The sequence below is a fragment of the Medicago sativa genome, chromosome 7, assembly GCF_051527215.1.
Source record: "Medicago sativa cultivar Bolivia chromosome 7, Bolivia_mono, whole genome shotgun sequence".
NCBI lineage: Eukaryota > Viridiplantae > Streptophyta > Magnoliopsida > Fabales > Fabaceae > Medicago > Medicago sativa.
The window spans coordinates 4,611,282-4,755,460 of NC_140755.1; the positions used below are offsets into that span (position 1 = coordinate 4,611,282).

At 34.0% G+C, this 144,179-nt stretch overlaps 9 protein-coding genes, 1 long non-coding RNA gene, 1 other non-coding gene and 1 pseudogene across 14 annotated transcripts in view; 6 read left to right on the plus strand and 6 right to left on the minus strand.

The window, feature by feature from the left end:
• The first annotated feature begins 22,385 nt into the window (after positions 1–22,385).
• On the plus strand, positions 22,386–23,692 carry LOC146903670 (uncharacterized). Its single transcript, XM_085725078.1, has 3 exons — positions 22,386–22,432; positions 22,474–22,555; positions 22,640–23,692. Exons 1-3 carry the CDS (start codon positions 22,386–22,388, stop codon positions 23,690–23,692), a joined length of 1,182 nt encoding a protein of 393 aa, XP_085581204.1.
• Positions 23,693–48,511: 24,819 nt separating this feature from the next.
• LOC146903671 (bidirectional sugar transporter N3-like) lies at positions 48,512–50,295 on the plus strand. Its single transcript, XM_085723381.1, has 5 exons — positions 48,512–48,676; positions 48,952–48,988; positions 49,083–49,293; positions 49,402–49,683; positions 49,796–50,295. Exons 1-5 carry the CDS (start codon positions 48,631–48,633, stop codon positions 50,078–50,080), a joined length of 861 nt encoding a protein of 286 aa, XP_085579507.1. The 5' UTR covers positions 48,512–48,630; the 3' UTR covers positions 50,081–50,295.
• A 6,783-nt stretch (positions 50,296–57,078) lies between these two features.
• Positions 57,079–59,583, minus strand: LOC146903672 (uncharacterized). Its single transcript, XM_085725094.1, has one exon. It carries the CDS (start codon positions 59,581–59,583, stop codon positions 57,079–57,081), a length of 2,505 nt encoding a protein of 834 aa, XP_085581220.1.
• Positions 59,584–60,148: 565 nt separating this feature from the next.
• Positions 60,149–65,032, minus strand: LOC146903673 (uncharacterized). Its single transcript, XM_085725097.1, has 3 exons — positions 63,308–65,032; positions 62,677–63,217; positions 60,149–62,226 (listed from the first exon to the last, which is right to left on the minus strand). The coding sequence occupies exons 1-3, from the start codon at positions 65,030–65,032 to the stop codon at positions 60,149–60,151; spliced, it is 4,344 nt and encodes a 1,447-aa protein (XP_085581223.1).
• Positions 65,033–79,174: 14,142 nt separating this feature from the next.
• Positions 79,175–79,281, plus strand: LOC146903674 (small nucleolar RNA R71). The gene has a single exon (XR_015020762.1). It is a non-coding gene; the product is annotated as a small nucleolar RNA R71 (small nucleolar RNA).
• A 5,461-nt stretch (positions 79,282–84,742) lies between these two features.
• LOC146903675 (bidirectional sugar transporter N3) lies at positions 84,743–90,470 on the plus strand. Its single transcript, XM_085723383.1, has 6 exons — positions 84,743–84,925; positions 85,389–85,425; positions 89,080–89,290; positions 89,406–89,567; positions 89,672–89,791; positions 90,038–90,470. Exons 1-6 carry the CDS (start codon positions 84,880–84,882, stop codon positions 90,266–90,268), a joined length of 807 nt encoding a protein of 268 aa, XP_085579509.1. The 5' UTR covers positions 84,743–84,879; the 3' UTR covers positions 90,269–90,470.
• Positions 85,836–88,807, minus strand: LOC146903676 (uncharacterized). Of its 3 annotated transcripts, XR_015017719.1 has the most exons (5): positions 88,499–88,807; positions 88,346–88,390; positions 86,818–86,919; positions 86,177–86,555; positions 85,836–86,061 (listed from the first exon to the last, which is right to left on the minus strand). XR_015017719.1 is itself a non-coding variant. In XM_085723384.1 (4 exons), the coding sequence occupies exons 1-4, from the start codon at positions 87,616–87,618 to the stop codon at positions 86,042–86,044; spliced, it is 552 nt and encodes a 183-aa protein (XP_085579510.1). In that variant the 5' UTR covers positions 87,619–87,762; the 3' UTR covers positions 85,836–86,041. The 3 variants fall into 3 exon arrangements, 1 of the variants encoding a protein (XP_085579510.1); XR_015017720.1 differs by lacking the exon at positions 86,818–86,919; XM_085723384.1 differs by lacking the exons at positions 88,346–88,390; positions 88,499–88,807 and adding an exon at positions 87,568–87,762.
• Positions 90,471–96,136: 5,666 nt separating the features above from the next.
• LOC146903677 (auxin-responsive protein SAUR36-like) lies at positions 96,137–97,300 on the plus strand. Its single transcript, XM_085725803.1, has one exon. It carries the CDS (start codon positions 96,489–96,491, stop codon positions 96,984–96,986), a length of 498 nt encoding a protein of 165 aa, XP_085581929.1. The 5' UTR covers positions 96,137–96,488; the 3' UTR covers positions 96,987–97,300.
• A 23,739-nt stretch (positions 97,301–121,039) lies between these two features.
• On the minus strand, positions 121,040–124,448 carry LOC146903678 (mitochondrial metalloendopeptidase OMA1-like; annotated as a pseudogene). The gene is made up of 3 exons (XR_015018684.1): positions 123,535–124,448; positions 123,000–123,148; positions 121,040–121,446 (listed from the first exon to the last, which is right to left on the minus strand). The product of XR_015018684.1 is annotated as a mitochondrial metalloendopeptidase OMA1-like (transcript).
• A 2,548-nt stretch (positions 124,449–126,996) lies between these two features.
• LOC146903679 (uncharacterized) lies at positions 126,997–128,770 on the minus strand. Its single transcript, XR_015019001.1, has 4 exons — positions 128,458–128,770; positions 128,119–128,225; positions 127,741–127,857; positions 126,997–127,609 (listed from the first exon to the last, which is right to left on the minus strand). It is a non-coding gene; the product is annotated as an uncharacterized LOC146903679 (long non-coding RNA).
• A 1,036-nt stretch (positions 128,771–129,806) lies between these two features.
• On the minus strand, positions 129,807–130,872 carry LOC146903680 (uncharacterized). Its single transcript, XM_085725804.1, has one exon. The coding sequence runs from the start codon at positions 130,822–130,824 to the stop codon at positions 129,832–129,834; it is 993 nt and encodes a 330-aa protein (XP_085581930.1). The 5' UTR covers positions 130,825–130,872; the 3' UTR covers positions 129,807–129,831.
• Positions 130,873–141,774: 10,902 nt separating this feature from the next.
• The window catches only part of LOC146903681 (pentatricopeptide repeat-containing protein At4g21880, mitochondrial-like), a 4,548-nt gene continuing 2,143 nt past the window's right edge, over positions 141,775–144,179 (plus strand). Inside the window, exons 1-5 of the mRNA XM_085725807.1 lie at positions 141,775–142,456; positions 142,560–142,742; positions 142,885–142,949; positions 143,176–143,283; positions 143,475–143,588. Of these exons, the coding sequence (XP_085581933.1) occupies positions 141,904–142,456; positions 142,560–142,742; positions 142,885–142,949; positions 143,176–143,283; positions 143,475–143,588 (1,023 nt within the window). The 5' untranslated portion in view covers positions 141,775–141,903. The remainder of the gene's footprint in view (positions 142,457–142,559; positions 142,743–142,884; positions 142,950–143,175; positions 143,284–143,474; positions 143,589–144,179) is intronic.

The following is a 144,179-nucleotide window of genomic DNA, read 5'->3' on the forward strand; positions in this document are numbered from 1 at the left end:
ATTCATAACAGTGATAAATTTTCTTATTAATTCTAGCTACTGATTCGTGATAAACCAAATCAAAGAACTAAGAGCTTGCTAACATTACAAAATGAATAAATCGGTTACAAAAAATTGATTTATCCATCAACAAAATAACCAAATCCAGTATATTACAAAATAAAAAAAATAGCAAAGATCTTTACATATAATATTATATTCAAGATTCATCTCCACCTATATGTATATGAATCCAGTTGTCAATACAGATCAAGAAATTAACAAAAAAACAAAAATAGAAATCCAATTGTTGATGAGGACGCGGATGGCGGGGGGAGATTACCGGAACGTCGGATTCGGTTATTGAAACGGTGGATCCGGTGGTGGTTGATGGTGGAGGGACGGTGGTGACAGGGAGAACGGGTGGTACAGAGGACATTGTTGCGATTGTTTGTTGTAAGGGTTTGGAGAGAGAGAGTTTTAGAGAGAGAAAGTAGTTTTGTGATTTTGTGAATTGAGATTGAAGGGGTTTTTGATTTTCAGAGAAGGTGAATTTATTGCTTAATGGTTGTTGATGGTGATGAAGAAATTGAATTATTATTGTTTGTTTTGGGAATGAAGTTGGAAGATGAAGAGGGAAGAAAATGATAATAAGTCCACGATATGTCATGTGTGCTTTTTAAATCCAACCGTTGATCTCCAATCTAACTAACACGGGGAAATGAGATAACAGATTTTGCAAAATACTAATGGAAAGGACTAAAATGGTAGACAGAAGAAGATTTGTGGGACCAAATTGAGACACTTTATAGTTAGTGGACCAAAGTAAAAACCAAAAATAAGTTAATGGATCAAATGATGTATTAATCCTATATTTTAATATGAAAATCTAGATTAGTTTTCTTAAATGATATAAAAAGAAGGACAAATACCTCCCTGGATCTTTTAATTTGACAAAATTTGTGGTTAGTCTTTTAAGTTTTTTAAGTTTTAAATAGGTTTTTTAAGTTATACAACGTTGTCTTTTTCCACTAAAGTTTATCAAACAATGTTTATGTGGCACGTCCAAATCATCAAACTATATTTTTTATTTTAAACTTGTTAAAACAAAAAATAAAAATTATTTTTCTTTTACAAAAAAAAAATTAAAATGTTATTCATCTTCAACAATTTTTTTATTAGCATTTTCAACATATCATAAACTCATACACACATAAATACTTCATCATTATCTCCATATTAAAAATTGGTTAATATATGTTTAACCGTTGTAATATTAGAAAATTACGGTTTACCCCCTCTAAAAAAAATTAGATTCCAACCCTGTAATATGAAAATTCTTTGGTTTTGGACTCTCATGGCATTTGACTGTGCAAAATTGATGGTGTGGCGCGCTGAATCACATTTTTTTTATTACCTCTCACGCTCATTGTATAATTAATTTTGTTTTTCAATTTTTTATTATACCTCGCGAACATGTCATTATTTACTAATAAAAAAATAAATAAAAAATACAACATCGTTCATCATATTCTCCAATCCTCTCTAACACCATCCTTTCTCTAAACGTAAACTGAACAACATCAACTTAAAACAACAACAACAACTTCTTCATTCACTCTTTGTACATTGTCCTCCTCTCTATCTCTATCTCATTATCACTCTAAACAAACATCAACATCAACATAAAAAAACATTAACATCAACTTGAATCTGAACTCATAAAGTCAATTGAAACGCTTTTTTTCCCAAAATTTTCATCTTCCAAAGAATCATATTGAAACCCATCCTCAACTTGTTCCCTTCTCCCTAATCATCTTCCTCTCTAAATAAATTTTCAAAATCCGTTATATTGTTGGTTTGCTTGAATTTATACGAAAGGGAGATGAATGAAAAGGAAGGAAAAAGGTCACATCTGGTTCATAGAGGCATAGAAAAGAGTGGAAAAACATGTGATGATCTGGAGGGATAGAAAAACTATAAAGAAGGTGAAAGATGAAATACTAATGGATCTCTTGAAGTGAGATGTTTACTCTTTCGAAACCCATTTGATTGTTTGAATTGGTTTCATTTGACCATCCTTTATATTTTTTCATGTGTTTTAATTTTTGGAATCTCCTTTTTTTACTCCCTTTACAGTGCTTTAATTTTTGAAATCCATTTGTTGATGAATTTTGGGTATTGGATTTTAAGGTTTGAGTTGTAGATCTTGGGTTTATGCGATTTTAGGGATTTTGGGTTTGGAAGTTATTAAAAAGCAAACCACTTGAAACTTCCCTGTGCCCTAGACTCTTCTTCAGTATTGAACCTCTCTTCCTTACTCTAATCCTCTCTTCATCGTTATCAGTGCCCTATACTCATGCGATCTCAAGGTGTTAATAACTCATCTTTTAGAATTGTAAAAATAATTTAGTGGGGAATATGATTTTGAATTTTGGCAGTATTAATAGCTTAGTGAGTTTGTTTGAAGACTAACCCAATTGTTATATTTGATTTAAATTTTAATATGTTGGATCGAGATTTCTTCTTCTTCATAGTTTAGTTTTTCTAGGTTGAAGGGCAAGAAATTAATGAGTGTGTGGATTGAACATGAATGGTAGTTTTGTAATTTCATTTTTGTTTATTAGCTGTAAGGGAATTTTCGTCCTTCCATTATCATTTTTATGAGTCACCAACAATCTTGCACTGTAATCACTGCCACATCAGCAAAAACGCACCACATTGCTCAAGGATCTATTTAAATGTAATTAGTAGCGATCTCAAGGTGTTAATAACTCATCTTTTAGAATTGTAAAAATAATTTAGTCGGGAATTTGATTTTGAATTTTGGCAGTATTAATAGCTTAGTGAGTTTATTTGAAGAATAACCCAATTGTTATATTTGATTTAATTTTTAATATGTTGAATTGAGATTTCTTCTTCTTCATAGTTTAGTTTTTCTAGGTTGAGGGACAAGAAATTGATGAGTGTGTGGATTGAACATGAATGGTAGTTTTGTAATTTCATTTTTGTTTATTAGATATAAGGGAATTTTCGTCCTTCCATTACCATTTTTATGAGTCACCAACAATCTTGCTCTGTAATCACTGCCACATCAGCAAAAACGCACCACATCAACAAATAAATGAGCTCAAGGATCTATTTAGATGTAATTAGTAATTGTTGGAACAAAATGTTTTTACCATTGCCACCTTAAGTTTTGATGATAACAAAATATTGAAAGTTCAATTGGATATGCTAATATTTGTTTAAGTGTGCATGATCATAAACTTAAATTTATAAGTCTTAAAACAAGGTATTGGTTCTGGAAGAACAATTCAGAGCAAACGAATTTTCAACGAAAGCTTAGTTGCAAGTCAGAGTCTGATGAATTCAGAGTCAAACGACCATCAGAAGCTGACTGTCAGAGTCTGAAGTCACCCAGAGTCTGAAGTTCATCAGAGTCTGAAGTGAAAAACCTGAAGTTAGTTTTATTGGTTATTTGAAGACGCAAGTGAGCAGAAGGAATAAAAGACTGGAGCAACGTCTATTTCAGAGGAATTAGAAGGCATTAGATGCTTATCCACTGAAGGAGGTCAGAGAAAGGTCAATATTACAATTGTACAACCACTACTCCACTATTGACTGCGCATAGTACTGCTACAGTTGTGTCTCTGCTGGTTAATTCTCCATAGAAGGAATGATTTTCAAATTATTCCTTCCTAGGACATTAACTAAATCAAGTAACAGATCATTGGTGATTGATCAAGCTTCTACAACGACTCTTTGATGTGCTGACACCTCTACAACATATCTTTCATACCTCTATATAAAGGAATGAAGACTTGAAATTGTTGTGCATCAAACACTTAGAATTTGTTAACAACTTTCATATCTTAGAAATTCTAGAGTCTTAAGAGTCTGATTTGTTTAGTATTGTGAACACCACTGATTATATATCAAGTGTTCAAACCAAATTTATTTCTGTGAAACTTGTTTGTTTAGAAGTCTCTTACTTTTATGCTTGAGCATATGAAATCTCTTGCTTGTGTGCTTGAGTATTTGAAGTTTTTTTGCTTGTGTGCTTGAGCATTTGTAATCAGATTGGATTATAGTGAAATCTCCTTGAAAGTGCAAGGGGGACTGGACTACTTCCGGATTGTGGAAGAAACCAAGATAATTATTTCGTGTCTTTCTCTTCTCTCTTTCTATCTTTACTTTATCCACTACATTAGACTCTGAAAATTGTTCTAGACTCTAAACTCTATCAGACTCTGGACTTAGTTTAAAAAGAAGAAAAAGCTAACACAATTTAACTTCCCTTCTTGTGTTTTTCTCACATTCAATAATTGTAAGGGAAACTTGAAAGGATTAGTAAATACAGAGATCAAAACTGAAGTTCACCATATTTGCTTAGATGAATTGCATATTTAAGCCTTTTATCCTTAACTATTAATTTTTTATATCTTACAAAAACCTATTCTCACTACTTTATTACTTTGAAGAAAAATTAATAGATAAAGAATTTATGGAAATTATTAAAGACACGTTTTATGGTTAATGTCATTCAAAACTTTATTGTTTTTGGTTTCAAAAAATATATTTTTATTTTAAAATAGTAAACATAATTAAAACACATTATTTCTTGAGTTTTAAGTGCCTTCTTTATACACTTCTCAAAAAAAAAAAAGTACCTACATTATGTTGGAACAAAATGTGCTTAACAATAAACCTTGAGAGTTTTGATGATAACAAGGTATTAAAAATTGTCAATTGGACTAGCTAATATTTGTTCAAGTGTACATGACCATACACAAAAATTTACATCTTAAAAGGGTTCTGAATGAACAAAAGAGAGCTAAGAAATCAACAAAAAGGAAGCTTAAAGCGTCTGAAGAGAAATGCTCCTGAAGTCCAAAAGTGCTCCTGAAGAAAGTGCTCCTGAAGACAAAGCGCTCCTGAAGTGGTGACGTCATCAGAAGCTGAAGTTCATCGGAAGCAAGATTATCAGAAGCAACCTCATCAGAAGCTGGAAATCACCAGAAGCTGAAATTCATCAGATGAAAGAATTAAAGCTTCAAAAGCTATTTAATGGATTCGAAAGCATTGCAGAAAACTTGGAATGTGAAGCAATGGTCATCTTGAAAGGATTTGAAGGCATTGGATGCTTATCTTCAAAAAGCGTTGACAAAGTACAATTGTACGAAGTGTACAACCACTATCTCCACTACTCTGCAGTGTCCTTGCTACAAGACAAGAAAACAGCTCTGGAATACAGCTTTGCCTGCAATGATGTTCCTTCACAATGGGAATGGATTTGAAATTGATCCTTCATAGAACAACAACCATATCTGTAAGTTCAGATTGTAACCTAAGAGGGGGGGTGAATTAGGTTTCTAGGAATATTGGTTAATTTTTCTTAGTTTAGCGTTGTTGAGAATTTTTCCGGTAAATAATGATGAAGGTATATATGCGGAAAAATAAAAGTGTAAGAGAAGAAAAGACACAAGATAATTATAGTGGTTCCCCTCTAAACCTTAGGGGTCAGTCCACTCCCTTCACACCCCGCGAAGGAATTCACTATGTAAAGAATCTTTGTTACAAAGCAACCTTAATCCCAAGGTCCCCTAACAATATTTCTCTACACACCAAGATAGCACCCCACTATCTTTTACAAAGATTTCACCAACAATGGTGAGAAGCTTTTTACAAAGGCAATTGAAGAATAATGAATGTAGGGCTGTTATGCTTTGATCAATATCACATTAACAGTAAGAACTTAGTGCTCAGAAAACTTCTTTATGAATGTTAAAAATGTGGACAAAGTTTTCAAAGCAAGATGGTGAAAGTTTGATAAATCAAGTGATATTGAATATGACAATTGAGATTGAAAGTTGTAGTAATAATGTTAATAATTTCTTTTGATTCTCAATTGAATTTATAGAGGCTAAAAAGATGTTTATGAAGCAATGCTACTTTTCAAAAAAGAAATAGTTGCTGCCAATTTTTGTCAAAAATAGTCGTTGCAATTTTTAGAAAATATCCGTTGAGTATGAATTAAAAAGCTGTTAGTTTCAACGGAAAGAAAAACTCATGAAAAGGTATGATTGCATGGCTTGAAAGCATTGTTACTGATTGCCTCTTAAAACATGTTTAAGATTTAGCCGTTGAAAAAAAATGCTAATGCCATGCACTAACAATTTCTAACAATGAAGGCCAGTAACATGAATTGATAAAAACAATTCATATGGCTATCAAAATAAATATAGCCATGATTAGAGAAAAAAATAAGACGTTGACATTCAATGAATAATTGATCAGAATTGATCTTGTCCAAGAATGAGAAATAAATTTTTAATGACAAAAATATTTATGCAATCCCAAAATCAATTATGCCTTTTCATGCAAAAATATTTTCATTCCAAATCACATTAAAAAAATCATTGTGAGTGTGTGATTTATTTTCAAAAGTTTTTTTTTTAGGCATTGCTTCATATGGGAACTTAGAAAAAATGTTTGTAATTATTTTCTGAGCATACTAAGTTGTTCCATAAGTTAATAATGACAAATCAAAGATAAGGACCATACTTACAAAAAAATGACTATGAAGTCTAAGTCCCATTATCTTCATTCATCAACTTGAGCCTCCATGGATATTTCTTCTTTTTGTGATGTGGTGTTGTTATCATCAAAACCCAGCCAAGTCTAAGAAGGAAATCTTCTTCACAATATCAGGCAAAAGATCATTGGTGATTGATCAAAGCTTCAAATTACTCTTTTTGATGTGCTGGAAATTTCACAACGTCTCTTTCACACCTCTATATAAAGGAGTGAAGACTCAGAGATTGGTAATGCTGAACACAAGACTCATCAATATTTTATAAGTGCCAAAACTCTGCTGAAATTGTTCTGCATTCAAAGTCCACTTAGAATTTCTGTTTTCAAGTTCATATCTTAGAAATTCTAGAGTCTTAAGAGTCTGTATCTGATTTGTATTGTGAGCACCTCTGATTGTATATCAAGTGTTCAACCTCAAATATCTTTCTGTGTAATTTTATTTGATTAGAAGTCTCTTGCAGTTGTGCTTGAGCATTAAAAGTCTCTTGATTGTGTTCAGGAGCATATGAAGTCTCTTGCTTGTGTGCTTGAACAATTTGAAGTCTCTTGCTAAGTTTAGCAGTGAGCAGTTGTAATCAGATATTACATTTTAGTGAACTCTCCTTGGAAGTGCAAGGGGGACTGGACTACTTCCGGTTTGTGGAAGGAACCAATATAATTGCTCTCTGTCTTTCTTCTTCTCCTCTCTCTCTCTCTCTCTCTCTCTCTCTCTCTCTCTCTCTCTCTCTCTCTCTCTCTCTCTCTCTCTCTATTTTTATCCGCTGCATCTTAGTTCTGAATTCCACTTTAGAAGCAGTTCTCACTTTGCTTTTGATCAGTGTTTTCAGCTTAGGAAAAAACGAAGAAAAAGCAAACACAATTCAATCTTCACCCTCATTATACATTATAGAGAGATCAAATCATATTCTATTTGTTTAATGAATAAAATTAAATCATATACTTGAAGTTCACAAACTATTCTATTTCAGTTTTAGCCATGTTGAATTTGTATTGTTTTCAATGTACTTTACCAATTTAAGTGGATAAATATAATCTCTTTTTTTTTTTTGGAAAAAAAGTAAAATAAAATTATTTTTTAACTTAACTATTAAAGTGATTCATATAGGTGCTAGGGTTGGAAAAAAGTGTGATATGTCTCGAATGTTGGCCACGGTGATACCACCAAATTTACGAAATAACGAGACACTATAAATAAAACTATTTGTTGTCTTATTTTATTTCATTTCCATAATCTCAGAGTACAAAATCATAACTTCAAAGTCCATGAAATTAAGAAAAAAAAGTAAGGAAATACAATTATTTGATGCATGAACAATAACCAAATGACAATTACATGAGTACTCTATTATAAAGTGTATTACACAATTCTTTTGCTAGAGAAAGAACTCATGACCTCTGCAAAATTTTAACACAAAAGCCTGTATTAGTATCACACTTAACAATATAACCTATCTCTTGTTGACAATCTTTATCCGTTGTACAAGGACCGGAATCAGGTATATAATAAAAAGCACATATTATTATGACAAGAAATATGGTAAGAAATGAAATGAGAACATGAAGAAACTTCAAAGTTCCAACCATATTTTTCACTATTTGCATCTGAAAAATCGGATATCATTTGTTCTATTTATAGTGTATAAAGTTCGTGCTATTAAGCTATCTTAAAAAGAATTAAATAGTTTAAACATTTATAAAATTTTAAAAAACTCTTTCGAAAATCGTAATATTTGCTAAATGTCTTTTAAGTATATCAATCGGTTGTGTTGTCGCTTACACACCTAAAAAGGAATTCAAATAGAAAAATGATAACAATTACTTAGTTTTTCCTTAAGAAAATATCATTGCTTTTTTAACCTTTCATGATAGTAAAGCGAAAATATGTTATTTGGACCATGGTAAGTTATCTATAAATTAGAATTTATTGTAAGATCAATTTATTTATTTTATTTAATCATTAGATCATAAAGAATGTGAAACATTTGCTAAACATGTGTGTCTGAGTACGAAAATACTATTATACTTCCTCCGTCCCAAATTATAACAAAAAAAAAATTCATTTTCTTTGTCCCAAATTATAAGCAAAAAAACCAACTTTTATAATATGTAATTACTCCCTCCGGTCACTATTATAAGCAAAATTCCACTTTTTAGATACATTGAATAATTAATGTATCTAGCCTTTATCATAGACTAGATACATTAATTATTCAATGTACCTAAAAAGTGAAGTTTTGCTTATAATAGTGACCGGAGGGAGTATGTTGTTTCAAAAAATTATCTTTTCCAAAGAAAAATTAAATGCAAAGTGCATTTAATTTGCTTTCTCTTTCATTTTCTCAATAACCAATAACTAATGAAAATTGATTTTACATCGTTCTATAAAAATTATTTCAAGATAACACAAGAAACTATGTTGCAAACTACTAGTACTATATTTTAGTTTTCTTAATAAGTGTGATCTTTTTTTCTTCTTATAATATGGGACGGAGGATACATGAGATTTCACAATTAAGAGTATTAATTACGAAAGGAATATGCTATGCTAAGCTTTAATTTTTGTGATGTGTCAAATTGAATAATGACTTTTACAAAGTAATAACACGGTGATGTGGTAATAAAGTATTGAGATCAAATTTTATTTTATTTTTTCATGTCACTAAAGTATTTTTTAAAAAATAGTTAAAATGAAAAAAACGTAAATCTTAAAAATCTTTTGTTTAAAAAAAAAATTAAAATGAAGAAAACGTAAATCTTAAAAATCATTTTTTTGAAAATAAATAAATAAATGAGTTTCCACATTACATTTACTTGTAACCTTTCAACACATCATTCAACCTGACACATCAGAAAAAATAAGCTTTAAATTTAGTGTTAAAGAAAATATTTGATAATTTCAAAATATATGAATATCTTGCAATTCGAGAGTAAAACTATGAATAGTTAAAAACTTAGATGAACAAAAGTGCATCTAAACAAAAAAATTAATATAGAAACTTAGTTTATAAGATCGAGAATGTTGCGGCCATTAGAGAATCGACTTATAGAAAGTCATCTTACGTTATTTTTAATATGTTTTTCGATCATTTTATTAGTAATTTGAATCAATAAAGAGTGGGTTGAGGCGGCGCGCCTGACCCAGGCGCGTGGAACAGAGAGTAAACTCTCTGATGACAGTCCATCATAACATATTTTTAGAGTGCTTTTAATTAAATTTTTAGTCTATTTTATTAGTTTAGTGTTTCTTTGGCCTTGTAAAAGAGAAAACAAGTGTGGCAAAAGCAACATGGTGCATAAGGGATAAAGGAGCAAATAATTAAGTGGGCCTTTGACCAAATTATGTTGACTTGAAAAACAATTGTGTTGGAGCATTATAACAGGAAGAAAATTGTTGTTCACACATGTGTTTAAACTGAAATACACCAGTAAAATATCGAAATATTCCTTTGACAGTTAACAACTGCGGAAGTTAACCGGCGACAATTAACTACCACGAAAATTTTGGCAGTTAATTACCGCGGAAACTTCGGCAGTTAACTGCCGCGGAACTTCAAACCTCATTTTTTTTTCAAAGTGAAATTAAATGCAACTTAATTTATTCTCCCTCTCATTTTCTCCATAACAAATAATCAATGAAATTAAATGCAAATTAAGTATAACAAAATCAACTATGATTTTTTGCATATTTGAAATTAATTTGCATTTAATTTCACTTTGACAAAAATGATTTTTTAAGAATATCAAAAAGTTTGTCTTTTTTCTTATAATTTGAGACAATGAAAATGAGTTTTTGTTGCTTATAATTTGAAACGGATGGATTTTATACGTAAATATAATCAAATTGTATATAAATAAAATTATAATATTATTTGTTCAAAAAAAATAAAATTATTATATTAATTAATTTTATTTATTTTTTTGTAGAAAAAGAAATTAAACTTTAATTATCAAACTACTGATCAATCTAATAGAGTCTATATTAAACATCCTATCAATTACTACTTTTTTTGTTTAATTTTTGTGCTTGCATTTGAAAAAAAAATGAGGTTTGAAGTTGTAATATCCCGCCTGTCAACATCGGTATACTACCCGTGATCGTGACAGATGAAATAAATTCATGGAAAAGTAAGTCAATGGAAAATAATTCATGACATGTCAGCTTAATACGGATAAAGTATCAGTGTCCGATTTAACACGCTTGAGGCAAGGGCAATATGGTAATTTCACGTGGAAAGGATATTTATATGATTTTGGACCAAAAATATCTCATTTCTTTCTCTTTCTAAGTTGGGAAAACATTTCTCTTCCTTATCTCTCCTCTTCTCTCACGCACATCTCCTTCCTTCCCCACCAAATCATTCAAATCTTCTTTTCCTCCATGGCAAGTGAAATAAATGGCTCTTTCATGGTCTCTTGTACAAGTAGAAACTTGGTTATGGATTGATTTTCCTTTTCCACCTCTCATGAAGATAATCCCATCTCTTTTCCTCTTCACCAATCTTTCATGAAACTTCACCCTCTCATGGTAAGCTTCCAAACTTGTTCCCTTATGATTATTTAAGCTTAAGGAAGTATGGATTATGTTTGATTTCTTCTATTCCACCTCTTGAAAGAAGTGGTTGAAAATTAGGGTTTTGGTGAAAGAAGCTTTGGAATGGATTAGTGATGAGCTAGCGAAGATCATGATGCCAAGGTTTGTAAGAAAAACATCAAGATAGGGAAGATTTGGGCCAAGGAAGCAAGTGATCTCAAACTAGGGTTTTGTCATGTTGGGACTTGGAGCTTGTTGATGCTTCAAGATTATGATTAGGTGAGTTCCATAGATAGACTTCCCACCCTTTGGGATTATGATTATGCCATGTATGTCTATTATGAATAATATGAAATTCTAGGGTTCAAGTATTAGTCTAGTTGCCCCTTTTTATGCCATGAATGCTATACATGATAATTCTTGCCATATACATGTTTTACAAGTTTTATATGATCAGTTATGTTCCAATATGCTTAGAGACACTTGGTTTGAGGTTTTTGGGTCAAAAATACCAATTTTAAGTGTTCTGGACTGTCCTAACTCACCACGGCGAGCAATTACTCGCCATGGCGAGCTAGAACTGCGAATGGGGGGTTTTGCTCGCCCCCAACTCGCAGCTGCGAGCTGCTGCTCGCCTCCCCAGCAAATATACTCGCCTAGACGAGTAAGACAGGGAGAAATCCCATTGTTTTGCTCGCTTCAGGCAGGCGTGGGGATTCGCGACGCAGTTTTCTCTGTGGTGTCTTTTAACGAATGTAAACCCCTCAAACCAAGGTCCTAAATGATTATCAATGAAAGCATGATTTTTATGATATGAGGCAAGTATTAAGCATGTTAGTAAGGCATGGCATACGAGAGAAATCATGTCATGAAACGGGTAGCAAACTATCCATTAAGCAAGAGGAAGACTAGAGCCTCGACATAGTCGTTGAGAACTAGCAAGTTAGCAAGACTCCTAGAATGCTAAGACGCGAAGTATAAACTCTTCGCATATGTTAAGAGTGTTTAGCAAGCATGATAAGATGTGGTTTGATTAGTTAATCACTCCACCACGATTAAGTATGTACATGAACAAGTATAAGTTTACCGCTAATCGGATCGACTCAAGGGTCCGAGGTAATAAGCAAGTAAGTATGTATATGTTTAACTTATGCACGTCAAGACCATGACTAATAAGTGTAGGTGACATGTCTCTTGATATCCACATCAGGGGGATACAAGGGGTTCTCATTATGAGAACGATTTAAGCCGTAAGGGACTCGCATGTCACTGAGTAACAAGACGTAGGTGCTCGTGTCTCTTGTTATCCACGCCAGGGGGATACGGGAGGTTCTCGACCTAAGGGGAACGGTTTAAGCCGCAAGGGACCCGCACGACACCGAGGGAGTCCGATGTACGTACATCGGTCATGTATGGGATTGTACTCGGGGTTACTCCACCCGGGACTATCCGTAAAATGAACCAAGATAATTGTTTGTTCAACGCTAACTTAATAATGAATGAACTTAGATACGTTTATGTATGATATGATTATGATTACGTTATGTTCATGATTATGCAAGAGTGAATCCATACAAGTTTATGTTTAAGAATGAGAGCATTAGATGCTACATGATAAGTACAAGGCATGGAATAGAACAAGTAAAGAACATGATACCGATGACGATCTTAGGATTCCCCTAATCGTCCGATTTAGAATCGTGCCATGATTATGTTATGTTTAGGCCTTGATACATAGAGTGTATTCTTGGCAATGCGGTGTTAGACTCCCCCTCGACCGCCATGACACGTATAGGAAGTGAAGCCTATAACAAGATAAGATAAAACTATGACGGCTCTAGTATGCACTACCGTCTAAGTATGCAAGTCCGCACACACGTATAATCAATCGTCATGTTGTAATGTAGACACGTGGTGACCGTAGGTTTTCCCTTGAGGTTGCCTATAGCCTAGGATTTAGGGGAACTCACTGAGACATTATGTCTCATCCCAATCCTTATTTGTTTCAGATTATCAGGATGGGTGGCAAGCTAGTAGCAGAATGGATTTTCAGCAAGAGCTCGTTCGTACCCGAAGCGTGAAGAATATGGATCTCAAGGATGTATTTACTTTTGATAAGATAATATGTGATGTATTGTTATTGTACGAACGTGTCTTGTTGTATATAAATTCATTCGAAGTTTTTATGTTGTATATTTTAATGTATCCAATACTAAATTCAACGCGCGTGCTAGACTTTCTAGATACGTCTAGTATGGGTTTTACAGAAGTTCCGCGGCAGTTAATGGCCGAAGTTTCTGCGATAGCTATCTGCCAAAGTTTCGCGGGAGTTAAGTGCTGTAACAGCCCGATTTTTCGCTAGATTTATTTTATTATTTATTTAATTATGTTATGTGTGTTTATGTGTGCTCGTATGTGATTATTTGCCTCTGTGTGTATCCTTGGTTGGGAATTGTAGAATTCGGTGTTGGAGGGTATTTTAGTTATTTTGGACTCAGGGGTATTTTGGTCATTTTGCGAGTAGGGGTAATTTTGTGATCTTGATGAGGATTATTTTTAGTACTTAGTGAGAGTGGTTATTTTACTGAGTTACTAGAGAGAGTGTAGTAATTATTTTATTACCGGTAAGTATTAGTATTACATTTTACCGTTAGGTGAGTCGTAACATTTTGGGTTAGAATAGAAATGGGTTAGGCGCATTAAGGATTGTGAGTTGAGCCCAATTAAGTAAAGCCTGCCTATTTAAACACTAGTGTTAGTAGTGAAATAGGGTTTTACCAACATTTTCACATTTGGGAAGAGATAAAGACAAGAGAAGAGAAAGGGTTTGAAGGAGGAGAGCTAGAGGGAGCTAGAGATCCAAGCCTTGGGAGCTAAAGTGCAGCCTTAGCTTGAGTTTGTGGAGAATTAAGGTAAATGGGTTAGTCTTTGATCATAATCACTTAGTTGTAGCTTCTACCCTAATTTCCTACATGAGTGCTTATTTGAATAATTGATTATTTGTGAAATTAATTGTGAAATTCGTGCTTATGTTGTGATGCAATGTTTGGGTATGTAAATTGAATGCTAATTGAGTTGTTGATGATGAAATTGCAAGCTTAAATCATGTACATATGTATGCTTTGTGTTTTACCCAAAAATTGTTGATATGAGATGTTGTTGTTGATGAATTGTGATGAATTCATGATTAGTTATTGTTGTTGATGTTGTGAGGTGTTGTTATTGATGAATGGAGCCTTGGGTAATCATAATCTTTGAGCTTGTGATGATTTGTGTTGTTATTTTTGAAGTTTTATGAAATGGGTCAAATGGTGAATTTTGTTAGGATAATGTTTTGGGTCAAATTTTATATCAATTTGAGTGTCTTTTTATGTTTGGAAATGTTTAGACAAGCCTTGGGATCAAATTTGGGCATTGGGAAGTCAAAATTGGGGTTTTGGGGTGAAAATAGAGGATTTCCTGAGAGCTTACTATCATAACTCGCCACCGCGCTCGCGAGACGAGTTGGACGCGAGCAAGGAGGGCTCCCTGGAGCTTACTCGCCTCGCGAGTAAAGTTACTCGCAACGGCGAGTTACACAGGGCAGCACCCCCTGTTTCGCGTTCTTGCGTCTTTTTCCCTCGTTTCTGTTTTGATTTAGTTTTTGGTGTAAATATGAAAGTTTTAGATAATCTTGTTATCTTTCCAAAGGCTTTGGTTTGACGTGAAAATGATTTTTGGTTTTTAAGTTATGAGGAAAATACTCTTAGTGAATTTTACGAAACTTCCGCATAACTATTCCTAAGTCGACCCAAACCTTGTGGATTGTTTCCTAACTTCAAACTATTGTTTTATGAGTTCATTTTAAGTGTTTAAATGGTTCCTAAACTGTGATGTAGTGGACCTATCTTGTTTTGATTTGAAAATGGAAAATTCCTTGAAAAGTGAGACGAACTTTGAGTTTTTATGATTTCGTCACATTTGGCCGGTGAAACGCCAAAGTATCCTCTACTGCACTCACATGCGGCCTAAAGGTATACTTAGTTGAGGCATTGAATCTTATTTACTTGTTTTGGTTCAATAATTTCAATTATTTTGAAAACGAGATAAGATAGACGAATTTTGTTGAAAATGGTTCCTTTGGACCAATTACTTTGTAGTTCTTTTGTGAATGACTTTATATGATTAATTGAGGATATATGACTGGTTGTTGAAGATTGAATATGATGTTTATCCTAAATGTTGAATTATTCCACTTTGCTTGGTGTATGAGAAGTATGTGGAATTGTTGTGGGATATTGTGTAGTTGATGATGATTTATGTGATGATGACTCATATGTGAATTGTCATTGTTGAATGTGTGGACGTGTATACTCGATAATGCAATGTTGTTGAGATAGTCAATGTAATTGGAGGTGTACTTCTACATTGTCGTTGTTGTGGTGAAGTTGTGCATTATCGGGTCGTTGTTGTATGTCCATGCATCATAATCATATCAAGTCATATGTGAAATGTAAAAGAGGAGGTGTAATTTTACATAGGCGAATTGTAAGAGAGGAGGTGTTCTCTTACATATGATGTTTTTGTTGCATCACCTTGAGGAGATTTGATGCCACATGCATATACGTGTCGAGTCTAGGCGCACTGCATATTATAATGATGTTGTTGTGGCATGTGAATGATGTGGTTAGTGATGAATGTATTGATAAATGCTAGTTGTGATACTTGAGTTGTTGTATGAATGTAATCATGGGAGTTAATTGTTCATGTAATCTAATTGAGGATTGAATTGAATTAATTATGTTATTTATTGTTTATTGATTATGATTAATGTAATGCTTACCCCCAATGGTTTTTGCCGCCTACCTGTCTGTATGGATGGGTAGACGCTGTGCAGGATTAGTTGCTTGGTGAGTTTGCTTGGTGGATGTTTGGATGGCGGGAGCTTTCTCCGCTGTCAAGTCTTAGAGTCTAGGACAGGCTCTGATTAGGCTAGTGTCTTATGTCTGTTTTCGATTATGGTTTAATGTCCATGTGTTTAGGACTTGGAGGATTTTTACATTGATGTATTTTGGCCTTGACATGTATGTGTGGAGTTTGTGCTTCGTTCCGCTACGACGGTAGAGATATTTTATATATATGCATGTCTGTTTGGATTTTTGTGATAGACGTAACGTCTATTTCTTGAATATTTGTTATATTCGCGTGTTTTATCGTTTTAATAGAAATAGGGCGTTACAAGTGCCGCCGGTTAACTTTCGCGGCAGTTAACTGCCGAAGGGGTATTTCGGTATTTTACTGGTGTGTTTCAGCTTAAACACATATGTGAACAACAATTTTCTAAAAGGAATTAGACAACCAGGATGAATGGGATTCACAATCACGTTTTGGGATCAGGAGTTTTGGAAAAGAAGGAGCACGGGATAAAAAGTAAGCTACAGACTGCTCAACGAGAAGGAGAAAGCAACAACACCTTAGAGATAAGAATTTGATAAGCTATTGCGGTATCGATGAATTTCTCTTTGGTTTTATGTTGTTTATTTTCTTTAATTATGAGTAGCTAATTTTCCATGTGCTGAGACTTATATGAATCTGATGTAATCTTTTAGGAACCCTAATTTGTTGAACTCCTTTGAATATCAATGAAAGTCTAGTTTTTATTCATATCATCTAGTGTTTAGTGCTTTGTATATGTTTATTATTGGCTACTAGCCCTAGCTTGATAAATTTGCAGACTGATCTTAGAACTTGATTGACCACTACCCATGACTTTTAACGATGAACTAAGTGGTATGTTTAACCTAAGTAATTAAGCTAGAGATAGAAAATTATTAGGCTATTATATAGGGATTAACGGACTGTTAAAACCTCCAATATTTCGAATTCACTTAAGAGATTAAGGGGTTGTTACTTGCGGGGAGAATTCTAGGTCAAGATATTGAGTAGAATTATTTTGTTAATCTGTCGTTAAACTAGATATTCATTACTTGAATTAGGAGTTCAAATTACCATAGGAGAACTTCGGAGGATTATAAGGTCTTAATCATACCTCTCTAATTTTCTAAAACCTATCTTTTATTGTTTTCAATCAGTCTATGTTAGAAAAATCAACTCAACTGCCTAGGGCATCATTGAATTTAATACATCCTTTCTGATAAAGAAATTGCTGAGTAGAAGTTAACAACGGTCCTTGTGGATACAAATTTATTTATTACTTCGATAGTTTTGGTTCACTTGCCAAATCTTTATCACTCTCTTTGTTTTGTTTCCGCGTACGAGATGCTTTCCTCCAAACATGGGGCGTGTGCAGCTCCGAGAAAATACAACGTTCTCTTGTATGTTCTCTGTGAGGGTTGGGGAGAAATCCCAACTTTTCAACCAAAATCGAAACTCACCTGAAAACTTGCCTATAAATAGAATAGTTCTCATTCACTAATTCTCATTCAGAAGTTGGAGGTTCAGGAGGAAGGCAAGCTGATACGTGACTAACTAGGACCGTCTTGAAAATCAGTAAAGAACTTGACTCTAACCGCGATTTGCAGGTAGAACGAAAGTTATCAAACAAAGTGTGACCGTAACCACGACCTGCGGGTAGAGCCTACACTAAAAAAGTTCTTGACCAAAGAACAAAGAAAAAGTTCTCACAATATAGAAAACTCAAATTGATTAAACTTCAAATTTTCATTTGAGAAGTACATGACTTTCTTATTTATATCCTAAGCTTGAAATACTAGTAATAAATTTCCACTATCATTCATTTATCAAATACACTGATAAGTGCATAATTATTACCTAAAAAATGGGCATTAACATGATTAAAATTCCGATTAGACTTTATAATGATTTAAAGCACTACTATTAAGCATTTAGAGAGACTAGGAGGATACAAAAGAAAACTAAAATTGCATATTAATATGACGAAAATTGGAATTTAATTGGTTGTTTTATTTTAGCACTAATTAGCCCATTAGAGTTTCTTGCCATGTGAGCTTCGCCATATGACTTCAAGTTGGGCTCATAACATCTTCGTCCAATTGTAAGAAAGTGACCTAATTTGGTGCAGCTTCTAATGCATGTTGAATTACTTTTTCTTTGATCTTCATGATTAAGCCTTGTAAAGCTTGATTCATCCAATTAGTCTTGAACTTATTCATAGGACTTCCTATTCCATTCAAAGGGCCTTGTAAATCAAGTTATATTTTGGGACCAAACGTGGCCTTTTAGAGAATCTTGACTTTTCGTGACCTCTTATTGAAATTTTATTTTAATGTAGGGAAATGTTAACTTGTGCCATGAGGGCACAAGTTAGGAAGCTAAATATAGAATTATTTACTTGGAAATTATGTATTCAACATTACAAAAGTTTAAATAATTATACTTTCAATACATAATTTATTTCTTATTTTATTTTATAGTTTCTTAACTTGTGCCCTTAGGGCACAAGATAACATGACCCTTTAATGTATACACTTCAGGCTAAATTGCATATTTAGTCTCTTAACTTATTTGTCGTTTTTATATTGGACCCATAACTAATTAAATGAAGAAGATGAATAAAGGTAAAAAACTTAGGTGTTGGTGGTACACTATATGATCTAACAGACATGCATAACTAATGGCTGTCATTTCGAGGAAAAAATTAAACGGTTAAAATTAATTAAATTAATGAGGTCTTTGGTGGACCACTTGCAATGTGTATCTACCTTGGAGATTAGGTTAACTATTTTGACGGTGAGGATCTATTTGGTTGACGGAAGATAACTTAAGGAACCAAATGTTGGATCATTAATCCAATGTTGGCCTTATATGTGAATAATTATGTGTTGGGATTTACTTTTCCCACCATATGCCTTTCCTTGCGCGCCCTATTTTTTTTCCCAAAATGCCCCTAGTCCGGATTATATAATTCGAACCCATTCCGGAATATTAAATCCGGATTTATTCGTGTATTTTGGCACTTCATCCACCCTGATGGATGATGATGCCAGTCATGAAAATATTGTTCCGGATTATATAATCCAAAAACTTTAGATAGCTTCCGGATTAAATAATCCGAAACGTGTAAAGCACCCCGTTGAAAGTCAACAAAAGGGGGTGGTGAATGATGGTTCCAGATTATATAATCCGGAATTTGCTAAACATGTCCGGATTGTATAATCCGGACTGCATCAGTACAGAGGCAGAAGCCATCTGTTTTGGCTGAGCCTCTATTTTGACACATTTTGCTTGCTTCCAAACAGACATATCATGCCGATGACATGTTCTAACAGTAAATTGTACTTATAACATTAAAATCATCAACATAACATAATTTTTGAACAACACATTAATCAAATATAATTAAAAATTATCCAATATTACATAACATTAAAAATTATCTAAGTGTTACATAATTCAAAAGCATTCAAAATGTTCAAACATTAACATAAAATACAATACTATCAGCCCCTAATAACTACACCCGTACCACCGCCACCTCTGCCACCACCTCTGGCACCACCTATGCCACCACCCCTGCCACCCTCAATAGCTCCCCAAAGACGTTAAACTTTCCCATCATGCACATCTCTCAACACATCCTCCAAATGCTGCCATTCCTCAGTCCCTTTCGGCACCAGATTGCTGATAAGTGCCAAGAAGTAGTATTTTAAATGTTTATTGACGGCACGTTTGTTACTTGTTTCACATGTTATCTAGGGAAAAGCCGAGAGAAAAGTGAATTTTGACCTATTACGCTTTAGTCATCTTACTTTACCCATTTGTGCTGGAATTGAGTGTCAAGACATCAAGCAAGAACCAAAAACAACAAATTTGAGCAAAGGGCATTTCACCATGGCGAGTTAATGGCGAGCAACTCTAGAGAGCTCCAGGCCACTTCGCCACAGAGTTGGCCATGGCGAACCATCTCGCCATGGAGAAGTAATGGCGAGCTAAAAGTTGAGCAGTTCCAGAAAGTTGGAAAATCAGGACAAGTGCATTTCGCCATGGTGAGCAAAAGTCCCGCCAGGCGAAATAAGGCGGTTTCATCTAATCCTTGTGACGTGGCAGAAACCCACTGGAGAAGAAAGCTCAAGTCGCCAGGCGAGGCAAACTTCGCCAGGCAAAATGTTACTTTTTCACATGTGTATAAAAGCTCATTGCCCTCCTTTTCAGACATTATCTTTTGACATTTTAGAGAGAGAATAGGGCGAAAATATACTGTTTTCATTGGGCAATAGTGGTTGAGTGTGGATTCATCAAGAATCTTGGAGAGATCAAGTTCCTTGCATGGATTCTCAACTTTTCTTCCACTTTTGTAAAGTTCTCATGACAATGATGAACTAAATCTCCTTAGTTGGGATTAGAGGTACTTGATTGAGCTTAGAATATAATCTTTTAATCTTGTAATATATGATTCTAGCAATTTCTATGATATTGAAGTTATTCTTGCAATTCAATTCCTATCTTTGATTTAATTGATATTGAAAAGTACTTTTGAATCTAGGTTTAGAATATTCATCTATCAAAACAACAATTCTAGACATAGGATTGATGTTTTGATAATCACACAAGGTATCAGAACTTAAAACTTTAGGATCGTTGAATAGATTGAAAAATCGTCGATTAAACAATACGATCGACAATTGGATTGTTTACTAGTTTTGGAAATCAACTATTGAACAATACAATTGATTTCTTAGGATTATTTGGACACGAATAATCTTGTTGAGCGATACATGATAATATCGGTAAAACGCTAGAATCCATATATGTGATTATTAGGTTATGTTTGACGCTTAATCAAGGAACTCTAATTCCAACGTTTTTACGCCTTATTACTCTCAACTTTTACTCTTGCACTTAGTTGACATAGTTTAAACAAAAAAACAATCTATCTTTCAAACTTAGAATGATATTTGGTGTTGAACGGTTTGTGAAATCGCACTAGTCCCTGAGGAAACGATTTATAAAATACTTACTTTGTTTGATGCAAAAATACTACATCAAAATGGCGCCGTTGCCGGGGACTGGCGTTTAGATATCATAGATAGGACAACTATTTTATCATTTTAAGAAATTTTGCACATAATTACTTTGTATATATATCATTCATTCATTATCCTTTGTGTTGCTAATCTCGTGGTTAGACTCTTGAAATCTGTTTATGCGAGGTACAGTTCCACCAGAGAAACTAAAATTCGATATTGAGATTGAGAAGACGGCTCGCAAGAACAACAGTTTGAAGAAAAAGAAAGAGCAAGAACTAGCCAAACAAAAGCAACAAGAAGGAACCTCAACTTTCACTCCTTCACTAATAACCATACTCGAAGAAGAAGAAGAAATGGCTGGAAACAATCAAAATGTGGATCGGAACAATCAAAGTGTCATGCCATGTTGGACAAGTCCAAGACGGCTAGCTCATCTTGGAAAGGATAAGGAGAAACAAATAGAGTTGAAGTCCGGAACTATACAGTTGGTTTTAAACCATCCATTTTCCGGGCTAGATCATGAAGATCCTTACCAACATCAGTCGGTGTTTTATGCCCTAGCCAACAGTCTTGGGGCATCCGAAGCTGATGAAGAAGCTGGTTTCATTAGGTTGTTCCAACACTCACTCATCGGCAAATCTCGGGAGTAGTATCTTGATCAACCACCATCAGTCTTGAACGATTGGAATGCATTGGAGAAAGCGTTCCAAGAAAGATTCTTTCCTGATCATAAACACATGGATACTAAAACCACAAATCTTGCACAAAACAAAATCTTGACTCAACAACTCGAAGAAATGAAGAATCAAATGAAAGAGATGCCTAAACTCATCAAAGAACAATTGCAAAAGGAACAAAGGCATCAACAGGTTCATTTTTGTGAGATGTGTTTCGGTGATCATCCAACGGGTTATTGTCCGCCGCAACTTGAAGAAGAAGTCAATTATTTGGGCAATCAACAAAGGTATGGACAATTTCAAGTTCAATATCCGGGCAACTCAAACCAACAACGGTATCCGAACAACAATAACTTTCAAAGAGGAAACAACTTCAAACAACTATGGAGGTCTACTGCCGGACCTTCAAATCAACAGCCATACAACAACAACTTCCAACAATATCCTCCCAACAAGATCGCACACAAAAGCTTGAAGATACTCTCAATTAATTCATGCAACTCACCATGGCCAATCAGCAAAACCACACCGCATCCATCAAAAATCTTGAGACGCAAATGGGACAACAAGCTCAACACTTGAGCCAAATCTCCCAAATATTGGCCAACCAACAAGGAGGGTCCTTCATGGAAAATACACAAAACAATCCCAACAATGGCAAGAATGAACAATGCAAGGCCATATCAACAAGAAGTGGCAAGGTGATTGGGTAAGGGATTGGTGATAACTTGGAGGTGGAGAGGCAAGTTGTTGAGAATGAAGAGGAGGTGGATAGAGAAGAGAGTGAGAAGGAAGAGGTGGATGTGTATAAAGATGATGAAGATGTAAATAATAGGAGTGTAGTCGAAAAAGAACAAAAAAATGAAAAAGAAGAAAAATATCAAAAAGATGAAGTTTTAGTTGAAAAGGATGTAGAGAAGAACACGAAGAAAGAAGTCGGGAAGGATGTGCCGGCTCACAAGCTTCCATATCCTAAAGCTCAATCAAAGAAGGAGTTGGAGAAGCATTTCAAGAGATTCCTTGATATTTTCAAGAAGTTGGAGATCAACATTCCATTTGCCGAAGCTCTTGACCAAATGCCGACTTATGCCAAGTTTATGAAGGAGATCTTGTCCAAGAAGCGTCGATACAATGACGATGAAACAATCCAACTTGACGTAAATTGTAGTGCAATCATCCAAAGGTGGTTACCAAGGAAAGAAAGAGATCCCGGGAGAGTTACCTTACCGGTGGCAATTGGTAACGTCAATGTCAGTAAAGCTTTAATTGATCTAGGTTCAAGCATCAATCTTATACCATATTCGGTTGTCAAGAGGGTTGGTGGCTTAGACCTTAAGTTAACTAAAATGACTTTACAACTAGCCGACAAATTCATAGCCCGACCAATGGGGATAGATGAGGATGTCTTGGTTAAAATGGATAAATTTGTTTTTCCCGTGGACTTCCTGGTAATGGATATTGAAGAAGATGATGACGTGCCTTTAATTCTTGGAAGAACATTCATGTTTTCCGCAAGGATGATGATTGAATGTGATGATGGTTTGATGAAGGTGCATCTTGACAATGAAGAAATCAATTTCAATCTCCAGGATGCAATGAAGCACTCCAAAGACAAAGGAGCTTGTTTTAAGGTGGATGCAATGGATGAAGTTATCATGGATACAAGGAAACAATTGCATAAGCCTACAACTCTTGAAAGAGTGCTCACCGATGCACTTAATGTTCTTAGTGTGGAGGAAGAAAAGGATACTGAAGAATGTTTGAAAGAGCTAGAGACTTTCAAGGAGATTCCTCAAAAGAAAGCAAAGATGGAGGAATTGAAAGACAAAGACAAGATTGAAGAATCAAAGGTTGAAATGAAAGTCTTGCCGTCACATCTTAAATATGTGTTCCTTGAAGAAGACAACACAGAACCAGTGATTATTAGTAGCTCTTTGTCCAACAAGGAAGAAAAAAATTGACCGAAGTGCTCAAAGACAACAAAGAAGCAATAGGATAGAAGTTGTCCGACCTTAAAGGCATAAGCCCCTCATATTGTATGCACAAGATCAATATGGAGGAGAACTTCAAACCGGTGGCTCAACCTCAACACCAGTTAAATCCAACAATGAAAGAAGTAGTCCGCAAAGAAGTGGTTAAGTTGCTTGAGGCCGACATGATCTATCCCATCTCGGATAGTGCTTGGGTAAGCCCGGTACAAGTGGTACCAAAGAAGGGTGGTATGACGGTAGTCAAGAATGAAAAGAATGAGCTCATACATACAAGAACCGTCACCGGGTGGCGGATGTGTATTGACTATCGGAGACTTAACCAAGCCACAAGGAAAGACCATTTTCCATTACCTTTTATGGATCAAATGCTTGAACGATTGTCCTGGAAAACATATTATTATTTCCTTGATGGTTACTCGGGCTACAACCAAATAACAGTCAATCCGGTGGACCATGAAAAGACGGCGTTTACTTGTCCTTTTGGGATTTTTGCATATAGAAGGATGTCGTTCAGTTTATGTAATGCGCCTGCAACATTTCAAAGGTGTATGCAAGCAATATTCTCCAACTTGATTGAGAAGAGTATTGAGGTATTCATGGATGATTTCTCCGTGTTTGGATCATCCTATGATGTGCGCTTGAATAACTTGGACACCATGCTGAAGCGGTGTAAAGAAACCAATCTAGTGCTTAATTGGGAAAAATGCCATTTCATGGTGACCGAAGGTATTGTACTTGGTCACAAGATATCATCAAGAGGCATTGAAGTTGATAAGGCGAAGATTGATGTGATTGGAAACCTCCCACCACCGGTGAATGTCAAAGGTGTCCGTAGCTTTCTTGGCCATGCCGGGTTTTACCGAAGATTCATCAAAGACTTCTCAAAGATAGCGAAGCCATTGAGCAACTTGCTCAATAAAGATAAGCCTTTTGTCTTTGATAATGATTATTTAATTGCATTTGAAACTTTAAAAGATAGGTTGACCTCCGCACCAATAATCACTGCTCCTAATTGGGATTTAAACTTTGAATTAATGTGTGATGCTAGTGATTATGCTGTTGGTGCCGTGTTAGGTCAACGTAAGAACAAAAATTTTCATGCCATACACTATGCAAGTAAAGTTTTGAATGAAGCACAAATTAATTATGCTACTACAAAAAAAGAACTACTTACAATTGTGTATGCATTAGAGAAATTTTGTTCTTACCTTGTAGGTTCCAAAATTGTTGTCTATACTAATCATCCAGCCATCAAGTATCTCCTTACTAAGTCCGATTCAAAACCAAGGCTCATCTGGTGGATGTTGTTATTACAAGAGTTTGACTTAGAGATTAAAGACAAGAAAGGTACAGAGAATCTTGTGGCTGACCACCTATCAAGGTTAATGAACAAAGAAGTGACAAGGAATGAACCGGAAGTTCTTGAATAATTTCCCGATGAAAAGTTGTTTGCAATCAAAGAAAGACCATGGTTTGCCGATATGGCGAACTACAAAGTAAACGAATTCATTCCGGAAGACTATACTTGGCAACAACGCAAGAAGTTCCTCCATGAAGCTAATCATTATGTATGGGACGAGCCATACTTGTTTAAGATTAGAGCTGACAACCTCTTGCGTAGGTGTGTTGACGATGATGGCGCAAAGAAGATATTGTGGCAATGCCACAATTCACCCTATGGAGGTCACTTCAATGGAGAGAGAACGACCACAAAGGTGATTCAATCCAGTTTCTATTGGCCAACACTTTTCAAAGATGCCTATACACATTGCAAGTATTGTGATGAGTGTCAAAGAGCCGGAGGAATGTCAAAGCGGAATGAAATGCCATTACAAAGTATTCTTGAAGTAAAAGTCTTTATTTGTTTGGGTATAGATTTTGTTGGCCCCTTTCCTTCACCATACTCCAATGAATACATCTTGGTAGCTGTTGATTATGTCTCAAAGTGGGTGGAAGTCGTCGCATCGCCTAAAGCCGATAGCAAGATGGTAGTAAAGTTTCTAAAGAAGAATATATTCACCCGATTTGGAACACCAAGAGTTTTGATAAGTGATGGAGGTTCACATTTTTGTAACACACAACTTGCCAAGGCATTAGATCATTATGGTGTGAAATACAAGGTAGCATCACCGTACCATCCACAAATAAATGGCCAAGCCGAGGTATCAAACCGTGAAGTGAAAAGAATCTTAGAGAAAACAGTCTCGGAATCAAGGAAGGATTGGTCAACAAAGCTTGATTAGGCTTTGTGGGCTTATAGGACAGCTTACAAATCTCCTATAGGTCTCACTCCATTTCAAATGGTCTACGGCAAATCATGTCACTTACCGGTGGAGCTGGAACATAAAGCGTTTTGGGAGCTTAAATTCTTGAATTTTGATCAAGAGAAAGCTGGTGAGAAGAGAAAAGTTCAAATGCATCAACTTAAGGAGATGAGAAACCAAGCATATGAATCCTCAAGGTTGTTCAAAGAAAAAGCCAAGAAGTACCATGACAAAAGGATCGTGCAGAGAGACTTTAAGCCCAAACAGATGGTATTGCTATTCAATTCAAGATTGAGACTTTTTTCGGGTAAATTAAAGTCCAAGTGGTCCGGACGCTTCATGGTAAAGGAAGTCAAACCATATGGAGCTGTGGAACTTGAAGATCCAGTTACTAAAGCTAGCTGGACAGTGAATGGGCAGAGACTAAAGCTCTATTTTGGTGGTGAAGTTGACCTGCTCACGTCGACAATTTCACTTAACAATCCATGAACTCAAATGAAAAAGGCGTCGAGCTAACGACGAAAAACTTGCGCTTGTTGGGAGGCACCCCAATTTTGTAAGTACTTTTACTATTTTTATGCATATTAGGCTTAGGAATAAGAAAACATATCAAAAATCCAAAAACAGAAACAACCTGCAAAATTCTGGTCTGAAACTGTCAATTCCGCCAGGCGAACATAACCCCTGCCTGGCGAAAATTACAGGTCATTTGACCTGCGTTGACTACCAATTCCTTCGCCATGGCGAACATAACGCCTGCCTGGCGAAATGCTGCAGAATGGCAGTTACGAATTCCAATGCCACTAACTCACCATAACTCCTCCCAACCACCCATTATCCCTCATTATCTTCAAAATTTCGGTTGTCTCTCTCTCTCTCTCCACTATACACATCATTTCTCTCTTCCAAACCCTAAACTCACAAAGAAACTCTTCACACAAATTCTACTCAAGTAAATTCAAGTCAAGCTTACATTTTTACATCATCTCTGTATTAGATTTACTCAAACATCAGGTTTGTCATCTATTTATTTCATTGCTTATTGTAAATTTCATGTTCTTGACAAAACCCTAGGTTAGTTGACAATAGCAATGTTAATCCCTTCTCCTTGTTGATTTAAATCCCTAAATGACAGAGATGAACAAAAATCAGACTATAATCTGTGTTCTTTCCTTGCTCAAACCACAACTTTTGAATCTCTAACCCAATCTTTTGTAAATTTTCGCATAAAAAGGGTTGTTGTGACAAAACTCTGATTTACTTCATCTCTTGGTCATGATTAGGGTCGAAAATTATTGATATAGGCTAGAACAATCATACATTAGAAAAAAACAAGGAGAACTGTTGATTTCTTGAAGAAAAGGGTTGAATTTCGAATTCTGGGTTCACTCGCCATGGCGAAGTGTTCAATAAAAACCCAGAAACTTGAATGTCACCTAGCCTTGGCGAAGTCAATCCCGCCTGGCGAAATTCACAGGAACCAGAAAAATTAGTTTTTTTATCTACTGTAAATTAATTCCTTTCTAATCCATTTTCCTGTGAATTGTATGGATTTCCTAATTGTGTTTCTTTTCAGGCATGGCACCTAAGAATCAACAAAAGGCATCAACTTCTGCTAGAGGAAAGGGGAAGCAATCTGAAGCTGCACCCGCTCAAAGACCATATGACGAGCACATGTTCTTTAGTGCAGACCATCAGGACAGGTATCAGAAACTATGCAGCCGAAAGATTTGGCATGACAAGCAGTTTCAAATTTCAGCTGAAGGGAAGTACCGAGTACTTGCTGCCATCATTCAAAAGGGAAAATGGGAGAAATTGGTCGCCCCTCACCCTCAAATCAACACAGAGATTGTGCGCGAGTTCTATGCCAAAGCCCACCCTGTAGAAGGAGAGGAATTCAGCTTCAAAACAATGATCAGGGGCAGGGTGATCAACTTTGATCGCCAAGGCATCAATGACTACCTCGGGAAACCATACAAACTCAAAACCCAGATGAGTTGTGTCCCTTTCACCTTCAGCAAAACAAAGGGAACTGGGATCATGAAGCCATTCAAGCAACAATCCTGAAACTGGGAATGGGGTATGATAAGAGTGTGACCGGGCGTGATACCGTCAAGAAATGTAACATGACCCCAATTGCTCAAACCATATGCAAACTGATTTTTTTCAACATCAAACCTAAGAGTCACCTTTCTACCTGTACCATAGATATCCCACCCCTCATTTACTACATCCTCACCGATCAACCAGTTGACATTGCCACGATCATTGCTGAAGAACTCAAGGATATTGCTTTAAGCAACAAGGATAGGGTCCCTCTAGCCTTTCCTGGATTGATTATGGGGTTGATCATTAGCCTCCGCATCAAAATTCCTAACCATGTTCATGAAGAGTTGCAGAACCCGATCACTGATGCGATCATTGCCAGGCACAGTGATAAAGAGAAAAGGGGTAAGAAGGGCACAAAAGCTTCCTCATCACATCAACCTCAAGCTCCAGCAACTGGTGGTGATTTCTCCCACGTGGACCCATACCAGCAATAGTGCTTCACCTACACTTGAGATTACTTGGATGCTAACAAGAGGGATGTATCTTCATTGCACGATTCCTTGTACCGGATGCAGCTACACTCCGGCTAACCGCAAGAAGCAGCCCATCAAGTCTCAACACCGGAAGCTTACATGACTTATTATGCTTGACCTGGGGACATGCCATTTGTTCATGGGGGGGGGGGGGTGTTTCTTCATTTATGTAGGTTGATGAGCAAGTTGATGATGATCAGGGTGGTGCAGACTTACATGATCCGGACGAAGTGGCAAGTGCGAATTCAAGCGAAGGCACTCCGAGTTATGAGGAGCAGGACTGAAGAGAAGTAAAGAAAAGACTTGAAAGCACACCTGAAATGAGTGATATTTAAAGATGCTTTCAGTCAATTCTATATTTCTAGACTTGTCTTTTAATGCTTTACTTTTAATACTCTTTGAACTATTTGCTTCTGCATTGTGTTTAATTTGTTATGTGTGACTTTAGTGTTATGTTTTGAACTATTACTGTGTTCGTATTGTGGGATGTTGTAATGTGACGTGCTTGAGACAATGTGTTTTAAGTACGATATGTTCGTATTGTTTGATAACGTATCGTGTTGTTGAAATTCTGTCAAGTACTTCATTTTGAAATATTTTGTAAATTGTGGAAGTTTGTTTTGGTTTATTACTATTGCTTGTTTGGCATGAAATTGAAAAATGCTCATGCTTCAAATTGCAAAGTGCTTGAAAGATAGCCAAAAAGAGCAAAATCTCAGATGAATGATAATGATAGATAGTTGTCATAAAGCACATAGCAGCACATAGCCAAGGTACAAGTTTCCGGTTTTTTCTATATTTTTACTTGAATGTGAAACGGGTACTTTGCACAAATTTCATTTCATTTAGTTCTCCGCAATAACATGATTATTTGTGAACCACTTAGTTCTAGACAAAAGGTGAGGAAACCTCAAATGTTTGTACTATATGCAAAAGGAGACCGACATTCACTGCTTAACTCAGTTGCTTTATGTTAAATCCAATAATTGTTTTGAATTGTGTGAAAGCATGGAAACGATCATGGCACATTTTTGTTAATGAGTGAAACATACTTGACCACAAATAGCCTACCTTGTGAGAAGAGCGAGTATTTGCTAATCCAGTTGAGCCAAATGAATCGGAGTCCTCAATTATGAACTGTCAATTCATAAGCACAATGCTTGATGAATTTGCCCTTAAGTTTTTTCAAAATCCAGTTCATTCTTGACGCACTTTAGGACTCTGATATGTTTTTAATTGTTCAACCCTAAACTTTCATTGTTTAATTGCCCCTTTTGCCATAGAATAGGGGAACATTCAAATAAAGTATGTTTTTATTCAAGTTAGGGAGAAAAGGTAGATGTAAATCACTTGTCAAGTAGAATGGTGTAATTTTAATTTTGATCAAGACAACATAGTGTTGTAAATACAAAAAGAAAAAGAAAAGAAAACAATGTGTACATGATAAGAAAAAGAAAAAGCGAAAAGGAAAAAGAAAGGAAAATCCAAAAATAGAATAAGTTGTCAAGATCAAGGTGTATCATGTTTAAACACTTAGGGTTTGTTTAGGGGATTCTTGTAAATTTGTCTTTTGAATGTAAATAGAAGGAATGTTCCCATATGCTTGGCCATTTGAATTCAATTGTCCCACAAATGTCCTTTCTTTTGTAGCCAAGCCAAGTTACAACCCGTAAAGACCTTTTGATCCATATTTTTATGCCTTTTGAAATGATAGTTGGATGGACACATAACTTGATTGCCGGATGTGTGTTTATAACCCTCACTCATTTGATTTCAATTGTTCATTTACTTACCAAGAAGTGTGTTAGGTGTGGTTCGGAAATAAGTGTGTTATTGACTTGAACTATGTGACATGTATTTTGTGCTTAGAACTCATTTCACACTTGCAGTGGATTTCCAGATTAGTCGAAAACTTTAGACTTGCCCGCGCATTCATTTTGAATCATTCATCTGCAAAAGTTTTCAAAACTTTTTCGTCCTTGCGTCTTGTCTTAAACTTGTTATGTTTTCAATCTTTTATTTGGGGACAAACAAAGAGTTAAGTTGGGGAGAGTTTGATAAGTTCCAAGAAGTAGTATTTTAAATGTTTATTTACGACACATTTGTTACTTGTTTTACAAGTTATCTAGGGAAAAGCCGAGAGAAAAGTGAATTTTGACCTATTACGCTTTAGTTATCTTACTCTACCCATTTGTGCAGGAATTGAGTGTCAAGACATCAAGCAAGAACCAAAAACAACAAATTTTAGCAAAGGCCATTTCGCCATGGCGAGCCAAATGGCGAGCAACTCCAGAGAGCTCCAGGCCACTTTGCCACAGAGTTGGCCATGGCGAACCATCTCGCCATGGCGAAGTAATGGGGAGCTAAAAGGCGAGCAGTTCCAAAAAGTTGGAAAATCAGGACAAGAGCATTTCGCCATGTCGAGCAAAAGTCCCGCCAGGCGAACTATGGCAGTTTCTTCTGATCCTTGTGACGTGGCAGAAACCCACAGGCAAACTTCGCCAGGCGAAATGTTACTTTTTCACATGTGTATAAAAGCTCATTGCCCTCATTTTCAGACATTATCTTATGACATTTTAGAGAGAGAATATGGCGAAAATATACTGTTTTCATTGAGTGTGGATTCATCAAGATTCTTGGAGAGATCAAGTTCCTTGCATGGATTCTCAACTTTTCTTCCACTTTTGTAAAGTTCTCATGACAATGATGAACTAAATCTCCTTAGTTGGGATTAGAGGTACTTGATTGAGCTTAGAATGTAATCTTTTAATCTTGTAATATATGATTCTAGCAATTTCTATGATATTGAAGTTATTCTTGCAATTCAATTCCTATCTTTGATTTAATTGATATTGAAAAGTACTTTTGAATCTAGGTTTAGAATATTCATCTATCAAAACAACAATTCTAGACATATGATTGATGTTTTGATAATCGCACAAGGTGTCAGAACTTAAAACTTTCGGATCGTTGAATAGATTGAGAAATCGTCGATTAAACAATACGATCGACAATTGGATTGTTTACTAGTTTGGGAAATGAACTATTGAACAATACAATTGATTTCACAGGATTATTTGGACACGAATAATCTTGTTGAGCGATACATGATAATATCGGTAAAACGCTAGAATCCATATATGTGATTATTAGGTTATGTTTGACGATTTATCAAGGAACTCTAATTCCAACGTTTTTACGCCTTATTACTCTCAACTTTTACTCTTGCACTTAGTTCACATAGTTTAAACAAACAAATAATCTATCTTTCAAACTTAGAATGATATTTGGTGTCGAACGGTTTGTGATATCGCACTAGTCCCTGAGGAGACGATTTGTACAATACTTACTTTGTTTGATGCAAAAATACTACATATCCTTCCCAGACATCCTTGCTTCCCATACCTGGGAAGTGATGAAACACCCAAGCCTGCACCAAAGACAACCACATATAAATATACAAACCATATACACTTACATTTTAAAAAATAAAATATAGTTCTTAATTTATACCTGCAACAAACTCAGGTATCCTACCACCTGACTGGTGTTCCAAAGTGCATCATTGTTGAGCTCCTTATACAAGTGAGCTAGTGCCGCAACTCCCCATGAATAACCATCACAAAGATCAAGGTCTCTGAAGTACTTCAGGTAGACAATATCCTCATCCCACTGGCTTTTGTCACCGAAGATCGTGATCCCCGCCAAGTATAGCAAATATTTGCGGACAGCCTGGTCCCGCAACCTCTGCACCTCCTCAGTCACACCATACTCAGACGCCAAATCCTTCCGCTACTTCAAACGCTCCTTGAATATCGTCTCCAAGTAGCTAAATCTACAATGTGCACCTTTGGTCTTGTCGACCTCTTTAAGAGCATCACTCGTACTAGACCCCAAGTACTCCTCCATCCATTCCACCGCCTCGTCCAGTGATATGGACCCGTGGGACAGGAGCATGTCGTCAATGGGGATATGCAGCAAAGAGGCCACATCATCAAGTGTGACTGTCATCTCCCCAAACGGAATGTGGAAGCTGGAAGTCTCCTCGTGCCACCTCTCCACGAATGCACAAATCAGCCCATAGTCAATAATGTTGCAGCTGGTATCCTGGAGCCAACCAAGGCTTGTGGCATGCAATCTGTTCTCCCACCACCGTGCAGCCATGATAGGTCTGGTGTCATCATCATGCATCGCTTCTATCTTCTTTCCGTTGTTGATGCATTTTAATTTTCCACGCCACTGCAAATAATTAAAATTAATAAAGTGAGTTTAAACTCATGGCTTCACAAACATATTTAACAATAAATAAACTAGTCAGATTTAACAGTACATAAACAGGCAGTTTCCGATATAAAGTGAGTTTCAGATATAAATTGAGTTTAACAATACATACCACGCCATCAGCCGCCTTCATGGCCACGTGCACATGGTACCTCCACAGCAGGTCAGTCTAGTGTGGGCCACCAGGATAGTCGTCTAGTGGCTCAGGGTCCACCACCTTTTTCTTTCGCCTTCGCTGTGGCTCGGCATCTTCCATTTCCTCGTCCATACCCTGCAGCTCCTCCTCAAGCTCCTGCTCCTCCAAGGCTACAATTCCACATCAGCCTGCTCCTGCTCCATATATTGTTACTGCTCCTGCTGATGCTCGATATCAGGCTCGACATCAACACGTCTTCCTCTACCAACCCGACGCCTCGGAGGAACACCATCTTCAGCCTCTAGCTGTTGCCTAGGCGCTCTCCTACGGGAAGCATGCCCTGCCTCCCTTACGCGCTGAGTATTAGATGTTGAACCTTCTGTAACATTCAAATTAGGGTAATCAAACATCACAATCAAACAGCACAAAACAGAAGCAAAACAACATTCTGGGTTTGTCCGGATTTCGAAATCCGGAATAGCAACAACCAATTCCGAAAAACAAAATTCGAATTGCATTCGAACAGAATTCCAAAAAAATATCGACCAAATTAACCTTGCATGTGTACAGAAATCGAACTTACCTTCCATGATGTTTGACAAGGGTTGAAATGCGGTGCTTTTGAGCAACAAAACTCCAAATTTGGACAAGATTTGTGGTGTTCGAAATTTGGGATAATGTAGAGAGAGAGAGAATGCTGAAAGTGAAACTGTAAAACTGTAAAAATGGGGGGTGAAGTTCCTTTTATACTTCGCAATTGTCCGGATTATATATTCCGAAGTAAGCATAGATGTTCCGGATTATATAATCCGGAGGGCATGTTGGTAATTTGCATAGGGCGCGCGAGAAGGCCAGAGGGTGGGAAAATTATCGTTTAAGTTAGGCCCAATTAAAGTGATCTAATAAGGTTTAGCTAAAGTGGGCTTATGAGTATCTAATAAGGTGTATGCATTTAATGTGTAGAGACTACACTTATTCAACATCCTATTTTATCTCTATCTCTTTGTTTTCCCAACATGTTTTCTCTTAATTTAAAAGTGTATACACTCTTATATAGTTGGTAGGAACAATGCATAATATTGTTGGGGAGTCCGGGGAGCCCCGGGAGCGGCAATGGGACAAATGTCCAGGACCATAAGAAACTTAAACACCACACTCTTACCCAAAACCTTACGGCAATGAGTTTACGGGTTCCCTCTCTTATATATTCTCCTTTCCTAGTCGATGTGGGACATAATCACTCACACTTGATTACCCAACAATCTCCCCCTCAAGTGTGAATCACCCACATCACTAGCGTGATCCACAGTAGGATCCCGCTCCCGCTCCCCATCGAGCCTAACCACGGCTTTGATACCACTGTTGAGGAGTCCGAGGAGCTCCGGGAGCGGCAATGGATCAAACGTCTAGGACCATAAGAGACTTAAACACCACACTCTTACCCAAAACCTTAAGGGTGCGTTTGATTTGCAATAAAATGGAGTACCGGACAGATCAAGCAAACTTGTTCGGTGTTTGATCTAAAAACTAAGTTTAGAACAGCACAAAAGTAAGCGCGCAGTACTGGACAACTCCTGCAAAACTTGTTACCCACTAAACCGGAGTACAAGTTTTTGTCCGCTGGAAAAGAAAGAAAAAGACAACATAGACCTTATCAATTTAACTCTATTGCCATCGCATAGGGGAATTTACAACCATCCTTTTCTTTAATTGTTTGCTTTGCCAACCATAATATATCTTTTCGATTTTTGGTCTCAGTTTGTCAACGTTTGTTTATTAGATCTCAACAAAAAAATTTGGTTGCACAATACGACATATAAACCCACGTTCAATACAGAAACTAAAATTTTATGTATGCATTTCAATAAATCAAATTTTTTCTTACAAGTTAAATTAAATTATTTTTAATTCATAATATGATAATAGAATTTTAATAAATAACAAAATAATTCAAAAGTTTGAAAATTGTGAAATACTATTTTTGATACTAGTTTCAACGAAATAATACACTATAAAGGATATTATAGTCATTTTGTATATTTTTATCTTGTGTTGTGCATAGGCTTCCAAACAATGTACAGAACAATAAGTTGTGCTGTGACTCACCTACTTGTTCAGTTCAGTTCTGCTTGTCCTGTCCTTTAATGCGAATCAAACGCGCCCTAAGACAATGAGTTTATGGGTTCCCTCTCTTTTATATTCTTTGTTTTCTAGTCGATGTGGGATATAATCACTCAACAAATATATGTAAAATCCGGGACTCAAACCCCAACAACCACTAAAAAAACTTTTTTCTTATTATATAGCTCGAGTTTTGAATTGGAAACCTCACAAATCCATTGTTTTTTTTTTGAAAGAACAAATACATTGTCCTAATGTCAAAAGTAATTTAAGAATAGTATTTATATATAATGCTTGATGCAAGATTCTCCAAGCTTTTCGAACATTTTGGAGACACTTTAAATTAAGGTCGTCCAAAAACACAAGTACCACAACTCGTAACAACAAATTTTATTTTCCGAAGAGTATTTATATATCATTGTTCGATTCAAACAAAAAGTTTATCATGAGTTACTATGATTTATGGTTGAGAGTACTCGTTTGACTGTAAGTGGGAAATTTGATTGGAGTATAATAAAGATGTATGTATGGTTGACGAGACTAGTTTGACTCATCTATGTCCACTGCATATATATTGAAATTGAAAGGCTACGTACGTGTTACTGTTAAACCTTGAAATCACAATATTAAAGTGTTGTTCCTCATTTTTTTAGTACATAGCTAGGTTCCTTTTATATCTTTAACCAAAAGCAGCAAGATTAGTGAACCTAACTGATTTAACTTTTGTGTGTCAAACAGCTGCTGGTCGTACAAAAGTCCTAAGAGAACATCCACTCTCTTTGGATCCTGTTGGATGGTGGAAATTGAACCCCCGCCTTACATTTTAATTTAATTTGGAATAAAATATATACCAACCGTGTATAGTTTCTCACAGAAAATTTGTATAGTTGAGGATATTGTGGAAAATAAAATAGAGATGAAAAATTATTTCCATACTTAGTTCATAATGTGTGTGCAAACTAGAAAGAGGGTTTAAAAAAATGTACAATTTTGCAGTTCTAACAACACCATTAAGAAACAACGCTTAACAAAGAAATGCATTGTTTTTAAAATTGATTTCAGATGAAAGATGTATGAACTCATGATTAAGCACATCCATTCAAGTAAGAATACGCCTATTAATTTAAGAGAAACTCTTGCATGGTCTTACCCTTAACACGTCATCCTTGAGAAATTCATGAAGAGACATCTTTTTAAACAAGACCCACCTCTTTTCTTAATGTTCTAGGACAATAGTGTAACCATGCATTGGAGCCTTTATATAACCCTCTAATTTATTTTAAATCTAGGTGAATTAAACTTTTAAGTTAGGAAATACATGGTAAAAGAGGATGTTAGTTCGGATCACTTTGATGAATAATATGTGTACGTGTACCAGTGCATGAAAATGACTCCAAACACGATGATTGATGTTGTACGTCTTTTTTTTTTTTGTTGACAAAACCGATGCTGTACATCTTGAAAATAGAAGCTCCCGGTCATAATTGTTCGAGTAATGATATTTGTACAACAATTTTTGTATAACTTTTGTACAACTTTCTCTCTCATACTCACATCATCTTCTTATTCTCTTTCTTCCTTTTTCCCTCTCTATTGTTTTTGACCAATGAGAAGAGAGAACCATAAGGTTGTACCCAAAAAGTTGAGTGAGAACTGCGTTACCCTCTCTTGTTTAGGGGGTAATTACCCTCTCATGATATCAACCAATCAAAATGTAATATGCATAGACAACATTAAATGTCAAATAAATGAATCAATTTTTTCTAAAAATAAAAAAGTTAATCTTAATCATAAGGTAAAGAGGAAAAACCCTAATGAGTGCGATGAGCTCGTTTGTTTTCTCTGCACAGAGTAACCAAACCCTTCCAGCCACCGAAAAGCCACCTGATCCCCACCAACAACCGCCCCCAAAGATTTCTTTCCGTGATAAACTGCTTGGACCTTCACAAGAAACCCTAATTCGCGAAAAAGAAGACATGATTGAGAAAAAGCTTGTCCGCATTGAACATGAGAATGGCAATCGGTTGTTACCAAAGGTTCACCTGGAACCAGCAGTCTTCCAAGAACTTTGTACACCATGGAAGGACGCTATTGTTGTTAAGCTGCTAGGGAAGAATATCGGATACCACACCATGAGAGAGCGCCTACAAAAAACATGGAGAACTCAAGGAGGATTCGAAATCATGGACAATGATAACGGATTCTTTATGGTGAAATTCGATGAAGCGGCAGATAAAGAAAAAGTCATAACCGGAGGCCCATGGCTAATTTTCGACCACTGTCTTGCAGTCGCACACTGGACACCGGAATTTGCTTCTCCAACTGCCACAGTAGACAAAACAATCGTCTGGGTAAGATTTCCAGGATTGAATCTTGTGTATTATGATGAGAGTTTCCTCTTAGCCATGGCGTCTGCTCTTGGCCGCCCCATCAAAGTTGACACAAACACCCTGAAAATTGAACGTGGAAAATTTGCAAGGGTTTGTGTTGAAATTGATCTCACTTTGCCGGTCGTAGGAAAAATTTGGGTCAACGGACATTGGTATAAAGTCCAGTACGAGGGGCTTCATCTTATTTGCACTAGCTGTGGATGCTACGGACACCTGGGAAGAAACTGCTCCACCATGCCGGCAAAAAACAACACCACCATGCCACCATCACAACCAGCCGAAACTAACTTCCATGAAGACAGCCAGAAGCCGCAACAACCAGGTCCCAACAGCATTGACTCTCAATTGATTCCGGAATCTCAAAACGGTAAGGCAATTACTGTTTTCACTCAAGAATCATTAGCTAATGATGATACAATAATTCGTAATGCTGGAGAGAATAATGAACTTCATGGTGATTGGCTTGTTGTTACTAGAAAAAAGAGAGTCCCCAATAACACCACTTTATTCTCCTCCAAAACCATTACACCCAAAGGAAACCGCTTTAATGCCCTAGCTAATATCACTGATTCCAACAAAACCGCCCCACATAACCAGACTGCTCTAGCTCGCCCTACCTTTCATGACCAGCCACATGCCCTCCATATCCCCAAGGTAACAAAACGGCCCAGGCATGACCATGATAACTTGACTGACAATCATATGCCAATAATAGCAACCCACAAAGCTCCAACAAAGAACACCTACGTGGCCAAAAAATTCCCTCAAATCTCCAACAGCCAAAAAGCCACTAATGACTCACACAAACATGTCCCTCCTGCACGTAATATACCTGCCCATGCTCAAAAATTAAACCACATTGATATAAACACTAGCTCGCCTATTCATGCTCAACACATAAACCACAATGAAGTTATTTCTAGCCTACATACTCAAACAGAACCAGCACCTAACAACCCCAATGAAACTCAAAACCGTGACACCAATGAAAGGGACCAGCATGACACCTTTATCCCTACTGACAAGCATGACACCTTTATCTCTACTGACAGTGACCAGGATTTACAGCATGCCCATGACGAGGACATGGTTACGTAATTGTTCTATCCACCTTTTTTCATCAATGTCTTTGGTTATGGAGGCTCTCCAAGATATCTCAATCCTCTCTTGGAATATTAGAGGGGCTCAAAACAGCAATGCAAAAAGACATTTGAAAGATTTGATGAGAAAATACAACCCAACTCTCATGGCAATTTACGAAACTCATGTTCCGTTTAATAGAGTCTCCACCTTTTGGACCAACACCGGTTACACACCCATTCATATCATCGAAGCAAATGGCCACTCTGGAGGTATTTGGCTTCTGAAACTTTCAGCCATGAACATTGATACTAATGTTATTGATTCTAACCACCACTCAATAACCTTCACTATCAACCGTGGAAGTACAAGCACCATCTGCACATGTATATATGCTAGCCCTAACCATACCCTTCGCCCTAGCCTCTGGACCCACCTTATGAACATCAACCAAAACATTAATGGCCCTTGGATGCTCATAGGTGATTTCAATGAAACCCTCCTTCCCAGTGACCAAAGAGGTGGCATCTTCCATCACAACAGGGCCGCCACTTTCTCAAACTTCATGACTACCTGCAACCTTCTTGACCTTACAACCACTGGCGGTCGGTTTACTTGGCACAGAAACAACAATGGTATCCGCATTATCTCCAAAAAAACTTGATCGAAGTCTCGCAAATGTTGACTGGCGCATGGCTTTTCCTGAAGCTTTTGTTGAAGTATTGTGTAGGCTTCATTCTGACCATAACCCGCTTCTCCTTCGCTTTGGTGGTCTTCCGTTAGCTAGAGGTCCGAGACCTTTCCGTTTCGAAGCTGCCTGGATTGATCACCATGACTATGCGGACCTGGTTAAAAATTCTTGGCACCTCCCCACCATCACTGCGTCTCTGAATAAAGTTAAGGAAAATTCCATCACTTTCAACCATGAAGTTTTTGGCAACATTTTCCAAAGAAAGAAGCATATAGAAAACCGCCTCAAAGGCATTCAGAATTATCTTGAAAGAGTTGATTCAGCTCGTCATTCCCTCCTTGAAAAAGAACTCCAACAAGAATACAACCACATCCTTTTCCAAGAAGAAATGCTTTGGTACCAAAAATCTAGAGACAAGTGGATCAAATTTGGAGACAAAAACACCGCTTTCTTCCACGCTCAAACCATAATCAGAAGGAAAAGAAACCGTATACATAGACTCAAGCTTCCATGTGGCACTTGGTCCTCCGATAGCGATACTCTTCAAAATGAGGCTCAAAACTACTTCAAAAATTTCTTCTGTGGTAATCAACCTATCCATGACCGCATGTTCAACGAAGGCGCCCACCCATCAATTGATGCCGAGGGGAAAATTGCTTTAACCTCCCCTATCACCAAACCTGAAGTGTTCGCTGCCCTCAATTCCATGAAGCCCTACAAAGCCCCTGGTCCCGATGGTTTCCATTGCATTTTCTTCAAACAATACTGGCACATCGTTGGTGATGATGTTTTCCAAATGGTTCAAGCAGCTTTCCAGAATGGTTACTTTGATCCAGAGATCTCAAACTCTCTCATTGCGCTCATTCCAAAAATTGACCCACCCACTACTTATAAAGACTTCAGACCCATTAGCCTTTGCAACGTCATTTACAAAATAATCACAAAGGTATTAGTTCACCGGCTAAGACCTATTCTCACTAACATTATTGGCCCCTACCAAAGCAGTTTTTTGCCTGGTAGGGGTACTTCAGATAATTCTATTGTTTTGCAGGAAATAATTCACTTTATGAAGCGCTCAAAAAAGCAGAAGGGATTTGTAGCTTTCAAGTTGGATTTGGAAAAAGCCTTTGATAACGTCAATTGGGATTTTCTCAACATCTGCCTCCATGATTTTGGATTCCCAGACATCACTATCAAGCTTATCATGCATTGTGTTTCTTCATCAAGCTACTCAATTTTATGGAATGGAAACAAGCTTCCTCCTTTCAAGCCTACCCATGGTCTTCGACAAGGTGACCCTTTGTCCCCTTACCTATTCATCCTTTGCATGGAAAAACTCTCTGTTTCTATCACCTCCGCTGTCAACCAAGGGAGATGGGAACCGATCCAACTTACAAATGGGGGACCCCAGGTTTCTCACCTTCTCTTTGCAGATGATGTTCTCCTCTTCACCAAAGCGAAGAGATCTCAATTTCACTTCATTCATAATCTCTTTGAAAGATTCAGCCGAGCATCTGGTTTGAAAATCAACATCTCTAAGTCGCGAGCTTACTATTCTTCAGGTACTCCTCATGGCAAAATCACTAGCCTCACCTCCATCTCTGGAATCCAAAGCACAAATTCTCTTGGAAAGTATTTGGGTTTCCCTATGCTTCAAGGCAGACCTAAAAAAAGTGATTTCAACTTCATCATTGAAAAAATGCAAACTCGGTTGTCCGCTTGGAAAAGCAGACTTCTTAACAGAGCAGGTAGATTGACTCTTGCATCTTCTGTCCTTTCATCCATTCCTACCTACTATATGCAGATTAATTGGCTCCCCCAAAATATTTGTGATAGCATTGACCAGACAACTAGGAACTTCCTTTGGAAAGGCTCGAATAATAAAGGAATCCACTTGGTGAATTGGAAAAAAGTCACTAGTCCAAAGAGTGTTGGTGGATTAGGCATTCGAACAGCAAGAAATGCCAACACAAGTTTGCTAGGGAAACTTGTATGGGATATGGTGCAATCAACAGACAAATTGTGGGTTAACATTCTCTCCAATAAATACACATCAGGGCCAAACATCCTACATGCCACCGCCAAGTACAACTGCTCCCCCACCTGGTCCTCCATTATCAAGGCTAAAGATATCCTCCATAGTGGTTATGTCTGGCGTGCAGGTTCTGGGTCTTCTTCTTTTTGGTTCAATCATTGGAGCCCCCACGGGCTCATTGGCTCTCTTGTCCCCATCATAGATATTCATGATCTCCAACTTACGGTTAAAGATGTTCTCACTTATAATGGACAACCCACTCAGGCTCTCTATACCACACTTCCCCAGGCAATTGCTGCTTTCCTTAACAATTATCGCATTACTTTCAACGATAGAGTCCAAGACACATTCATTTGGAAAGAAAACATTAATGGCATCTATACCGCTAAGAGTGGCTACTCTTGGCTACTCGACAATACGGTAACCACTAACAATCCTCCTCACATGGTTTCTTGGGCTTGGATATGGCGTCTGAAAGTTCCTGAAAAGTTCAAACTCCTGATTTGGCTCGCTTGCCACAACGCAGTTCCGACTCTATCTCTACTGCACCATCGCAACATTGCTAACTCTGCCATTTGCTCTAGATGCGGGAATGAAGAAGAAACGCTGCTTCACTGCCTTCGGGACTGCAGTCATTCTAAATCTATTTGGCTCCAAATTGGCTTCACGGATCAGGAGTTCTATACCGAAGGCGCCGCTTCAACCTGGATTAAAAGCCATGCTGCTGGCGCTCGTTCTACCACCTTCCTGGCCGGTCTTTGGTGGTCATGGAGGCAAAGAAATCAAATGTGTTTCAGTGCTGATCCCTGGTCCCCTACTCGAATTAAGCTCCACATTCAAAACACTGTGGCAACAATTCAAACAGCTCTGCATTCTGAAGCCGTCTCCAAACCTGAGCGACTGGTTCGCTGGAACAGCAGCAATGTAAATTGTTTTGTGCTCAACGTTGATGGTAGCTGCTTAGGAGCTCCTATTCGGGCTGGATTTGGAGGAATCATCCGGAACTATGCAGGCCTATTCATTAAAGGCTTCTCAGGTTATCTCGCAACCAGCTCGGACATTTTATTCGCTGAGCTTACAGCGATTCATCGTGGTATTCTTCTGGCCATAGATTCTGGTATTGATGAAATGATTTGTTACTCGGACTCCATGCTCTCCATTCATCTCCTCACTGAGCATGCCTCCATCTATCATGCTTATGCTGTTTTAATTCAAGACATCAAGGATCTCTTGTCCACAAGGAATTTCACCATTCATCATTGTCTTAGAGAAGGAAACCAATGTGCTGATTTTTTAGCTAAGCTCGGTGCTGCTTCGAATGAAGAATTTTCTATCTATGATACTCCTCCAAGTGATCTCCTTCCTCTGATTAAGAACGACGTCATGGGAGTTACCTTCCATAGAGCTTAGGCTTTTTCTTTTTTTTTTTCTGTTGTTTTTTCCTTCTTTTTTTTTTAGCTTTGTAACCAAAAAAAAAAATCATAAGGTAACTTTTAATACTTTTAATTTTTATTTAGAGTAAATTACACTTCCCTCCCTCTTATGTTAAAATATACACTTCCCTCCCTTTAAAAATAAAATCTACACTCCTCTCCCTATAAGATGCTTGAATTACAACTCTCTCCCTTAATAATTAAATATGTACTACACTTTAATCTATTTTAACATAAATAAATATTTTTATGATATATACTAATTTTGAACTACTCCCTCCGTCCCGGAATAACTGACCCATTTTCTAAAAATAAGTGTCCCAAAATAACTGACCCATTTCAATTTTCAATACAACTTTCATCATTCTCAATACAATATAACATTAAATAATATTACTTTTATCATTCCCAGTACAATATATTCCACTTTCCCCTTTATTTATACATTTTTCTTAATATGTGTGAAAAACAAAATTGTGTCAATTAAATTGGGACGGAGGTAGTACCATTTAAGAAAAATAAATTCATTTCTTTATAATTTAAATATCAATGGTAATTAAACTTAAATATTTTGCTATTAATTTTATAATTTATAGTATAAAACTAATTTTTAAATAACCATATTTTACTGTATTTAGTAATTATTGTAATTTTATTTTTTGGTTGTTTCATATTTTATAATTGGGTTTAAAACTATATGCTAATGTAATTGTGATTAAAAAATAGCGAAAAATATGTATTCAAATTTTGATTATGTTAAAATAGACCCGCAATACTTTTTTTTAAGTGTGTTAGATTATTTTTTGCTAGATTATTAAAAAAAATATTGAGGAAGTAAAGTGTAGATTTTAACATAAGAAGAGAGAGGAATGTAATTCAAGCTTCTCTTAAGGGAGGGAATGAAATGTTTTCTAATATGTTTGGAATAAGGGGGAGGGGAGTGTATATTTTAATATAAGAGGTGAGGGGAGTGTAATTCAAGAATCTTTAAGGGGAGAAGAGTGTAATTTACTCTTTTATTTAATTATATTAAGGTGTTCAATCTTAATGAATTTACACTACAAGACTGGCTTAGAACAAAAGCCTAATGACATAACCATTTCAGCAGCAACCGAAAAAATGCTAGCAAACTCCCAAAACATCACAGCGGCAACACCTGCTAGCAATCCTTAAAGTATAACGGATGACTTACTCAATTGTTATAATTAACTACCTCACAACCAAGAAAAATCAAATCAAAAAGAAATATCAACTCACCATACCTGACGTGGTTCTGGAAATAACGGTAATTCTCACCATTCCTGACGGCATTTTTTTCGGTTGCTGCTGAAATGGTTATGTCATGAGGCTTTTGTTCTAAGCCAGTCTTGTAGTGTAAATTAATTAAGATTGAACACCTAAATATAATTAAGGCAAGATTATATTAGGGGTCCTTTATCTTATTTTTTCCTGTTTAGGTCCTTTATCTCTCTTAAAAGCACATATACATCTTTTTTTTCTCAATTTTTATTAAAAAATACATAATTTTATTTTTAAAAATATATTTTTATTAAAAATGAAAAAAAATCCAAAAATATGATGAAGATTTTCATCATCTTCATCTTCTTCCTTTGAATCTTCATCATCTTCTTTAAATAAATAAAATTCAGCTAAAATATATCTCCAAATATCGTGAATTAATGTTATATTCACCTCAAATCTTCTTTTAAACACAAAAATCAAAACCTTAATTTCACAAATGTTGCAAGGCGGGCGGTGGAGGCTTAGTCACTGGCGGAAGGGTTAGGCTTTACAAAAGTTAAGATTGTTCTGGAAACAACATAATTGATGTGCAAAGTTGCTCTCAATTTTGGGGTTGTTTTTATGCCGGGTTTGAATATTGAGTTAGAAAATAATAATAATAATAATAATAATAATAATAATAATAATAATAATAATAATAATAATAATAATAATAATAATAATAATAATAATATATGGTGTGACAATTTATATAACTATTTTTTTTGTGATGAAACTAAATCTCTTTTCTATAGGGTTTTGATTTTTGTGTTTAAAAGAAGATTTGAGGTGAACATAACATTAATTCATGATATTTGGAGATATATTTGTGTAGAATTTTTTCTTATTCAATGAAGATGATGAAGATTCAGAGAAAGAAGATGGAGATGATGAACATATTCATCATATTTCTGGATTTTTTTTTCATTTTTAATAAAAATATATTTTAAAAAATAAAATTATGTATTTTTTTAATAATAAAAAATGAGAAAAAGGATGTATATGTGTTTTTATGAGAGATAAAAGACCTAAACGGAAAAAAAATAAAGATAAGGACCAAAATGTTACAAATAAATAAGATAAAGGACCTATAATGTAATCTTGTCTATAATTAAATAAAAATTAAAAGTTACCTAAAATTGAATTTTTTTTATAGAAAAAATTTACTCATTTATTTGACATTTAATGTTGCCAATGTATATTACATTTTAATTGGTTGATATCATGAGGGGATAAATACCCTCTAAACAAGAGAGGGTAATCTCGAAAAAACCAAAAAGTTGTTCAAATATCACTACTATGATTGTTCTCATTATTAATGTTGTAATAATTGTATAATGATTGTGTGTCTAAAATAACAACACTGGTAATTTTTTTTTTAATATTTTTTTTGAAGAAACACTTATAGTTCGTAGTTTATTTATATTTATGTGAGTTGATTACAATTGATAGCTTAATGAATAGTGTTAAGGGTCATAATAACATGTGTTCTAAGAGCATATATTAAAGTTTCCAAAAATATTAAGTATTTATTGAAAAAATAATAATTATAAAAAATTTGAAAAATAAATTGACATAGTTTCCGTTACATCATATTTAAATTTTTGGTTTCTTAACATGTGAATGTTAGACCATCCACAATGCAGCACCTCATTTGGGTGCTTAAATGGGTCCCGACTGTGCACGTCATTCGTTTTATAATCAATAATCTCTCCAACCCAGCACCTCAAAATAATTATTAATTGGGTCCCAACAATAACTCTATATCATTACATTTTAACAATAATTTTTATACTCATTCATAATTATATAATTTTAAAATATTGAAATAATTTAATTATAAATTATTAAAAAAACAAACAAATTCAAAGAAGCAAAAAATAAAGTAATTAAGTACAGATTTTTTTTTAAGGAGTAATTGAATACAAGAAATGTCAACTAAAATTTCCAACGGCTATGCTACAAGAAAATTCAAATTCAACTATTTTTTTAGGGAATCAAATTCAACTATTATTTACAACTATTATATAATTATTTTTTAATATCAAAATAATACAATAAATAAATATATAAAAAAATAGAATTAATTGTACATGTGGGGCCCATGACTAATAGGAGAGAGTGGGTGCCTATACAAGCACCCACCTTCATAAGCACCATATTAATTGGTGTCACAAAGGGGGGTGCTTATTTACAATGGTGTTTAATAGGGGAAAGACTCCCCATTGTAGATGGTCTTAGTATTTCCTTACTGTTAATTATAATATTAATACTAATACTAATAAAGGCTAATCAATACTAGTTGATTCTTAACACCCCCTCAATTTAAAACTTACTATATGTTTTGAGCTTGTTACAACAAAGAACCATCAAAATATTAATGTTCTTTGATGTGAAGAGAAGGCACAATTAGTGATCCATATGTGGGCTAAAATATTCACCATTGAATTTTTCATCGGTGGGAAAAAATTCACCATTAAAATGATTCATATGTGGGAAAAGAGTTACCATAAAATTGATCATCGTAGGTGGGAAGAAAAGTCACCACTAATATGATTCGTATGTGGGAAATGAACCACTACCAAAATGTGATAGAGGAGATTCTACGACGGTTGGTGCTTGAAGCTGGCGGCCAGTATATGCATGCACATATCTAGTGAAGGCTGGTCGATCCCACATGTGGAGAAAGCAATGGCACATGGAGACACGTTAGGTGGAAGATTGTAGCGGAAAATCAGGGTGCTCACTGGAAGATTGGGCAGCAGTTGGTGGTAGTGCACGGTGGTGGTTTGCACCGAAAAGGGAGTAGCCGGTGAAGGCACAACTTTCAACATGTTAAGAGAACTCATTGGTTGTACCTCAATGGAAGCAACACATCTATGAATATAAAAAGAAACCCTTGGAACCAACCAAATCATATTTGTTTTCTGAGTTTTTTTTTTTTTTTTCCTTCTATGAGTTGTCATTGTATTTTTAAAAGATTTTTTGATTTTAAATCACCTATCAAAGAAATAAAAAATTAGAATTCACCTTCATATACTATTTAGTTGCCAATAATTTGAAAGTTGGTGGGAGAAGAGCTGAATAGTTGAGATAGTTTGAGCTAAAAATTACCTGTAAAAAATTTGAAAGTAGGTTATGATTTGTCTGAAGGCATTACTATACAAAGTATGGCTTTAAAATATAAGTTCTTATATAAATTTTAAAAAACATCATGTGTCAAGTTATTTGTCATGTTAGTAAAAAAAAGTCGGGTAAGATCACTCTTGTCTCGTGGTCTCTCGACTTAATTTCAGGTATGATTTCGTCCTTTATCTTTTTCACGTAATTTTTTCGTCATTTTGATCAATTTGCATATGAATTTTTAACATTTAAATCTATTGTTTTATTTTGATAAGAGCTTTTAATGTTTATGGCTTAATAGCAGTTTTGGCCCCCTATGTTTCAAGAAGTTGCGATTTTGGCCCCCTAACTAAAATAATTCGATTTTGGCCCCCTAGGCCAATTTTGACCAAGTCAATGCTGACGTGGCGCCACATGTGAAATTTTTTTAATTAAAAAAATTTTAAAAAAAGTTTTTTTATTTTTTAATTAAAAAATAAAAAAATAGTATTTTTTATTTTTTTACTAATTAAAAAAAAAAATTACACACGTCAGCATTGACTTGGTCAAAATTGGCCTAGGGGGCCAAAAGTGCAAAGGATGCAAAGCATAGGGGGGCAAAATCGAATTATTTTAGTTAGGGGGCCAAAATCGCAACTTCTTGAAACATAGGGGGCAAAAACTGCTATTAAGCCTAAAATTTATGATTCTTCACTCATGTTTACATATAAATTTTATATTTGATGTTTGAAGACTCGTATACAACCGAATCAAAAGGACAAAATGGACGTGAAGAAAAATGATGAAATTGTTATACGAAATGAACTTAATGAAACGGGAGTGCAATTTTGTAAAAAAAAAAGTTATTTGCCATGAATGTGATGAAAAATAATTGTAAACCTACAAATTATGAAATCAAGTGGGGAGACTTTTGCAAATATCAAATAGTTTGTTCTGACTTCCAAGAGTAAAAGACTAAAAGTACTGACTATGTTGTACCTAGTTTACACTTTGAACTACTTTAAGTAACATTGAGAATATTGCAAGTTTGCATTCCTGTATATTTTGATTGATGGACAACAAATGTAAGAAGGAATAATGCTGATTCTTTCCTACCTCACGACTCTTATTTGACCACGACACAATGGCACAAACTTAAAAAATAACTTTGTGGTGCTACGTATGTATGCTACCAACTCAAAAGTTCTAACGCTCGATTCATAGATCAATCGTTTAACTTCACTCTACAGTATAGGCACAATTTTTTATTTTATTTTATTTTAAAATTAGTATAACAAAGTTGTTATTATATTCAATTCCTTTTTGCGTGTGTTTTTTATTTGTGCACTTGGAGTTTGTGTTGTATATATATGTCCAATAAGAGTGGGTTTGTCTCATCAACTTCAGTGTTTGCATTGCATTGCATAAGATTTGAGATTTAGGGGATAAGTTAGATACAAATTAGCTAAGGTTTCTTTGCTGCCCCTAATTCTCGATCGTGTTAGAAGCAACATGGCAATCAGTCACAACACTTTGGCATTTGCCTTCGGCATGCTAGGTAGGATATCTCATGCAATCAAAAAAAAAAAAAATGATCATTTCCAATCCATTTTATATGATTGATAAATTTTCTCAATCTTAGCTTACTTCATTGAATCTAAGTTTACGTACATGTTAATTTCCATTTTATATTAATGATATGAGACAAATTATATAAATGAAAATACAATTTTTTGTAATTTCCAAACTAACTATACATATCATATTTCTAGCATCTCATTTGTATTGAATAAATTAAAGAATTAATTTATTTTCCTTTTTATTGATGCACAGGTAATGTCATTTCCTTCATGGTATTCTTGGCTCCAATGTAAGTATATACTTCCACTTAATTACTTAAAGCTATATAAATTGTATTTTATAAAATATATTTGAACTTAGCCACTCCAATGAATATTATACAGGACAACATTTTACCGGATTTACAAGAAAAAATCAACAGAGGGTTTTCAGTCACTACCTTATCTAGTGGCACTATTCAGTTCCATGCTGTGGTTGTACTATGCATTTCTCAAAAAAGATGAATTTCTCCTTATTACCATTAACTCTTTTGGATGCGTCGTAGAGCTCATTTACATCATCTTGTATATCACCTATGCGACCAAGGATGCAAGGGTAATTGGCCTATATAGCTACCTTAATTAATTTCCATCATATAATTAATTTTTTTAGCTACTTTATAATAATTGATCAATATATACTAAATTCATTACATAATTGCAGAAATTAACTATTAAGCTGCTTTTGGCAATGAACATTGGATCATTTGGTTTGATCCTTTTGGTGACCAAGTACGCGGTGCATGGTCCGGTTCGTGTCCAAGTTCTTGGATGGATTTGTGTTTCTATATCAGTCAGTGTTTTTGCAGCACCACTAACCATTGTGGCACAAGTTGTAAGGACAAAGAGTGTTGAGTTTATGCCTTTCAATTTGTCATTTACACTCACATTGAGTGCGATAATGTGGTTTGGCTATGGTCTCTTCCTCAAGGACATATGCATTGCTGTAAGTATATATTTTAATTTTTTTAATCATTATTTAATTTGATGAATATAATCAATTTTTAATGCTATTGACAATTAGTTAATTTATATGAATATTATTTTTATATGTGTAGCTTCCAAATGTGCTTGGTTTTGCACTAGGGTTAGTTCAGATGATACTGTATTGCATATACAGAAATGGTGATAAAAAGAAGGGAAATGCAAAGGCAGCACCACTTGATCCACTAAAAAGTGTTGTTATAGAGAGTTCATTGGGAGGAACTGGTGAAGTGTTTGAAGTCAAGAAAAATGATGGAGAGGAAGGAAACAAGAGCAAAGAAGAAGAAGAAGAAGAAGAAGAAGAGGAAGAGAAAAAGAAGAGCATTGAAGAAACTGATGAGTATGACTGTAAAGTCTAATTTTATATGAATGGCCACCATAATCATAATATATAGATTCTTCTATAGTTTGTAGCCATACCTTACCTGTTACATGTGCTAGCTAGTGAGTAGTGATCATTCTAAAATTATTGTGTGTCTGTATTTTTATTTTTTAGTTTTGGAGGAGGGAGGGTCAATAAATTCTATCATGTCATCATTGTCAATATTGTGTTAGAAAAGTCATCATTAATTAATTGTGTTCCGTCTCTGTCACTATAACTATATAAGTAAATATACAAATAAAAATAAAAGATAAAAATCAAAATAAAATTGATTGTTCAAAAATCAAAATAAAATTGATCATATATTAACAAAAAAATTAAATATATTTGATCATACATAATCATAATCATAATATGTTTAACTTCAACACACAAGAGAAAAAAAAATACAATGTTTTCGAATAGTTGTTCTATTATTGATCATTTAAATCAACTAATTAACTAACCATAATCATAATATGGTATCACTGGAAGAAGTTAAACTCTCACAATTTAAAAAACCAATATTTTATTTTCAGTTGAGATTCATATTCATATTTACTACCCGTATACCTTAAATATGATTACCTCTTTTATTGTTGGACAAATAGATTACTTCTAATGTAGGAAAAATATTAAAAAAAACGGTTAATATTCAATTCAACTCATCACAAAACTAGGCAAAAGCCAAAAGAAAAATGTTCTAGCTAAGTATCAGAAATATGAACTTTGCTAGTGATGTGCCAGGATCGAGGTTCACAGTGTATGGTTTTTGTGAGCTAGGCCTATATTAGAAAAATGCCACTAGACTTTTTTCTTTGAAAATAGTTTTTCTACTATATTAGAAAAATAATTTAGTTTAATAGACAATTAAATGATAAAATAAATTAACTTGCTAATTAAAATTTTGAAAATAAAAATTAAATGGAATTTAGCAACGAGTTAATTATTTTATAGTGGAAGAAAAATCACCTCCATATTTCTGAACGAGTTTCAATGATGAAAATTTAAATAAATTAAATAACGCGGTAGATATTATTGCAAAATTTTATTTTAATTGCAAAAATTCAATTTGTCCGTATGTGCTTCAAGCAAAACATTAATCAAACATTTCTTTTTTGATACCTAAAATAGTAAGTTTAGGCGGTCAATTTTTGGTTCAAGACGATATCATCTAAACTCTCATAAAAATGACATAAAATGAATAATAAAAAATGTTTTCAAATAAAAAGAAATAACAAAAAAAAAGTTTATCAAGAAAACATGAAATTATGCTTAATATGCATGACACGTGAGACTCGACAATGATCCAGATATATCGTCTCATCTGGATAAATAATTTTCATTTAAATTGACAGATGTGATTAGAAAATAACAACGCCCAATTTGACAATCAACCATGCATACTATATGATGTATGCCTCAATGTCATGAAACCATTTTTCACAAAATCAGTATCATGAAAATTACTTTCCTCAAAATAGTACCATGATGCATGTATTTTTTTTAGGGACCATGATGCATGTATTGTAAAAATATGATTTTTTTTTTCTCTCTCAATAATATGCACTTATACCAACAATAAAATGAACCATATGCTTTAACAAAATCAACACAAAATAACTTCGGCCACCGATGAATTTTTAGTAGAGTCCAAATGAATTTGAATGGTTCAGGAGCTGAAAAAGATAGAAAATGAGGAGACAAGGAAGACAAACATTATGTCACAATTTTGCTGCCAATTTCAAGAGTTTGCATTCGACAAACATCGTGTTACGAATTACTCAAATCGTGACATGATATGAGGAGCGCGCCAAGCTAGAAATTAGATTTTTTTGAAGGATCAGGTTTACATAATTGAAATATATTAAAACCAGGTTTGTTTCCGAGGAAAATGTTCGAAATTTTGAAAGGAAACCCACATTTTTGGAGCTGAAGAACTGAAGGCCGGGTGGGAGAGCATCAAAACTCATAGTTAGTCATCATGTTTATGTAATAAATTCTATTTGTGCATTATTTGTTTATGTTTTAGCCATGAGTAACTAATTCCTTTGTGATTAGGTCCTAGATGACTATTCTATCTTTTGGCCATGTGATATGTAAACTCCATTTAGTTATAATTGCAAATATTGTATATTCAGTATAATTTGTTCTTAATGTTTTTATGTTCTGATCAAATATAAATTAAACTTAGAAATTATATGACCGGTGACACCACCTTATAACTTAGATCTATTTATATTGTTTAACTTAACAGACAATTTAGGGATAGAAAGTTGTTAAGTTGTGATTATGGATTCGCCTAAGAGATTAGAGGATTATAATATGAAAAGAGGACTCTGAGTCAAGGGATTGACCTGAGCTATTTTCTTAATTATCATAAACTAGATGAACAATTAATGTTTAGGTTTAGATTACCAATTAGCGATGAACAAATGATTCGAAAGACCTGATCATTTCTCTTAAATTATTTATTCTAAATTGCAAATCAAACCAATTGCCTCGGTGCATCCCCCGTTTAATTATATTTTGACTATTGATGAAATTGCCAAGTAGAAATTAGAATAGTCCTTGTGGATACGAATTTAATTATTGCTTTGATATAAATTAGTACACTTGCTAAAATTGTATCAGCCACCATAAAAAAATCAAACAAAATGAACTTTAAAGAAAACAAAACTTTTTACATGTAGGGTTCACATGCACAAAACCTTATCATTAGGATTAAGTATAATATCCAATGAGAATAAAGACTTTGTTAGAACAAGAATGATTCATACAAGCCCTCTAAGATTTTGATGATAACAAAATATTGAAGAACAATTGGAATACTAACATATGTTCAAGTGTGCAGACAGGGTCGTTCCTACGAATTTGGAGGCTCGGCTCTGTAAGTTAAAAGAGGCCCGTAATAAAATAAAAACGTATTTTTTTTAAAAGAACAATGTTCTATTAAATTTTTTAAAAGATAAATATAAGGTGAAAATCACTACCGTATACATGAGGAACCTCAAACCACCCTCCCTAAAAAACACCTACCTAACACCAAAAGCAAGAGGAACCAATTCTAATAGGCCTACAACAAGACAACAGAAGAGGAAAAGGAAATCAAATTGGGGAAGAAGAAAAGAAAAGTCTGATGGAGTGATGGTGATGGAACGCGTGGTATCAGAGAGAAAGAGAATAAGGATTTTTTTTAGTAGGGTAGTACTACTGGGCTATAAATTTTTTTCTGAGGCTCATACCTTGAGGAGGCCCGGTTCCATTGAGTTCTTTGCACACCCCAAGGTTCGGCCCTGTGTGCAGATCCAAGAATATATCTATCATATTAAATTAAAAAAATACTACAAAACATATTACCTGAAAAACATATATTAAACACTTGAAAAAGGGTACAATATCCAGCCACCTACAATCACACGAGAATTGTTGCCTCAACCAAGTAGTAGTAAAGTATGCTAGAGCCGAAACACCTCAGGACCATTGATTAACTGCAGTGAGGTCCTGAAGGTACTCTAGAAACATTGTATTAACATATTTATCCTCGTCTGTAAAGATGATGAATGGTAAAGTAAGTAAGCTCGTATTCACACAGTCTTGTTCCCATCTATCTAAGCCTCCTTCCGTTGTACATTGTGCAACTGTAAGGCTTTTGTGTAATGATCCTTGAAAACTTCCTTCAGCCAACTTAATGAGATGTAAGCACCCTTCATAGGGACAGGACAACTCATCAGGAGTGGGCGTAAAATCGGAAGGCTATATGAGCTCACTGAACAACATATTCCTATTGAGTCCAACATTTGTGCCGCTACCACAAATTCTTCCATTCAACTTTGGCATCGTCGTCTGGCTCATAGTTCTATCGGTAAATTGCGCCCTCTTGTGTCTCAAGGTTATTTAGGATATGTCACTAATGAGTCTTTTGATTGTACTGCTTGTCAAACTGCTAAACAACCAGCCTTATCATTCAATAAAAGTACTTCCATTTCAGCTTCACCATTTGATCTAGTGCATTCTGATATTTGGAGCCCTGCTCCAACACCTACCATGGGTGGTTTTTGGTATTTTGTTCTATTTATTGATGATTATTCTCGCTTTACATGGATATATATGATGAAAAATAGGCATGAGCTTCCTCAAATTTACATTAATTTTGCCAAAATGATTCAAACACAATTTTCTAAAGTCATTAAAGTTTTCCGACGAGATAATGCCATGGAATATCGTGATTCTAAATTGTTGTCTTTTCTTAGTGAGCAGGGTACATTGTCTGAATTTTCTTATCCATACACATCTCAACAAAATGGTCGCGCTGAGAGAAAGCATCGTCACATTCTTGACTCAGTCCGTGCCATGTTTATCTCAGCCTCTTGTCCAGAACGTGCTTTGGGTGAAGCTGCTCTTACTGTTGTCCATATAATCAATCGTCTCCCTTCCTCTGTCATTGGTAATGTCTCTCCTTTTGAGCGTCTTTATTCCACTACACCAGATTATAAATCACTTAAGGTGTTTGGTTATGCTTGTTTTATCCTCCTTCAGCCCCATGAGTATACTAAACTTGAACCTCGTGCTCATTTGTGTTGTTTTCTTGGTTATGGCACTGAACACAAAGGTTATCTATGTTGGGATCCACTATCCCAGCGTATTCGCATCTCTCATCATGTTGTCTTTTGGGAACATATAATGTTTGAAGTAGATAAAATAGTCACAAGAAAGGGGGGTTTGAATTGTGACCCTTTAAAAATAACCTGTAACTTAAAAATAATTCTCAAGAAAATTCTTGGAATGGTTAAGTTAACTTTCTGAACTCAGAACGTTCTGAAGTTCATACACAGAAACTGATTAATGAAGTAAATGTGTTGGTGTGTGTTGTGTATACTGAAATTAAAGAGTATAAGGAAGAAGTAAAGAACACACAGAGATTTATAGAGGTTCACCCAATGTGGGCTAGTCCTCTCCTCACAATCTTGTGAGAGTTTTCCACTATGATGCTTGAGATAACTTCTCAACTCCTGCACCTTACAAAACTGTGTTCACCTGAACACTTACAACCTGTATTCTCTAAGCCTCAGCAGGCTTGCACCTTTTTGCTAAGTTAACCACTTAGACTTTTACAATTCTTACTCAAGCTAACACTTTAGAACCCCTAAAGCTAGATGAGACTTTGTTACAATTTGTGTGAAAGTTTGTTTGTGAATCAGACAAACAAAAGAAGAGAGGAAGGAAGAAGTTATCTGTGACTAAGATAACAAAGAGTATTGATGTGCACTAAGTAATGAACGCCTTAGAGATTGATCAATTTCAGATTGCAAGAGCTTCAAACAAAATCAAGTTGTTTTCTTGTATGCTTTGCAATGGTGCAAGTAATGCTGAGCCTTTGATCTCTATTTATAGAGTTTTTGGGCTCATATAGCCGTTGTAAGGTGACCAATGGTGTTATGCCACGTGTCCTGGGCCCCACAAGCTTTTACTTGAAAATCTGGGTGAACATTCTGACCATCAGAATGTTGTTGAGTTCCCAGGATGAACATCAGAATGTTGCTGTGTTCTTCATCAGAATGTTGGATATTCATGATGTTCTTCATCTGGGTTCATCATGGATGAATGTTGGATGAATTTCTGGGCTTGCCCAGCACGTGATGTGAGATTTGTTTGAGTTTTATCCTCCAAAAAGTAGCCTTTCCATATGCATCCAGTTTTGCTGGAAAAGGTGGGATAAAGTACACCAAATCTGTCTTGGACTTTGTGCAGGAGAGAGAGAGCAGTGGATCTGCAACTTCAGGCCCATGCTTCAAAGAAATCTGCTTGTTTACAGCTCAGAGGTCAGGTTATCTCTGATGCAAGATCTCTTTTGCTTTGCTTGCTAACTTTTCACCAACTACACTGTTCATTGGTTGAAGCATGCGCAGACATGAACATTCTGACCATCAGAATGTTCCATTTGTGCTTACTTTAGGATGATTTGTAAGACTAGCTTTTAATGTAATCAATCCTAATAGTAAGGACACTACTGAAGTGCAGTGAATGCAACATCTAGGATTAAATTCACATTGGAATATTCCTAGTACTTTAATGTTCATAGTCTTGGATGAACATTAAAGATCCTTTACACATGATTCCTTGTCCATGCCTTTATTTGTTGATAGACCCATGCAAATGTACTTTTCTGGACCTTTCATTTATATCAAATGTACTAGCAGGTTCTTCACGTTCTTGATGATCCTGTGTTTGCTTATGAACACTTTCTGGGTTTCCATCAGAACGTTCAGCTTTCTGAACTTCAGCTTCAGCTTCTGAACTCTTATCAGAACGTTCTGATCAACTCACTGATCAACATTCTGAACAACCTTCTGAACTAACTTTCTGAACTCAGAGTTAGTTCATGATTTCAAATGTCCTTTGATTTGGTATGTTTTAAACCTGTTCCTGTCTTAGTAAAAACACTCAAGAGCACAAGTTAAATACCAAGGAATTAATCAAAGTCCATTTAATCCTTTAATCATTAAAGTTTATTATCTTTAAAATTAATTAGGGATTTTGCCTCAACAATCTCCCCCTTTTTGAAGATGATAAACTTGTGATTTAGGATTTTGGATTTTGATTATATATGAAGAATTTCAGAGCTTTTAAAAAATTTATTTTAATGCTCCCCCTCATTTTTATAATCCATTTTGAGTTTTTAGAAGTTATAAAAGCTCCCCCTCATTTTTATAATCCATAGCATAAATAAAAATATGCAAATTTGAACCAACATCAATATTCATTCATTACTTATCATTCATGAAGTACAATTATATGATGAACATGGTTCAAAAATAAAAAAGAAATTCAAAGTACATATGATCATGCAAAAATGAAGTTTTATAAGACTTCAATAACTATTGATCACTTAGCCTACTTAGGGCCTAATACTTAGAAAACTTAAGACATAATATCCTAAAGCTTCTCCCCCTTTAGTCATCTGCAAAAAGGATAGGGAGTAGGATCAGAAATGATTCAGGGAGTTGAATCCCCAGAATCTGAGGATGGTTCAGACTCAAAGACAGATGGATCATCAAAGATTGGTGGATCAATAGCCAGACCAGGAGCATGAACATTCTTAGTCCAATCAGCAAGTGCACAGACAATCTTGTGGGTTTTTGTTGAAACCCTGAGAGCCCTAACAGCTAACTTCTCAGCCTTTGAAGGCTTAGCAGGTTCAGCAGCATGAGAAGGTTCAGATTTCTCTCTATTGGCTGTGACAAAAGTGTTCAAAGAGTCAAACAGGGCAGACATGTTTGGAAGCTTTGGAGTGGTTCTGGATTGAGGAGGTGGTGGTGTGGATGATGGAATGGTGTTTGGTGTTGGTAGAGAGGACACCAAATATTGGCTAATTCCAGCAGTAGACCCCATAGTTGATGTTGACAAGTTCACAAACTGAGCATGTTCCATGTTTTGATCAGAGGGAACATTCTGATTAACCTGAACATTCTGATTAGGTTGAACAAGATGCTGAACTTCCATAGAGGGCAAAGATCCTGAATCCAGTGGATTTGGATCTGCTGACAGCTGCTCAGTGGGAACATTCTGATCTCCAGCTTCCTGAACATTCTGATCAGTATTGTTTTGAACATTCTGATCATTTGGCTGAATGTCTTCTCCTTGAGCATCTTGAAAGATCTCATTATAGAGATCATTTGTAGTATCTTCAATGTTGAGATCAAAATCAGAATGTGTTCCAACATTCACTTGAACTTCATCATCAACTTCCATTTGTTGATTCTCACTTCCAAGAGTGTTTGATGCCAGGATTGCAGCAACTTCCTGTGTATCATTTTCAACATTCTGAGCATCTTGCTCAGTATTTTCTTCAACTCTTATATCTCCAGAAGGTGCTTCAACTTTCTGCTGACCTTCAGCAGATTCTCCAACATTCTCAACAGCTTTCCTAGCAAGCATGGCTTCAAACTGTTGAGTGCTTGCTTCAACCAGCTCTCTTGCGTGTTCAGCAATATGAGCAAATACTTCTTGAGCTGGGGTGGGTTTTCCTTTCTCATTATTGTGAGAGCTGGATCCAGTTTCCCTCTTGGTAGGCTTGTCAGATTTCTGTTTCTTCCTAACTTCTTGAACTTTCTGATCAGCAATTCTTTTTACTGATTCAGTCCTTTGAGGAATGGGCATGTTGGTTGAAGTGAGACGTAGTTGGCTTATGGTTTTAGCTGTGAACTTCATGAAGGTATCCTGACCTTCTTCTCCATCTAGAGAGATACCAACAGCTTTAAAGATGGGTGTCAGATGCATCCCATATGGTAAGCCAGCAACCTTTTGCTTGATAGAGAAGCATTGGTCAATCATGTATTGAATCATGACATAGCAGAGATTGAGGGGAGTCTTGTTCATAAGATGATAAAGAATGCAAAGGTCTAGATCTGTGATTGCATCAAAGGTTCCACATCTAGGTAGGATGGTGTGCCTAATCATGTTATGAAGGATTTTGGGAGCATCTTTGAGGTTTGTGGAGGTGAAATCAAGGTTTGGTTTGGTATACTCTAGGATGAGTTGCTCACGTGTCACATCTGAGCAAGAAAACCAAGTGTTAAAGAGTTGTTTACCTTGATTGGGAATGTTCAGAATGTTTGAGAGAGAGTCTTGAGTGACTTGGAACTTTACTCCTTTGACTGTGGACTCTAGGAATTTTTCTCCTTTTTCTTCCTTGACTCTCATTGATGCATAAAACTCTTTCACCAAGTCCTCAAAGGTTGGTTCTTGTGTAGAGACAAATCCTGACCATCCTTGAGGATCTGTGAAAACTTCCAAGTTCCAGCCCTTTGTTTTGAGACTTTCAAAATCAAAGAACTTTGCTCTGCTTAATGGCCTAGCTGCCATTTTCTCCAAGTTCTGAACCTTCAAAGCAGAGGCAAGAATGGCAATGTCCTTGCCTTTTCCTCTTCTCAAGGAAGGGACTTCTTCCTCAACATTCTCTTCTTTTCCAACTTCTTCATTTTCCAGAGATGGAGAAGCAGTTTTCTCTAGAGGCAGAGCATCAGCAGCAATTTTCTTCCTCCTTTGGTAAACCTTCTTAGCAGTTTTAGCCATTTGAAGAAGAGTTTCACCAGTTTCTTCAGAATTTGCTTCCTCTTGAGCAATTTCTTTTCCCTTATCAGAAAGTTCTTCCTCAACTTTCTCTGTTTTGTCAGACTCGTTCTTTTCAGAGTGTGTTCCTTCCTCAGAAGCTGTTTCCTTTTCTTTCTTCTCATCATCAGAGACTAGGTCCAAGTGAGAAGTGGTTGGTGTTGATGAAGATCCTCTTTTCATTCTTGTTGATCTTCTAGTAGCCTTAGGTTTTGGTTTGGCAGATTTTTTAGAAGATTTAGGTTTAGGAGAGTCAAATAGAGGAATGATCTCATCAGGAAGAATGGTATGAACAGCAGTTTCGTTGAGTGGAGAATGATCAGAGTGTTGATCAGCAGCGTGTGGTGGTGATTGGGAGTGAGAGCGTGAGGTGGTTTTGGTTCTCGCCATTTTCGTTAGAAAAACAGAGTGTTGAGAATTTTTGAGAGAAAAAGAATGTTTGAAGATGTGATGAAAGGTTTGGAGTTGGTTTAATGATTTATAGCCCAACGTGTAAGAGTGGAAAGAGGAAGGGAAGGAGTGTTGGCAGTTTTATTGGGAAAGATGAAAACTGAAAAGTTGTGGGAGAGAGAAAGAACTAGCCGTTTGACAAGATGGAAGGGGAGTGGTTGAAATAATTTTTAAGCTTTTGTCTAATGGACATAGCTTTAACACAACAACCCTTAATCAAGCATTAAATGCTAGAGATTTTGAGAAGATTACTGGATTAAATCCCATGATTTCCTGCGTACAGGATTTTTATCCAGAATCTAAGACTGAATATTCTGAACCTTATGAACATTCTGACCTGAACTATCAGATGAACATTCTGATGAACATTCTGATTGTATGAACATTCTGATGAACATTCTGAACTCTAGAACATTCTGATGAATGTTTAGATTAAGATTGATCTTACTGATTTAAATCAGATAATATCAAGGGGGTAAGTCTTAGGCCCTTAGTGATTTAATGATCAATCTTTATTGGGATTTTTAATGATTTGTAATTTCTCTTTAAGAAAATTAAATCTATCCTCAACAAGGGGTTTTGTGAAAATGTCAGCTAGTTGATTTTCTGTATCAACAAAGCTTAATGCAATATTCTTTTTCTGAACATGGTCTCTAATGAAATGATGCTTAATTTCAATATGCTTAGACCTAGAATGCTGAATAGGATTTTTGGACAGATTAATTGCACTTGTGTTATCACAAAAAATAGGAACATTTGTGTACCTTAATGAGTAATCTTCCAACTGATTTCTTACCCATAACATTTGAGAGCAACAACTAGCAGCAGATACATACTCAGCTTCAGTTGTGGAGAGTGCAATGGTGTTTTGCTTTCTGCAAGACCATCCAATCAAAGCTTCTCCCAAGAATTGACAGGAGCCACTTGTACTCTTCCTCTCAACTTTGTCTCCAGCATAGTCAGCATCACAATATGCTACAAGATCAAAACTAGAACCTTTTCTATACCAAAGGCCAAGATCAGTAGTACCTACTAGATATCTAAAAATCCTTTTAACTGCAGTTAAATGAGATTCTTTTGCACATGTTTGAAATCTAGCACATAGTCCTACTGCAAACACTATGTCAGGTCTGCTAGCAGTCAAATATAATAATGAACCTATCATGCCTCTATATTCTTTTTCAGAAATAGATTTTCCACTCTCATCCTTATCTAAACTTGAAGATGGATGCATAGGGGTGACCATGATTTTTGCCTCATTCATTTTATATTTTTTAAGAATGTCTTTGACATACTTTTCTTGACTAATGAAAATTCCATTTGGATGTTGTTTGATTTGTAAACCAAGGAAGAAACCAAGTTCACCCATCATGCTCATCTCAAATTCACTTTGCATAAGGTTGGAAAATTCTTCACACATTTTTTCTTTGGTAGCACCAAAAATAATATCATCCACATAAACTTGAACAATTAGTAAATCAGAGTTATGTGTTTTTCTAAAAAGTGTGGTATCAATTTTTCCTCTAGAAAAACCATTTTCAATCAAAAATGTGCTAAGTCTGTCATACCAAGCTCTAGGAGCTTGTTTAAGACCATAGAGTGCTTTAGTGAGTTTGAAAACATGATTTGGTTTTTCTTCATTTATGAAGCCAGGAGGTTGGCTTACATAAACTTCCTCATTTAAAAATCCATTTAAAAATGCACTTTTAACATCCATTTGAAAAAGTTTAATGCTTTTATGTGCAGCATATGCAAGAAGAATTCTGATGGCTTCTAACCTTGCCACTGGTGCAAAGGTCTCATCATAGTCAATACCTTCTTGTTGGTTGTAACCTTGAGCAACTACCCTTGCTTTGTTTCTGACAACCTTACCATTTTCATCAAGCTTGTTTCTGAAAACCCATCTTGTTCCAATGATGGTTTTCTCTTGATTATTTGGAACTAGGTTCCAAACTTTGTTTCTTTCAAACTGAGAAAGTTCTTCCTTCATGGCCTCAATCCAAGAGTCATCAATAATAGCTTCATTGATTGACTTGGGTTCCATTTGAGAGATCATTGCCATGTTGGCATCTTGAAAGGACAATCTGGTTCTTACACCATCAGTTGTGCTTCCAATGATTTGATCTACAGGATGATCTCCTACCATTCTCCAACTTCTGGGTGGACTTTGGAAGGTTTGATCTTGAACATTCTGATCATCTTCTTTCTCTGCTGAAGTTTCAGTGTTCTGACTGAGAACATTCTGAAGTGCTGGCACTTCTGTGTCTTCACTTTCTTTTGGTTGAGAATGTTCATCATATTCATCAAATATGACATGCATACTAATTTCAACTATCTGGGTTTTTAGATTGTACACTCTATAACCTTTAGAAGTTGTAGAGTATCCTAAAAAGATAGCTTTATCTGATTTAGGATCAAACTTACCCAATTTTTCTTTGTTGTTCAGAATGTAGCAATAGCATCCAAATATGTGAAAATAAGATATGCTAGGTTTAATGTTTTTCCAGAGTTCATATGGGGTTTTATTGAGAACCTTTCTTATTGAAACTCTATTCAAAATGTAACAAGAAGTGTTAATGGCTTCTGCCCAAAAATAATCTTCAACATTTGATTCATTTAACATTGTTCTAGCCATTTCTTGCAAAGTTCTATTTTTTCTTTCAACAACTCCATTTTGTTGTGGAGTTCTTGCACAAGAAAAATTATGTTTAATACCATTTTCATCAAAGAATGTTTTGAAGGATGCATTTTCAAATTCTCCTCCATGGTCACTCCTTACTGTGATGATATTAGAACCTTTTTCATTTTGAACTCTTTTACAAAAGTTTTGAAATGCTTCAAAAGATTCATCTTTGTGTTTTAAAAACAAAACCCATGTAAATCTGGAAAAGTCATCAACTATAACAAAGCCATATCTTTTGCCAGTTAGACTTGCAGTTTGAACTGGACCAAAAAGATCAATGTGAAGAAGCTCTAAAGGTTTCTGAGTTGAAATAAACTCAATGGTTTTAAAACTGCTTTTTACTTGTTTACCTTTAACACAAGCTTCACAGATCTTGTCCTTTTCAAAGCTAATCTTTGGCAACCCTCTAACTAGATCAAGTTGAGAAAGTTTGGCAATGGTTTTCATGCTTATGTGACCAGCCCTTTTGTGCCAGATCCATTTGTCTTTTTCAAGAGACATAAAGCAGGATTCAGCAGGCATGTCATTTAGTTCTAAAACATACAAATTTTTCCTTCTTGATCCAGTGAAGAATAGTTTGTTAGAGGAGATTTGTCTTATTTCACATATGTTAGGTTTAAAGATCACTTCAAATCCACTATCACACAATTGACTTATGCTAAGTAGATTGTGTTTTAAACCTTCTACATACTGAACATTTTCTATTTTAGCAGAGTTAGGTTTACCTATAGTACCTTTACCTCTGATCTTACCTTTGTCATTATTTCCAAATGTTACCAGTCCTCCATCCTTCTTTTCAAAGGTCAGAAAACAGGTTCTGTCACCTGTCATGTGCCTAGAACAACCACTATCCAGGTACCATGGCTTTGTTCTAGCACCCTGATGCAGGACCTACATTTGACAAGATAAAAACTTTAGGTACCCATGTAATGTTGGGTCCTTGAGGGTTAGTTCTTCTAAGAGATCTTTCCTTATTGTAACATTCTGTCTTGTATGATCAGATTTGTTACAGTAGGAACATGACTTCTTAGCCTTCTCAGCCTTTTGTGAACTTTCTGATCTATTGAGATGAGAACGTTCTGAACTAAGATTAATCTTATTTTGTTTGATAAGTTTTTTCTTAACATGGCATACTGTTTCATTATGTCCATACCTATCACAAAAATAACATTTAGTTCTTGGTTTAGCCTTAGGTACAAAATTTTCAATAATTTTGTGTGGATCTTTAAAGCCTAAACCAGATTTCTTAGAACTTTCATTTTGAGATCCTAAGATGTTTTGAAATGTCTCTGTAGATTTTATAAAACCTGTAAGATCATTTTTTAAGGTTTCAACTTCCTTTTTCAAAAGTATGTTTTCCTTTTTTATTTCAGAAGGTATAGAAATAATGTCTCTTTGTTTTCTGTTTAGTTCTCTTTGTTTTTCTGACATTTCAAAGTGGGCATCTTGCAAAACTTGTATGGTTTTTTTAGACTCATCATACTTGTTTTGAAGTGTTTCTTTTTCTGCCTTTATCTCAGAAAGTTCCTTAATTAAAGAATGACATCTATTAGTTAAGAAGTTTGAATCATATAAGAGACTATCCATTTTGTTTTCAAGATCTTTATATAAAGAATCAGTTTTATAGATAATTACCTCTTCCTCATCATCTGATTGAGCCATGAGTCCCATGTTGGCTTCTTCATCTTCTTGAGGTTCTGATTCTTCCAAGTCATCCCAAGTGATCATTGCCTTCTTCTTGAAAGGAGGTTTCCTTTGTACTTTCTTGATGTCAGGACATTCACTCTTGTAGTGTCCAGTTTTGTTGCATCCATAACAAGTGACTTGGCTTTTGTCAGCTTCAGTTCTGGTGCTGTTGTTGGTGTTTGGAAACTTCTTTCTGATCTGATTTCTTCTTAACATCATTCTTTGAATTCTTTTGGAGATTAGAGCAAGTTCATCTTCAGCTTCTTCTTCATGAACTTCTTCTAATTCTTGTGGTTCTTGCACATCATCATCAGCTACTAATGGAGTTTGCTGAGATGCTTTCAAGGCAAGTGTCTTTACCTTCTTTACTGGTTTGTCTCCTTGAAGTACAACTTCATGAGCCCTCAGTGAACCAATGAGATCTTCTAGATTCATGGTTTTTAAATCCTTGGCCTGAGTGATTGCAGTGACCATAGGTCTCCACACACTAGGAAGACATCTTAGGATTTTTCTGATCCTATCATGAGTGGAATATGCCTTTCCAAGAGATCTCATTTCATTTACTATTGTAGTAAATCTAGCATACATCTCATCAATGGTTTCATTTTCACTCATTTCAAAGACTTCAAACTTTCTGACCCCAATGTCAATTCTAGTTTCTTTGACATGAGATGTACCTTCATGATGTATTCTCAGAGTATCCCATACCTCTTTAGCATTCTTACATTCATCAACTCTTTCACTTTCTTCCATGGTTAGTGCACATGATAAAAAGAGTCTAGCTTTAGAGTTTAACAATACCTGAGCCTTTTCATCTGTTGACCATGAACTCTTTTCTTTGACAGCTCCTTCTTTGGTTGTTGGAACAAAGTCTCCATCTGTGATGACTTGCCACATATCATTGTCTTGAGATCTGAGAAAGAGCTCCATCTTGCCTTTCCAGAAGTAGTAGTTTGAGCCATCAAAAAGAGGTGGTCTGTTTGATGATCCTCCTTCAGCTATGTATTTGACTTTAGACATGCTTCCTGAATCTTTTCTCTAACACTTGTTTAAGTGTTCAAACCCTTAGAACCAGGCTCTGGTGCCAATTGAAGTAGATAAAATAGTCACAAGAAAGGGGGGTTTGAATTGTGACCCTTTAAAAATAACCTGTAACTTAAAAATAATTCTCAAGAAAATTCTTGGAATGGTTAAGTTAACTTTCTGAACTCAGAACGTTCTGAAGTTCATACACAGAAACTGATTAATGAAGTAAATGTGTTGGTGTGTGTTGTGTATACTGAAATTAAAGAGTATAAGGAAGAAGGAAAGAACACACAGAGATTTATAGAGGTTCACCCAATGTGGGCTAGTCCTCTCCTCACAATCTTGTGAGAGTTTTCCACTATGATGCTTGAGATAACTTCTCAACTCCTGCACCTTACAAAACTGTGTTCACCTGAACACTTACAACCTGTATTCTCTAAGCCTCAGCAGGCTTGCACCTTTTTGCTAAGTTAACCACTTAGACTTTTACAATTCTTACTCAAGCTAACACTTTAGAACCCCTAAAGCTAGATGAGACTTTGTTACAATTTGTGTGAAAGTTTGTTTGTGAATCAGACAAACAAAAGAAGAGAGGAAGGAAGAAGTTATCTGTGACTAAGATAACAAAGAGTATTGATGTGCACTAAGTAATGAACGCCTTAGAGATTGATCAATTTCAGATTGCAAGAGCTTCAAACAAAATCAAGTTGTTTTCTTGTATGCTTTGCAATGGTGCAAGTAATGCTGAGCCTTTGATCTCTATTTATAGAGTTTTTGGGCTCATATAGCCGTTGTAAGGTGACCAATGGTGTTATGCCACGTGTCCTGGGCCCCACAAGCTTTTACTTGAAAATCTGGGTGAACATTCTGACCATCAGAATGTTGTTGAGTTCCCAGGATGAACATCAGAATGTTGCTGTGTTCTTCATCAGAATGTTGGATATTCATGATGTTCTTCATCTGGGTTCATCATGGATGAATGTTGGATGAATTTCTGGGCTTGCCCAGCACGTGATGTGAGATTTGTTTGAGTTTTATCCTCCAAAAAGTAGCCTTTCCATATGCATCCAGTTTTGCTGGAAAAGGTGGGATAAAGTACACCAAATCTGTCTTGGACTTTGTGCAGGAGAGAGAGAGAGCAGTGGATCTGCAACTTCAGGCCCATGCTTCAAAGAAATCTGCTTGTTTACAGCTCAGAGGTCAGGTTATCTCTGATGCAAGATCTCTTTTGCTTTGCTTGCTAACTTTTCACCAACTACACTGTTCATTGGTTGAAGCATGCGCAGACATGAACATTCTGACCATCAGAATGTTCCATTTGTGCTTACTTTAGGATGATTTGTAAGACTAGCTTTTAATGTAATCAATCCTAATAGTAAGGACACTACTGAAGTGCAGTGAATGCAACATCTAGGATTAAATTCACATTGGAATATTCCTAGTACTTTAATGTTCATAGTCTTGGATGAACATTAAAGATCCTTTACACATGATTCCTTGTCCATGCCTTTATTTGTTGATAGACCCATGCAAATGTACTTTTCTGGACCTTTCATTTATATCAAATGTACTAGCAGGTTCTTCACGTTCTTGATGATCCTGTGTTTGCTTATGAACACTTTCTGGGTTTCCATCAGAACGTTCAGCTTTCTGAACTTCAGCTTCAGCTTCTGAACTCTTATCAGAACGTTCTGATCAACTCACTGATCAACATTCTGAACAACCTTCTGAACTAACTTTCTGAACTCAGAGTTAGTTCATGATTTCAAATGTCCTTTGATTTGGTATGTTTTAAACCTGTTCCTGTCTTAGTAAAAACACTCAAGAGCACAAGTTAAATACCAAGGAATTAATCAAAGTCCATTTAATCCTTTAATCATTAAAGTTTATTATCTTTAAAATTAATTAGGGATTTTGCCTCAACAATGTTCTCTTCCTTATCAAAGTTCAAGTCGATCCTGTCTACTTCCACTCCTCTCTTTACTAACCCTGATGTTGATCTTTTTCCTAGTGACACACATGCAGGTTCTGGGACATATGCAGGTTCTTCTGGTGAGCTTCCAACCCCTTCCGATGTTTAATCCACTTCTGATGACGTTTATCCGACCGTTGATCATGCACCTCCCACCGTTGAGCTTCCTCCGAGGGTAAGAAATCCACCTCCTTATCTTCGTGATTACCATTGTTATTCCACTATGCTTCACCACCATGAACCACATTCCTATAAGGAAGCTTCCACAGATCCTCGTTGGCAGCAAGCTATGCAGGAAGAATTACTGGCATTGGAGAAGACCCACACATGGGACCTTGTTGATCCTCCTTCCGATAAGACTCTTGTAGGATGCAAATGGGTGTACAAAATAAAGACTCTTTCTGATGGATCAATAGAGCGTTACAAAGCTCGTCTTGTAGCAAAAGGGTTCACTCAAGAGTATGGAATTGATTATGAAGAAACATTTGCACCTGTTTCCCGCATCAACTCTGTTCAAACTCTTCTTGCCATTTCTGCCACTCCCAAATGGAAACTCACTCAAATGGATGTTAAAAATGCCTTTCTCAATGGCGAGTTAGAAGAAGAGGTTTACATGCGTCCTCCTCCAAGATATACATGTCAGGAAAACAAAGTATGTTGACTTCGCAAGGCTCTTTATGGTCTCAAACAAGCCCCTAGAGCTTGGTGTGCTAAATTTCACAAGACTATCACTCAGCTGAATTTCTCTTCCAGTGCTCATGACTCTGCTCTTTTTACTCGAAAAACTGAAAATGGCACTGTTGTCTTACTTCTTTATGTCGATGACATGATTATCACTGGTGATGACTCCATTGGAATTAAAGAACTCAAGCAATTCTTATGTCAACATTTTGAGATGAAGGATCTTGGGCCCTTAAGTTACTTTTTGGCGCTTGAAGTATTATCTTCGAGTGATGGCTTGTTTCTCTCACAGGCTAAGTATGCTTCTGATCTTGTCTCTCGAGCAGGTCCAACTGATTGTAAAATCGAACATATTCCTCTAGAACCGAATGTTCGATTTACTCCTCAAGATGGTAATTTACTTAATGATGCTACTCTTTATCGGCAGCTTGTAGGTAGTCTAATATACCTCACTGTTACTCGGCCGGATATTTCATATGATGTTCATATTGTTAGCCAATTCATGGCTTCTCCACGTACCACACATTATGCTGCTGTCCTTCGGATTATTCGGTATATCAAGGGTACCTTATTTTATGGTATTCATTACTCAGCTACATCCCCATTAATTCTTAGAGCCTATTCTGATGCTGATTGGGCCGGTGATCCTAGTGATCGTCGTTCCACCACTGGTTTTTGTATTTATCTTGGAGATTCCCTTATATCTTGGCATAGCAAGAAACAAACCTTGGTGGCTCGCTCTAGCACTGAAGCTAAATATCGGGCTCTAGCTGATACTACTTCTGAGATATTGTGGCTTTGTTGGCTTCTTGATGATTTAGATACACCACAGTCTTCACCAACTGATCTATATCGTGACAACCGCAGTGCTATTCAAATTGCTCACAATGATGTTTTCCATGAGCGAACCAAACATATTGAAATTGATTGTCATTTCATTCGTCAACATCTTCTCTGTGGTGAACTTCATCTTATCTCCATTGGCACTCTTGACCAACCGGCTGATTTGTTCACAAAACCTCATTCTCCAGGACGTTTCTGCACTTTAGTGTCCAAACTCAAGTTGATTGAAGCTCCACCCACTTGACTTTGAGGGGGGATGTTAAGATATATTATGATTCTCCATTTATTGTCATTGTTTTGTAATTATGTTAGGAGTAATCAATCATTATGTGTAATTAGTTTTTGTGTTTCTTTGTCTACAATCATATAATATAAATATGATCACCTACTTGTACTTGAAAACATACAATGAATATACAAATATTTCTCATATCTTTCTTCCTGAGTTTCTACATTCACAGTGCATCGGGACGTAACTTCCGAACGGTTCGAGGATTACGAACGGAGAGGGTCAAATTCGAAAATTCGAGGGAGTCAAAGGGCCTAATGAGCATTTTTCATACTTTTTTTTGTCCGTTATTAAAATTGGGTTTACATGTCTCAAAAGTTCAAAAATTTTGTTGTTCATTCCAAGTCACTTATTTACACTTAAATAATCCGATTATTATCTTTAAGCCATCCGACGTGGCATTTTTTTTCCTTTTAAAGTGGTCTTTTTTTTGTCAATCAAATATTATATTAAATATTCTTGGTTGTTTGTAATCTCCATGAGTTTGTACCCCTTTCAATTAAATTTATATAATTAAAAGAAAGTGTTCAATCGAGACCAATATAATTGTCAGGACAAAGTTTATAAGCGGCATATACCTTCTTAGTCGAAAACCAGTGTGCTATGCTTTATTGACTAGACATAGATATATGGCTTGCATGTTGCTTTGGAGTTTTGATTATGATTTGTTAAGAAAATATATATTACTATTATGCACTCTAGCTCATAATATAGCTCCTATGTTTGTGCGATTGAACCTGGTCACTGCTACATGCTTGTAATGGATGGTAGTGGTCTGATATTATGGTAAAGTAATTAACATTCATTGCAATAATGTAAATAAATTAATTAACCTAAGCTAGCTACATTTTATTGCATGTCGGTTGCAAGATTCGCTGAGCTCTTATAACCTTTAATGCACACTTTAATTTTTTTTAGCTAGCTAGCTAGCCCTAAAATGCAAGTGTATATTAAATAGTAACCCCTGATTTTATTCTTCAATTGAAGAATCACGATTCACGACTCATTTTACAGCAAAAAAAGTAGTATCAAGATTCATGGTTGCTTGACTGCTGTAATCTTCAGATTTGATTCTATAGTTTCAAGCTTAATTAATGGTGGAAGAGGCTTGTTTAACTGACCTGTGTCGACCACTAAACCGAAGGCTGTGTGACTCAGTCCAATTACACAACATTCAATACATTAATTTATAAATGATTCCTTAATTCTAAGCTCCTTTTTTAAGCTGCGAAAGTAAAGCATGATTAGTGAATCTGAGTTAATCAGCTTTTGTGTCTAAATGGTTGTCATGAATCATGCATGAAATGATGCTAATGAACTAACTTTGGTCTCTCATTAGACGGTGGAAAAGGTAACATTCAAAATTTTGAGTAAAATAGAAAGCACTAAATGAACCGTGTATATTTCTCTAGTAACACTATATAGGACCCATTTCCTTTTCTTTAATGCATCCCCCATGCTGCTCCTCACAAATGGAAACCTCTATTTTTTCCCTTCCAATAATTGTTTTAAAGAATTTGGATCGGACTTAACCCAAATTTTACAAAATTGATGTGTATGATGAAAAGGACTTTTCACTTACAAATTTATGTTAAGACTTTATGGGACTTTAGCATATGCTCGGAGTAAATATCATGAGACTGACTCGAGTGGTTTGATAGTAGTTGATTTAACGAATTTTTAGATTGATTCTAATGTTCTTAAAATTTGAGTTGAGTCTAACTCAATTTTTACAAAAACGGACTTGTAAGATAATAAATACACCCACTTGTAAACTTTATGTTCAAACTTTTTAGTACTCTTTAACAATTTTTAATATTCAAAGGTTAGACTACCATTTTTTAAGACAAGGAAGAGATCCAAGATATCATATTTTACAAGGCTATTTCGAGGTAGTAAATATTGACACTCATAGAGAAAGCATTAATAAAGATTTAATTTTAATAAAGATCAATTAAAACACAAAGTAAAGTGTGTCTGTTTTGTGAGTTGTGTGTATGAGTGAAACTTTGTGTGTGTTTTGTATATGGGTGTGTGTGTTTTGTGTGTGTGAGAGTTTTTTTTTCTTTCTATTTTTATTGAATGGTTAGTGGTTTGTGTGCGAGGGAATCATGCTTTACGCCAAAATGAGGGAGGAGGAGGACTACTTCCACAAATACAATTAGAAAGGTCCCTACAAATCATTAATCAGCTCCATTAAAAAGGTCTAGGATTGACTAGCTTTGACCACCAAGAATAATGTTTAAAACAATACTTTAATATGCTCCATTAGATTGGAGATGCATTGATCATATATTTCCCAAATCAGAGACACCCTTCATGTAACAATCAACACTGTAGTTTTTTTTTTTTTTTTATATATATATACTTTAATATATTAGCCTCAAAATGACCTACTTATTTGTAAAAACAAGTATTCTTCTAAAATGATTGACCTCTTTCTTTCAATACAACATAAATTACTTTTTTTTCAATCTCTTTTCCTTTTGAATGACAAATATTAATAGTTAGTTGGAACAGAGATCATCTCCGCAAGATGTGTGTACAGTGGAAACTAAATCATCTATTTCGTATACCACTTGTAGATTTGGAAGATTTTAAAAGTGAGGATGTACACTACACACTCTCCGCTGAAAATTCCGTTGGAGAGGATATGAATTTTGGATTTCCCTCTTCTCCATAATTATCTCTTTTATTTATACGATTTACTTAATTTTTGTGAAGTGGTCTATGTCGGATATTATTTAGAAAATTCATATTTTTGTATCTCCTAGTATAGCCTGTATAGGATCTTTGCATATTAAATTTCTGGGAATTACTCTAGGGGCAAATCGGGTAAAGATCCTCTCCATTTATAATTTGTTCCATTTGTTGCAATTTGGAGAGAGATAGATAAAAAAAATTAATGATGGTGGGATCCACTTAGTGATAGGACCCACCACTAATTTTTTTGTGTCTATCTCTCTCCAAATTGCAACAAATGGAACAAATTACAAATGGAGAGGATCTTAACCCGGGCAAATCCTAGAAAAGGCGAAACTTGGTGACTGTTGAACGAATTGTTGAGAAAAAGACTTGGTTTGTGAAGGGTCATCAACTTAGACCATTTAGAGTGGTTCAACACATTCAACACCCTTTAACACCCACTTTTTCACTTTTTAACACTCCACATCATCTTCTCTCTCTTAATTCAACACTCATTCAATTTTTACCTCTCGTTTTTTCATTCAACACTCTACCCCACCACCTACTCTACCCCACCACCTCTTATTTCTTATTCTTCTTTGATTTTATATTTTTGTTTTTATAATTACATAAAATTACAATTATCGATTATAATTAAATTAAAATAAAGAAAAACTGAAAAAATATTTAAAAAATTTATTTAAATAATTTATTGGGATCCATTTCACTAAAAAGAAGATTAAAACTTCACTTAGTTTGCTAATAAAAAGATATAATAAGAAGAAGATAGTGAAAAACTTGGTATTTTTTTCTGTGTCCAAATGAAATGAACCAAGTCTCTATTTATAGAGAGAAAAAAAAATCATGAATTTTGATATATTTATTTTTTTTAAATTATTTTTCAACGAAATAATTGATGTAATATTATTAAAAAAATTAAAAACCAGGAAAAGCCAACACGGGTCCCCCATCATTCCAACATTCAGCTTCTCTCTCCTTCCTCTCCAACCAGAAGGCAACGCGTGGCAGGTGGGAGACATTAAATTGTGTTGAACGGATTAAACACTTCTCTCCTCCATGTCATTTCACTTGCACATTAAACATACCACTGCAAGGCTTTTTCTTGTTGAATCTGTCATTAAACAGACCATTGTAAATGGTCTTAGTCATGAATTATCTGACACAGTTGACAGATTTGCGGCTTTTAGAAGTTCGGATGGTGTTGAAATTTGTGGTGTCCATATAATGATAGTATACGTAGTATGTTGGGAAATGGTGAAGCTATTGGTTTTTAGAAGGAGGGATTGAGCAGAAGCGAGAGATTACTTTTCTCTTTTAAACTACACTATAATTTTTATTTTTTTAAATCAATGAAGTGTGATTAAAGCATTGAGAAATGATATTTATAAAACCAATTTGTTGCAATATTCTCTCTCATACTCACATTATACTTTTACTTTATCTCTCCATTGCTTTGGTTTTCGTGCCAATATATACTTTTCTTTTAAAATTTTTGGTTGTCTCATGTCAAACAAATGGTTGTTCAAATAACACATATCGTAAATATTATATAATTTATCTTATTGTTCTTTTAATATTTTAAAATATAGTTGATAGAGCCAAACCGCAAGCGCACGGCCTATCGAAGTAATAGTAGTAAGTAGAGTATCGTTCCGCTAGGGAGTTGGTCAATTTAATTAACTTTTAATGAATGATTAGAGGAGAGAAAGTTGATTAGAAAGGGTTTGATTGCTGAAGGTAAGAACAATAATAATAAAGGGGCCTTAGGATCATTGGTTCATCTTAATAACTAATCCTTCACTAGACAAAACCTAAACTTCTAATTTCATGGTTTACACACTAATTTCTAAAGACCGGTTTCCCTTAGCCCCTCACCTTTCCGATGAAAGTCCGGTGAGAGTTTACTTCTAGCAACCAAGCCTATTTCACTGACATGATTACTAGAAGATGCATAGAGGATTGAAACTACTCTTTGTCTCAATAGTTGCAAAGACTATTTCACTGTTTTGCAACTATTGTCTAGATTCACTTGTTCCAACATCAAGACTCCGCTCTCGCTTTATGAATTGATGTTTGGGATGATGGATTAACGATTATCAAACCCTCCGCTTTCGCTTCCACAGTTTGATAATTGTTAATCCACGTTAAGACGGTGAATCTAGATTAGAAATTAGGGTTACATAGAAATTAGGGTTTAGACATGTTTTGTTTAGGATTGAGTCATTAGACTCCCCAATAATCCTAAGACTAAGAAGTCTACTCACTCATGTTCATCGTAGACATGGAGGAAGAAGAGAGAAATACGGTAAAATAAATTGCAAGGAAAGTAAAAGGAAAATAAAGACTTTTATTAAAATAATACTTGAAATAAACAAAGTAAAGGATGATTGTTCATGGTGGAGAGCTACTCTATTTATAGCTTTACAATCGACTTAGAAACTAAGCAACTAAAAGGGTAAAACAGTAAAGCTGCAACAGGGTAACTTGGCCTTGAAGAAAAAGCAGCAAAAGTGGCTCTGGAGGGTGGCACGGCCGTGCCACATGTTGGCACTGGCCGTGCCAAGCTTCTGACTTGGTGGGAACATATTTTTGTCCCGTATCTTCGTATTCTTGCGCTGTATTTGCTCCAGTCCTCTTTCTTTTGCTCCAAGACACCTTCCACCATATATTTATTCCTAAAATAAAATAAAACACAATTTGAAGTAAAATATTCTAAACTAAAATAAAATGCAATAAAATAAAATCAAATCTAAAATAAAACTAAACTAAATAAGGCAATAATTAATACTATCTATGACTCATCAAACTCCCCCACACTTGAATCTTTGCTTGTCCTCAAGCAAAAGGCAGCAAACATAGCAGCAACGAAGATTGATTTATGGCAATATTAAGAACATAAGTCTCAAAGAAAGGTTTTGCCTCAAGTACACTAATTTCAATTTCAAACACTTCTCATGAACCTATTCTACCCAACATCAAGTCTCAAGTGAGTGTGTGTGTGCAGTCCAACCCTTTTCTTGCTCCTGTATAAGACAGATATTATGAGGAATAGGTTCTATCCTTAGTGCTAAAGTAACCGAGAAAAGTCCTTTCTTCATTTCATATAAGAGTGATGGGAATTTGAGTTAAAATTAAATTAGATATAACAATTAAGCACAAAGGGGCTGCAGATGCTTAGGGGCTATCTATCCTCGTAGGAAGTCTTCTCGGATGTAATTGTCCTTTCCCCCTAGATTCAAAATCACCCTAAGCAGTGCTGCAAAATTATTTATTTGTTTCATCTCCGCGTAGGAAGTCTTTTTGGATGTAATTGTCCTTTCCCCCTAGCATTGATGAATTTGTTTCACTTTAAGTTCAAATTAAGGAGTCACCACCACAATTAGGAAGTTAGGATGTAATTGTCCTTTCCCCCATATGTTGGTGCCATTCTCCCGCCCCATTTAACATTAACAAATTAATAAGAATATAACAATTAAGAACAATTTGATTAATTTTCCCACACAAACTTATACTACTTTTACTCTTAAGACTTTAAAGGGTCTAAGTTAACACTAAAGATAGAACGTGTTCCTTAAAATACCTATTCATACATTTACTCAAGGATTGCAACCGGGTGCTTTTCTCATTGGAGATTTTCACAATAAAACATGATATGGGTATAGCAAGAACATAAGAAACACAAGAAACTATTTTCATGTACCAGAGACAACCTTTAGAGAAGAGACAAAACAAAAATTTTATGCCATATTTACATTAAAAACAAGCTACTTAGTCATGCCTCTTGCTATAAAAACAAAACAAAAGAATAAAGTTCAAGGGAGTTTGGGAACACTACGACTCTAGACACTTTATTAGGCCCCCCCCACACTTAGGGGAAGCATTGTCCTCAATGATTCAAAAGAAAAAGAAATTAAAAGAAGAAGAAGAAGGAGGAGTAGAAGAAGATGAAAGAAGGAGATGAGTAGAAGAATGAGAGAGATAGGGAGAAGAAGAAGGGAAGAGAGGAAGAGGAGAGCTCACATTTGTTTATTGAGGTCCGTAAGGAGGACCTTGAAGTTGGAGGTGTTGCATCATCCGACGGAGCATCTCATTATTTTCATCATTGACACGGTTGCCCCTTTGAACTTCATTGCGAAGGCCGGAGATCTCAACACCTTGCCTTTGTTGCTCGGTGCTCATCCTCTCGATTTCATTGTGAATCCATGTCCATCTTTGATTTTCATTAAGCTCATCGGCTTCATGGCCATGGTGCCCCTCTTGGTGCAAGTTAGCACCTTCTCCTTCATCATGGTGCAAGCTAGCACCCTCTCCTTCATCATCTTGTTGTTCTAGAACCTGCACATCATCAACATACAACCAATTTTCTTCCACCTCGGTGGTAGTCCGAGATGGGTTAGGCAATAAAAACACGATTGGCACATTTAGCTTAAGTTGGTAATGGAGTGGTGGACGATGTTTAATGAAATTCATAGCAATGAGGGTTTCCCGGTTAAGCTTATTGTTTCCCTCAATTGGTTTGATCCCCTCATCCTCACTCACACCAAAACATCGAGCTATGTATGTAATGATGCCACCCACCACTATGTCTCCCCTACCGGCTGGTCTAGTAGCTACAAAGTCTAGGTAATCAATCAAATAAAAGCCAGTGTTGACGGGGTGGTTATAGAGCATTGCCCATAACATGAACAACTCATCGGTTCTAGTGTTTCCTAGCTCGGTTCTACCCCAAATAGTGCAAGCCATGACCCTCTGAAGGTACCTAAGTACGGGGTTGTGAATGTTGCTAGCTTTGTTGGCTCTAGGGACATAGTTATCAAGGCCGGTGATACGGTTCCAAAAGGCAGCTGGGTCATAGTTATCCGGTTTCAGACTATCATCCCAATGATCATGAATATACCCCTCATTGACAAAACCTAAGGCTTCACAAAAGTGCTGAAGAGACATATTATAATCAATGTTCATTAACCGGAAAACAACTCTATGGTTAGGGTTATCAAAATTCAACTTATCTTTAGTGAAAACAAGTGAGCTTAAAAATTCATAAGTAAAATTCTCATAACCCCTCAAAGGTGTTAGCATATCAGTCCAACCTAGCCTACCTATCAACCTAAAAACATCATCTCTAAGCCCTAGCACTTGCAAATCATAGGAATCAGGATATCTAGAGGGATGTAAGGTTTTAGAAGTAAGAATTTTGTACCTGTCCCTTTGTTTGTTGTCTTTGAACTGAATTCCATGATTCTTGACTTGTGTTTGCTTCTTTGGGGGAGGACCGGAAGAACTTGCTGGTTCCTTTCCACTTCTTCTTCTTGAAGCCATTTGACCTTGGTTATGGTTGGTATGAAAGTTTGGGGTTTGGGAAGATTTTTGGTGGAAAGGATTGGTTTAGGGTTGGGGTGGATGTTTAAGTAAGGTTTATGGGTTTAGTTATGGAGATTGGTTGAGGTTTTGTGGTGATTGGGTTAGGTTTTGAAGGATTAGGGTTTTGGTGAATTATGGGTTTGGGTGGATGAAAGTTGTTTTTGATTGGTGATTTTTGTTTTGGATGAAGTTTGTGATTGATTGGTGAAAGAATGGAGTAGATTGATGAAGATTTGAGTGAGATATGGAGGTTTGAAGGTTTGAAGGTTATGGAGGTTTAGAGAGAAGTTTGAAGGTAGAGAGAGGTTTGTGGTTTGAGAATGAATGGAGAAGAAGAAGAAAAATTAGGTTTAAAAAGGCTAGAACACGGGCACGGCCGTGCCAACCTTGGCACGGGCCGTGCCAACTTTCTGTGGCTCCCAACCTTCTTTTCTTCAAAAACACTGGCACGGCCGTGCCAGATCCAGCACGGGCCGTGCCAACACTCTGGTCAGAGGGACTTCAAAATTTTTCATTTTCTTGATTTTTCTCGAATCATACTTGGACAATTACCTACAAAACAAATTAAAACAAAGAAAAACAAAACAAAAGCAATTAAATGCGTGGGTTGCCTCCCACGAAGCGCTCTTTTAATGTCATTAGCTTGACGGTTAGAAAGAGTCCTTAGAATGGATCAAAGATATCATGTTGTGTAGATGGCGCTATAAAACGTTCTTTCACAACATGATCGTTAAGCATGCAACAAGAGTAAAGAGCGGGACCTTTCATAACGTTTTCCAACTCAAATCCTACCATCTTATCACTCACTTGAAAGACGATCCTACCAAGTTTAACATCAATGAGGGCTCCTGCAGTTGCGAGGAACGGTCTACCTAGGATTATAGGGACGTCATCGTCCTCTTCAATGTCAACGACTACAAAATCAGTGGGGATGTATATCCCCTCTATCTTAACAGGTATGTCCTCGACAAATCCTACAAGTTTCATGGTAGAACGATCAGCTATTTTTAATTCCATCTCGGTAGGTTTCAACTCTCCTATCCCTATCCTTTTAAGAAGAGACAAAGGCAGCAAACTAACACTAGCTCCTAAGTCACATAAGGCTTTGTTTATGGATTCATTCCCAATTTCACATGGTATGGCAAAGCTACCTGGATCTCTAAGCTTAGGGGTTGCTTCTTGGATGATTGCACTAGTTTCCTTAGCCAAGGCTATTGTCTCATTATGCTCTATAGCCCTTTTCTTTGAAAAGATTTCCTTTAAAAACTTTGCATATAGAGGCATCCTAGACAAAGCTTCAGCAAAGGGAAGTTTAACGCAAATCTTCCTAAGTATGTTAACAAATTTTTCAAATTTACCCTCTAGTTTAAGCTTATCAGGATTTAAGGGGGATGGAGTTTTGTTTTCTCCAAGTGATTTAGCTTCTCTTATCACAACTTTATCACCTAAGGGCTTGACATTTTCTTTCCCAATGTTTTTAACCTTAGCAAAAGTTTCGCCTAACTTACTACCCCTAAAAGATATGACATTAACTTGGGCTTTGGGGTTGGCTTCGGTTTGACCAGGAAAGACTCCCGGTGTTTGGGAAGATGTAGCCACTTGTTGGGCTATTTGAGCGATTTGAGTTTCAAGCATTTTAGAGTGAGTAGCAATAGAGTCAACCTTGGTATTGAGCTTGGAAAGAGAATCATTCAGAAATCCAGTTTGGTTTTTAAGTTCTTGAAGTTGTTTGTTTTGGTTGGCAATAGAATTTTCCAACAAAATTTCCAAATTGGATTTTTGAGTGAATCTTTGGTTGTTTGCATAACCGGGTGGTGCTACTTGTCCATAGAGATTTTGGTTTTTATAAAAATTTTGATTTTGTCGCATCCCTTGGTTGTATTGAGCATAATTCATTTGCTCAACACCATTAGTAGCACTACCTAGTTGGCAATCAACACCAGCATGACCAGCTATACCACATATTTCACAAGAAGGAGTAGATGCAGAATTGATAGCACTAACATTGAATTTTTCAAGTTTTTCAGTTAGTGTATCAATTTTAGAAGCAAGGTGATCATAGTTAGAGACTTCGTGTATACCTGCCTCCTTTTTGGAGGATGAAGAACTAGAGATGGCTCTCTCGTCGGTCCATTTGTAATGATTTTGAGCCATGTCTTCAATTAGGGCATACGCCTCCGTGTAGTTTTTGTTCATAAGTGCTCCACCTGCAGCTGCATCAACAGACATCTTAGTGGTATAAGACAAGCCATTATAAAAAGTGTGGACTATAAGCCACTTCTCTAGGCCATGGTGGGGACAAAGTCTTAGCATTTCTTTGAAACGCTCCCACGCCTCATAGAGAGATTCCCCATCTTTTTGATTGAACCGTGTGATTTGGTCTCTAAGTTTAGCGGTTTTAGATGGTGGAAAGAAACGGGCAAGGAATGCTTGCCTCATCTGATCCCATGAAGTAATGGAACCGACTTCGAGGGAATGGAACCAAGCGCTAGCTCTATCCCTTAAGGAAAAGGGAAAGAGATGAAGTCTTACGGCCTCTTGGTTCTCCTTCATGGTTCCACTAATTCGTAGGAAAACAGAGATGTGAAGATTGGGATCCTCTGTGGGGGATCCCGAGAATTGGTTTTGCTGCACCAAGTTAAGTAGGGCAGGCTTGATTTCAAAGTTGTCATCCTCAACCGTTGGGTACACAATAACAGCTTGTGGCTCAGCCGTAGACGGCGTTGCATACTCTTTGAGAGTGCGATTGGCCATGGCGGTGTTATTTTGTGCTGCTCTCCTCCTTCTATGTAAGAACCTTTCGATCTCGGGTATGAATACCGCTTGATTTCTAGTTCTTCGCATACAAGGTTGAGAACCCAAGAAGTTAACGATAACAGAAAAATAAAAAGGTAAAAATAAAAATAAAAAGAAAAGAGAAAGAAGAAGAGAGAATTCTAATCACTAAGAAAAAGCTAATCAAATTAGTTAACTCCCCGGCAGCGGCGCCAAAAACTTGATAGAGCCAAACCGCAAGCGCACGGCCTATCGAAGTAATAGTAGTAAGTAGAGTATCGTTCCGCTAGGGAGTTGGTCAATTTAATTAACTTTTAATGAATGATTAGAGGAGAGAAAGTTGATTAGAAAGGGTTTGATTGCTGAAGGTAAGAACAATAATAATAAAGGGGCCTTAGGATCATTGGTTCATCTTAATAACTAATCCTTCACTAGACAAAACCTAAACTTCTAATTTCATGGTTTACACACTAATTTCTAAAGACCGGTTTCCCTTAGCCCCTCACCTTTCCGATGAAAGTCCGGTGAGAGTTTACTTCTAGCAACCAAGCCTATTTCACTGACATGATTACTAGAAGATGCATAGAGGATTGAAACTACTCTTTGTCTCAATAGTTGCAAAGACTATTTCACTGTTTTGCAACTATTGTCTAGATTCACTTGTTCCAACATCAAGACTCCGCTCTCGCTTTATGAATTGATGTTTGGGATGATGGATTAACGATTATCAAACCCTCCGCTTTCGCTTCCACAGTTTGATAATTGTTAATCCACGTTAAGACGGTGAATCTAGATTAGAAATTAGGGTTACATAGAAATTAGGGTTTAGACATGTTTTGTTTAGGATTGAGTCATTAGACTCCCCAATAATCCTAAGACTAAGAAGTCTACTCACTCATGTTCATCGTAGACATGGAGGAAGAAGAGAGAAATACGGTAAAATAAATTGCAAGGAAAGTAAAAGGAAAATAAAGACTTTTATTAAAATAATACTTGAAATAAACAAAGTAAAGGATGATTGTTCATGGTGGAGAGCTACTCTATTTATAGCTTTACAATCGACTTAGAAACTAAGCAACTAAAAGGGTAAAACAGTAAAGCTGCAACAGGGTAACTTGGCCTTGAAGAAAAAGCAGCAAAAGTGGCTCTGGAGGGTGGCACGGCCGTGCCACATGTTGGCACTGGCCGTGCCAAGCTTCTGACTTGGTGGGAACATATTTTTGTCCCGTATCTTCGTATTCTTGCGCTGTATTTGCTCCAGTCCTCTTTCTTTTGCTCCAAGACACCTTCCACCATATATTTATTCCTAAAATAAAATAAAACACAATTTGAAGTAAAATATTCTAAACTAAAATAAAATGCAATAAAATAAAATCAAATCTAAAATAAAACTAAACTAAATAAGGCAATAATTAATACTATCTATGACTCATCAATAGTCTTAGCATTCCGAAGCTTTCCCCCTAAAAATCCTCTAAAACTCTCTTCCCACACAGACCCTAAAGGAGTTCCCTCAACTGATGGGTGGTAGTGGAGTTCGGATTGGCCTGAGGAGTTGACTAAGTCAAACTTAACATATGTGGTCGAGTTGGAAGTTTTGTAGTTGAGAGTATACACCCTCCGGTCACTAATATAAGCAAAAATCCATTTTCTAGACTCATTCAATAAATGACGTATGTAGCCTATAATAAAGACTACATACATCATTAATTGAATGAATCTATAAAGTGGATTTTTGCTTATATTAGTGACCGGATGGTGTAGTTTTAAATGGTGGTTAGCGTTGTTGCGAAAGCTGTGAAGTGCATTGAAGTCATTGCAACTTGAAATGTTTTTGAATTTGAGCAATGATAGGTTGACCACTCTGTGTGGCATACACCCCTTGTACCTCTACACACAAAACTGACACATGATGATGTGGCCTCCACACACTCACCAAGTTTGTCTCTCATTTCTCTTCTCCCTAGTACCACATGGAGATGTACAAGGATGATACAAAAAAGGGTATCAGCTTATAATTAATCTTTAAATTTACTCATCATAGAAATGTTTTAGCTTGCTCTATGTATCAAAATTTTGAAAACATCATTAAATGTTTCTTGTATGATTAATTTCATGGATTAAATTGACTAATGAAAGACAAGTTTAAAGATAAATGAAATCAAGTAAGTTAAGACACATTTGTGGACCTAACTCGCGAAAGACATTTTAAGATATTTTTATAATCATGATATATTTAAGGGCTTGTGTGATAGTATCTCCCACATTTCCATTGGACTAAAATGAATGTTTTTTTAAAAATATATGAAAGTAAAATAATTCACATCTTATTATCATTTCTATGAACTCTTGTAGATAGAGCTTTCGACATCAATTTGTTAGATATCCCCAAAGTGAAGTGAAAGTGTAAGTTACAAGGAGAAGAATTTAACGGTGACCTTTATAAAATTTAAAATCTGCACCTTCAAAATTATCACAAAATGAAAGTTTGTACTCTTTCCATCCATAACATTTGATTTTTGTACGCCATTTGTTTTTCCCTTAAAATTTTGATTCTTTTAAAAAACCAAGATATAACTAATGATATATTTCTTTCTTCAAGAAAAAAATAATGATGTATTTCTTTTTTTTTTTTGGTACAAAATAATGATGTATTTCTATTAGCTAGGTTTTTATATTCGACATAACTTGATATCAGATTAAATTTTTACATTAGATTTAACCTATCTTTTAAACTATAGTGACATCTTATATTAAATCTATGTGGGACTTTGATTTTTTTCAGTAGTTTCCCTTTGTACTCTTACAAAAACCAATAACATGTATGCATTAAAAGAATTTTACTAAAAGAAAAAAGGCTAATAGGGTCTAAATAAATATCTAACTATATTATTTCCTGGTATGTGTACCCAAATCTTACAGACGAAGGCATAATTAAAAATGAATTTTTCAGTAGTTATAATAATGCATTTCTCATAACTTGAGGAGGATAATTAAAAATAATTTAGTGCTCCAAAAAAAATTATGATAGTTTAATTATTTCACTCACATATATTGTTTTTACTGTTTTTTTTTAAACTTTACCAACAAAAACCATAAAAAATGTTTTTGTTATTTTAGTAAGTAGAGAATATATAGAATATTCATAACCTGCATAATGCAAAATAACATGAAGTTATTTATAGGTAAAATTATGAAATTATGTCTATGTAAGAATAATTCAGTTGGTAGGGAAATTGTGATATGCAAGGGCGGAGCCAAGTGCACTTGAGGGTGTGCAGCTGCACACCCTGAGATCTTAAATTTTATACCAATTATATTATTTTATTATATTTTGCATACCCTGGAATTTTTGGGCTGCACTTGCATTGCACCGCATGTCCTTTGGTCCTTACCTAATAGTAAAGTTTTGCACCTCACCAACTGCCAATTATCTTTTTCACATTCTGATACATGTTAATTTTACTTTATCATTTACATTATGTATAAATCTTAAGGCTAAAATGTAGAACTTGGGAAGGGAATCAAACACAATTTCTACAAGTAGCAAATAATACCTTACCACTAAGCCAAATTCACCCAAATTGAAAGTTATGTGTTTGATCTTTGAAAACACAATATATAACTACTCAATAATTCATATTTTTTTAAGCATATGATCAATTGATACCACGAAGTCAAATTTAATATATGACACCTTCGATAATTCTTTACCACAATCATATTACAAATTTATTCGTTGAATTGAAAGTTATTACAAAATTTGACATTAAATATCGTTTGATATATCAACGACTTGCACGAATATTAACGACTTATGAACTTTTTATCAAAAATGTTAATTTTTATGTATCTAATTAACGTATCAAATGATATCCGAATAATGTCAAATGGTATAACATTTTTTCTAATACTTTTTCTTCTTCTTTCGGTCTCTAATTTTTTTAATATTTTGTATGTTTTAAAATGGTATAGTTTTTACCTTTTCAACGTGATTTTAATTATTTCTTTTCTCCCCTTTAATTTTTTTAATTATTTCTTTTTTAATAATAACATGAGTTTTACTTAAGCGTTGGTTCGTGTTAAAATGATTAGTTGAGTTGATATTTTTTTTATTCAACTTTTTTTTTTTACATGTTTTTTTTATTCAACTTAGTTGTGCTGATTTTAATGATGGAATAAGAAGAAAAATCACCACTCTAAAACTTGGTCTCTCACACACACACACATACACACACAATATATATATATATATATATATATATATATATATATATATATATATATATTTTGAAGGAATATATATATATATATATATATATATATATATATATATATATATATATATATATATATATATATAAAATTATTAATGAAGTCAAAAAATTTGCACCCCCAATCCAGGGTCATATATGTAGTGTTGAATTAGAACTTCGGATTCCTTATTTGTTCACGTGAATTTTAGTCTATTTGACGAAAAGAAATTAGGGATGAGGTAGTACCACTTACAAACCTATAAAGTGTCTACATATTTTCTCACGGGATGAATACATACAATCGTTTGTATTAAAATTCTTGTTGCATTTTTTTACATAATTTTTACATTGTAGAACTTGAATCAATTAAATCTCACAGGCCATCCTTTAACATTTAATTTAAACAAAAACAAGATGTAAATAACTTGTCAAATTAGATAGAATTTAATTAGCAACTTGTCCTTCAAAAGGTAAATTTAAAATCCGTACCTAACTAACCCATACGTCCCACTAGTTATGTTCTGCCTCAGTAACGTTAAAGGAATCTAAGCAAGTTGGCAGAAATAAAAATGAAATTAAAAACCAAAGTAAGAAAGCTAACAAGTTTAATTTGCATGAATGTTGCAATGCATCCTGTAGTGAAGAATATAGAAATATTAATTAAAGTGTAATAATGCTGATTCCACCCTGACGTACGTACGTTTTCTCATGGGAGCCAGTTTGCAATTATATTTTATTGTGAAGATCCTTTCTATGTAATTTTTAATTACTGACTCTTAGGAAGTGAGTATATATAGAGTGGGATTGTGAAGGACCCTCCTCACCATCAGCATCAATAACTGCATGCACGTGTTTTAGGGTTTGAGTTTGGAAGAATATAGTTTCTCTCCTCTCTCCCTGCACTGCACCCTCTAATACTTGTGTAGTTGTTGTTGCTGAAGTCAAAAACATAGTCATCATGGCCATCAGTCACAACACTTTGGCTTTTACCTTTGGCATGCTTGGTACGTACGTAGAATAAAGTTAAACGCATGACACATAATTGTATTTTACTTTTTTGTTCTAGGCAAATAGATATACAAGTACTGGATTCTAATTTAATTTTCATATGTAAGTACATTACACATATATTTTCAATGCATTTAGGTTGATCCCACTTCATTTTAGCAGCTTACTACCACATTTTCCATATATTTTCAATTTAATTATGTCACATAATAATGTGCAAAAAGTTGAATACCAAGAGGATGTTGAGTTGATAAACATATCCACATTCCCTTTTTGTTTTTTTCTTACTAAATTTATAACACATTCTACACTTTTGTTTTACACGTACGTGATGAACCAATTAACCGTTTATACACACACATTATATACAAGTCAAATTTAATATTTTTTTTACCTCTTGTATACATGTATTTTGTGATCAGCAAAGGTATTAATTACTGCCCTATATTTGATGTACAGGTAACGTCATTTCGTTCTTGGTGTTCTTGGCTCCAATGTAACACTACCAGAAAACCGGTGATTAACCACGGTCAAAAGCGTGGCTAAACTATCGTGTAACCGTGGGTAACGAATGTTACCACGTAGGCCACAACCGTGGCAAACAAGGGCGTCGCCAAAATTTAGCCACGTCTATTCCATGTGTTAGCCACGGCTAATTTTGTCGTGGTAACATTGTGTTAGCTACGGATTTGAGCTCTTCTAGCCACGGTTAACTCATGGATAAAAGAAATGGAGAAGGTCTGTTTTACATACAGTTTACCACAGGCCTAACCGTGGCTAAGTAGTGTTTTTTTTTTTAAAAAAAAAAATAATTGCTATTTTTTCAGCTTCAGCATACTAACCAAAATGCAGTACAGTATATAAAGACAATAGTAACAATACTACTGCTTGGGATATAAGTAGACATTAAACTAACAAGGTCAAGATCCAATTTCTTAAAGCAATATGTAGGGATCAAAATACAAGTTACAGTCATATAAAATGTAGTGGAATCAAAATTACATTTTTAACATATTATAGCAAGACTAATATACTAACACTTTCACTACTGAAGCTAAAAATACAAACAGGGTTCTTCATTTAGCAGTCCAAAAAACATGTTCCTTATTGGTTTAATTACTAGAACTGGTACCTGTCAAGTAAAGGAAAAATGAAAGAAAGCATTGGTTAATTAAAGATCAACAATTGTATTATGCTAATTACAATGTAAACCAGAAACACAGAATATGATTATTATGAAGAAATACCTTGGTTGAAACTTGGTAATTCATCGCCAAATTTTTCTTGCAAAAAGTTGGTGAGAAATGCCAAGTGACTTTGAGCTTGTGTAAGCTGCTCCTTAGTCTCTTCATATCCAGTTAACTTTTCCCCTAAAGTGTGTACTTGCTTCTTCAAATCCTCAATATTTTGGCTAGAGCTACCAACATTAACAAATTCAGAGAAATGCTTGCGTGTTCCAAAAACCTTAGAGGGGCAAACACCAACACCTAATCCACGCACTCGACCTGAATGCTCAGCTCCAAACACTTTTCCGACAACATCATCTGGATAAGCATTAATCTTTGAGGGAACACCTAAAGTAGCAACACGCTCTTGATCTTTGAGCAAATTCTCTGATATCTTATCCTATTAAAAACAGGTAATTAACAACCATGAAATATCCAAACAGCAGGCTATATACATTAAGAGTGATGTTATATCTCGCGACCCAACTAGATGCAATTTCATAAGCACTGATAATTAAATAATGCAATTTCAGTATTACTCTTAAATTAAATATTGTGTCACATTGAAAAGAAAACAATGACTCATTCAAATTCAACTATAGCTGAAACTGAAGCCCTCACACACAAGATAAATGAAAGAGAAATGCAATCAATTTACTTACAACAATAACTTTTCCTTCGTCACTCACAAATTTTCCGTGCTTATTTATTAATGTTGACAAAATAACCTCACTGCGACATACCGGTCGTTTTAATCGTAGCTCCTAATAAAATCAATACAAAAAAGTTAACTATTAATTATCATATATAATATAACATACTTAAACTTTACTATGATAACATAATAAGATAACTAAGAAGAGTTCCCAATAGGTTGATTGTACATCAAACAAAGGAAGAACTGAAATAAAAACAGGGCCTGCTTAAACCAAAGTATTTATCCAACATTATGAGTGCATATGGCAGCTTCTACACAAATGAGGCACACTTGGCATACTGATAATTGCCTAAATATAAAGTAATCCATAAAACATTACATTGGCATGCACCAATTACACCTTAGACTGTCTACCGTCCTAGAACTATCAGTAAGGCAAATCCATATAAGGCATAAATAACCATAATACCAATAATACAAAATAGACATGTTAATTGATTTGAAGAAGATCTTATGATAACGTATAGGCCATTAGACGGTATCAAAATAGTCATGACTTAATTTACTATATTTTTTTTATAACCAAAAATATTATCACATTGAGAAGGATGGGTTCCTTGCACATGGGGTTTATTTTAAAAGATTTACGTTACCACAACAAATTCAGATTAAATTTCTCATTGGTTGTGAACATTTTGCAAAATCATCTCTTTAACTATGGCAGCAAATAGCCATCCTTGATGCGAAATTATACCATGCCAATAGCAGCAGAAGAATTCAGATATGTGATGAGCACCAATCTCATTGATAACCTCAAATTAGTGCATTGATAACAGCAGAAGAATTCAGATATGTGATGAGCACCAATCTCATTAAGAATTCAGATACGTGAAAACAATCCATCTGTCATAATGAGCAGGTTTACTTGAGGGGCAACCTTACAAACACACCCAGGTTTGAATGTTATTACCGAGTACATTAAGGGTGTGATTTTACCCGGCAGACCAATATGCATCAACAACACTCTAAATGAATAAACACTTGCACCTATCACTCTCAAAAACAGAACAGACTGCAGCGGAAGTGCCCTTAACTACAAACCAAAACACGAAAATGTTCCCTCTATATATATCTTATACCTTTCCCTAATCATTCACAACCAACAGTGGGTGAAATATGTTCTCTCCTATATAAAAAAACAACAACAACAATCAGGTATAGAGAACAAAAATCTAAAAGACATCGCAATTCGAGTGCAAGCAATAGCTGATTCTTTATTTCACAAATAACGTCAACATGTACAAAATCATCAATTTGAGGGTTTCAAATCTAATTTCAAAATATCACCAAAGATCAGACCTAAGTTCAAATCATAATTTCTCACTGAAGAATAATAATAAGTTTAAATCTAAGTTCAAATCACCAACAAATCCATACGTTAGTATTCAGTATCAATCAAATTTTTTTATAAATAAATAATAAATTAAAGTAAAAAGGGTTCAAATCAACAAAAAAAAACCAGATCTACAAACCTTTACGAATGAGTAACTAAGAAAACAAGCTTAATCTTCAAAAACCTGAAACATAGAAATCCTTAAGTCAAAAACAATTTCAGAATTCACAAAACCTTAAACATAGAAATCCCTAAATATGTGAGGAAAAAAACCTAAATCAACAGAACTCACCGGTAAGAACAAGAACAGGGGTCATGGTGATTCAACAACAGAGATTTGATGGATTTGGGGAAAGAAGATAACGGCCAGAGAGAGAGAGAGAGAGAGAGATCGGCTATTTCATGGTGTGTGAGAGATGGTTGTGAATCGTTGGTGTGTGTGAGAGAGAGAGAGAGAGAGAGAGAGAGAGATGGCAACTTCAACTTTGTTTAGGGTTTCATTTGGGGGAAGTGAAATATTTTGTTTTAGTTTCATGTTTTTGGGGGAAAGAAATGAATAAATTAATAAATTAGAACTAAAAAAATTAATGAAGGAGGGAGAGTGAAAATATATATGGGCGCGGAACGAGTTTTCATTGAGGGGGAAAATCAGAATTAGGAATGTTCACTTAGCCACGGTAACACCAGTGGCAAATGGAAATTTTAACTGTGGCAAAATGAAAGGTTAGCCATGCCCACTGTGCCGTGGCTAAATAACCGTGGCTAATCACCGGTTTTCTGGTAGTGTAAGTATTTATTTAAATATCAATCAACTTTATAATTTCATTAGTAAAATTATATTAATTAATAACTTTGCTTGAATTAATGTTGCAGATCAACATTTTACCGTATATACAAGAAGAAATCGACAGAGGGTTTTCAGTCACTGCCTTACCTAGTAGCTTTGTTCAGCTCCATGCTTTGGTTGTACTATGCATTGCTAAAAAAAGATGCTTTTCTCCTCATTACCATAAACTCATTTGGATGTGTGGTAGAGACCATCTACATCATATTGTACATCATCTATGCACCAAGAGATGCAAGGGTATTATTTATTTATATAAAAACTTTGCTAATCCAATCCAATAATTGAACATTAATATCTTTTTTCAATATAAAGTTAATTAATTTGTTCCTTAAATATTTATTATTGAATGTAGAACTTAACTTTCAAGTTACTTTCGGCAATGAACGTGGGGTCCTTTGCTTTGATCCTCATAGTCACTAACTATGCCGTGCATGGTCCACTTCGTGTCCAAGTTCTTGGATGGGTTTGTGTTTCCCTTAGTGTTAGTGTCTTTGCAGCACCACTAAGCATTGTGGTATGTACATATATAAAATCCTTACTCAATTAATATATATAATATGATCTAGTTTGATTTATGAACTTAATGGATCTAATAATTTTCTTGAAATTTATATGTAGGCGCAAGTTGTTCGTACAAAGAGTGTTGAGTTTATGCCTTTCAATTTGTCATTCACTCTCACATTGAGTGCCACAATGTGGTTTGGCTACGGTCTCTTCCTCAAGGACATATGCATTGCTGTAAGTGTTAATTACTTGTTATAAAAGAAAAAATAAAATTAGTGGTGAATAAAAATTTCTTCTTATTTCCTTGTCATAATTTGATTGTTTTTAGTAATTTATTGTACAAACAAAAAGCTGAACTAATGAATTATTTTCAAGCTACCTAATTATTTTTTGATGAAATCATCTTGTCATTGATAAAAAAAGATATCATTTTTTTTTTTTACTAATTAAATGATTGCATTGTGAATGATTAATGTGCAGCTCCCAAATGTGTTGGGTTTCGTATTGGGATTACTTCAGATGCTGCTGTATGCAATCTATAGGAATGGTGGGGAAAAAGCTATGAAAAAGGAAAAGAAAGCACCAATTGAGCCACTCAAAAGTATTGTTATAGAGACCCAATTGGAAAAAATTGAACAAGAAAAGAAGAACAAGGGTGATGATAATGAGGAAAAAGTTCAAAGTGAGGAACCTATTGGCTCTGGAGTTTAAATGTTTTTTTTTTAGTTAATTATGTTGTTGTTTCGTGAGCACTATGGCCACGATATCTACTTTAATTTCTAGCTTTCATTTCATTTAGTTGTAGCTACATGCATGTGTTAGTGATTATGTCTTTAAGCTTTCGCCATTCATCAATCTTGCATTGTAAATCTTGTCATCCATGAATTAATGATGTTTCATCCTTTCTTTTTAATTCATGACATAAATTAATAGAATAGTTCTATTCTATCAAATGCTTAAGATTTTCCTTTTTATGTTACTTAAGCTGATAAAAAAAAACTAATTAATGATACGCACCATCTTCCTCACTTTCTTAATCCCTTAGAGTGAGTGATTTCTCTTAAATCTACCAAGCTTCCTTTGAGATAGTTTCATCCTCAACCTTCTCAAACATAGAATTACCCACATATTACAACTTGTTATATTTCTTCTTCATATTTGACAATTCATCTTTCTCATTGAGACAAACTTTCTTCATCTTATGGCTTCTCATGGCCTTTCTCTATAATCTCTAATGCACCTCGAGAGCCTAGCACAACTTTCGTGTGAAGACACCACTTTTTATATTTCTCTTTATTAAGAAGAGAAAAGTGGAAAGAATTGTATTCACGAGTTGCTATCTCTCAACTCTATACTCTCAATTCTCACAATTAAGCTCTTGATACCACTTTGTTGAAAAAATATAAATATTCTAATATAGAACTCACAATATGCTTGATTGAAATGACGAGTACTAGAGGTATTATACATACATGTAGATAACTTTGAGCACACTTTTAGGAGCTTATTGCTTAATATGTACACTTCTAGATAATTTTCACATTTTTCTATAATTAAAGTTGTTGCGAATTTAACAAGAAAAATGAAACAAATAACAATGGCAACCAAAACTTAAACAACCAAAGCAAATAGAGATTTAACCTAGAACAATTCTAGTGTAACACCCATACTAAACGTATCTAGAAAGTTTAGCATGTGCATTAACTTGATACTGGATACATTAAGATTTACAACAATAAGTCTTCGAATGAATAATATATACAACAAATCACGTTCGTACAATCGACAATTCATTACTACTCGACCCAAAATATAATAAATGCATCTTTGAAATCCATAACCTCCTGCAGCGGGTACGAACGCGCACTTGCTGAAATATCCATCCGGCTACGAGCTTGCAATACCAACCTGTTTATCTGAAACAAATAAGGATTGGAATGAGACATAATGTCTCAGTGAGTTCTACCTACTCCTAGGCTATAGGTAACATCGGGGAAACCTATGGTCACCACGTGTCTACAATACAACCTGTCGGTTGATTATACGTGTGGATCATGCTTACCTAGACGGTTGTGCATACTAGATCCGTCGTAGGGTTCTTCTTAACTTAGCTCATAAGTCTTGTCTTATACTTTACATGTCATGGCGGTCAAGGGAACCTAGGACCGCTTTGTCGAGATGCGTTAAACGCATCAAGACCTAAACATAACTCATTCATGACATGTTCCTAAACTGGACGATCGGGGAGTTACTAAGATCGTCGACAGTATATCATCATAACTTGTTCTAATGCATAAGCTTGTTCCTGTCTTGAAACATATCGTAATTATATTCATAAACATGTTCATTCATTATGTTAGAGGTTAGCATTGAACAAACAATATTATCTTGGTTCATTTTACGGATTAATCCCGAGTGGAGTAAACCCAAAAGTTAATCCCTTACTTGACCGATGAAAACCTAGCTAAGGTACATCAGACTCCCTCAATGACGTGCGGGCCTACCTTGCGGAGCGTATCCTGTTCCCCTTGTGAGAACCTTTCGTATCCCCCTTGTCGTGGATAACGGAAAGACACGACACCTACATTTTACTTTATGGTCTTGACCATACATGATAACTTGTCTTGCTACTTACTTACTTAATCATTCCTGATCATAATGAAGAGACTATGCCTATCAATTCATAACTTAACTTGCTTAGGGTTCTTTCTAACTTTCTAGTTCTCGACGATTTATGTCGAGGCTCTATGGTTTTACCCCATTCTTAGTTTATCGCTACCCGAATAAACATGCTTAAACTCTCTCAAGTGCCATTGTTGTTGAAATATGTTCAAATGTCTCATGCATTTTCCGTTTGAAACTCAAGTGTGATGGTACATTAGGTTATTAGAGATTGAGGGTTTTCTTTAGATTAATAAGCGTTAAACAAATGGTTTCAGATGGCAGACAAGGCCCCAAAGCCAGCTAAAAGTGAAACTTGATGTGCCATTTTCGCTAGAATTTCGCTGATAGCGAAATGGCTCTGTGAGCTGTCTGGGAATTTGGCTAATAGCCAAAATTTGACTATTAGCGAAATGGTTCTGGGAAATTTTGCTATTAGCGAAAGAATTTCGCTAATAGCGAGTTTCTTCGGACCAGAAGTGCAGAAATTGCAGTTTTCAACATTTCACCTCAATCCTAAGCAACCTAATGCACCATAATCATCCAGGACACATGAAAACTAAAGGAAATGAAATGCATGGCTCAACAAACATGTTTCCAACAACAATTGACATAAAAGGGTACTAAAATTCATTCAAAACCAATTTAACATTTCATGGTTCCTCACATAAGATTGCACAAACCATAGGTAGGTTATCTATCTATAGAACTCACCTAAGATTCTGCAATAACAAGATTTCATCTTCAAGTTCCACTTTACACCAAACCCTAGCTCTTGATCTTGATTCTAAGATAACCTCAAACCTTCAATTCAAACTCATAGTTGTTTCTTGCTTGTTGTGTTGCTAGCATCCATGCTTGATTCACCAATTACACAAACTTGGAAGGATTGATGGGTTATGAAGGGAGGTTGGGGGTGGCATAAAGAGAAAAGGAGGAGAAAGTTCCAATTCTCAAAACCTAGAGAGAGAAACAACAAAGAGTAATGAAGTATTTGTCTCCAAAATCACTTATATACCTATGGTGTGAAAGTACCATTATGCCTTTCGTCTTAATCGTTCTTTCTCTGACACTGATAATTCAACCTGTGTTTAACTGACAATGCATAATATGTTCTTCCGTCTTACCATAACCTTCCTGGACACTCTCCCTCAGACACATCGACTGCTAAATTCTCGGATTTGACGAGCGGGATGTTACATCTAGAGCCTATGTGTAGAGCAAAAACAAAAACAAACAATCCAAAGACAATGATAAAGAGAGTAGAGTAACAAATACAATGAGATTGTTTAACCAATTCAGTCAAAATTGATTTACGTCTAAGGGAGAGAGTAAATCTCTGATTAACTATCAATGAAACTTTATAATAATTGCAAGAGATTAGCTTCAAGATCTCAATAAGAGCAAACCCTAATTACTAAAATTTCCCTTTCTCTTAAGAGAGTCACAAAAGTGACGAAGACATTATCTCTAATTGCTCACTAAGAGTAATCCTTAATTTCTCTCTTTTCCTCTCTCAACCATCAATGATTTCCACTCAAGAACTCACTAGAGAAAGCTTGAATTCTTTCTATAATGCTTCAGAACTACTTAAAGTGTTTACAATGCATTTTCCAACCCTAGAACCTCACTTAAATTCTCTCTGCATGAAAGCTATAATCCTCATTTGTGTGCCCTTGTTTCGGCTCCGTTAAAATCTATTTTTGAATCTCTATTTTCAAAAAGAAAAATATATTGATCTGAATCAAGCTTCGAATCCAATAACCATGATTTAAATCACTCAGTATAGCAAGTTTGAGGACACAAAACGTCTAGCTTTGTTCAAATAGTCCTGATATTCAGACCATCCTATGTGGCAATCCACTACACCCAAGTGGCACCATTTAATATAAAATTATAGAAATAGTGCCTTCTCAACAACTAAAAAAATAAAAGAAAAAGAAGTGACACATTTTTCCTCTAACCCCCCCCCCCCCCCCCCCCACTAGATCTCGTGTGTGCACCACCAAAATTCGTATGTTGATCTACCACAACACCATACTCCGTCCGTCGTCGTTTTCACCAGATCTCGTTTGCCGCACGACTACACTTCGTCTATCTCGTCTGCTACACCATCCTTATTTTTCTATCTCAATCGTGGATCTATTTTGCCTCGTTGTCCCTCTCCTCTCGTTGCCGCCCCGTCTTGTTGTCTCACTCTCTTATGTCTCTTCCTCTCTCACACTCGTCGAAGTTTCTCTCTTATCCACGGAGATCGACGACGTTGTGGTGGACGATGACAGCAGTGAGTTGATGGTGGCGAGGGAGGGTGGGCGATGGTGGTGGTGCTGAGGGAGCCTGAAGGGTTCAAGAGAAGGTGAAACTACAAAAATAACCCTAGTACCACATGGAGGGGTATGAAAAAAAAAGGATGTTCATGAAACAATGTCCTTGTTCAAATGGGCCTTAACCCTTATTCTAATCACATTATCCTTAAACTGAAAAATACCTATTTCAAGGCATATTCTCCACAAAAATAATTCCAGATTTTTTCAATAGATATTATGTCACCTCTAAATAACTCTTGATGCTTCCAAATGTTAAATCAGTAATAACATCATATGAGACACGAATTATAGAGGATTAGTGTTATTGATCATCTGTAGTGAGATGTGTGTGTTTATCATTATTTATAACACATACTGAAGCACTCGAGTTTATAGGTGATACACAATTTGAAGTCGGTTACAATTACGTAATCTTATTTGATTTACAGAGTTTTGGGTAAAAAAATGTTGAACAATTTAATATTTTATTTTATTTTTTGAAACAACAATGTAATATTTTATGTTACGCTATTTCGTTTTTTTAGAGGATATGTTATTTTACTCTGATATTTTCTCTGCGATTATGTATATTTAGGCGTGTGGACAAATTCATTGGCGTCTATGATTACCTATAATATAAAATTATTTTCTTTAACAATATTTTTTTTTTGAGTAAAAACAATATTATTTTTTTATGAAGCTGATTCTTAAATAATATAATAAAAATGTATTCTCTTCATTTGGCATCTGTCATCATTGACTTAAAATTATGATCATAAAATATTATAGATAATAATATTTTGACAACAATTATTAGATAATTTATTTAACATCAGCATCACGCTGAATAAACATTTGAAAATAAACTTTCGCTTGCATTTGTCAAATGCTAAGTTTTACAAGAAAATACATAGAGAAGTTGCTGTCACTCATGGGAGTAACGATAATATAAAAATTTCAAACGAGATTTAACTGTGGAGTAGAAAGGATAAGTACTACTGGAAAAAACAAATAAATAAATAGTAAGATAATCCGTAAGAGTGCACCTATATTGAGTGTTTAAATAGATCTTGTATGTCTACATCACTCATTTTATCATAATACTTAAAATGTATCAATTTTTTCAACTCAGGACCTCAAAAAAAAAAAATCTAAATAGGTTCCACAAATAATTTTATATCGCTACATTTCAACAAATCTTATTTATTTCATTTTGATTTATGAAATGGGACATGCAAAAAGTGGAGAGAGTGGGTGTTTCCATAGTCATCATTCTTTATAAACACTCACATGTTATACTTCATAATTGGATGTCTATTTAATGTAGTGCTACGTAGGTGAAACATCCACCATTGCGGGTGGTATATAAGAATAAAGAAAATATAAACACAGAGTGGACAAAGTAAATGCATGAATTTAGGTGTCCAATTTTCATTTGTCAACAAAGGCAAACAAAAAAAACTATTACTCAGTAATAATTAAGAAAAGAAAAATGCAACGTTGACAAATTGCAATAAATCAATCCACTAGATAAGAAATAATATACATCAATATAATATTATAACCTATGGTTCTTTATTTAAAGCAGTGTAACAAAGTGGCGGAAATTTCCAGCCCATGCTAGGAGAAGAAATTAATAACTCTATGTTAGCTTCTTCTTCTTCTTTCCTTAAATTGAATTGATCATTAACATTAGGAATTACTATCATATTCATGCTCTTCTGAACCTTCTCATCGATCCTCAACTCCTCATGTTGTGCTCATAATATGGTAATTAAAGTGTTTATGCTCATAAATTAGTGAATTTGCATAGAAATATGAGCAACACAATGATGCCAAGAAGCAAAGTCATGTTTAATTTGGTTTATGATAGAGGTTGACACAAACACTCCCTCTTAATTTCCAACTTTTTTCTATATTCCATTCCACACACCTTTTTATTTTTCAAATAAAAAAAGACAAAAATGGATATTGGCAAGAACATGAAGCAAGGAAAAGGGAACAAGAAAATAGGCCTCATCACAAAAACGTGGGAGAGATGCAAGTCCATAGGAGGAGGAGGAGGAGGACACAAGAGTAAATCATATTCATCATCAGTGATTCCAACGACAAGAAGGAGCAAATCATGGCCTAGTCTTCCGCGGGGCGAAGAAAATAGACGAAAGAAAGTGGCCCCGGAGGGATGCTTTTCGGTGTACGTTGGACCTCAAATGCAAAGGTTTGTGATCAAAACTGAGTATGCTAATCATCCTTTGTTCAAGATGTTGCTTGAAGAAGCTGAATCAGAATATGGTTATAGCTGCCAAGGACCTTTGGCTCTTCCTTGTAATGTTGATGTCTTTTACAAAGTGTTGATGGAAATGGATAATGAAGCTCCTTCCCAAGGTTGTACTTTTGGTCGTTCTCGTTCTTCTTATCATCTTCTTAGCCCTTCCAGGATGATTGTTTTAAACAACTTCTAATTATCTTTTTTTAAAGAGAAAAGGTGTTCTGATAATCTGAAGTTCGTCTGAATCTTGCATCTGATTATCTCTATCAAAATTAATGTAAACTTCATAAATAGCTTGTTATATGGATATGGTAATGTTTTATTAATTTCTCATTACTAGGGTACATATTAATGTCTAGCAATCTTGTCAAAAAAATTATTAATGTCTAGCAAGTTCAGTTAGTGATGTGTTAAGTTCTTTCCATCGCATGTAGTGATCATCATCAAGTATAATGATCAAATATTGAAATTAATAAAATGTGTGATCCATGGTTTGCTCTATTCAAATTTTGATCCTCTTTTCTTATTTGTGTATGTAGTGCTCTCTCCTATTACTTCTTATCCACAAATACATATTTCAATTCCACCAACACCAAAATCATTATTTTAAATTGCTAATTAATCACATCATATATATAACCGCAAATGTGGCCTCATTTGTTTGTAATTTTGTGCAATATACATCAATAGTCGCGAATCTTGTATAGTTTAAAACAATAATGATAATTTTGGGTGGACTTTACTTCATCCAGTAAAACAAGTATATGTCTATGTATGCATATGATAATCTTAATTAATGAACAAAACCATATCAATTGGTCATTATTTTTAAGTTCGTTGGGCTGTTTTGATGTCATGGACGGTTGGGCATTTGATCCATCAATAATGATGGCTATTTAATTATGCGTTTACTTCTCCTGATATGAAGCCATGTAGAGTTTTAGTAGCTTTCATTGGGTTGTCCCTTAATATATAGTTAGAAATTACATATATATATATATATATATATATATATATATATATATATATATATATATATATATATATATATATATATATATATATAGATACATACATACATACATACATACATACATACATACATACATACATACATACATACATACATATACTATTTGATACTATTTGATCTAGTTCAGTTTTTTTACTAGGTTGTAGATATCATGTACGATATAACACTAAGATTAGGGGTTTAAGAACACATAACATATATACCTCTACATTTCATAACAATAGGCAGTCATATTATCATGTGATCATCAAACCACCATGTGCAAACTTGAGATTTAAATATCCTTTTTTAAACATGAGTGTTTGGCTAAAGGTTGGACCTTAAGTGTGCATCATATTATTCAAGACAATAATAAGGGAGTCAGTGTGCAAATATATTAACTAAGTTGGGGGTAGTTTAGATTCTTTGATTCCATCTGAGAAACTAACACCTAACAACTCAAAAGTCAAATGTCGGGGTCTTGGTAGCCCGAGTACAGTTCCCAATCTCAAGTACCTTGTCCGGACCTACAAACCGGAAGGAATTTTTCTGTCTGAAACAATGACAGCTCTAAATAAAATCGAAGAGTTGAAGTATATTTTGTCTTTTGATTCTTGCTTTATGGTTGACCGAATTGGTAGAGGAGGAGGATTGGCTTTTTTGTGGAAAAAATCAGTTAACTGTAAAATTACTAATTACTCACAAAATCATATTGATGTCGAAGTGGAAGATAATTTACATGGCAACTGGCGTCTAACTGGATTTTATGGAATGCCGGAAATTGGAAGAAGAAAAGAATCATGGAATTTTTTGAGAAGCCTGGCACGCACCTCCGCACTACCATGGTGTGTTATTGGTGATTTTAACGATATATTGTCAACTGAAGAGAAGAAAGGAAGGTCAGAAAGAGCACCGTGGTTGATTCGTGGTTTCCGTCAAGCAGTATTAGATGCTGGGCTGATTGACCTACACATGTGTGGATATGCTTTCACTTGGTTTAAGAGCCTTGGGACTCCTAGAGCTGTTGAAGAAAAGTTGGACAGAGCACTAGCAAATTCTGATTGGTGTCATTTATTTCCTGATGCAAGAGTAGAATGCCTCACAACAACCTCATCTGATCATTACCCACTTTTGATCACCTGCAAACCAGCTATGAATGTTCAAAGAAGCTCGCACCGTTTCAAGTTCGAAAATTCTTGGCTTGTTGAACCAGAATTCACTCAAATGGTAAAACAATAGTGGCAGACCTACACAGGAGACAGCATCACGCAAAAGCTAAGCAATTGTGCAAATGACCTTGCCCAATGGAACCGTAGTAATAATAAGGTAAGGAGTGAAATAAATAAAGTCCAAAAGAAGCTTGAAAGAGTCAGAACACATGTGTCAGCATCCAATGTCAATTATTATAATTCTCTTAGACGAAAGCTAGACAAGCTACTTGTGCAAGATGATTTGTTTTGGAAACAAAGGGCAAAAACTTTCTGGTACCGTGATGGGGATTTAAATACCAAATTTTTTCATGCTGCCGCAACTTCTAGACGCAAGGTAAATCGAATTGAACATCTCGAAGACAACAATGGAACGATATGTCGTAAAGAGGAAGAGCTTCAGGTCATCGCTCGTGATTACTTCACGCAGCTGTTCACCAAAGTGCCCAGCACTCGTGACACGGTTGTCTCAAAGGTTCACACCTCAATCAATCATGAAGACAATATTTCACTAACAGCAGATTTTGCAATTGCTGAGTTTCGAGAGGCTGCGTTTTCTATGCAAGCGGATAAATGTCCGGGACCGGATGGTTTTAATCCTGGTTTCTATCATCATTTCTGGGACATGTGTGGCAAAGAAGTTTTCCAGGCAGGTTGTGAATGGCTTGCTAATGGAGTGTTTCCCCCTCATCTGAACTCAACAAATATTGCTCTAATTCCTAAAGGAGAGTCTCAAGCATCCATGAAAGATTGGCGCCCCATTGCGCTATGCAACGTGGTGTATAAAATAGTGGCAAAGGTTCTGGCAAATAGGCTCAAAGGAGTGCTAAACAAATGTATATCTACTTCTCAATCTGCCTTCGTACCAGGCCGTTCTATACTTGATAATGCGATTGTGGCCATTGAAGTAATTCATTATATGAAAGCTAAAGCAAAAGGAACACAAGGTGATGTAGCCCTCAAATTAGATATTAGCAAGGCATATGATAGACTAGATTGGGAATATCTTCGGGATGTTATGCTTCAGATGGGATTTTCACTTAAATGGGTCCAATGGATTATGTTATGTGTTGAGACTGTGGATTACACGGTGTTGGTTAACGGTGCTCAGGTTGGGCCTTTTGTTCCGGGTCGAGGAATACGACAAGGTGACCCTTTATCGCCCTATCTTTTTATTATATGTGCTGAAGGCTTATCTGCACTTATCTCTGATGCGGAAAGAAGGGGTGTTCTCAATGGTACGCGTATTTGCACAGGAGCTCCCGCAATATCACATCTGTTATTTGCAGATGACTGTTTTCTATTCTTTAGAGCTTGTGAGCAGGAAGCTATGGCAATGAAGAATATTCTAACCACTTATGAAGCTGCGTCGGGACAAGCGATTAATCTGCAAAAATCTGAGATGTATTGTAGCAGGAACACGCCCACAGATTGCAAGGAGAGAATAGCACAAGTGCTTGGAGTTAGGCAAGTTCTTGGTACAGGCAAATACTTAGGCCTCCCATCAATGGTTGGAAGAAGCAAAAAAGCGACTTTTAAATTTGTGAAAGATCGAATTTGGAATAGGATAAATTCTTGGAGTAGCAGATGTCTGTCGCAAGCAGGAAGAGAGATTCTTATCAAATCAGTCCTCCAATCTATACCTTCGTATGTTATGAGTGTTTTCTTACTGCTAGGTACTTTTATTAGTGAAATTGAAAAAATGCTAAATACATTCTGGTGGGGTCACAATTCGAACAACTCGAAAGGCTTGCATTGGATGTCATGGGAACGTCTCTCAGTTCCTAAAGTCTTTGGAGGAATGGGTTTCAAGAGCCTTCGAGCTTTCAATTTGGCCATGATTGGAAAACAGGCTTGGAAACTGGTTACTCATCCTGATTCACTCATCACTAGATTACTCAAAGCTAGATATTATCCACATAGTGATTACTTTAGTGCTTCCATAGGACATAATCCCAGTTTTGTATGGAGAAGTTTATGGAATGCTAGAGAAGTGATTAATCAAGGGCACAGATGGAGTATAGGAACAGGAGAAACTATATCTGTATGGAACCAACCTTGGTTACAAGATGCTGTTCGTCTTCAACCTTTAACGGAAGTGCAAGTCATGTGGGATGCTCTCACAGTTGGTCACCTTTTCAAGCCAAACACGAAGGAATGGAATGAGAATTTTATCCGGTATGTTTTCGATACAGGAACAGCTACTCAAATTTTAAATACACCGCTTCTCCCTTCTGTTCGTGTGGATAAAGCTACCTGGCGTTTTGAAAAGAATGGGATTTATTCAGTGCGTAGTGCCTATAGGAGTATTGTTAATAACGATACTGTCATGCTGCAACATAGATTACCTGGGCATTGGAATTCTATTTGGAATCTTAAACTCCCACCAAAGGTTAAGAATTTCATATGGCGGGTTTGTAGAAACTGTCTTCCAACTCGGATGCGTCTCATTACAAAAGGGGTGAACTGTCCTACCTCCTGCGCTATCTGTGATATTTGCAACGAAGATGCTAAACATCTGTTCTTCGAGTGCAGCAAGAGTGTTGTGTGCTGGCAACGAGCTGGTCTTTGGCATACAATCCAACAGGTGCGGTTACCCACATCTTCCTGCGCTGATATGATTTTTAATTTGCTCAAGCATCTTGATATTCCCCAACAACAGCTGTTCGCGGTTATTCTATGGAGTTTATGGAAACATAGAAATAACAAGGTTTGGAATAACGTCACGGAAACGGCTCAACAAATAGGTGAACGCGCCGGGAATTTTTTGAGCAGTTGGAAGAATGCTCAAGAAGTGAGGAATCGGAACACCAACAGAAACACACATGGTGTGATTGACACTTGGGAAAAACCGAGTCCAGGGAGGTTCAAGTGTAATGTTGACGCATCTTTTTCCACTACCCTTAACAAAGTTGGATTTGGAGCTTGTATTCGAGATGCCGAAGGAAATTTTGTGATAGCAAGAACTGCCTGGACTACCCCTCTACTTGATGTCGATATGGGGGAGGCCATGGGTCTTTTAGCTGCATTGAAGTGGGTAAAAGAGCTAAACATGGTGCATATGGATTTCGAAACAGACTCAAAAGTTGTGGCTGATAGCATATATGGCATGGAGGGTGTCTCTGATTTCATGGCAATAATCAATGATTGTAGACACTTGTTGAGTACCGATTTAGTGAACTCTGATGTGAAGTTCATTAGGAGACAAGCCAATGGTGTTGCTCATAGTTTAGCTAAGGAAGCATTACACCACACTAGTCTCCACTTTCATCTTAACATTCCACATTGTATTTCTACTTTGATAAATAATGAAAAGCTATAAGCTTCTTCCTGTTAAAAAAAAAAAAAAAAATCAAACCACCATGTGCAAACTTGAGATTTAAATATCCTTTTTTATACATGAGTGTTTGGCTAAAGGTTGGACCTTAAGTGTGCATCATATTATTCAAGACAATAATAAGGGAGTCAGTGTGCAAATATATTAACTAAGTTGGGGGTAGTTTAGATTCTTTGATTCCATCTGAGAAACTAACACCTAACAACTCAAAAGTCAAATGTCGTGAGTCAAATTTCTATAAAATAAAAATCCTTTAGTCAGAAAAACACATAAAACAAATCTTTAACATATAAGACAAATTTAATGTAATTTTTTTTTACCAAAAATCTAATTTAATCATATTGCTACTTTTTGCCAGTGTTATTGGCACGTTATCCTTCCAAATTTTTTTTTTTTTTTGAGGGAGCCTTATCATTCCAATTTTATCATTAGTATTATTAATATTATGATGCATAAGTAAAATAGGTGTTCCTTTCAACAAAAAAAGATCCAAAATATAACAAATTGTTTTCTATCTTTAAAAAAAAACAAGTTATTTTCTAAAAGTTTAATATTTATAACATCTCAATGATATCATTTCATTTATCAAAAATATGCGATCTACAATCTTTTATAATGAAATCAAGAAACATAAAAAGTAACCGAAAACAAATCACATACGCCATCATAAAGTAGAGTGGGATTTCATGTTCGTTTGTGCATTAAATTTAGGAGGGGCACCGTAAATCTAAAAAAGAATTGGTATCTTTATCTTTATATAATACAAAAGCATACCTCTATAAGCGATAGTACACGTGGCATCTTCTTGCTCTTCATTTCATTTAATGTTTTTCTATCAACCAATCAAAATGGATATTGAATCATTTACATTTTGTTAGCCAATCAAAATGGATCAATGACTCATTTATTTTTGATGAGCCAATCAAAATTGATAATGACATGATTTTTTTTCCTATATATAGAGACAATTTGTTTTTCATTATTTTCATCTACATCTTCCTCCCATAAAAAATCATTGTTTTCAACTCCATTCTCTTTTCTTTTATTTGTTTATTTCTTAATGACATGTTACTTTTTATTGTGATTTCTTATGTAGCTATTTTCTATTCATATTTTCTTTTAAATTTTTCTTTTGGTGCTTTTTTCTATATTCTTTGTTTTTGACCGAATCTCTATTCATGTTTCTATTTTCTTTTGTAGATACCAAAAAAAATTGTTTTTATTGCTCCTTTGATTTATTTAAAACAGACAACAACAAAACTAATATTTTTATAATTAAAACAAATAGATATTTGAGTGGACAAAGTTAATTAATTAATGGGTGTATAAATAAAAAACAAAAACAAGACCTTGCGTTAGTGTATAATGTATTTGATTTTTTTAGTTTTATTTCCTTCATCCTTATGAAATATTTAAATGAATTCATACTATTATTAAAAATAATATTCTAATTAATGATTATTAAATTATCAAATTTTTTTAGCAAAAAATATTAATGTTTTATTCAACACCATATCTTTGTATTCATTTTTTTTTTAAAGGAGCATTCATTCTATTATTAAAACTTATAATCACAAATGGTTTAAAAACGACTCCATATATAATTCTTTCCACAATATTCGTTCCATCCTTGACTTCTACGGAAAAACAATTCTTTTAAAACACTTCTCCAAACTTGAAAAATTAAAATTGATTGATTTTGAAATCGTAATCATAGTAATTTAAAAAAATAAATATGAAAATCATTTATTTTGGCTCAAGTTGTTTATGAACTCCATCAAATGATTTTTTTGGGAAAACTCAAATTTTAGTTACTTCGCGGTTGAACTCTTCTCTTAGGAACCATAAGGTTAACAAAAAAAAATATAAAGACACCTAAATACCCATCTATATAATATAAATTTAGGACCTATTTCATGTCCTATTATGGAAGTTATTTTCTCTTCTTTTGGCGTTGACATGTGGCATCATAAACCAAACCAAACATTGATTTTTTAAAGTGACATGTGGCGTCTAAACCAAACCAAGCATTTTCGTGCATTTGACAATTAATGAAAAAAGGAATATTGGATTAATGAAATGAACTAATTATTATCTTTATTATTTTTATTATTATTTTTATTATATTTATTGGATTATAGGTCTCAACAAACCTATCCTCCTCATGCATTTGGTTTTCAATACTCTTCCATATTAATATTTGTAACTTAATGAAATGCAATATTAATATTTTCTATACAAAATATTATTGTGACATTGACCAATTGCTACCCTATCAAATTGAATTTTTTTGGCCAATTCACATTGTAATGAATTTATAAATTAAACAAATGAACTAACTTTTATTTTTATTTTCATGATGATAATACATTAATAATATTGCGAGACAATTTTATTATCGCATATTTTATAATTGATAGTAAAGAATGAAATTTTAATGAGATTGTTTTACATGATATCATATTTCAATTATAATATATTTAAATATGCAAAAAAATTGTATATATTCTTAACCTGTTAAAAAGATTATCAAATTTATAATTTATCACAAAGTATAAAATCTAAAAAACTAATAGTAATAAAACAAATATTATTCACATTTTTATTTCGTTAAACTGTTCTTCTTTTTTTAAAGAAATTTCATTAAACTGTTCAATTTTTAATTTAGGACAGATAAAGAAAAACAGAAGTACATTGAATATGCATTAATAAAATTATTACTTTTAATCGAATTGAATCAAAGAAAATAACACTGAAATCTCACTTTTAAGTACATTGAATATGCATTAATATTACTTTTAATTTGATCAATTTTATATTTGTTCATACGTTAACGTTTTTTTTTGTACAAGAAGCGTTGCTTATTTTATAAGGGGAAGTGTTACTTTTTTTTTTGAAATAAGAGGAAGTGTTACTTAATCACAACAAATATTATATGGAGAATGCATTAAAAATTAAAAATGTAGTCCAAAAAATTGTTCGGTGCATTAAAATGTTTTCAAAAAATATGTTTCACCCAAATTAATAAATGCGTCTAAAATTAATAAAATGATTCACCAAAATAAATGTTTCATATTTCAATAAAATGACACATTACCAAATTACCCAATGAAATACGTCTATATATTAGACATCCGAATCAGTCTAATTTCACAAGACACACTTCTATCACATTTTTTTTGTTTCTATTTTTCATTTTTGTTTTGATAGAGTAGCAAATCAAGAATCATGATCAAACACATCGCATTTCCACAAATTCGCTGAATCGCAATCAAAAGCAGAGGGGTTTTCACATAGGAGTGTTAATCATTTATAAAAATTATGTAATTGAATTTCTACTGTGTTTGATAGTCCATTTGTCATCTTATTTCAGTTTGTATTTTTCTAAACACTTAATGCATGAGACTTTTACATGTAATCGAAATTTTGTAGTTATGTCTTATGTTTGTACAAAAAAAATATTCATACATGTAATGGAAATTTTATAGTTATTCTTATGTTTGTACAAAGAAAAATGATTTGTATTTGTGAACAATCATTCTTTCTAATTGACATTCCATCGCTTATGCTCTAATTTTTTTTCCTTCATAATTCTGTGATCTATATATTCTTATAAAGATCAAACAATTAGTTATTTTCTCTTTTTTTGTTTTGATGAGATTTTACAATTAGTTATATAACATCAAGGACCTAAGTATATTCATTTATTTTATTCTGGATAAAAACATTTGATGATCGAATGAAATCTTATTTTTCAAAAAAAACAATTGACTAAAGCATAAAAATGATTACCAAAGAGTATATTATTAGTTTCAACGAGAATGAATTATTTTTAAAAGTGTATGATCGCAAGATGTAACAATCTGACTGCAAATTTTTAAGGGAATAACCAAATTGTCATCAAATTGAGAAAAGTGAGGTGATGGTTTTTTTTTCTTCAGATCATGTTATTAATATTGGTGTCAAAATTAAAAATAGTATTGAATCATTAAACCAAGTTAAAAAAAAAATCGTTGTTAAATTTCAGTCTCAAAGTTGACCACAAAAAAATCTTTAGTCTCAACGTAAAAATACCATTAATTTTTTATTAATTAACATCTTAATGTTAATTACTAACATTAACTCACCAAAAAATATATTGAATTCGAAAACACCGTAATTCAAAATGGATATTTTTTACTTAAATATAACATTTTTTTAATTCGAATTTCAAATTTTGATGTTCTATTTTAATACCTATTTGATATTGTTTGTTGAAAAAGGTACAAGAGTCATGTTATTAAAGAATTTTAATCATTTATATTCATGAAAAATTTGTAAAAAATCATAAAATGATATTTTAAAGATTCATCAAATATGTGCAGTAATGGATGCGTAACCAATAAATAAAAAAGGTTCAACAAAATATTATTTTCTTACAGAAAAAAGTGAAAAGTGAAAAGAATATATTAATTTAAATCATTTATGTCACTTTTAAATTGTAACATTCTTACTGACCAAAAAAAAAATTGTAACATTATTTGGGTTTTGGCCCTCTTTTGTACCAAAAAAAAAAAAATGTAACATTCTTTTCTATCATATAAAAGTGAAAAGAATACACTATTATATACATGCTGGATAATGAACTGATTTTGCAACTTCATTGTATATCAATTGCATTTTCCTGATAAGGTTATTATAAAGGAAATAAGAATTGGTTATGAATTATTTTTTAAAAAAAAGAATTGTGTTATGAAAAAATGTTATTTTTTTTTATGTTTTACAAAATGTTAATTCCATTTTTATTAATGGCAATTTTAATGTGGAGGTAACAACATTGATGAAATGCAATTATTAGTCATAATTTTATATTCTTTTTTTTTTACAATCATAATTTGATATTCTACCATTCTACTTTCTTTTGTGTGTTAATTCTACCACTATACTTGATTTTTTTTTGTTACAATCATAATTTTATATATTTTTTTGTTTTTTGGAAAAACAATTAAACAAACTTCTCTCTATTTTTCCTACGTTTAATTTATCTTGATCTTTATTCGCCTGATATTTAATTGTTGCAGAAGTGAATCTCAAACGACGAATCTGATGAAAGAATCAACATACGGTGTGAACTCAGAAGAAATTGGATTAAACAATTTGATTAGAATGAATTTTATTAGTTTTTAAGTGATGATTATTCTTTAGCACAACTATTCATGTAATTAGTTTTAGAGATACAATTTGTGTTGTAAATGATATTTCACATTTCAAAACAGTGGTGTTTCTATAGATTAATGATTATGTTGTACTTTCAACTTTGATGTGCATCTACAAAAATAGGTTGTCAAAAAACTGTCATATGTTTATCATGATTTTTTTCTTAAGATTCTAATATTTATAGGATCTTATTGAATATTATAGAAATTTGGTTATGGGTGCGAATGAAAAATTCGAGTTGCACATCCATCATTATTGTTTTTTTCTTCATATTGTCTTCATTTTTTCTAACACAACGATGTTGCTTTTTTCTTTGCATAAATCGAATATACAAAACGAAAATTGGTCTATACAAATAGTAGTACGATGATCCCTAAAAAAAATAGTAGTTTGATGAGATATTAACAAATTTAATTATTCAATATTCACACAGAACCATTATTAATTTTAAAAGGTAATGTGAATCACACTTGATTAAATTAATTTAAAACCATTAATAGATTATCTTATACATTTATTGGAGAAAGGAATGTCTTATACATTTATTGGAGAAAGGAAGGAGAATCACATGATTTTAATGCATTAAAAATAATGTGAACTTTTAAATTAATTTAAAACCATTAATAGATTATCTTATACATTTATTGGAGAAAGGAATGTCTTATACATTTATTGGAGAAAGGAAGGAGAATCACATGATTTTAATGCATTAAAAATAATGTGAACTTTTTTTTTTATTTTTCCAGATAGTAAACTTATTTGAGAAGTTTGTATATATTAAATAAATTTTATACAAACATGATTTTAAGCATATATAAAAACGTTAAATAAATTAAAATATATTTTACGAACCTTATTGGTATAAATATAATTTTAAAAATATAAACATCACCAAAAAATAAGACAATTTAAAATCTCTATATAAAAAATTATATAAATCAAATTCATAAGTTTTTTGTTGTTCATCGTTATAGTTTTAAATTATCGTACATCAAATGTACTATATCTATAAGTTCAACAAAAAAGAATGGGTTCAAGGTTTGCTTCGAGGTGAATCAAGTATGCATGGTCCATGGATGGATTCATGGACCAATTCTATTAATTTTTTTTTGAAGGTAAGGGTTTGCTTCGAGGTGAATGTTAAAAGAATGATTATTGTACTATATCTTTTTCACTCTGACAAAGAAATTTTACATTTGTAGAATTGTATATGTATTAATGTGCAAGATATATATGCATTAATTCAAATATTTATCATTTTTTACGGTCAATAATCTTTAAATAAGCATAAAAAAAAATCCTATTTTCTTTTTTTCAAAAATAAACACATACTTTGATAATCCTATTTGAAAATATTCATTGAGACAAATCAAACAACATCTTAAATGCTAACATTTGTATTTATATATTAGTTAAAAAATGTGGTCAAAGTAAGTTATGTTAATAATGCATATTATAAAATTGTGAAACGTATTTTGAAACGGATGAAGTATAAATGAATTGTTGAAACTTTGACATGCTGCAATCAAGGATATCTTAAAAATTCACGGTATTCTTTAAATCATTTAAGAATATATAGCAAGTTTTCCGTTTTCCATAGTCAATCACCATTGAATAACTTTTAAACCATCATAAAAAAATCCTCTTTTATTTGAAAAAAATAAAACTCATGAATTAAGAATTAATTGCATTAAAGGTAAACAATTTGTAGAAAATTTGAAATGCTTCAATCAAGGCAATCACAATAAACAAATTCAAGGAATATTTTAAATCACTCAATAAAGAATATGTATGTCTCATTTTCTTATTTCTATTTAATCTTGACCCCCATCCCGTTCTTCAATTCATGTTTCTACTATTCTTGGTAAACAACAGATCATTGAACCATCATTAAAAAAAAAATCAAACCAAGCAAGTTCTCGGAATCAAGAGAATCAATCAAAGTATGAAATAAAAAATTTAGGACAAATAACTTATTTGATATTATGTGGTTGCTAATATAAAATTTAACGGAAAAAATCATGGTCAACCTTAAATTTTAAATGAAAGTTAAAAATAATGTAACTAATTAGTTGTGGAAATTTCTGCTATACTTATAAATGATTATTATAGTTTTTTATTTACAGGAATTTCAATTTTTATTGTTTTTATTATAGATTTTTTTATTATAGAAATCATTAAAAAGGTATTGATTTCTATAATCTTAATGTGCATTAAATCAAAATTAAAAAAGATATTTTATGAAAAGATAAATAATGGCAACTGGATATTTAAATGTTTGAGTTTTAATAACGAAAATAATACATAACAAAAGAGAGTACAACGGGTAGTCTAACTCATATTATACCATGCAAACCATCTCCTTCTCCTGAAAAATAAAATAAAAATATACATGTTTTTTGTCTTAAAAAATAACATTTTTTTAAGTAAGATTGGGATGAGCACTTTCAATATGTCATTGTTTTTTAATGAACTGAAGAGAGTTTCATTGATGAGGAAAATAAAATCAATCAATAGTAAGTGACCACTAACATAGGAAATACAATCATTTAATTCCTTCGTCGTTTGTATGAAAAATTATTCAATAAAATAAATTAAATTTAAGCAAACATAAGTTTATGATCGTCATGTTTATAAAAAAACTTAATTATGGATGATGATACCTATTTTAAAAAAAAAAAAGCAAACATGCCTCAACATCCACGCCTACAGGTGTTCACTGGATGGGTCGGTTTTCATTGTAATCTATTACCCGATACAATCAAGTTTCATTAGGTTGGATCAATAAATAATTACACGTAACTTTTAAAAAAAAACTTAAAAATATATATAATTAAATGACATTCTATATTATACAAATTTCAAGACTTTGACTAGATTCTAATTTTTTTTTTTAGGTAAACCAGGAGAGAGGACATGCATCAAGGAGAAGCAAAGACATCCCAACTAGGATGGCACCCCGATGAACTCCCATCCTATACCGCCAAACTCAAATTTTATTAAAAAAGGGGGGAAATTACAAGAGAGGGGACTAGGCCAAAACCCTCGGAAAAAAACAGAAAACCAACAAAAAACGTACAAAAGAGAAAAAGAGCCAAAATAACAGCCTCATACGAAATCTAAACCAAGGTAAACCACACCGGTCCGCATAAATATCCTGCTGAAATTCTGATGGACTTCAATAGCAATGCATTGATCAGAGACATGACCTCTATCATGCAGACAACTCTTAGTAACTCCAATACCATGCCAATACCAAGAAGGAACAAGCGAGAAACTAATCATAGGTTCAGCCAAGAAAATAAAGACAGTTTTATGAGATACATAAAGATTTTTCAAGGCCATTTTGGTGTCCGAGTTACCAACACCACGGACATTCCAGTACATAATTAACTATCATTGATCAGAGGCGGAACTTAATTAAAATTTGAACACTTGAATTTAATTGAAACACTTTGTATCTCTATGACATGGACCGAGTATATAATAGTGTGAACACTGGGTCAATGCGTAGAAGAAACACGTTGTATAGCTCAAATACAATGTTAAATGAGCAAGGATGGATACATCGCTGCCTGAATGCAGTAAAAAATAAGCAAGGGTCTTCACATCTTTGTGAACGAGTGTAGGTAAAGAAGTTAGTTAATGAGAGTATGATCCGTTTTAGAACATGGAATAAAGGCACCCTTACTTGAACATATATGGAAATAGTTTACGCTATCACTAAAATGAAGATTAATTTTATGTGCCAACAAGAAACTATGTGATTAGGTGAAAAGACGAAAGAATTAGATAGTTCAAGATCTAAGCATTGATAAACTGGAAAAGTTAGATCGAGAAATGGTGTAGGCATTATTGTGGATAAGGAATTGAAAAGGGATATTGTGGATGTAAAGAGGATGTGAGATTTGATTGTATCCCACAAATTTTTAGTTTAATAAGACATCTTTATTTTTTATTTTTTTTAAAGGAAATAAGACATCTTTAATGTTATGAGTGTTTACTCACCTTAGGTAGGTTTGGAACAATATTCTAAAGTTAAATTTTGGAAGGACTTGAAAGGTTTAATTCAAGATATACCACAAGGAGAAAATGTTTTTCTAGGAGGGGATCTAAATGGGCATGTAAGGAGTGTTTGATAAGTTTTAAAGGCGTGAACGAGGGTATGGCCGTGGGAACATAAATTCATAGGGTAAATCCATCGTAGATTTTTTGTAGTCTTTTAATCTTACTTTAGGAAAATAAAAAGGAAATTTATTACATACAAGAGTGGGATTTCATGTTCTCAAATAGATTTATTTCTTATCAGGAATAATGATAGAAATATTTGTTTGAATTTAAAGTTTTATAAGGAGAGAGTTTGACTATCCTACATATAATATTGGTTATGGATGTAAGGGTTAAGATAAGAGCAGAGGTGAGAGGCCATGATTAAGATACAAGGATCAAGTGGTGGCATTTAAAGGATCAAAACCAAAGTGTCTTCCTACAAAAGATTTTGAAGGAAGGTTGTGTGAAGCTACATATAAGCGAAAAAGATACGTGGAACAAGATGACATATGAGATTAGAAAAGTAGCAAAAGAGACACTAGAATAATTAATAGGTTTTGGACCTAGCTAGGAGTAAAGAATCTTGGTGGAACCAAAGAGTTCAAATTAAAGTGAGAATCAAAATAGTACTTCACTAATAAAAAAATAGGGATAAAGGTGATACATTTGAAGACTATTACACATTAAGAAATTTAGCACATTCCAACCTTGATGACAGGGTTGTTTTCGAGGGGTGTGTTTTTTAAGATATAGTAAAGGCTGATTAGTGTAGTTTAAGGAGTTAAGAGGTACTTTTTTTAGGATATAGTAAAGAACAAACTAAGAGTTACTAACTCTACGACACCATTTAGCATTTTCCATATTTTTTAGGCTGATATGTTTAAATATAAAGGATTATCATATAAAGCTAATATTTTTCTTTCTCTTCAACGTGCACACATATGCATGCAAAAGTGTTGATATTAATTTTGTGACTTTACATTTAATATTCAGATCTATGTATCGGTGATGATGACTTGAAGAACCTGTGTTTGATTGAAATTGAAATGCTGCTTCAGGAAAACAGACAGTCGCTTACTGACTTCAAATCTATGCCCAGGTCAAACGCAGCAAACATGCCAACTTTCATAAACAAGCTTATCGTTGATGAGCTAAATTACAACAAAGATGAACCGGAAAAGACACACGCTGATATGTTACTGATGTTGACTGATGAACAAAGATGTGTACATGACAAGATCATGGAGTACGTTGGTTCTGACGACGGTGGTTTCTTTTTCTTATATGTTACGGTGGTCCTCGAAAAACTTTTATATGGAAAACATTGTCGGCTGCTGTTAAATCGAAGGGGAAAACATTGTCTATTGACTCTTCTCTTACCAGGCGGAAGAACCGCGCACTCGACGCTGACACTCCCTATTGTGATTAATGAGGCATCATCGCTTACGATGGAAAAGGATAGTCTTAGGGAAGACCTAGTGCGTGCTGCAAAGTTGATAATTTGGGATGAGGATCCAATGATGCACCGATGGTGTTTTGAGGAAGCTGGTCGATCAATGCGTGATATCATGTCCAAGAATGATCCCCTAAACGAGTTTAGACCTTTTGGTGGAATGACAAGAGTTTTAGGTGGTGATTTCAGGCAGATATTGCCTGTTGTCCGAAAAGGAACGAGGCAGGATATTGTTGATGCCTCAATCAATTCATCAAAGATATGTGTTTATTGTAATGTGTTGAGGCTTACTGTTAATATGAGATTGGGTGCATCTTCGGTACCTGCAGAGCAGGAAGAAATTGCTAATTTTGGCAAGTGGATACTCTCAATTGGAGACGGAAAAGATGCTTCGGATGAGAATGGTGAAATGAAGGTAGAAATTCCTGAAGATTTGCTCATATCGGACACAACAAATTCGTTAATGTCACTTATAGACTTTGTGTATCTCGATTTGAATGATAACCTTGGTGACCCGCTATTTTTCCAAGAAAGGGGAATACTCGCACCAACGCTTGATTCAGTTGAGCATGTTAACGAATATATGATGTCACTGATTCCAGGTGAAGAGAAAGAGTATTTAAGCTCTGATTCTGTTTGTCGATCGGGTGAAAATTCTGATGTCCAAAGCGAGTGGTTCACAATGGAATTTCTTAATGGTATTAAGAGCTCTAGAATTCCAAATCACCAGATGAAACTAAGGGTGGGATGTCCAGTTATGCTGACGACAAACATTGATCAGGCTAATGGACTGTGTAATGGTACGAGGCTGACAATTACACATCTAGGGAAGAGCACGATAGTTGCTATTGTAATTACAGGAAAAAAGGGCAGGTACCAGGGTATTCATTCCCAGATGAATCTTATTCCGAGTGATCCAGGACTACCCTTCAAATTCAGGCGCATGCAATTTCCATTAATGCTTTGTTTTGCAATGACAATAAATAAAAGTCAGGGTCAATCTTTATCTCGAGTGGGAGTTTATCTTCCTAAGCCCGTGTTCACCCATGGACAACTCTATGTCGTTGTCTCTCGAGTTACTTCTAGAAAAGGTTTGAAGCTGCTCATCTTGGATGAAGATAATAATGTTTGCAAGGAGACCACAAATGTTGTGTATCGTGAAGTTTTTCAAAAAGTATGATCATTGGTTATGTTTTAGAATTGTTGTTGCTATAATTTAGAAAAGTAAAGTTGTGTATTGTTTGAAAGTTGTTTTTTTTTAATTTCTTTGTATGACGTATTGGTCATTACAGGACATGCAATTTCTATATAAGCAGATCCTCCTGCCATTGACTTTTAATTGATGCACTTTTCAGGTATAACAATACGCGAAACTATTTTTTTTACATCGTTGTTACCCTAAAATACAATATTTACATTAGACCATTGGTTTTGTAAAAAAATAAAAACAAATAACAATCGGCATTTCTGTAGCCCAAACTATATTTATACACACCCGTAAAAAATTTAACATTTGTATTCGCAAACTAGGTGTATACATCTGACACTGACTATTATATAAAAAAAATACAATTTTTTTAGTTTTTATGATTAATAAAATACACTCTGTCAACAAATAATAATATACAGTACGTCAGTGTATTTTTGCAAAAATATTACATATGCTAAGTTTAACAATGATTACATCTTATACTACAAATAATTAGTATAAGTATAAATCCAAATACTTTAATCGTTATGTGCTTAGATATTTCAAAATATATAAAAAAAATAACAAAATTAAGATGATCTTTTTCTCCATATCAAATTTAAATTATAACCATACTTATATAACTTTAAGATAACATAATATAAAATCTATACATTTGATCAAAAAAAAAATTATTTCCCCGTGCTTGGCACGGGTCACTATACTAGTTATTATTATTTTAGGGAATAAATGCTCATTATCATTTTCCCTAAAAATAATCATACAATATACAACAATATAATTTCCACTAAACGGTCTTTATTACTTTTCTAAAAATAATGAAATTGAATATGTCATCATATTTTTACACCTATTCGTTTTTTAAAAGATGATATTCCATAGGTTTGTACTACATACAAATTTGCTTCTATTTAATGGTGTTTTTTTTTGTTCATGATACTAACAAAGTTTGATCTGGTTATACGATAAAGGATCAAGTTGTACTAACTTACACAAGTTAAGAGATCAATTTGACTTATATTAAAATTAAGGGACCAAACTGAGATTTTAAAATAAGTTTATGGGTTAAATTGACCAATTTTAAAGTTATGGGACTAATTTGAACTTTTAAGTTAGTTACAGGGCCAAAGTGACATTTAAGCCAAAGAAAAAAAAATTAACAATATGGAAAAATCATATAATTATAGAAATAGTAATAACAACAATATTTAAAAGGACAATTGAATGATATTATTAGTATTAATATTTGCTATCATGTTTTTTTTTTAAATATGGTAACATGTCTTTAATATTTATTTTTTCATAAGTTAATACTAAATTACTAATAGTAGCATTACAAAGGAAGGTAGACTCAATTGGTAAAGAATTGACTTAACTGCAAGGTAATTGATTTAACTTATGGTGTGCTTGCGCGAGGACTTCTTTAGTGAATGATTTACAAGTACCTCTCTAAATGCTCTTCGAGCCATGAGATTTGTTTTGACCCTGATGAGCTTCCGAAGCCTAACTCATCTAAACATTTTATCATTTTTTTTAAATTGTAAATTTAAAAAAAATTAAAAATGAAAAATCTCAACTTTTTGATTCAAAATGAAAGCCTAAATTTTTGCATATTCTAAAAGAAAAAAATCAATCGAAAACATTTTTTAGGAAAGATTATTCAATAAAATGGAAAAATCATATAATTATAGAAATAATAATAATAAAGTTTTGAAGAAGAATCGAATGTTACCCAAAATTAAATTTGAGCAATAACAGGTGATTTTTTAAATTCCAATTTTACTAATTTTCTACAAAGTTTGTATTTCAAATTTTTTTTAAAGTATATATGTCGTGTCCTTTTAATAGCATAATGCATGTAAAAGTCTTTTAATAACACTTTTTTTAATGCCTTTATGTCTAATTTTATAAATAAAAATGTACATGGGATAACTCTTTAATGATCATTGCACTAACGATTTTTGAGGTATAATATTTAACAAAGTTAATAAAATAAGAAACCAAAATCATATTGACTTTATTTTTAATAAAAAAATATGTCGACGAATGTTGATTTTGTGAAAGGTATGAAATATGATTTCATCTATCTCCAATAATACTAGCCTAAATCTAAAGTTTGTCTTTTTACTACTAGATTAAACCCTGAGAGTTGGAAAATCACAATTAACTAGACTAAATTCTGAGAGTTTATCATAATGTCGGGATTTCCAGTGGAGCCTACATTGGGTTGGGTTACCATGTTAGGTCAATAGCAATCACGCAAGTTAATTTGACACTACATCTTCACGCAGAACCTTAAATCCCTAGACATATGGGTAATCTCAATTATATGTTGATCAAATTCTACTCTTTCTTCCGATATGTAGAACGTTAACTCACACTTCATACATTAACGTAGTGTGTGAATTTATGCATTCATAATTATGTGACGTAGTTATAAAAAGTAAAATAGAGATACAAACATGTTCAAAAATGTGGGTTAGTGGTGATTTCATGGATGTAGGTTTACGCTCCTTTCTTTCATGAGAAGGGATAAATGAAATTAGAAGCAAAGTGAATACGAAAAGGACATTGAATATGAGAGAAATGATAAGAGAAAAAGATATGTAATGTGTTTTCTGTCATGAGTTGGAACCTCTAAATGCATAGTTTTTCTTTTTACCACTAGATTAAACCCTTAGAGTCGGAAAATCACAATGAAGTAGAAAATGCATCTTTAATTCAAATTAATCATGATAAATAGCATATTCATTATACATGAACCATCTCTCATCTTGGTTTTTTACTGAAAAAAGTTTATTGGTTTAATTGTTCTTGGTTATTGGAATTACACTATGAAACACATTTTTCAAAAGTTGTTGGTAATTTTATGAGTTTCTTGAAAGGGTTGAGAATTTCTCGATAATTAATTTACCAAAACATTATACTCAATTAAAAACACACCACATCATTTAAAAATGTATAATAAACATGTATGTTGTCAACTTAACATAACATAAAAGTGCTTTTCTAAGGTTAAATCCTACCAAAGACCAAAATAAAAGAATTTGAAATAATACAAGTTGAATGAAATAAATGGTATGAAAGAGAACAACATGGAAAAACTTAAATTTAATATTTTCTAAAAGAAGAATTAGACTAAAGCAAAAAAAGTGTTATATCATTTTAAATTTTTTAATAAGCATGTATTTTATCAACTTAGCATAATACATCTGCATTTGTCTAATGTAAAATCCCATCAAATGCCAAAAGTAAATGAATTTGAAAAAAATATTAAGTTTGAATAAAAAAATATAGCATTAAAGCGAATGACATCTAATAACTAAAATTTAAGATAAAAAAAAAATCAAAACAAATGACATTCAAAAACTAACAAATCAGTTTATCATAATGTTAGGCCTTCCAATAGAGCCTACATTAGGTTGGATAATCATGTTATGTTAATAGCAACCAAACAAGTTAGATTGACACTACGTCTTCACAAAAAAAACTTAAGGCACTAGGTAAATGGGTCATCTCATTTCTATCTTGATTAAAATCTACTCTTTCATCCAATATGTAGAAATGTTAACTCACACTTGAAAATGTTACCATATTTTAACCAACTGTGTGATTACATGTGTTCTTAATTATGTGACACAGTCATGGAAAGTAAAATAGAGACACAACATGTTCAAAAATTTGGGTTGATGATGATTTCGTGGATGTATGTTTATGTTCCTTTCTTTCACGAGAAGAGATAAAGAAAATTAGAAGAAACACAATGAATACAAAAAAGGACATTGGATATGAGAGAAATAATAAGAGAAAAAAATATGCAGTGTGTTTTGTCCATAAGAGAGTAGTGAATAATACGAGTTGTCGTTAATTTTATAGATTTGTTGAAGGAATTGAGGAATCTTGAGTAATTATTTTACCAACAAATTACACTTAATTAAAAAAACTCAATATAATTTTAAAATGTTTAATAAGCATGTATTTTCTAAACTCAACATAACACATCTGCATTTTTCGATTGTTACATCCCACCAAATATCAAAATTAAAGGAATATAAAATAATAGAGGTTGAATAAAAATATAGTATGAAAATGAATTTTAACATAAGAGAAATGATAAGGGAAAAAATTAAGGAGTGTGTGCTTTGTCTGTGAAAGTATACGGATTATATTGAGTTGTTGGGGGACTACCGGGGATCCAAAAACTAACAAAAAAATTCATCATAATTTTGGAACTACCAGGGAATCCTACACTGGGTATGATTACCACAATATACTAGAAACCACACGAGTGAGATTGATACCACATCCTTACAAAATATCTTATAGCATCAAGTATATGAGTCTTTTTACTGATACCTTCTTCGAAATCTACTATTCCATCCAATATATATAGCACTTTAAGGAATTAGCTAGGTATATGGGTATATCATTTAAATGTTCTTTAAAATTTACTCTTGCGTTCATGCAAAACTTTAACTCACAATTGACACATTAACATCTCTTCTTCAAGTATGAGACTCTTTGCATCTGTGATCTACCACCTTGAATCACTCCCGCTTTCCCCACAAAGTTGAATCAAATAGAGAGGAACCACACAAATAAGAATGATACCACATTTTCACCCAATAATTTAAGGCACTAAGTGTATGAATTTTTTCACTTATATGTTGTTCAACCTTCAATCCTCTACTCAATGTTAGACTATATCTTACATTTGATACATCGCAACATTATCTCCCTCAAATATGAAAAAATTCTAGCCCGTGCTTGGCACGGGTATCCATACTAGTAGTTTCACAAAAAAATTATAGCATTCATGAAGAAATCCTTGCTCATCTCCTCTTACATTCTTATATATAGTAAGAGCTTCTTCCATTATATGAGCTTGAGCAAGCAAGTCTGCTCTCATTCCGGCAGATGGATGAGTAGAGAGATAATCATCAGTAAGCCTAAAAACCCTTAAAAAACTTTCGGTCAAGTATCCGATCTTCTTAAAGACTTTAGGTGCAACCCGGGGATCATAGGCAGCTGACGCAAGTAATAGAAGTCCAATGTAATCAACTTCCATTTCCATCCTGAAAAATTGTGAATGAATTTGGTTATGTCACTATAATATGTAACCATGAAAAATATACATATTGATATTACCATCATTCACTTTTCTATACCCATGATCGCATGAAAGTTTCAGAGTATGTATGAGATGAATCGAAGAATGAAAGTGGAAGGGTTTAGGGTTTATAATATTATTAAAATAATATTCTTAAAAGGATAAAATAGGTGGGTTGGACGAAACTTAAGGAGCAAGTAAGACATTAGGAGCAAGTAATGAGGCCAAACTTCTCCTATATATAGAGATCTCAATTCAATTCAATTCCCCACCAATAACTAAATACTGGCGGCAAGAATAAAAGTATTTTGTAACTTAAGCATTCACGAGTTGAATTATCTTCGTAGTTGAATGTCATTCACGAGTTCTTTTGTGACTTAAGCATGGTTAAAAGTATTTTGGCACGAATTTAGATCCCCTATTAACCATACTCCCCAATCCTATCTTCAGCTCAGCTTGTTAAACACAACCTCCCCAATCACTCTTTCCACAACTTTCGCCATTAGAATCAAATGGGTTCGCTTCATGCAAGAAAGATGAATCAATCGTTGTATGATATTTTTTTGGTGAATCGTACATTATTTGTTAAATGAAACACAAGTATATTATTATTTTGTCTGTTATCTTCAATGTGACAAACAATGGAGTTTACAAAAGATAATCAATTCAAAAGGACATTAAACACTGCTCTATCAAGGATAAAAATATCATCTTAGTGAATCATGAAAAAAGGAGTCACAACAGGTATGCATGCCCTTGTACAATGGTTGACACTTGACACCCTCCAAATGCCCTTATACAATGGTTGACACCCTCCAAATCGTAACTTTCGTCAAAAAACCACTTAATTTTACGAAACTTCAAAAACGTAATCTGAAATTGTCAAAAGTTAGTCGCACAGATTTTAGACATAAAAAAAAAATCAATTACCCTTGTGATGTGACATAACCGTCGGTTTATTTGGAGGTGTCACGTACACGATTAACTTCATGTCATATGGTGTAATGGCAAAGGAGGTAATTGACTAGCGTTTAAAAATTTCAAAAAGTTTTTAAAGTTTCGCAAAATTCAAAAAGATTTTGTTTACGTAAGTTACAATTTCAAGGATAATTAATGGAGTATTCACTCAACACTTATCAGAGTTTAGTTTTTTCTACTATACACAACTTTTATTGGTAAACAAAAAATCGCTTTATGGTGCCAAAAATATAGGCAAAAATTGATAAGAACGTGATATGACGGTAAATAATTAAGTTAATTTATGTCAAAAAAAGGAAAACAATGAAGTTCATTACCAATTTAATCTTAAGAGGATAACGCACACAACACTAACACTATTTTAAATGAATTATTTTGATTCAAATTGATCATAAAATATAATTAAAACAAGAGTTAATGCTCCTTTTGGTCCTTGTAATAATTCCGATTTTGGTCCTTATTAAAAAAAAGTTTAGATTTTGTATAAACAAGGGTTAAGTTATTTTTTATTTCATTTTTTTGTATAATTAAAAAACCTAAAGAAACCAATTTAAACCTCAGTTTACTTTTTGAAAACACATTTAAGTTGTGGCAAAGAGAAAATGAAAGACAAACTAAGAATAATGCATTTGTATAAATAATGAAAACAATGTTTTACATTTTCAAAAATCGTTGAAAACGTTACATCTGTTTTCAAAAAATCTAAAAGAAACTGGAAAAAAGAAAATCTGCTATATTCTCGTATGTTTATTGGTTGGGGGTGAAAATAAAATCTAAAAACATGGCAGTAACCAAACCAAATCACATCTACCATCAAGAATTTTGGTATAGTTTCACAAAATAGTTATAGCAGTCATGAAGAAATCCTTGTCCATCTCCTCTTACATTCTTATATATAGTAAGAGCTTCTTCCATTACCGGAGCTTGAGCAAGCAATTCTGCTCTCTTTTTTCCAGATGGATGAGTCGAGAGATAATCTTTATTTGTAGAATGGCCGTTCAATTTATCGAACTTCTCGTAGACTGTAGGTGCAACCCGAGGATCATAGCCAGCTGACGCAAGTAATAGAAGTCCAATGTAATCTGCTTCCATTTCCATCCTGAAAAATTGTGAATGAATTTGTTTATGTCACTATAATATGTAACCATGAAAAATATACATATAGATATTACCATCATTCACCTTTCTATAATCATATTGCATCACAAGGCTTAAAATTACACAATTTTCCAGTTCAATATAAAAGTATTGTTTTAATTTCGCTTTTATTCACAATGTCCTGATCGTATAATATTAGTCTCCCAAATTCCAATATACCACACAATATTTGAAGTCCATGCTCCAAAGAAGCCATATCAGACCATGGTTGGTTAGATAGTCAAAAGAGAATGTGAAAAATTGATGTTGATGCAGCATCCACAGACACACAATATCATGAAGCTAAAGGGAAGCACAAGCAGTTAAACAAAACTACAAATACATTAATAAACATTTTAAAGAATTTTAATAAGAAGATTAAAAGGAAACCGTGGGACCATCGCACCCTCCAACAAGAAACACATGCATAATTAATAGTTATATATAACATTTCCCTGATGTGTACACATTTAATATTGACTCGAATACGATTGAAACCAGTACACACTAACATGCAGAATATTTCCCATTCTGTAAAATCCAAGCATTAACATGTTTTCTTTGAAACAAATGCTACTGTAGAGTTTTGCTCTTATCTGAAAAGTTTTATCGTGATTGCATTTCTATAAGCATGGAATTAAGGAATTCGAAAGTATCACAGAAACTTTTTCATGTTATGCTTATGCGACAACTATTTCGTCAAAAAAAAAAAAAAATGTTATGTGACAACTATCCTTAGCACTCAGACTGTTAGGAATCAACAGACCGAATTCTTTTCACAATGAACTTAAAATAGACACTGAAGGCAATGAATTTGGAGGACAAGTTGAAGGGAGTTACAGTCCTAGTTATGGTAGAAAGTTGGCGCGTCTCATGACTTTCTTTCTCTTAAAGTTAATGCGGCTCTAGATTTACATGTTTATGGATAACAAGTTACGGCCAGAGGTAAATGTGCCGATATTGGTATCCAATTGGTTGATATCGCAATTATGATTGTCGCCTTTGTGTTAGATTAGGGTGGCTTGAATGGAATTTTGGTAGTAGGCAATTATGGATAGGGGGTGAACTGACTATGCAATTCACTGCTCGTTAACATTCCCATACCTGTATTATTCTTGAGGACTGGACTATTCTTCTAGGAGCAGGAAGTGAGAGATTACCGGGAAATACAAAGCGCATAGTCAACGAGGTGGATCAGTTTTTGACAGAACATTACTTTTCCTCAGAGGAGCTTAGGCTCTACCTCAATTTAAGATCTTAATTTTGACAACTATCTAAAGCCATTAAGTTTGAGCTTGTACTTAGCTTTGCATTCTATTTATGCATTAACTTTTTAAGATGTTATCTGTAACTCATGTTTTTTACTTCACTTAACAATTATTGTTCACTCCTGTTCTAACTTGTCTAACATACATTACCTATGTATTAATCAATGAAATGATTCTAATCTACAATAATCAAAGAACAACACAAATTTGAATTGGTTATAAAGAGAATTAACGAAGGAATCGTTACCGTCTGGAATAAGGTAGCCTTAAGAAAACAGACCACAATGTGTTGACAATTTCAGACGGGACGAATGGATAAACGATCAACTGGAGAATAAAAAACCAGAGTCTCTTTGTCATCCCCTCAGCACCGTGTCTGGCCACAACATGCCCAACCTAATTTTCAAGCTCAAAAGAGTTAGATTTGGGTCTCATAAACATACTAAACTGCAAAAACAATGACCATGTTTGGATAAATAGCTTACAGACATGTCATAAGTTGTTTCCATAATTTCTCAAACAGTCTCAGATGTATGAAGCACGCACACTCCTCGGATTATGCGTGTCCCAATGTCGGACACGCATCCATGTCTGATACCGTTACGACACCGACACATGATTACATTGAATTATGTGATTTTCTCAAATTATTAACGGTGTCGGCGTGTCAGTTTCCGTGTCCGTATACATGCTTCATAGCTCATAACTGATTATTCAATAAGATAAGTTGAAACAAATCAATCCAAACAAAGCCTAATGAGTTAAACGAATAAAATGAATACCTCATGTCCAATAATAGTTGCTATCTCTGCATTACTTGTACAATATTCAATCCAGTGTAAACAAATATCTTACCACCAGGTAAGCAAAAGGCATTAACATCTGGCCCATCGACCACCAAAATCTCCCAATTCAATCCATCCAAATGTGACGTAGAAGGTTGCAACCCTCGGTACCAATTCCCTTTAACTTTCCCTTCCTTGTTAGCCAATGCACTAATTGTTTCCCTCCCATTTTCTTCACTCAACACATTCTCATTACTCAACCCTCTCTTCAATGCATCAATGATATAATTCCCTATCATCCTAACTCTCCAACTGTCAGGGTGTATTGCAGGCAATAACTTCCCCTTCCATTCTACCTTCATCATTTCAAACACAATCTCCCCAAGCCACCTCTCCACCGCTTTCGGAATTAGAATCAAATGTGTTCGGAATAGTTTCCATATTTCCAAAATACACTAATGAAACACCTGAACAAACAGTAACTACAATGAAAACACGTCTAGGCTTATGAAACCAACGTTTTTTTGACCTTCTTGGTTTTGGTCTGCCACAATTACAACAATGTTGCACATTCTTGGGGTTTTCAAAACCCAGTGTACCTAATCTCTTAAAAATTGAAGAAAACCCATTAAAGTTAGCTCCTTTGGAACCTGATTTCAAAGACCCAGATTGTATAATTCTGAAACTAGGCTTAAAAATTGAATTTTTATGTGAAACCCTGGAAGCAAAGGTATGAAAACTTTCAAGAACAAGTTTTCCCCTTTTATACCATCCCATGATAGTAAAACCCACGTAAACCCCCAAAAAACTAGGTTGAAAGATTGATATATAAAGTGAAACACTGTGAGTGTTATTTTGTATGAATTTAGAAATGGAGAAGATTTTCAGACACCAAAACCATTAATCTACAATCTACACCATAAGAGAGATAGAGATATAACAATGTAATAACAAGAAAGATATAACACAAAAAAAAATACAAAGTGTTGAATGAGTTATTGGAAATATGGAATGTTCGCTTTTAAGTGTTTTTAAAACTATCAATTGATTAAAGGGTTAATTATGTTTTTGGTCCCTACAAAATTACGACCTTGTAAGTTTAGTCCTTACTTAATTTTAATAGCATTTTTAATCCCTACAAAAAAAAATTACTTATAATTTTAGTCCCTACTAAAATAAATTTTGTTTAATTATCCTTAAACTCTTCAATTTTTTAACGATTCTTTTTATACAAGTTTAGAACATTATGAAAGGTTAATTTACTAAAATTTATAATTTTTTAACATGAAATAAATTAAATATGAATTTTTTAAAACGACAAAAGTTTAAGATATAAGTAACAAAAATATAGATGTAGAAATCAAATTTTTGCGATATTTTTTTTGGATGACCTTTTAATAACGTTTTTAACACGCCTGTAAAAAATTGTTGAAAAACTTAAGAGTTTAAGCATAAATTAAACAAATTTGGATTGAGTAAGGACTAATATTGAGTGCAGAAATTTTTTGTAGGGATTAAAAATGCTATTAAAATTAATTAAGGACTAAACTTACAAAATCGCAATTTTGTAGGGACCAAAAACATAATTAACCCTTGATTAAAAGTACCAACAATCCAATATTAATAGATTAATCTAATTGATAAAGAATATAGGCTTTTTAACCGACTAAATAGTCAATTACCCTCTGAAATTGCAACGTTCGTCAAAAACTCCTCTAAAAAAATTTAAACTTCAAAAACTCTCTGAAATTGTCAAACGTATGTCAAATATCCCCTCTGTTAGTTTTCTCTGTTTAACATGTTAATGTGGCTGTTAACTGTCAATTTGGCACTGCCACGTGGTCAGAAAAGTGATGACATGTCATAAGGGGGTCATTGACTATATTTTTTATAATAAAAAAAAAATCTGAATTTTTTTAACAGTACCAAATACTTGCTGAAATTTTCGAAACTTCAAATACCCTCTCAAATTTAACACTTACGTGCAAATACCCCCTTCAAATTTAAAACTTATGTAGCAAATACCCCCTCAAATTTAAAACTTATGCACAAATACCCTTCTAAAATTTAAAACTTATGTACAAATTACACCCTAAATCACAAAGACTACTACTAAATAATAACCCATTTGTCCATGGTGAAGGAAAAATCACAACAGTGAAGGAATATTAGGCATCCTCTTCTAATGACTACTACTAAATATCAAAACCCAAAGCATAAACTATACTAGACCTTGCACCCGTGCTGCCACACGGGTCATATTGACGGCAAATACGCCTTTCAAATAAATAAATAAATAAGGTGCTTTAGTACCAATACAACGTGACTAATAAAATACAATTAAAAATGAGTTCATGTTGGTACATTGCGGAAAATTTCTTTGTAAACAACATTTGAAATGTAGTGCAGCGACAAATAACACATTTTAGACAAAACAATCAACATACATTTATATAATAATAAATTAGCAAGAATCGACAAAATGCTTCCAACCATACCTGAAACTGATTCACGAACATAAGGTTCCTTCATTTCATCGTTGCACATACGTCTATTCGGATTTTCGTTCGCATATGGGGTTGCATACTCGTCCAATATAGGATGGCCTATATAACTTGTTATAACATATGGGGTTGCTTAAATTGTTACTTTCACGTGTATATACATGGTTCAATAGTAAATTATTTTGTACACAAAAGCTTAAAAATCGAGTGCTCTCTGAATTTATTTTTGAACACAAAAATTGCCTCAATTAGAAAGTCGCCGCAATTTAAGATATTAGATGCAGTTTAAGCATAGCTAAACTGGTATCAGTAATGAATTTTTCTCCACTGACCTGAAATATAAGGTAGTGGAAGTAGAAAAAGCAAATGTGTTTTTGAATATGCATTCGAACACAAAAATTGCATTAGTTTGGAGAGTCGCCGCTATTTAGGATGTTGGGTGGAATCTACGCATAACTAACTTGAAATCAGTTATGATTTTTACTATACTAACATGTAGAATAACGGATTTTTCAGCATTAAAATGCAAATGTTTTTTGAAAATATTCTGAGCACAAAAACTGCAATGGTTTTAGAGTCGCCGCTTTTTAAGATAATAGCTGCACTTTACGCATTCAATGACATGAATCATAAGGTAGACGAAAATGAAAAATCCAGTGCTTTCTGAATTTATATTGCACAAAAAAAAACTGCATCAGTTGTTAAGTCGCCGCTATTTAGGATATTAGCTGCCCTTTACGCATAGCTACCATGATATCAGTCATGATTTTATATGCAACGACATGATAACATTCTTGAGATAATGGATGCATTGGAAATTACCATAATCAATGTTTGTACGTAAAACGGTGATTTTGCATTGAAGAATAATACGTAAAACGGTGATTTTGCATTGAAGAATAACACGTATAAAATATGTTCCTAAATAGTGGTGATTTTATATTGAAGAATGACACAGTAAAAATATTATCCTAAATAGCAATGATTTTACATTGAAGACAGTAAAAATCTTAACCTAAATAGCGGTGATTTTACATTGAAGATTAACAGTTAAAATATGTTTCTGAATAGCGGTGATTTTACATTGAAGAATAACACAATAAAAATTTGTTCCTAAATAGCGGTGATCACCACTCTTTAGGTTATGAAGATTACATGGTTGTATGATAAATACGGTAACTGTGAAAGAGACGTTCTATCGACATTGCATTTTATCTCTGTTTGCAGTTGTTGCACTGTGCTTAGCGTGCAGCTGCTGCCAATCAGATTGCACTTCATGCGTGTCCTGAACTGAAATTGTTGCTTCTTCGTTTGATTGTGCCAGACTTTTTCATTTCAACGATGCCATATGCACCAAAACATCACTGCAAAGGTTTTCTGATCCTGCACATTCAATCCCTGCATAATAGGAAAGAAAACTTTTATAAAAAAAAAAAAAAAAAACAGCACCTCATGATGAAATTCTGCATCTTTTTCCAAAGACCAGCCACTCATCATACTTCATCTTCATATTGGCAGCAAAAGAACACATGACATTCATATTTTTCACTATATGCTTCAATAAGTATCTACATTAGAGATAACAGAAGAATCGTAAGTCACTGAAAGCAAAACCAACCAAAGCAAAAACAACTAAATCATGTAAAAAAATCAGAGAAAGAAAAGCTCAATTGAAAGCTAAATCTACGCACATTTTTACCTTAAACAATATACGGAAAAAAAGCTTCCAGACAATAAAAATGTAAGTGAAATAATTTGAATAAAAGTAACCAAAGTTGTGTTCATCCTCTCCCTTGCCTTCATCTTTTGTGGCAACCTAAATTAAAAAAGGGCTGCAATTAAACTTTTGAAAAGAAAGGAAGAATATTATCACTTAAGCAAGTCTTTAGACATGTATATTAACATCAGGTGGCTATAAGCCTACAAATGTAAATTGTTATAATTGGAACCTCAAAATGCATGACCATTTTTCAAATATCAGATTGTTTGACCACTTTTCATATAAGCATTATATCAAACAGGTGGTGGTGGCAAAAGTAAGAAGAAAAAATGATTCAGAAAGAAGGATTTAGTTTACCTTTGTAGCTTATCTCGGTATATTGAGTGGTTGTTGTTGTTCCCATGAACTTTTGCCAATGCAGAAAGATAGAAGGAAAAAAAAAACAAAATTCTTCACCCGGTTCACTGAAGAAATTTGTAAGGTAGAAAAAAAAAATTAGTGTCTCATATAAAATCAGTTTTCAGTGGAAGTAATAAAAACGCTAAATTATCATCGAAGAAAGTTGGAAAAAAACACGATGAGAATATTAACATAGACCACATATGATTTTTTTTAATATTTGATGGATGCAATTGAAAGTGTTTGGATTGAAAATAAAAATCAAGAGTAGCAATATTAAGTTGAAGATGGTTATACCTGGGTTGGAACTTTATCGTCGGCGCCTCTGTTGTCAATAGCGGCCATGCCGCCCACTATATCGGAAAAATCAGCCCGCTGCTCCTAGCCGTGACGGAGCGTGTCGTAGAAACCAACAGATCTAGATGCAGATGATTTCGATATCTAGATTTGATGTGAGATTCACTTCGGGGTATGTTCACTCTCAACTCACGCGGTGGTTTCCGGTGAGGTGGCTGGAACTGGAGGCGATGAGGATGAAGAAAAGCAGCAATTGAGAGAGGAGAAGAGCAGCGATTGAGAGAGAAAATGGAAAATGAGAGAGAATAGCAGAGGTAGAGAGAGAGAGAGAGAGAGAGAGAGAGAGAGAGAGAGAGAGAGAGAGAGAAAGAGAGAGAGAAAGTGAAGGATGTAAGTCACATAGGAAATGGAACAACATTTATTAATAGCATTTGAATTTAGGGGGCTTCTATGGTGAAGTTACTTTTGTGACTTTTTTGAAAAAGTCGCTTATGTGGCTTAATGGGAGAGTGCCACGTGGATGTCTTTTTAAATCGGTTATTTGGAAAAACGATTTTAAAAAGTTTTTGTTTTATATAAAAAATATCTTTTAATTTCTTTTTTATTTTTATTTTCATGTTTATCCCTTAGGATTGTGTTTCCTGCTCTGATACCAGGTTTGGTTTGGGGTTTTCAGCGGAATTTTCACGAACTTCTTTTAACATTTGTTCGATTTTAAATAACCCTTGAAAAGGTTTGGTTTGGGGTTTTCAGCGGAATTTTCACGAACTTCTTTTAACATTTGTTCGATTTTAAATAACCCTTGAAAAGGTTTTAAGAGTGTTTTAGCTCTTTGTTTTTGTATCTGAGTAAGATTTTCTAAATCTTCTGTATCTCTTAATAGATCTTCAATATATTCTATATGATATATAACAAATTCTCTAGAATTGTAAAGAGTTTGTTTAAAAACAATTCTTTCATAATACAATTCTATTTCAGAGACTATGTCTTCTAGCCTTTTCTTGAAGAGTCTTAATTCTGTTATAAGACCTAGTCCAGGCATTATAGATTTTCGGCAGAATTTTCAGCGGAATTTTCTCGAGCTTTATCTTTTTCTCGAGCTTCGTTTATAAGTTGTTCAATTCCTTCTAATCCCCAAAAAGGTTCTAAAAGAATTTTTGCTCTTTTTATTTGAATCTCTGTGAGATTTTCTTGCATTTCTTCTACCAAATTTTCTATTAAATCTATATGAGATCTCATTAAAGTTTGGGCTCTATAAACTATTTGTTTGAATGTTATTAAATCATAATACCATTCTATATCACTTACTAAGTGTTGCAACCTAGTTTTAAACAGTATTAATTCCGATTTAAGAGTTAAACCAGGCATATTTAATTATAGTTTTTGATTTATGTTATTAACCTGTATTGATAAGGTTTTTATGGAATCTTGTAGCTTTTTCAGCTCACTTTCTTTATTGATTTCGAAATCCTTTCTAGGAGGTTCGAATGAGGATGAAGCATCATCTTCAAATATAGTTCGAGAACTTAATGATTTACTAAAATCCTTTTGATCTCTGTTTGGTGATGTTATTCGAAGACTTTGGCTTCTAAACAATGGTTTTTCTGTTTCTTCAAACATATTCTTTTCTGCTTCTATCAAAGAAAAACTATTTCTTGTGACATCTTTAAATATTGGTGTTTCCAAAGTAATTAATGGTGTAAATAATTCATCAATATGAATTGTTTCTTTTCCTATGAATTCTATGCTATGATGTGAATTACTCAAAGCATAATTAATTCTGTAGTAAATTGTAAAAGGATGATTACCCTCTTTCATAAATGTTGAATCTTTTAGTTTATAATGAAAAACTATAGATTTATTCAAATCTATATCTTTTAGGGATAATCCCATTTGTAAATTTATATCAAATTTTATCTTTCCATATTTTAGATTGCATTTTCCTTTTGCAATTACTGCTTGTTTCTTATTTCTAATTCTAGAATCTTCTAGAGCTATTTCTAGAGGTGAATCAATACCTTTCATGAAGGTACTTTTGATTAGAATTTGAATGGTTGATATATGAATATAACCAATCTTTTTTCTCTCGTTCTCAGAAAATTTTCCAAGTCTTTTATTGATTTGTTGTTTATCTATAGTTGATATAACTATTTTTCCATTAGTTGTTTCAATTGGAATTGCTTCCTCTCCTACCATTATTCCGAATTTTAGAATATTTTTTCTTGACAGAAATTCCTTAAGTTTACTAAACTTTCTTTTAAAATTTTCTTCAGCAGTTAAAGATAAATCTGCTTCTTCAATTTTATTATCTATTATGCTATCAGCATGATAACTAGATGTTCCTTCAAAATATGAAACTTCAGACATATTTTATAATAATTCTTGATAAATTCATACCTGATTTTTCTTCAGAAATATGGGTTGTTTTGCTTCAGCAATCTGATCTTCTTCAGCAGTTTTTTCTGCTTGTGTCGAGTTTATCCCAACTCAGGGCGAATTCCTCCAGAGTATTACCTCAAGAATTCTCAGCTATAGTGTTTTACCACTATAGGACCATTAGTTTTTAAGAAAAACTAAGAGGCAAAGTTTATGAAAAACTTATATTATCTCAAAACATGGTGATTACAAATGAGCTTCGAGGCTCTTATTTATAGGAAAAGAGACTTACAGATAGGTACTACGTCTCCATCCTTACAGCTGGCTACAGCTTACTATGTGACAAAAGAAATAAAGAAAATACAGAAAAGTAGATTACATAATTGCCTTAGAGATAAGGCTTATCTCTAAATGGGTCCCATGCCCACTAATTTTCTACATTTTCTTCGTTGTTTGGTGAAACGTCACTGTCATACAACGATTCTTTGTCTGCCACGTTATTTATGTCTTTTGCACACCACTTGCACTGGTGTCCTTTGTATTTTTGAAAGTGTCGGCAGCACTCCTGTTGGATTGGGTCGGGTAGATGGCCCAAGTCTGCTTCAAGCCCACTAAAGTTTTCTTCAAACTTTAGGATTTGCTGAAGATGCTCTTCTTTTGCTTGTTTCCTTGAATCACTATAGACTAGAAAACTTTCTTTTGCAGTAATTACCCTGAAGTTTGGTAATTTTACTCCAAATCTGATGAGAGTATCATAGAATTTTTCCATTTGATGCAGAAAACATTCTGGTCTTGGATCTACATCTCTTCCATCATTTGTTGGATATGAATGATTTGAAATGCCAATCTTGATTAAGTGTCTGGCTTTAATAACTTCATCGTCTTCAAACCATGGATAAGTTGAAGTAAAAGATAAAAAGAACTCTTTACCTTTTGCGAAGCTATTATTGAATTTATAAGCGATTTCGCCTATATCTTTTGGAAGAAGTTCTAGTTCATGAATTTTTCTTCCTGCATCTTCTTGAAGATACATTGTTTTAATCATTCCACAATCATAGAATGATCTGACTAACTCTTTGCTTACGCCTGGGACTGTTACGGCTTTTACTTCTATCCCGTTGTTGCTAGGATAAAAACATTCTGTTTTTAACTCTTCTGAGTAGTTGGTTAACCATCTCCAGTTTTTGTAGTAGTCTCCAATGGTGACTTCTTTAACAAATTTGCTTTCTCCATAGATAATTCTATCTACAGATATTTTCTTCTTAGTCTCCATTTTTGATGGCTGGACTATATTGTTTGCTGTTGCAACTTCCTTGTAAACAGTGTTGTAGGCTGTTTTTGCTTCTTCAAGGGTCTCATACCCTTTGTATCTGACATTTTTGCCGTTTGTATGTAACTTTGTGGTTTCCCAGTTTTGGTAGATACCTTTCATAGGTCCATCAAAAATTACATAAGCTTTCTTTTTTCCTCCAAGTTGACCGTCAATCTTTTGACTTGTTTGTTGATCAATGGATTCTTTTTCTTTTCCATTTTTTCTTTCTTCTTCTTCGACTTTATCGGCCCAAGATGTTTTTGGTAAATCTGCAAGGACAGTTGTTGGGGTTGTTGAAGATTTCCATCCTTTTGGTTCTATTGACTCAATTGGGATGTTTGACTCTTTTGGAGCTGAGTATTTTACATAGTAGTTGAATTTTCCAGAATCTTGTCCTAGTAGATCCCAGTTTTCAGTATTTTTGGATTCTGAAACTGTTGATGTTTCTTTTTTACATAATTTTTCAAGGTTTTGAATTGTTAATATCATCTCCCCCTCTTCAGAAAGAAGAGTTTCTAGACGATTTTTTGCAGAGGCAATTTGCTCCTGCTTTTGCTTGAGAGAATTCTGTAATGTCTTTATAGCTGCTTCCATTCTCTTGTCAATGCATCTGCAAAGCAATTCTTTTCAGATTTTATATATTCAATATATGGGTGAAACGGTTGGAGTTTCATCTGCCATCTTACAAGTCTTCCATATTTATAATTGACGCGAAGGTCATATTTCCAAAATCCAGTTACATATTTGGAATCTGTTCTTAATAAAAATCTGGTTGGAATTAATTCCATTTGCCATTTTGTTAAAACTTTAACACAACTCAATGTTTCTAATTCATGAATTGGATATCTTGTTTCGGTATCTGTAAATGATCCTGAAACATATTTACAAAGTAAAAGATCTTCATCTTTTATCTTATTTTTAATATTTTCATAAGAATAATCAATCTTAGTATCCTTTGATACTAATTTTTCTGATGAATCAGATAGTTTGTCCAATTTCTCTTTCGAGCTACTAGACTTAGCGTACTGGGTTGCTCCAGTATCTTTCATTCCTTGTTGATGGGTTACATCACCAACATAGTTTCCCGAATCATCAAGATTCAGTATCGCTTTACCATTAGGTAGAGCTCTCATACAACCTGCCTAGGTTGTTTTATCAGCATCAATCTCAACAATTAAAAAATCATTTTCTGTTGGATTGTATAAGCTGGGTAAAACTTTAATTTTTCTTTTAATAGTTTTTACAGTTAGAGTATCTTGTTCAGTCCATGACCATGGAACTTTCTCAGATATCTTTTTCTGTAAAATCTTTCTTTCAGTTGCCAAATTTTTGAAAAATCCTTCATTGGCAATATAATTCAAACATCCTAAAAATCTTTGAATTTGTTTGCGATCTTTCAATTCATCAGGGAAAGCTTGGATCTTTTCCTGAACATGTGGAGATAAATCGAGGGTGCCATTTTCTTTAAAAATAAGGCCTAAATACTCGATTTCCTTTTTGGCTAATTGTGATTTCTTTTTTGAAATAACAATTCCCTTTTCTGAAATTCTGTTTAAAACAATTTCTACATCTTTAAGATGTTGTTCTTTAGTTCCTTTTGTAAAAACTAAAATGTCATCAATATATGCCAAACATATATGTTCTAATCCTCTAAGAGCATTATCCATAAATCTTTGGTATATAGATGGTGCTTGTTTTAGCCCAAATGGAAGAACATTCCATTGGTAGTGTCCTTGTGGACATGAAAAAGCTGTTAAAGACTTAGTTTCTTCTGAAAGTCTGATTTGATAATATCCTGATTTTGCATCAAAAGATGAAAACCAATCACATCCTTTTATTTTTTGCAAAATATAATCCTTTCGTGGTAATTTATAAGAATCTCCGATTGTAGCATCATTGAGTTTCTTATAATTTATCACCATTCTAGCTTTTCCTCTTTTTATTTCATTGTGATTTGTCACATAAAAAGCGGGTGCTGAATGCGGACTTGCAGATGGAGTAATTAACTTCTTTTCTTGAAGTTCTTTTATATCCTTTTGAAATTCTAATTTATCTTGTACTGAATAAGGCATTTTATATTTTACATTAATCTCCTTATTAGGATCTCGTAATTTGATGGTAACAAGTTCATGATTTGTATTTTTCAGATTATCCAAAGGATCTTCTGAACATACAGTATCAAGTTTTTGTTCTATTTCTTCAAGATTTAAAAAGAATTTTCCTTCTTCCCAAATACTCTTTAGGTTTATCAGGTTTTCAGAAATTAATTGAATAATCTCATTTCTAGTTATAATTTTTGTTGTTATAACTTTTGTCTTTTCTTTGGGGTTTGCTAAATTTTTCCAAAGTAAAGAAATAGTTTTAACATTTTGCACAAACGGTGCATATAACTTTAAAAAGTTATTTCCAATGATTAAATCTAATCCTGAATCATGGAGATAAATTGTTGGTATGAAGAATTCATGACCTTCTATAGTAATTGAGATGTTTTTCAAAACAAACCATATTTGATGTTTTGACTTATCTGCAACAATTATTTCTTTGGGTTTTCCTAATCTTTCCCAATTTCTTGATATGTTTCGTTTTCCAAAACATAATGTTGCGCCTGTATCTAAATAGGCTAAAATTTCCTTCTTACGAAGTTTTATTTTGATAAAGGTAGCACTAGGGTTTCCTTTACTCAAAATCTTGGTTTTGCTCATCTTCGGAATCTGTACAAAGTTCATAGAAACTTTGTTGCTCCCAATTAGAATCTGAATCTGATTCTACTGGTTCATAACCTATTCTATAGATCATGTTTAAAACTTGTTTCTTTTCTTTAGAAACTTTCTTTGGACATTCATTAGCATAATGTCCTGTTTCATGGCATAACCAACATGTACATGATTTTTTACCTTTAGGACAGGTTTTATTTTTCCTAGGGTATTCTCTTTTTCTTCTATAGAATTTTTTCTTCCTATGTTTCTTTTTATCATAGGAAAATCTTTTAAATTTCTTTCTTCTAGGATATTTTCTTTTTCTCCTAGTTCTTTCACAACCATATGCTCCAATCTTTCCTTGGATTCTATCGCAGCACAATCCTATTCGTGCTTCTCGTTTTGATTGTTTCTTTAGGCATTGTTCTTGCATCCAATTTCTAAGAATAGAAATTCTAGCTCCTAAAGTATTTTTAACTTTTCCTGAGGAAACTGCATCATTAAATTCATTTTGAACTATTTGGGACATTGCCATAGGTAGTTTTTGGTAGAATAATTCGACGACCTTTTGGCTTTCTCTAGTGTCTTTATTTAAATCATAATATAATTGTGAAAATTCACAAATATAATTTTCTATGTAACAAGGATTACATATGGATAAATTCATTATTCTCCATAATTTTTCAGTGTTAAAGGCGATATTTGAGTCTACCGTATCTTGCCATCCTTTGAATTCATTTAAAAGCCATTCAAAGATTTTATTAATCATTCCCATACTGTTTTCTGCAGTTTGTTCTTCTTCAGGTTTTTCGGCCAGAAATTTATATGCATTACCTTCTGTTCTACACAAAAGATAATTAAAAATTTGTTTTGGGCTTAGACCTTTTAAGTCACTATCTAACTGTATCTGGATAGTATTTTTATTATACCAACTTCTTATGGCTTGAACAAGATTGTCAACACAATCAATATTTAAAATTCCACTTCCATCGTTTACACTATGTTTGGGAATATAATTCATAGGAATTTTTTGGTATTTTGCTTGAGAAAATTCCCTATGGAATTCTGTATTCCAATTATAAGAGGGTCCTCTTTTTGTTCCTGAGCTTTCGCCCATTTCTAATTGTTCTATTTTAACGAAATTTCCGTCGTCTTTTGAATCATCATCGGAACTAAAGTCGTAGACAAAATCTTCTAGGTCTTTAGGTTCAGGTTCTTCCTTAATGGAATCTTTTTCATTTATGTCTAAAGTAGCCATAAGTTGATCTAATTTTTCGAGTTGATACTCTATGTTTTCTTCTATACTCATTTCTTATAGTCAGAAAATAGAGTTTTTTCAATTTCTTCAATCTTTTCCTTATTCTTCCCCCCTTTTTGAAGAGAAAGATGTTGATTACAACAATTTTTTATTAGATAATTAATCATATCAGTAATATTGTTTAACTGAGGATTAAAAGAATGATATATATGAGGATTTTTATGATTCTCATTTTTATTGTAACACGGAAAATCTTTTTCCATATTTACCCAAGTTTCATGGGGTCTTTCTAATCCTTGCTCATAATCTTTCGTAAACAAATTATTTTGTTTATAGATTTGAGGTAAGGTTTCAAGAAAAGAAATTTGTCTTTCAAATCTCTCATTTAATTTCTTGGTTTCGTCAAGCAAAGCTTTAACTCTGGTTGTGAGTGTATTATTTTCTTCACTCATCTAGCTAATTCTTTAAGTTTATTCCTTAAATCTTGAGCTAATCCTTTATATTCATTATATAAAAAATGATCTTCATTTTCATGGCTTTCATATAAATATTTGTCTAAAAAATATTTAGCCGTTGTATCACACCATTTAATTTGTGCTTTAACTAGTGTAATATCTTGATAATTTGGACATAATATAAAGGGTTGTAAAATACATTTCCCTGTTGGTCCTTTAATAAATTCCATTATTATATTTAAACTTTTAAGGTCGGTTTTTGAATAAACTAATTTAAAAAATTTGATTTTATTGGAAAAGTCATTTGGGTGACTGCACCGTAGAATTTCCTTTGAATTTAAACTGATTGTTGCATGGTAAATAACAAACCCTTACCTACGTCAACTTTTCAAGAGGTATAAATGCACCTTGGGGTTTTGAAAAGGTAGTTGTGAGGTTTGAATTTCAAATTCAAATTTAATGAGCATTTTTCCCGCTCAAAATCTAGGTTTAGGGTTTTGAAAGGCTTGTTTACATTGTACATTAGGATTAAATAATAAGGATGTCCATAATGCGAACAACGATAAATGCATAAAGAAGAACAAAATCGATGAATTGAAGTGATAGCATTGAACTACCGAAAATTAGTATGACATTTGAAAACAAAAATGTCAAAGTTAAATTCTCTAAGGGTGTATTTGCGAAGAGGGTTTAAGAGAGGAGGGGAGGGGAGGGCTTACATTCCTTTTTTAATTTAAAGACATTATAAAATAATTTTAAAAAAATTGAATTAACAACATGATAAATGATCATATAATACTTCAAAAACACTTAATTTATCTTAAAAAGACATTTTACATTGTTAGTAATTTAAAAAATAAAAGTGAGCCCTCCCCTCCCTTCCCCTCCTAAACCCTCTTCCCAAACACACCCTAAAGCATGATGTTCCTTAGCTTACTTTCTAATATTTTATCAGTTATACTAATATCTTCCATCTAGAGCCAACAATGTTCATGCAAAGCTTAATCCTAGTTAGTTTTGACCACAATGAATACACTGAAACATGCATAATAAGAACAAAAGCAGTTAATTGAAGTGACATCATTGAACCGGTACATAAAATTGGTATAAACAAAAATGTCAAGTTTAACTCTCTAAAGAAATATGTCCCTAGCTCTAACTAAGAGTGTCTATTTATCAGCAGCAGCATCACATTATCAACATTTTGTAATATGATGATGCACACAAAACATTGAAACATACCGATTCAATCTAAAAACAAGTGTAGTTATCACAAGCATGTTTTGTTCCACTGCATTTGATTCCTTAACATGTCCAATCTAAAAGAAGAAAAACCAAATACCAAAGGTTTTAAATATGACCTTGTCATAGCTTTGATTTCCTCCAACTCACGTGCATAAACATAAATATGATTCAAGGTGCAATTTACACGTAAGTTTTAAATTTAAGGGGGATATTCATGCATAAGTTTTTAACTTGCGAGGGGTATTTGCACGTAAGCAATAAATTTGAGGGGGGTATTTAGTACCGTTGAAAAAAAAACAAAATTTTATAAAATAAATATAAAAAGAGGCGACGGTGGCGGACATTTTGGTGGAAACTGATTTTGGAGTGGATTGGAATTTTGTTTGGAGGCGCCGGTTTTTGTGTGGGAGGAAGACATTCTTGCTCTCTTGATGGAGGATTTGAATGGAGTTGATAAGTGGAGGTGGAGGTTGGAGGAGGATGGCATTTTCTCGATTAGATCCATGTATAAGAAGTTGGTAATGGTAATGATTCCAATGGAAGCAAAGAGGGTGGAAGAGGTGAAGGTTTTCTCCCAAATTTGGAAGTGTCTGGCTCCTTCGAAAGTGGTGGCGTTCTCTTGGAAAGTGCTCCTTAATCGGATTCCAACTAGGATTAATCTTTCCCGTAGGAATGTGGTCCCGCCTATTGCTTCATTTAGGTGTGTGTTTTGTGGTATAGCCGATGAAACGGAAACTCGTATGTTTTTGCATTGTGGGGTATTGTGGAAAATTTGGGAGGAGTTGCTGCTTTGGTTACAAGGGGCGTTTATTATGCCTCCGAATTTGTTTATTCATTGGGCTTGTTGGGATGGCTTGGCATCGAAGAAGAAGGTGAAAAAGGGGTTGAGACTCATTTGGCATACGACTATGTGGGTTTTGTGGAAAGCGAGAAATGATTGCATTTTCAACAATGGTGTCATTAGGGGAGAGGATTTAGTGGAGGAGATAAAGGTTTTGTCTTGGCGGTGGAGTCCTTCGCGACTCCAAATCCCGGTTGTTCTGTTTTATGAATGGGTTTGGAACCCTTGGGATTGCATTTCTCGTTAGTTTTGGGGCTTCTGCTGTGCGGTTCCAAAAGAGCTGAATTTTTAGTCACTAAACTACATAAGAAAAAAAAATTAAGCGATAGAAAATTGTAAGTAAATATGTTTATCCAGGCGATGTGTGTGAGTTAATTTCAATTTTATGAGTATTAACATTTTTAGGCTTTATTGTGTAAATTTTATACATTAATTTTTCTACTAATTAATTCAGTACAAAAAACTTAATCATTCATGTGAATGCACTTAATTTTTAAGGTTAAAAACCTCTAATTGTGTTGTTGTTAATGTTTAAAAGGACTCGATACTTATAAAAAAATAAAACCTTAATACTTTACATTTCGCTTTGAGAAATAATCAATAGACGTCCACAATCCATAATAAATTTTGAGAGATAAAGAGATAGAGGAATGGTGTGATATATAGATGGGATATATCAGTGATGTGATATAAATAAATAAAAAATAGAGAAAATGGTGTTGAATAATTGTAAATGAATAAAAGGTGTTTATAACACCAAACAAATAAATAAAGGGTGTTTAAATGTCATTGTTGTTTCACTTAGATAAATGAATATGTTTTTTTTTAAGTAAGATAAATGAATTAAATTTTGTAACCATAATCTATGTTGTAGATCTGGTTGGAAATGTGATTCGGCTTTGAAAGTTGCTTTGTTTCAGTTCATGAGCATGTTAGCTACACTTAGGCATGATTTGTTTTCATCTTGGTATTTTGATATGAAAAGTCTGAATTTGTTCCAGTTGCCTAAGCATCTAAGCATCTTAGTTAAGTTCTTGTGATTTTTCCCGATATAACTTAGCTATGTATTTTTCATGGATGAGTAATTTGGGTGTTGGGGATTTTAGTGTTCTTACTAGGGGCACAAAAGGAAGCATTTGTGACCTTCGTCACTGCAATGTTGAACTAGATGGAAGAGTATGTAGTTCAGAGGACACATAATAACGTTTTTAGAGTCAATTTAACAAAAAGGGTCTACCATGAGCAATATATGACACTTCCCCACCCTAGAACTAGAAGTCTATCTAAGTAAGTAAAAAATTCCATGGTATAACTCGATTTCTATTTAGTCGTTTCATAATACGTAATTACGTATTGATACGTATTAATAATAACAGCTTACATAAAAATAAGCTTACATAATAACATATTATCAATGCATAATACGTTATGGTGTGAGCTTACAATAATTGGCTATTGTGTTTCTAAATACAAGCATTAAATATATTTGGTAAAAAAAAAACATTAATTATATACAAGTTATAGACGTTATCACCGATTCAATTCATATGGTCGAGTGGTAAGTTTTGAAACAAATCTCTGATCCTTGAAATCCATATGGTGTAAAAGACAAATTGAGTATTGGGGTTAAGGAATACAGTTTGAAGACTTAGTAAGAAAAGAAGATGAGTATTGTGGTGATCGAAATTGAGTATTTTCTCTCAACCCTTTATCTTTTTTACTTTATTTGTCATTTATTTAATTTACCCCATCATCTCTAATTTCTAAATTTGTTTAAACGTTTTATAAGCACTTTATTTCTTTTGGTTAAAACATTTTTTAAATGCTTATTTTTTAAACTTCTTAAAGATCGCAATTCACTCCCCCTTCTTTGTGTTTGAAGTCACTTGTTCAACAGTTGTAATAGACAAATTGAGTATTGTGGTTAGGGAATAAAGTTTGAAGACTTAGTAGGAAAAGAAATTGAGTATTGTGGTGATCGAAATTGAGTATTTTCTCTCATCCCTTTATCTTTCTTACTTTATTTGTCATTTATTTTACCTCACCATCTCTAATTTCTAATTTTGTTTAAACGTTTTATAAGCACTTTATTTCTTTTGGTTAAAACATTTTTTAAATTCTTAATTTTTAAACTTCTTAAAGATCACAATTCACTCCTCCTTCTATGTGTTTGAAGTCACTTGTTCAACAGCTATAATAGACAAATTGAGTATTGGGGTTAGGCAATAGAGTTTGAAGACTTAGTAGGAAAAGAAATTGAGTATGTCCCTGGAGCTTAGCTCAGTTGGCAAGGACAATGCATAATATATGCAAAGTTTGGGGTTCGAACCCTGAACACAAAAAAGAGGCAAACTCATTAATATAGGCAATAGAGTTTGAAGACTTGGTAGGAAAATAGTGTCTCAATGATACTCATTAATATTTCTCATAATTTAATTATTATTATAGGCAATAGAGTTTGAAGACTTGGTAGGAAAATAGTGTCTCAATGATACTCATTAATATTTCTCATAATTTAATTATTATTATTATTATTATCAAAAACAAATAATCGAATTTTAATTCTCAGAGTTTTCGCCATCAATAATCGAAATTTTATTCTCATAAGTTTTCTACATCGAAGATAATCATATACAAGATGCATTATTCACTATGTGTGGACACATTTTTAAACCACAATGAAGTTAATAAGAAAATAATGTGACGGTAAATAATTAAGTTAATTTTTGTCAAAAAAGAAAAACAATGAAGTTCATTACCAATTTTATCTTAAGAGGATAACGCACTACGCACACAACACTGACACTTTTTTAAATGAATTATTTTGATTCAAATTGATCATAAAATATAGGCTAAATTGCATTTTTGGTCCCTTAACTATTTAGGTAGTATCGTTTTGGTCCCTTAATTAAAATTTGATTTATTTTGGTCCCTTAACTTCTCTTCGTTACACATGTTGGTCATTTCCCTTAGTTTTAATTCATAAAGGTTATGTTTTCTTCATTTTCTTCTGGAATTTTTATGGTATTCTTGTTGTTGAAGGTTGATGGAGATGATATGAAGATGAAAAAGAGAAGAAGACGACGAAGAAAACAAAGAAAACCTAATATTAGCTATTATTTCAGGAAGCATGAAGCATGAATTGGAATTAGGAATAAAATTGGAATTAGGTTGTAAAAATAAGGGTAAAATAGACAAGTAAGCTATTATTTCAAAGTCGAACCCTACCTTGCTTCACTCACTCCTTGAAGTGCAGATCAAAGATGATGATGCGCGCCTTTTCCCTTCAAAAACTACGTGTTATTAGCTATCATTTCAGTAGCAAAACATCATCGTTTTCATGGAACCCTATTCTCTCTTCCGGCAAACTCCATGATGCTCCTCCTCCGGTTGGGAAGCTTCTTCATGGATTTCTAGAGAGACTAACAATTGAGAGGGAAAAATTGTGGATTTCTAGAGAGGATACCATTGATGAGCAACAACGTTTCGAATTGGAGATAGAGAAGGCTAGGTCGTCGTCGTCGACTGGAGAATTGAATTTGATTCGTCATCTTCTGCAGTCAATGCCAGTTCAACTAGAACTAGAACTAGAAGAAGAAACATACGGTCCACTTCTCAAGTATATAATTGACATGGGAGATGTTGGACAATTTCAAATTTTCTCTAAATTGATTAAAGATCATATTCGCAATTCAAAATCAATTTCACGATTCGGTTATTATGACATGTTGATGTGGATAAGGGTTAATGACGAGGCCATGATCCGCGATGCTTGTGAATATATTAAAAGGAGTAACACAACTGAAGAATTACGAGGTAGATTAGATTAGATTAATCAATCAATCTGTTTGTTTTTATCCAACAAAATTCTAATGCAACACTAATTATTTGTATTATTATTCAATCTTTCTTGTTGCAGAAAACTACTTTTTGGCTCTTTGTGAAAGTGATGACCGCAAGGCACAGATTTCAGATGTGCTTAAAAATACAGACATTACAGAGTTTACTTCCACAGATGAAATATTTTCAAATATATTCAAATTATTAGGAAGGCTGCAGTTGAAATCTGAGGCGGAAAAGTTACTATTCGAATGTTATGACGGTACCATTATTATGTTGTTGTGTTTTTGATCTGTTTCTTGATTGCTTACCTTTAGAATTTCAGTTTTCAAAGATTAGAAACTTTACAAATGTTCAAGTAGTGCCTTGTATTCATGTTAATGACATATTCTTATGTAGTGCAGAAGATGATCTGGAGGAAATTTCAAACTTCATTGATATTTATGCATTTAGCATTCCAAATTTAGAGGTGACGAACTTATCATGAATGCTTATCGTACGTAAACACCCTTAGATGATATGTCATGTGATACTGTTATGCGCGCTTATCTACAATTTTCAATCGATTTCACTGTCCATTTTGACTGCCAGCAAGAAAGCGATGCTAAAAGCATAATTTTTTTACAATAGTTGTATGTTACAATTTTATTTTTTTTCTTAGCAATTTTCTTATATCATTTTTTGGTAATTTCAAGGTTGAGCATATCATAAAAGAGATTGAGAATTTGCATGGTCTGTTGAAAATTTCACCTACATTCTCTTTGTATGAAAAGCTAATTTTGTATTGTTGTGGTAAGAATAAGGTATAATTTTCTCCTTTATTCATTCTCATATTATGGTTATCAATTAAGTAATTGTCATAAACTCATCCATGATGAGAAGGAAAATGATAACAAGACGTTTGCTCCCCTTAGATCAAATTTTCTCTTCTTTCTGTTTTATGTTACTGTCATTTTTCAAAACTGCATTTCATTTTTCTTTTTAACTTATGCAGGTGGATGTAGCTATTTATGTTGTTGATAAAATGTGTGAAGCAGACTTTATGCCCTCCAGTCATGTAATGCAATCTGTATTAGAGACTTGCTCAGAAACTAATCAAGATTTTCAGGTACTATATATCTTACGTAGAGCAGCTTCCCTGTTTTTTTCTTCTTCTTTGAATTATGTTCTAATCCATTTCTTCACACAATATGCTGTGTTGGATGAGTGGCAAGATTAGATGGGATAGGATTGCGAATGACACCATTAGGGAGAGATTTGGGGTAGCACCTATAGTAAAAAAGATGGTAGAAAATAGGCTAAGGTGGTTTGAACATGTAGAGAAAAGACTTGTAGATGTTGTAGTACAAAGAGTATATCAGATGGAGGAGGGTGAGATTAGAAGAGGTAGAGAAAGACCAAGAAAAATTATAAGAACTGTTAGGAAAGATTTAGATGTTAACGAGTTGGATCCATATATGGTTTATGATAGAACACTATGGCATAATTTGATCAATGTAACTGACCCCGCTTAGTGAGATAAGCCTCGATTGTTGTTGTATTTCTTCGCACAATATGTCATGTAAGATTGTCTTTAAACTATTGAACTATGGCACAATACGACATACAAAAGAAAACTCCAAAAGATAAATGCTAAGATTTAATTATGACATGTAAACCGGTGCAAGTTATTCTTCCCCAAATCACTTTTAAAATTACA

Coding starts and splice junctions, on each gene's coding strand:
- LOC146903670 (XM_085725078.1), top strand. CDS start 22,386: ATGGCAAGAATGAACAATGCAAGGCCATATCAACAAGAAGTGGCAAG. Junction 22,433..22,473: donor TATCAACAAGAAGTGGCAAG/GTGATTGGGTAA, acceptor GGAGGTGGAGAG/GCAAGTTGTTGAGAATGAAG. Junction 22,556..22,639: donor TGTATAAAGATGATGAAGAT/GTAAATAATAGG, acceptor TTAGTTGAAAAG/GATGTAGAGAAGAACACGAA.
- LOC146903671 (XM_085723381.1), top strand. CDS start 48,631: ATGGCAATCAGTCACAACACTTTGGCATTTGCCTTCGGCATGCTAG. Junction 48,989..49,082: donor ATGGTATTCTTGGCTCCAAT/GTAAGTATATAC, acceptor AATATTATACAG/GACAACATTTTACCGGATTT. Junction 49,684..49,795: donor TCAAGGACATATGCATTGCT/GTAAGTATATAT, acceptor TTATATGTGTAG/CTTCCAAATGTGCTTGGTTT.
- LOC146903672 (XM_085725094.1), bottom strand. CDS start 59,583: ATGGCGAGAACCAAAACCACCTCACGCTCTCACTCCCAATCACCACCA.
- LOC146903673 (XM_085725097.1), bottom strand. CDS start 65,032: ATGTCTAAAGTCAAATACATAGCTGAAGGAGGATCATCAAACAGACCA. Junction 63,218..63,307: donor CTGATCATACAAGACAGAAT/GTTACAATAAGG, acceptor TGTCAAATGTAG/GTCCTGCATCAGGGTGCTAG. Junction 62,227..62,676: donor CTGTGAAGCTTGTGTTAAAG/GTAAACAAGTAA, acceptor ATTTTTGGGCAG/AAGCCATTAACACTTCTTGT.
- LOC146903675 (XM_085723383.1), top strand. CDS start 84,880: ATGGCCATCAGTCACAACACTTTGGCTTTTACCTTTGGCATGCTTG. Junction 85,426..89,079: donor TTGGTGTTCTTGGCTCCAAT/GTAACACTACCA, acceptor TTAATGTTGCAG/ATCAACATTTTACCGTATAT. Junction 89,792..90,037: donor TCAAGGACATATGCATTGCT/GTAAGTGTTAAT, acceptor ATTAATGTGCAG/CTCCCAAATGTGTTGGGTTT.
- LOC146903676 (XM_085723384.1), bottom strand. CDS start 87,618: ATGAGATTGGTGCTCATCACATATCTGAATTCTTCTGCTGCTATTGGC. Junction 86,920..87,567: donor CTTCTGCTGCTATTGGCATG/GTATAATTTCGC, acceptor TGATTTTATTAG/GAGCTACGATTAAAACGACC. Junction 86,062..86,176: donor ATTACCAAGTTTCAACCAAG/GTATTTCTTCAT, acceptor TTTACTTGACAG/GTACCAGTTCTAGTAATTAA.
- LOC146903677 (XM_085725803.1), top strand. CDS start 96,489: ATGGATATTGGCAAGAACATGAAGCAAGGAAAAGGGAACAAGAAAATA.
- LOC146903680 (XM_085725804.1), bottom strand. CDS start 130,824: ATGTCTGAAGTTTCATATTTTGAAGGAACATCTAGTTATCATGCTGAT.